General features: G+C 31.5%; 8 protein-coding genes across 8 annotated transcripts; all 8 read left to right on the forward strand.

The window, feature by feature from the left end:
- Nucleotides 1-29,438: 29,438 nt before the first annotated feature.
- LOC118046743 (GDSL esterase/lipase LTL1-like) lies at nucleotides 29,439-33,090 on the forward strand. Its single transcript, XM_035055752.2, has 5 exons — nucleotides 29,439-29,780; nucleotides 29,873-30,000; nucleotides 30,198-30,440; nucleotides 31,578-31,830; nucleotides 32,653-33,090. The coding sequence occupies exons 1-5, from the start codon at nucleotides 29,534-29,536 to the stop codon at nucleotides 32,883-32,885; spliced, it is 1,104 nt and encodes a 367-aa protein (XP_034911643.2). The 5' UTR covers nucleotides 29,439-29,533; the 3' UTR covers nucleotides 32,886-33,090.
- Nucleotides 33,091-49,884: 16,794 nt separating this feature from the next.
- On the forward strand, nucleotides 49,885-53,124 carry LOC118046744 (GDSL esterase/lipase At5g33370-like). Its single transcript, XM_035055753.2, has 5 exons — nucleotides 49,885-50,197; nucleotides 50,314-50,441; nucleotides 50,544-50,786; nucleotides 51,012-51,264; nucleotides 52,657-53,124. The coding sequence occupies exons 1-5, from the start codon at nucleotides 49,951-49,953 to the stop codon at nucleotides 52,887-52,889; spliced, it is 1,104 nt and encodes a 367-aa protein (XP_034911644.1). The 5' UTR covers nucleotides 49,885-49,950; the 3' UTR covers nucleotides 52,890-53,124.
- Nucleotides 53,125-54,950: 1,826 nt separating this feature from the next.
- LOC118046745 (GDSL esterase/lipase At5g18430-like) lies at nucleotides 54,951-56,815 on the forward strand. The gene is made up of 5 exons (XM_035055754.2): nucleotides 54,951-55,253; nucleotides 55,330-55,457; nucleotides 55,723-55,965; nucleotides 56,064-56,316; nucleotides 56,451-56,815. The coding sequence occupies exons 1-5, from the start codon at nucleotides 55,016-55,018 to the stop codon at nucleotides 56,681-56,683; spliced, it is 1,095 nt and encodes a 364-aa protein (XP_034911645.1). The 5' UTR covers nucleotides 54,951-55,015; the 3' UTR covers nucleotides 56,684-56,815.
- A 2,981-nt stretch (nucleotides 56,816-59,796) lies between these two features.
- Nucleotides 59,797-61,685, forward strand: LOC118046746 (GDSL esterase/lipase At5g18430-like). The gene is made up of 5 exons (XM_035055755.2): nucleotides 59,797-60,133; nucleotides 60,269-60,396; nucleotides 60,528-60,770; nucleotides 60,883-61,135; nucleotides 61,238-61,685. Exons 1-5 carry the CDS (start codon nucleotides 59,884-59,886, stop codon nucleotides 61,468-61,470), a joined length of 1,107 nt encoding a protein of 368 aa, XP_034911646.1. The 5' UTR covers nucleotides 59,797-59,883; the 3' UTR covers nucleotides 61,471-61,685.
- A 5,120-nt stretch (nucleotides 61,686-66,805) lies between these two features.
- LOC118046771 (two-component response regulator 24) lies at nucleotides 66,806-67,999 on the forward strand. The gene is made up of 2 exons (XM_035055782.1): nucleotides 66,806-67,033; nucleotides 67,808-67,999. The coding sequence occupies exons 1-2, from the start codon at nucleotides 66,806-66,808 to the stop codon at nucleotides 67,997-67,999; spliced, it is 420 nt and encodes a 139-aa protein (XP_034911673.1).
- Nucleotides 68,000-74,851: 6,852 nt separating this feature from the next.
- Nucleotides 74,852-76,024, forward strand: LOC118046772 (two-component response regulator 24). Its single transcript, XM_035055783.1, has 2 exons — nucleotides 74,852-75,079; nucleotides 75,851-76,024. Exons 1-2 carry the CDS (start codon nucleotides 74,852-74,854, stop codon nucleotides 76,022-76,024), a joined length of 402 nt encoding a protein of 133 aa, XP_034911674.1.
- Nucleotides 76,025-80,273: 4,249 nt separating this feature from the next.
- On the forward strand, nucleotides 80,274-88,052 carry LOC118046747 (uncharacterized). The gene is made up of 13 exons (XM_035055756.2): nucleotides 80,274-80,696; nucleotides 80,814-80,985; nucleotides 81,077-81,294; nucleotides 81,606-81,666; nucleotides 82,165-82,237; nucleotides 82,797-82,874; nucleotides 83,824-83,981; nucleotides 85,008-85,176; nucleotides 85,414-85,876; nucleotides 86,091-86,504; nucleotides 86,831-87,034; nucleotides 87,360-87,493; nucleotides 87,659-88,052. The coding sequence occupies exons 1-13, from the start codon at nucleotides 80,340-80,342 to the stop codon at nucleotides 87,831-87,833; spliced, it is 2,676 nt and encodes an 891-aa protein (XP_034911647.1). The 5' UTR covers nucleotides 80,274-80,339; the 3' UTR covers nucleotides 87,834-88,052.
- A 5,888-nt stretch (nucleotides 88,053-93,940) lies between these two features.
- Nucleotides 93,941-119,862, forward strand: LOC118046748 (protein PIR). The gene is made up of 30 exons (XM_035055757.1): nucleotides 93,941-94,225; nucleotides 94,364-94,436; nucleotides 94,569-94,633; nucleotides 94,903-94,980; nucleotides 95,096-95,215; nucleotides 95,325-95,395; nucleotides 95,621-95,713; nucleotides 98,905-98,974; nucleotides 99,159-99,223; nucleotides 99,425-99,620; nucleotides 99,759-99,910; nucleotides 100,182-100,275; nucleotides 100,387-100,602; nucleotides 100,867-101,078; nucleotides 101,953-102,094; nucleotides 105,195-105,363; nucleotides 106,110-106,186; nucleotides 106,799-106,969; nucleotides 107,112-107,188; nucleotides 107,281-107,383; nucleotides 107,755-107,874; nucleotides 108,103-108,246; nucleotides 109,199-109,348; nucleotides 109,462-109,605; nucleotides 109,754-109,841; nucleotides 110,523-110,650; nucleotides 116,768-116,975; nucleotides 117,175-117,347; nucleotides 118,237-118,443; nucleotides 119,403-119,862. The coding sequence occupies exons 1-30, from the start codon at nucleotides 94,172-94,174 to the stop codon at nucleotides 119,595-119,597; spliced, it is 3,855 nt and encodes a 1,284-aa protein (XP_034911648.1). The 5' UTR covers nucleotides 93,941-94,171; the 3' UTR covers nucleotides 119,598-119,862.
- The last annotated feature ends 2,034 nt before the right edge of the window (nucleotides 119,863-121,896 follow it).

Consider the following 121,896-nt stretch of genomic DNA (forward strand, 5'->3'; position numbering starts at 1 on the left):
TAAACTTCAATATTTATGCAATTAAGCCCCTGATTTGACCTAAAAAATTCCTAAAAATTAGAATTTGGCCCCAGAACTTTAATTTCTTCTAATTAAAGCCCAAATTGACTTAAAAATCAAATTTTCTTGAAATCAAATCCCCTATAAATTCAATTAAAAATCCAATTAAGTCCATAACATCCAAATTTGGACTTTTCTTCTCAAACTTCAAATTTTCTTATCCAACAAGGCTCTCATCATTCAAGAATATATTGTCAAAAATTCTATCTTTGTATTTCTAACCTCCTTAACCATTTTTTCTGACCATTTTCTGAGCGCTTCTGCCTCCTATTATTTTTCTAATCTCTTTTGGCTATTTATTATTATTATTATTATTATTATTATTATTATTATTATTATTATTATTTTTTGTTATTATTATATTATATTTTTTTTATTTTTTTTTGTTAAAATATTATTTTTTTGTGGGGACCCGAAAATGGGTTACAACAAAACTAAATAAAAAAAAGTTAATTAAAAAAAAATAAAGGCATCAACATTTTCACCGTGGACTGTATTGTGCAGTCCACAGTGAAAGGCATAAAAAGAAAAAAAAAGCAAAAAATAATAATTAAAAACATCAGCCTTTTCACCTTGGACTACATACAATATTAAAAGATGAAATCGAAAGAACAAAACTAATGAGGAAAAAGAAAAAACAATCTGAATCAACTGGGTTAACCCATCAAACCTAGGATCTGTGTCATGAAAGTCTAATAATTAAATACAAAAATTTTAATATTAAAAAACTAAATTAAAAGAATAATTACAAAACAAAAAAATGAAGAAAAAAGATAAAAAAAAATAAAGGCATCAGCTTTTTCACTGTGGATTGCACTATGCAGTCCATAGTAAAAGGCTTAAAAAAGAAAAAAGGAAAAATAAAAAAAACAAAACAAAAGCATATGCAACGGGTTATTTTTTTTTCTTGCATAAAAAATATCAAAAAATGCTAAGATCTAATAGTGTTATGTCTTTCTGCAAAAATATACCCAAGAGCCTTTGGTCTAGCTACAACGCTTGACCCAAGAGTAATATTTATAATAATATTAAACTTACATAACTCAAGTTTAAGTGAGTCTGATTGTAACACCAAACCCAGAGCCTTGAATGTGGGTCTGGTTGCAAGGTCGTGTCATAAAAGTGAGATAATTAAATAGGTTAATTAAAAAGAAAAAAAAACCAAAGAAAAAAACTAATGAAGAAAAAGAAAAAGAAAATCTGAATTAACTGGGTTAACCTTTCAAACCAGAATAACCCGTCAAACCTTAGATTCGTGTCAAGAAAGTTTAATAACTAAATAGAAAAAAAAAAAAATTAACGGGTTAACATGTCAAGCTTGGAATACATGTCATGAAAGTCTGATAATTAAATAGAAAGAAATTTAACATTAACAAAACTAAATGAAAAAAATTGATTAAAAAAGAAAAAAAACAAAAAAATAAAATATATATAGTTAACCGTTAAACTAGGTTAACCCGTCAAACTCGGGATCAATTAACAAACTAAATTAAACAAAAAAAAATTAAAAGAAAAAAAAACTAAGAAAGAAGCAAAAAAAAAACCCATAAAGACATAAAAAACAAAAAAAAAAATACAGAAAAAAATGAAAATGAAAAATAATATATATTATTATAATATAATTATAATTATAATTATTATTATTATTATTATATATAAGTATAATTAAAAAAGCGTGGGGAAGCTACAGTACTTTCCTCACGCCTTTTAGAGTTCTTTAATATAATATATAAACCAATTTTTTTTTTATCCTTAATCCCTCAATTTAATTTTCCCAATAAAATTTAGTTGCATTTGAGTTTTCGTGAATTTATAGTTTTTCTTTTTTAAAAAATAAATATCTTTTATTATTTTAGCAAAATTAATAAATCACAAGTTTTGATATTCAACTAGCCATTTAACCCGCGCGATGCCGCGGGTCATTTTTTTGTATAAAAAAATATTACAAAAAATAATAATTTTAAAATTTTGGGTTTGTCTGTAAAGTTATTATTAATCAGTTGAATAGCAAAATAAATAAAATAAATAAAAAATAATTATGAAAAAATAAAGAAAATATAAAGAAGAAAGATAATTTTGGGAAAAAATTAAAAAAAACAAAAACAAAAAAGTTAAATTCTCAATGAATTCAATGTTGAAAAAATAAATTTGATAAAGATAATATTTTAAAAAAAATATGTGGAGGAAACATTGCAGCCAAACAAAAACTATGTGAGGAAAAACGCTGTAGCAATTCACAGTGCTTTTTTTTTATATATATATATATAAAAAGCTAAAAAGTTAAGTTTTCAACCAGCTTAATATAAAAAAAAAACTTAGAAAGACTATTTAAAAAAAATAAAAAGAGAAGTAAATTTTGGGTAAAAGAAATGGGAAAAAAAATGTAAAAAAAAGGAAACAAAAGCGAGAAAATAAACATGCGAGGAAAGCTACAGTGTTTTAAAGAAGAAAAAAAAATAAAATTTCAACCAGTTTAATAGAAAAAAAAGTAAAATCTACAAAAATAATTCTGAAAAAAAAAATGTAAAAAACGATAATTGTGGTAAAAAATATAAAGAAAAAAAAAATAAAAAAAACATATAGGAAAAGCTAATATTGAAAAAAATAAATTAGATAAAGATAATTTTTTAAAAAAATATGTGGGAAAACACTCCAGCAAAACAAAAATTATATAGGGGAAACACTGTAGCAATCTACATTGTTTTTTTTTTTATAAAAAAAAGAATCACAAAGCTAAATTCTCAATCAACTCAATATAAAAAAATTAAAATTTACAAAGACCATTTAAAAATAAATAAATAAATCACACAAAAAAAAACAATGTATGAGTACATTATAGCAATTCACAATATTTTAAAGAAAAAAGAAAAAAAATTAAATTTTCAACCAGCTCAATACTTAAAAAAAAATTAGTAAAGATAATTTTGAAAAAAAATTTAAAAAAAGAAGAAGTGAATTTTGCGTAAAAAAAAAGAAAAACAAACATGTAAAAAGAATGAAAAAGAAACAAAAGCAGGAAACAAAATGCTCCAGAAAAAAAAAAAAAACAAAAGCAAAAAGAAAAAAACAGAAAAAAACATGTCACAGAAAAAAAAACAAAAGTAAAAAAAAATAAACTGCTCCGAAAAAAAAAAAAAAAACTACAGCGGGTACTACAGTGAAAATACCACGTGTTTTAGAGTTTTTTAGTTAATAATTGGTCCACCAGAATCGTGACTTCTTTGTTGGGTCCTTTTACAACTCATGCTGTTGGGTCTGAGGCCATTGGTATTCTTGTGAATTTGGATCTTGATTTGCCATCCAAGGCAAATTTGAGGTAGCCTGCAAAGATTTCTTTAATCGTGGATGTGTTGAATGAGGGTTCGATTGAGACCAAGATTAATTGTACGAAATTGATCGAAATGTTGATAGAAAGGAAGGATTGAGGATCGGAAAATGTGTCAAGTTTGAGTGTTTTGGCAGGTATATTGATGCTGGTGAAAGATAAGAGACACCCGAATGGAATATTGGCTGGACTTGGTTTGTTAAATACGATTTGTTCAGATGAGTCTGTCAGGAGCTCAGTTGTGAGCATCGGGGCAGTTCCTCTATTAGTGGAGTTAACAATTTGTACTTTTTTTTCCTGCGCATGTTATATAGGAATAGACAGCATATTCATAAAGTTAGTTGCAAAAGTTAAGTGGAGATCGTTAAATTCAAGTGTAACAAAAGCATCCAGAGGTAAATACTTTAGGTTCTATACATATAGATAGAGAATTGGACGGCAATGAGCGGGAAGTTGCATTAAGAACGCAGAAGATGAAGATGCCCAATCAGGTTGCGATGTTGGATAAGAAAGCATTGATTAACTGAACGTTAATCGTTTTCCTATTGCAGAAAATAAGTGTAATTGTAAGTTATAAATTATGTAAAGCAATAAATATTAAATGTTTTTAAAGATAAATCAGAAATGAGAAATAAATATGTGATTGTTGCCGAGCATGTGAGTTCATAAAGAAAGCAAAGTAATTAGAAGTAGATGCTTACCTTTTCAGGTGATGAAATGGAGAGGTGCTGCTTTTTTGAAAGTTGTGGTGCAGGATTGTCATCATCTTTGCAGAGATGTTCTTTTGATGAATCTGCAGAATCTTTCAAGTGTCTTGGTTGGGGAAGTTGGGTGCTGAATGATATATTGAAAGGAAGTGCGTAAGGAATGGCAAGTGCAAACAGTATAAATGAAAGGGAAAACAATTTATTTATTAGCAGAAGAAGTGTAAACAATTTATTGAGGTTTCTTTATTGCTGCTGCTGGCAATTTTGCCATAACCTTCTTATCAATTATAAATTGATGAAACGTAAATCTCATATCAAGAGGGAAAAATATTCGTCATCCAATAATTCTAGAACAAAAAAGTGCTTAATAAAATAAAAAGTGTTGGATGTAGCAGTGCCAGCAAGAATCAAGTTGAATGCTGTTAAAGGAAATGAGTTGTGGCAAAAACTGTAAAAGAATATCCAGCACATGTATGGTATGATCATGGATAGTTACACGTGTTGTAAACGAAAAATTAATCATCAAGGAACGAAAAAAAAAAGTTGTTCAATATTCTATTAATTTCTCACTATCTAATAATAAAAGTACAAAATACAATTTAAATACAAATTATTTGATATTTAATTAATACGCAAAATTATATTGCTACTGGGAAAAATAAATCGTGCAGTATAAAGCTGAGAAGTCATAATCCATCAAAGTTAACGAAAAAATCATTGGAAATAAAGCCACTGGACATGAAACTTAAATCTCGTATCAGGAGGGAAAATAAAGCCACTGGAAATGAATGTAGATGAATTATTAGATAGTGGTGTGTGGCAGATCAATATCTTGAAACCAAAAAGGTAAGAATAAAAATAATGATATAGCTTAAAAGGATTCAGCGGGATGAATATTATATTAGGGAATGCATATTAGTTTGGCAGGCACTAAAACATCACTCTGTGACCATTGTGATATCAAAATAATATATTAAGAATGAAAGGGAAGACTATTTATAAAGCTGTAGATCAGTTAAGGAAAAATTGTTAAAGGAATGCATATGATGGAAATGAGATATTGGATTCGGCTGGTGTGTTATCTTTGCACTGGGAAATAAGAAATCAAGATTTATGATGACTGAAGCGCCAGCGTGCAGGATGATAAATTGCTGGTATAATACATGAATTATTTGTTATGTGCAGGGAAGCAAAACAAACCTGTCGTGTGGCTCAGCATCATTGAAGGTTAGTGCTCTTTTTGACTGGCAATGGTAGCTGTGATGGAATGTGTCTATTTGTGGAGAGGTGTGCTGCTGTGAAGCTGGAGTGTGAATTTGGGATTGATCTACATTCAAGGGATCCGCAGGGTTCGGTGTAGGAGGGATGAAAGTCACGGAAGTTCCAGCAGCAGAGGCTATTGAGGCTGTTGTGCCAACATTTTTAATGGGGCTAGCTGGGCTGACAGATGCTTCAGCTGGAATGTCATCGAAGATGTTGCAAATATATATTTCACATCTGCTGAGAAGAGATTTGTATGCTCCAAATCGAAGCTGAAATATTTTTGTTTTGTTTAATTTCTCAATCATTTGAGGTGGAACAATAAATGGGTCAGTGAATTTTTTGTCGAACACCAAATGATGAGCTGAAGCATTGAAAAAATATTCAGCTGTCTTGCCAGAGAGAAGAAAGTTGGTGACATCTTGACCATCGCTGACGATGCAATTAATTCTGAACCTAAAAGATATGAAAAAGAGCTTCGGTTAATAACGCAATAAAAGCATGGGTTAATATATGTTTCAGCTGAAAACGCAAGTATGTTTTGATATGCATATCAGTTGAACCATGGGGTTGGTGCAGAGGTTGGATAGTCATGCTCCATGCATCGCAAATTATTAGGGAGTCCAGAGAGTGGCTTGTTGCAATCTGGACAGCTTTGACACCACCATCCCTTGAAGAGATCATAGTCAACTATGAAAGCTTTGCATGTAAATCTTTCATTCTGCAGGTGTCATTTAAAGTAGAAAGTCATACAATTTTTTTGATAAAAATGAAGGTGATGCAGTCTTGCTGATTGTTAATAGTAGTGTAATTATAACAATAGGATTTAGTTGTAATATTTGGAAATTGAATGAATAGAAACGGGCTGCCAGAACAATAACGATGAAAGCTTGTCCTTGCAGTAGAGTCCTGAGAAGAAGTTTTTCCTGCTTTTTTGTTAAGCAATAAATCAACAATATGCGGCAACCAGCTAATTTGCATATGCAAGATGGCACTAAGTCATTCATAAGCAAATTTTCTTGTAGAAATAATTGAACAGTCCTGTTTTGTTTGCAATAAGTAATATTTCAAAATAACATAATAGATACCTTGTGTTCGAATGGGTCCATACAGAGGATCTCTCTTATTGTCCTTCTATTTTCATTTATTTGAGCTTGTAATGACAGAACAGCTCCTGATGATGGAGGCAACTGGTGCAAGTCAACAGGCATTTGAGCATAGCTACGTAAAGATAAAGAAAAAGGTGTTTAGAATTAATTTAAACATCAATATGTAAATTGGATTTTAACAAATGTAAAAGGTTCGAAGAATATAGAAATTTACTAATGTTTGTATGCTAATAACTCTGGTATGTCCGGGTTAAAATACCAAAGTGAAGCCGCAGTGCCAATTAGATTTGCAGATCCTACAAAAAAAAAATAATAAATACATATTTATTGGTGTATATTTAATGGTAAGAGGTTATGAAATATGAACTAAAAAGTTAATAAAATTGAATGATGGCAGCCTTGATTATAGAAGCAAGAATACCTCTAAATTCAGAGACACGAAAACCAGCAAAAGCAACGATAATTGGAGAATCCTGTTCTGTCAAAGAAGCGTCGTCAAAGCTTCGAGCAATGTCACCCCATAAAGTAATACGAAGCTCCTCGCCTCTAAATAAAATAAAAGTATATTACACTAATGCTAGAAGGAATTCAATATAATAAATAATTTTAATTTATTACTAACCGTATATTTTCAATGATGAACTCTCTTTTTATCTTCAAGTGTTTTGGCCCCGAACTAAAATTTTTTCAATTGGTTGTATTCCTTTCAGCCTACCAAGAACATCTATATAAATAATTGAATAATTGTGTTAGTGTAATAAAAAAACTACATATTATATAGTTGGGTACATAAGGTTAAGAATGAAGAATACCTGTGAGAAGTCTTGATCCTTTTTCTTTGTTAAGGACATGTGCAAAATCTGTGAAATTAAAGTAATATCGTGGAATCGAAAGTGGGAGAGAATTGAGGCGATTGACCTTGGTGTCAGACTTAAGATCAACAACAGCTTCATGACCAACAACAGCATTCATGTATCGATTTTCAAAAGTGTAGAAGTTTTTGACTTCATAATATTCACCTTCAGTAATGATTGAAGAAAAATGTGCAACATCTCTAGATTTGGCTGATCCTTGTATTGCACCACCCTTGTTCATCAAAATAAGGCAAATAATTTGTGTTGATGGATAACGGTAAGGTTAAAATATGCAGAATGATGGATGAGGAGAAAAAGTAAACCTGAGCATGCTAAAATTATAGTGTCTAGTTTTGAGGTCTGATTTATAAAATCATTGTTTCATATAAATATTAGAAAAAACTTAAGATGTTTTTCGTATTGCACTATGTTCTATCTGTAAATCTAGTTGAATGGCTTAGCTGCATAATTGTAGTTCCATAAGAATTTCAAACTATTATTGTTAATCAATGAATTATTCTTAGCATTTGTACATAGGTATGGTTAGTTTATTAAGTTTGGAAAGACTATAGAAATAATAAAAGTATTTGTGCGGCGATAAATAAATGGAGCAAACTTGGTAGTAGATTATATAAGTATTTGAATATAAGGATGGTCAGGGATTGATTATATTTCTATTATACAACAATTTAATACTTTGATTGCTCTTAAAAGTTACGGATGAAAAAGAAAAGAATGCATGTAGAGGCAAGAATTTGAACAAAATAATAATAAAGTCATATTAGTAGATATGTTCCATACCTCACGATCAACAAACAGACAATTGAAGTTTGTTGCTTGTCCATTTTGTTTTGGAATCCAAACACGACATACTCGAGCTCGGATTAAAGGGTAGAAAACATATTTTTTAATGTTGTGCAAATGAATAGCCATTACTCTGCACAAAAACAAAAGCAAGTAAAAATTGAACAAATGAGTCAATAATTAAACATGAGATTAAAATATAAAGACAACAGTAAATCCAAATTGAATTTAAATCTGAAAATATAAATATAATATGGCAGAAAAGTGTCATCATAAAATCTTAAATCCTATTTATTTGCATGAAATGTTAGTCAGATTATTAATACATGTGTATTGCAATTGATTATTTCTATACATGTATGGCAGAGCTGAAATTAGTATATGAAACAAATTAATGGTTAGGAACAACAAAAATCAAGAATTAGTTTAATAGATGTTTTATATTGTGTTCTGAAATGATTTGTATAGCCACGCATTATAAATAGTGATAGCATTTCTCGTACAGAGATGTTAAAATATTGGAGAAAAGCTTGGTTAAAATTTTATATTTGCAGTCGAATTATGAGCTTAATCAATCTGAAATTAAGTTGATTTAAATAACAACTTTATATGCATGATGTATAGAAATATAAATAAATTTGTTGAGATATTTTAGAGTTGTAGATAAAATTATTACTTAAATCTCATCTAACACAATAGAAATTATAGCATAGAAAAAATTAGCTGTCTGGGTATGGGAGAAATCTAAACATGCAACAGGTACTCTTTCGGCACCTCCAAGTGACAACCTTTCCAGGCATTACATTTGTTGACAGAAAAAAAACATCAGACGACTTTCTCCCTCCATTCGCAGACATTAACGGGAACACACAATTCTTCCTTAATCAAACCCATTCTCTTAATTTCCTGCTACCCTCTATAGTTCTAACTTCCTTGGCAAAGCGAAGAAAGAGTTCCAATGCTGGGAAGGAATTTTTGTCCTTAAGGATAGATGATCCATTCAGGATAATCTAGAAGAAGCTTGTAATGTTAGGAATACTCTGGAAAGTTAACTTTCAGGGTGTTCCTCAATTGTCTTTTTGGAGCAATAGGAGGTTTGATTTGTGGTTAGGATTTTGGTATTTCAAGTGTTCAATAATCTAATTAATAAAAAATGAACAATGATTTGCACTGGTTTTTGTTTTGTTTATTGTGAATGAATAATTAATTGGAGGAATTCGAGGTTAGCTGATAAGAGGATCGAAGATTGGAAGCAGGTTTTTTCTTTAGTTTTGTGCTGACTTACGATCCACATTTTGTTGATGACATGTTAATTAAATGTAAGTTACTGTGCTGAGAGTTTTTTTTTTTTGCAGCCATCTAGTTGTGTGTAGTGATAGAGAAAATTGAAGAATTCAATCATTCATAGTTTGATTCCTCTGTTATCCCTGTTTTTACTATTGCTGTGTTTATTATTTACTTGCTTTATATCTGAACATAGTTTCCAAAGGACTATAAGATTCACTCACCTAATCAGATAGTTGTATGAAGTGCAGCTATGATGTTATGTTGTAGCAATATTGCAGCTCTCAAGTTTTTGCTGGGACTGGAATCAACTTACGTATGATGTATTTTTTATCAGTTAGTATTTTTGCAATTTATATTGTGAAGAAAAGCTTGTCCTTTATCTTGTTGCAATTTTTCTTTTTTATTTGTGGTTGTCTCTTGCTGCATTATTGTCATTCTTGCATTTGAACATAGAAGGACGCATATGATAATTTTTTACTGATATTTAAATTTTCTTGAGGTCTATTTTAAACTAATATTCTGATTCAATTAATTGCACAAAATTTTGAATATATGTGGTAATTGCAGGATGTTACTGTGAAAATTCTCATGGAGCAAGATTTCCATGCTGAATGCTTTAAGTAATTATCATTTTTATAAATAAAAAATATCGAACACAAATATGATAATTAGAATGTCAAGATTTTAGGAAAAAAATGCTAAGAGTTATAAGGAAAAGTGGAGTAACAGAGAAGCGAAATTGTATAACATAACAGTGAAAAATAAGTTTACAGCAGCTGTTGAATAAAGAAAAGCAGAGAAGTTACGGTGTGATGAAGGGTAAAAAGTTATTTAATGAATTGTGTTGAGAACACACAGTATTTACGGGGAAGAACTCATGTTATAAAGAAAGGAATATGCAGAAAACCATGGAGTTTTGTTTTGCAAAAATTAGCTGGCAAAAACCACTATGATTATATATATACAATATGACGTTATTGAATTTAAATTTATTTTTAAAAAACAATGTGGGATCTTGCTTTATAAAGAATGAGATTGGAGATGAGTGATAAACAAATTATAACAACAGCAAGATGGAGAGTTGAGGATTTAATGATAACTAATTATGAATATATTTGCACGGGGAAGAACGAACAATACGCTCTTTATGTAAACAAAACAGCAAATAATCAAAACGGAAAGGCAAGCATGTGTGTATAATGATGGGAATGTCGTACTTATTTAATGCAGTATTAAGAAGACTGCGTGGCTTCACTTTATTTAAATGGAACCTGAAGGTATTCAATGCATTATTAAAATGAGTGGCTGGTTTGATCTTTTCTAAATGAAACTTGAAGATCTTTAAGTGTATTGTCTATTTTGATGTGTTTTTAATAATTTTAAAGGTGATGAGATGTGAGATAATTTATTATTCATTCCAAGTTTATAAATTTTATAGAAGGAAAAGAAAAGGTAATTACAGAGAAAGAAAAATGACACTATAATTTTCTCAAAGTATCTAAGACATTCTTATACATTAAATAGAAAGAATTGTGTTGATAGAAATATGGTTTTATATGAAAACAGAAAATAACCCTCATTGATTAAGTGGTCTTTTAGACTAATTTTTTCAACATTTTGTGTGGGCTTTTATTACATGAAAAAAAGAGAAAAAACGTTCACTTATTCAATTTTTTTGGGAACATAAAGACTGTGAATAGGGAAAGAAGAGTTTAAATGGACATTAAAATCATGAAAACTAATTTTTTTATTGACGTATTCTTTGATTTCAAATTTTGCAAGGACATTAGAGAAAAGAGATAAAATGGAATTTCATAATGGAACATCATTAATGAAAGCTAAATGCTAAGGTAAGTAAAAGATGACCATCGATTTTTTCACTTTTTGTTCATATGATTTTATCAAGTGGCTTTTCTTTTACTAAAGGAAGAAGATGCACCGTTCTTTCAAGTGACTTTTAGAGAAAGTTTATGAAGTCTACGGCTACTAATCTATAGGTCCATCATGGCTATCATGTTTTGTTGATGATGTTTTAATTTTTAGTGGAGAATTGAAAGATAGCGCAGCCATCACAAACACCATATGCATAGTTTCTAAATATTTATTTCATAAGTTAAAATTCTTGTCAAATATAGTTAATCAAGGGATCGAGATGTTTCTATGTAGTATGAACAACAAATCTTATAACATGAGAAATAAATAGATTGGATTGTCAAAATAAGATTTGTGATCTGGAAATCTAAAAAAGATTGGATTGTTGTTTGTAGGTAGCGATATTGACAAAATGTATCAAATGTGCATTGCATGGACTAAGGGTTGTGAAGCAAAAAATTACTTACATGAAACAGCAAAGGCAGGGAGGAAAGGCGTCGATTCAAAGCAGAAAAAGAAATAGCAGACGAAGTGAGAGACTACCCTGAAAAAAAGCATGGAAAAACTTTATGAAAAATAGAGGAGCATGAGAAATTATTGTTTGCATGCAGCAAAAAACAAAAGAAGCAAAAACTTAAATATATTATAGTTAAAATGGAACTAAACATGATTTTTTTTAATGTTGCAAGAAGACTCATAGATGTTCAAGTTTGTGATTAGAAAATTTGAACGTACAAAAGATATAACAATGAATACAAATATTACCTTTTGGTAATAATTGAATGACATCTTTGTAAACAATGTTTCTCGCATAACATGATGGCTTTCCTTCATGATCGAAGGAGATGATTCTAAGTCCATTCTTTGATGTAACTCTTGATAAAGCAACATATAATTGGCCATGACTGAAAACTTGTTCTTTCAAGAAGACACCAACAATCTTAAGTGATTGTCCTTGGCTTTTATTAATAGTCATAGCATAGCAAGGCCTAATAGGAAATTGTCTCCGTTTGATTGTGAAGGGGCATTTTTTATCATTAATTGGAAAGACAATTCGTGGAATAAATACTCGATCTCCAATGTTAGAACCGGTAATAATCTGGGCTTCAATAATTCGTTCGGCAAGTTGTGTAACAATAAGCCTTGTTCCATTACACAAACCAGCAGATGGACTAAGGTTTCGAAGCAACATAATTGGTGTGCCAATTTTTAAAGAAATATTGTGTTGGGGCACACCGTTAAAGTCAAGCTGGTTGATAAATTCAATTGGGTACAATAAATCAATGTTGTCAATATCACCAGAAGTTGTTTGGATAGAATCACAACTAAGAAAGTTGTATTTCTGACCAGGTATAATATCAAGGATAAAATTGTTAATCTCAGAAACAGTTAGGTTCTTCGGTGTAACAATTGCTCTGTCTTTAAAATAGAATGGATCAAGATGAGCCTGTTCAATGTCAGGATATATGGCAGAGACAATAGCTGCAATTGGAGAATCAGTGACTTGAACTTGAAGCTCAGATGGGATTTTGATAAATGATGCATCATGATCATCCGAAACAGCCAAATCACATATCTGTCCATCACCAACTAAAAGGATCCACTCTGCAAACTGTCTAAGTTCATCCTTTTGACTTGGGCTTAAACCATCAGCTGATAGTCGCATATTTTCATTCAAAGTGAGGAATGTGAATGCAGACCAAAGCAAATGCAGACCAAAGCAATGAGGTAGTAAAAGAAGCATTAATTATTTCTTCTTTTGTCCCTCCAGGTATAACAAGAAGAATTTGTCGGAAATCTCCACCTAATAAGACGGACTTGCCACCAAATGGATTGTTAAGTTTAAGAACATCTCGTAGTGACTTGTCCAAAGCTTCGAAACAATATCTATTATTCATTGGAGCCTCATCCCAAACAATGAGTGATGTCATCTCGAGTAGTCGTGAAAGGTGAGTGTTGTGTTTAATCTCGCATGTTGAACTCTCATTAACTTCTAATGGAATTTTAAATCTAGAATGGGCTGTTCGCCCTCCAGGTAACAGAAGAGAAGCTATTCCAGATGAGGCAACAACAAGAACAATTAAACCTTCAGATCTAACCTGATTAATAATTGTATGCCATAAAAAAGTCTTTCATGTTCCACCATGACCATGAACAAATATGAGTGCTTGTCTTTTTTGTAGTATAGATGTAATAACATAATCATAAATGTTTCTTTGAGATGGATTAAGAAGTGGCATAGCCAATGAATGGTTATTTCTAAGCTCAGCAAGATCATAGTCAAGCTCTTCCCTTAAAAGTTTGTTCCTGACTTCATCCATCAATCGACCATTTGGCATTGGAAGTTTATGATCTTCTAATGATGTCCCAGAAGCATTGAAAAGTTGTTCAAGTTCATATAGCACATAGTTCTTAAGTTCGTCATTAGATAAACGAACGTTCAACATTGAAAAAGAAGATCTCAAATGATATTCAATATCATCATGCATAGAGTGCCAAAAGTGATCGAGAAGACTATTTGGATCAGCAACCTCGCAAAACATAATAATATTAACAAAAATTTGCCTTAGCTGCGGAGAAGAAGCTGTTGGAATAGCCTCACTAAATGCATCTGACCATTCTTTATCATCTCCTAACAGTCCCAAAGCCTTGCATGCAAGTTGAAAAGTCGGAAACATTGTACCAGAGATTTGCCGCAAGTCTTCAAAGCTCTTAGCTCCTCTAACATGATTAAGTAACATTATGAGAAAATACAATTCCCCAGCTGCAGGATGGACATACACAATGCGACCAAGGGAAAATCCACGTGATCTAATAATCCATTCTTTTTGCTTAGCATCCCAAACATACTTGCTTGGAAACTGTGAGTAAAATAGATCTCGTGCATCGACATCAACTATGTTGCGCTCAAACCACTCTGTGAGCATTGTCTTATGAATGCCAGGTCTTCTAAGAACTGATGATAAGGATTGATTACCTGAAAAAAAACACATGGTGTTGCAATGGCAGATGGACTTGAAGTCTTTCAACAGCTGGGTTCCTTGAATGGATTGGGAACTGGAATAACCGCCATACTGCTTCATATGGACAAATGAATCTACAGTTTAGATAAGCTTGTATTTCATCATCAGTATCTTTTTTCATAACCATTCTGCATCGATCAGCTCCTTTGCTAACATACTTAAAAAGATACTTGATAAGCAGAGATTGAGAACAAATTTCAACATTAATGTGTGCATTGTATCGAAGTAAAAGTTCTTTGTTGTACGAGACAACATGACAATTTGACAGGGAAATGCCATTTTTTACAATGTGACTCATAAGCTGCATGCGTCGTTTATAGTAAACAAAGCCATTCTCACCGAAGATTGTTGCATCTTTGTTTTTTTTTGGAAACTGTTTGGAACATTTATTCTTTTCCATACATTGAGCCTTTGGATTTGCAGCGCCGCATGGACCATGCATCATAAATTTTGAAACTATGTCATAGCAAATAGGATCTTGATGCCTATCAGGTATTTCAGCTGAAATAATAGAGTCAACATCCTCAGGTGAATGAAATTTGAATTCTGGAGCTAGCCAAACTAACAAATGAGTATGCGGCAAACCTCTTTTTTGAAACTCTACAGCGCAAACATCTAAAAAGAGAAAAGGCACGTAAAGAAGTAAAAACAGATGTTTGTAGAAGGATAAAAATAGAAACTTGAAATTTAAGAAATAAAATAGAAATACCAGCAATTGTCCGCCCGAAAGGTTTTCCGGATTTGATGAATGACATCATATCAATTAGCTTAGAATGAAACACCCTTGCTATGATGTCAGGTTTGTCCTCAGGTTGATAGCTTCTTGTTTTTTTAATTTCTCGGCGAATTTCAGGCCAATTAACATTGCAGGTAAATGTGATAAAAAGATCAGGATTTCCATAACATCTACATATGGCCATAGCATCTTGGTAATTATTAACCATATACCGAGGGCTTCCTGTTAAAGATGATGGAAGTATAATTTTCCCTGTAGTTGATCCATCAATATCACCTCTAGTGATAGCATCATGTATTCCTTTGTAATGCTCACTTCTAAGATTTTCTTGGTTTGCACGTATAAAATCCAAACGTTCTTCTTCAACATTAACAAATGCATCCACCAAAAATTGCTGGTACAATCGTCCACCTTTTATGAGAGTGCTTTCTTGTTTTTCTCTTTCATGAATGAAATAAGCATAATAGGCTCTCATTGAAACCTTTTGCCTTTTTTTAGGTGGTTGCTGCTCTTGATGAGCTAATGGAATATCAGTGTGAAAACCATCTTCACCATATGGAAAAAGAAGTGGATAATGAAGGGACATAAATTTTGGATGAAGCTTTGAGATCCTCTGAAGTGTCCCAGATAAACTTTCAATAATTATGTCTCGATCAGATCGACAATGACCAATGTCTCTAACCACTAAACCACCAATGTCATTTAAAGAAGGATCATCGTATTGCCTTGAGTCATCATCTCTTTTACCAATTAACCGAAGCTTGAATTCTGGAACCTCGACATCCCCAAACCTTTGTCTAGCATGACGGAACAAACGAACCAATTGATTAGATGAATCAAGTATATTGATTAGACCAACAACAATTTGACTATCCAACATTGATTGAAAATTTTCATTGCAGAATGGTTGCAGCCGGTTAGAAACCTCATTATCTGTATCGAAAATATAAAGCTGTGCAAACTTGGGGTCTTTATTATCCATGGGAAGAAGAGAACCCATAAGATGGTGGCAATATCCATTGACCTTAAAAAGATAAGATCCAGGCCGAGAATTAACAGAATGATCCACCACAGCGCCCATGGACGTGAAAGCGAACATTGAGTTATAAGCACGAATTTCACGCCGAAACTTTTTGGACGATGAACCATTGTTTGGGTTAAGGAGGTTATCAAGATAATTAGGTGTTTCTTGTGGAGCAGGAAGCACCACCTTCCCATTATTACAACAAAGTGTAAAGCATGGGTTTGTTTTGGCTGAACGGGCTAAGCGTTCTTGCAACCAAAAAAGAGCGTTGCAATGGCTACACTTGTATGTTTTATCCCCAAAATCAATGTATTCAATTAAATAACCTGTAAAAAATAAAGCTAAGAGACTTGAATGAATGGTATAAAAGAGGCAATCATAAATAAAGGAAAATAGCTACAAAAGTTACATGATTGAATTACATACGCCTTTTTTTTTTTTTCTGATATGATGCCTGGCCTATAGTAGATTGATGATTAAGGGTTTCCTCAGAGAATCCTTCAGATTCATGATTTGAAACTATATCATCACAGTGAAGTGAAGCAAGGGCGGCAGATTGTGGAGGATTGGATAGACTTGCTGCATTAATTTCATTACTTTCAGTTTGCACTATGTTCCTTGATAAGGAGAAGGCGGTTTGTATATCTATGTGCTGGCGTGAACAAACCAAAGTGCCAACCCCTTGAGTATGTTGTGGAGCAGATGGTGTATTTGAAGAGCTTGCGTTATCGGATAGCAAGATTCTATCAACAGGGGTTTCATAGTTATTGAAAAGAAATTGCGAGTATAGAGAAGATGGCACATAGTCATCTGGTTGAACATGTCCGTGAGGACTTGCCATGTTGTTGCTCTAAATAAACCATGCAAATAAAACACCAAGGCAAATGAAAGAAAAAAAAAACATGATTAGCACAGGATCATGGCCAAGTGAAGGAAAACAAGGGGATAAAGAGAATCCTAATGACATGCACTTTCTAAAGAAACCATGTAAACATAGGGATAAAAAAAAAACATGATGAAATAAAGTATTGGCTAAAGATGAACTGGTTTGCAAGGTGAAGAAATGATATTAAACTGAAATTTATGATATATCATAAGACATGATGATAGGGTGGGCTTGGCTAAAAACACAACTCGTTGGTTCAGGAAAGGATGAAGATATAACAATTAAAAATCAAGCAATTAAAAAAAGACATTATGTGTTGCTAAATATAGAAATACCATAACCATGATTAAGTATGCAAGGGAATAGAAATGGATAAAGTAAATAAGAGAGAGGCAAAAAAAAACCCTGAGAAAATACTAATGATAAATAAAAGGAGTCCCTTCAAAAGACCTGAAAAACAAAGTTAAATTTTAATTAATATATGCAAGCATAAAAATAAACAGACATGGGGCATAAGATTTGGAGAATTAGGCATGAAAGAACAAAATAAAAATAAAAATAAGAGATGAGGCAACATAATCAGGCAAACGAAATTAGTATCACAACTCCGGTAAGTGCTCCAAGAAACACAAAGGAAAAAAGGTAAGAAAACCAGAACAAAATCGTTTAAACTGCAAAGAATAAAAGGAATAATTTCTACAATCTATCACAATCCTGGCAAGTGCTAAAGAAAAAACACAAAGGAAAGTAATAAAATCAAAACAAAATCGTATGAATTGCAAAGACTAAGGGTTATAATCTCTGTAATTTTTTAAAAACAAAATTTTTTAAAATTAAAACATAGGGCAAGAAATTTTTTATTTTCAAAACTGTACTATAATCCATAGTTTAACATATGTAAATACTGCTAAAAAAACTTAAGGATTTGTGATCTTCTTTCATGACATGATCATTATGTATGCGAAATCTATTGCAAGCTCATGTCCTAAACGAATAATAATAATTAACCTAACCCCATCACAAAAGTATAAATCCCATATCATTTTATGAAATGTCATCCACATCATCAACACATATATGGCAGTTATGCAGAAAAGTGTCTATTTGTACACACCATTGAATACTTTGAATTTCTCTTTTACATCAGATGGAAAAGGATATTTTTTTTTAAAAAAAATTCCCCCTCAAGCCCCATGGAAAAGCCAACGCCTATATCTAAAAATATGTCTTAATTAATATAATATAATCACTTAAGATTTTGATTTTTAGCTTTTGAACGGTCACTCCTCTGCTACACCAGTTTTTAGCCCTTCCATATATATATATATACTGGGCATCCCACTTTCCTTTCAACAAATCAGTCACAACCTCAACAAAAAAAATAATTGTATTTCAATGTTCAAAGCACAAGTTCTTATTACAGCAAATCAAAAGTTTTGTCAAATGGGTCTCATTAACGATCACAAATCTTGTCCAGTGATTGAATCCCACCACTCAACGCATAAATTCTTCACCATATGCAACAACATTCTCTTGTGTACAGCCTCTAGTTACATATTTCTGACTCCTTCTCTCTGTCTATTCCCTTCCTTTTGTGGCTTCTTTGCCATTCTCCTCCAGATGTTGACTATCATTCCAGGTGTATCCAGATGTTCTGTGCTCTTATCTGGATCCAACAAATGGTATGCAGCTCACATGATCAGCACCTCTCTAACAGCAATATTTCAAGGATGAGTTTCACTCCTTATATTTACACAGACTGGTGATTTCTTGGGGTAGTTGAAGGCTTACGTACTTAAAAACAAAAAAGAAATGACTAACATACTGTAATGGTCTAGATCCAATGCCGAACCACCAATATTTTCTGAGCAATATTTGTATACATAACAGCCACCTTACTCACCACACAAACATATATAATTACAAAAATGATATGCCACTCTATATTGCGGTATGTAATGAAAAAACATCTGTGCAAATATTTTAAAAAACCGACAAAAGAAGTCCCCAAAGCTTAGCTAAGGCATAAGATTTTGTATGCAGAAAAACAATTGTCCGCAATGGTGATTTTTTGCAAAACTGATCACCATGCACAGCTGCCAAACAAACAAAAGCACAGAACCCAGAATGTGGTGTGAGACAGATGCATTTGACATGGGCGCACGAAGACGGATAAAGAAAAGAAAATTAAACCATATGCGCTAGGGATTGATGAAAGGAAGACAGTCTGCCAAAACCAAAAAGAAAAGAGAAAACAGAGAAGCTCCTGTTTTGAAGAACATGGCAATGATGAAAAGAGCCACAAAGGATGCATGACCAAACTGCAGAATCAGACACAAATTCAAAGACACCTGATGCCTAATGAAATAAAAAACAGTCCTTTTCCAAGCAGCCAATTCATGCAAACGTAAAAAATGACTGAGCACAGGCCATTCACAATATGCAGACAGCAAGATGAGCAAAGTCAAAAAATATGAACAAACAAAAACTCAACTTCAAGCAGGTTTTTACATCGGCAGAGCTTATGAAAATGCACTTGGAGACTAATTAGTGCAATTAAATGATTTCAGATTCAACGGAATTAAATGATGTCAGATTGAGCGGAACTGAAGTATCAGCTCAAAGCGCTCCAAAAAACAGAAATAAAAGCTATTTCGCAACTCAAAGTCATCAAAACATGGGAAAAGAAGTAGTGGCAGAAATCAACAACCAAGTAAAGTCCCTTGAAGTTTCAAAGCGCTCAAATATATAAATAAAATCTTAAGAGAATTCATTCTAGACCTTGGACTTTAAATAGAATGAAAGAAAAGAACAACAATCAAATTCTGTATAAACACAAACATCGCATGTCAAAGTGAGTCTGTTAAATCATAACAATGAGAAAACACAACCTCTGGAACAACAGATGAGAAAAGAAGAAAATTACTATATAGTGGGTAGACGATGCCACCTAGATCACTTAGTCTGTGAATTGAGCGCTCCACAATCAAAGAAACAACTACAAAGATTGTCAGCACAGTTGCAACTGACCATGTTGAAGTTAAGGCCAAGGATCTCATTTATTTGGTATCTCCTTCCATTCTAAGAAATCCTACTTAGAGACACACGGACCTATGTTTTAAATCTTTAAGCCCCCACAGCCCCTCTCCCTATTAATTTTAAACCAGCAATAGCAAGCAACCAATTTTTTTGCCTGGAAAGCAAAAAGTTTCTTCAATGCCAAAAAAAAAACACAACTTCAACTCCAGATTCCTCCTACAATCAATTAATCATACAAATACAAATTGCACAAATACGAACATTAAAATCCTAAATTTTGATCCCCTTAGTTTTCGAACTCCAGAAGCATTCATGTACCAGGGCCAAGTTCACACCTTAGCTGTATAAAGAAACAGACCACCAAACATATCGTAAATGCGGAAAGGTGATACGTCCCAAAACCTGAAACCTCTCTTACAATTGACTCCAAACTTTGAAATCTCTACAGAATCGTGCAAAAAATAAAAGTTCCTTCCTTTACCAATTTTCCTAGAGAAAAGGCGAAAACTTCACCAGTTGTGAGTGCCGTTTTCTCAGCTCCATACCACAGTTCGATTCAGGTACCCAAAACCTCTCTCCTTAGAAAGTTTGTATTTTTCTCTGTCAAAAAAAATAATTCCTTGTGGAAAAGCTCACTTCTTTACGTGGTACATGTAAATGGGGCTGGTTACTTTATTGTTTGGGCTAGTACATTTTGACCAGAGAGTAGAAAACATAAAATACAGCTCAGAAACAACTATAGAAGGTTTAGTTGGTTTTTCCATACTATAGTCCGTGAAATTATAAAGGGGAAGACGGGTTTGTTTTTGTTAATGTGATGAATATTATTTTTACACCAAATATATGTAACGAAATGTTAATAATTATCAGAAATTAATAATTAACGAAATGACTATTTCCTTTGGCAAAGCAGATTGCAAATAACAGGTAATTAATCACTCATGTATTCTGCAGGGTTTTTTTTTTTTTTTGACAGTATTCATACATGATTTCTGTGGAAAAGCAAGAAGAGAAGAAGCTACCTGGCCTAGGAGAGGTGTTCGCTGCTGTTGCTGCTCTGTCGTGAAGATGGTGGTCCACGGTGGAGCTGCTGGTGATCCATTCCAGCTACTGGAGAAGGCAGAAAAACAACGGTGGATGTTGATTGCTAGTGTGGCTTTCAGCTGGGGAAGAGGAGAGGTGACAATGTGTTCAAATATTAGAAAATGCCTAATGAAATAAAAATCAGCCCCTTTCTAGGTGGCTAATTGATGCAAACGTCGAAAATCACTGAGCACAGTCCATGCACAATACGCAGACAGCAAGATGAGCAGAGTTAAAAAACATGAACAAACAAAAACTCAACCTGAAGCAGGCTTTTTCCATCGGCATAGCTTTTTCCTTCGGCAGAGCTTATGAAATGGAGCACCAAATATATGTAACCAACTGTCAACAATTATCAGAAAAGAATAATTAACGAAATGGCTATCTCCCTTGGCAAAGCAGATTGCAAGCAACAGGTAATTAACTACTCATCCATTCTGCAGTGGGTGAGAACACACCCGCAAAGAACCAACTCCCTCACCAGGTTTTCAGCGTCTCAATTGACACCAATCACGAAGTGGCTCCAAGTGGTTCGATGATGATGGCCGCCCCAAACGAACTGGTAAGTTCACTCTTCTTTATTTAACATTCTGGACAACTCTGAAAGAAGAAGAAAAAATATTAGCCATATGGTCGTGTTTTTTATCCTGAGTCTTTCTTTTGTTGTTTCTCCAAACAGGAACTGTGTGGACTGCAAGTGCTCACATCATAACAGCTGTTATAGGGTCCGGAGTTCTCTCCTTGGCTTCGGCTATTGGTCAGCTTGGATGGATTAGTGGACCAGCTGTGATGCTTTTGTTCTCGCCCGTCACTTAGTATACTTCGACTCTGCTATAGAGGTCCGAGCTGAGAGATGCATGATTCGCCTGGATAAGCAAGAAGAGAAGAAGCTACCTGGCCTGGGGGAGGTGCTTGCTGCTGTTGCTGGTCTGTCGTGAGGATGGTGGTGCACGGTGGAGCTGCTGGCGATTCACTGCAGCCACTAGAGAAGGCAGAAAAACAACGGTGGATGGTGATTGCTGGTGTGGCTTTTGGCTGGGGAAGAGGAGAGCTGACAATGTGTTCAAATATTATAAGAGAGGTGGGAGTAGAGAGGTGAGAGCTGAGATAATCGGCCAGCTAAAAACAGCACCATCCCATGAAATAAAAGAATTAGAATTCTCTGCCAAGCACGTACACTAACCAGAACAGAAATCCCAACCAAAACTGAACAGGAAACAATCAAAACCGAACAGCATGTATACGCCACATTTATCTAAGGCACCACTAAAAAGATTGGCCAGCTTTACTTTATCTAAATAAAACCTGAAAGCATTTAATGCAGCATTAAAAAGACTAGTTGACTTGACACTCTAAATTAAAGAACCTGCAGACGTGTAACATATAAGTTTATTGCCTCTTCCTTTTAATTATTTCAAAAGTGATAAGATGTCTGACAATTCAATAATTCTTTGAATCTTATAAACTCCACATAAGAAACACAAAGATCAAAAAACAGTGGGAAAAAAAAAATGACAGCCTGATTTTTCAAAGCATTTAAGACGCTGTAATCATGATGTCGTTTCTTCCAAACTTATTCAGTGGTAATATATTCTGTGGGAAAGCGAGCAAGAAATTCAACTGCAGAGACAATATATGTTTTGCGGAGAAAACCGTGGGGAAAGCTACAGTACTTTCCCCACGCGTTTTAGAGTTCTTTAATATATATATATATATATATATATATATATATATATATATATAAAAGAACACGGGAACAAGAAATGAAAATTAAAAAAATCATCTCAGTTTGGTTATCTTAAGATTTTTGTGGCAGTTAACCTTGATTTCTTGAGACAAATTATTGAACAGCCTAAGAAGATATTTGAGAGTATAAAAATGATTACTTTTTAAAATATTTTTTGCTTGTAAATACATTAACATATTATTTTTAACATCAATACATTAAAATAATCTGAAAAAAAATTAATTTGAAACAAACAAAAAATAAAAAACTATTTTTGAAACACAAAAACAAACTATTCCTAGAAAAATCAATAATAAATTGGCAACACTCAAGAAAATCTTAATTTCAAGAAATTAATTTCCACAAGTTTAATAAATTTACTTTTAAGATTATAATAATAATTATAAAATATTAAAAAATAATAACTTAAAAAAAAAAGAAGTTAAGGGAAGCTGGTTTACACGGAATTCCCACAACCACGTCTATTAGTTAGCTATCATTCAATGTGGGTACGAACGAACACAGCAAATATAGCCCACCAAGCCCTTTACATGTTGGCCATGACTCGTATGGCTTCATGATCTCCATCCTTCCATGTGTCCTTGTATAATCAATACTCAATTGTTAGCCATGCACAGCACAAGCAGAGCATTAGCAGGATAAAGAGTAGATGGGGCCTTCTGTTCCAGGTTTTTTTTTATTATTATTAATATAGATATCTAGATTAGCTTGTGATCACTTTAACTAATTTCATAGACTCTAAGTTAATGATTATATAAGTTTTCAGTGGCCACATATAAACAATAATAAGACTCAAACCTAAAATCATAGAAAAAATAAATATTTTAGTCCTAAATTTTTATTATTGAACCACCTCTTAGATAATTAATAACTAAGTTTATGGAAGATTATAAAAATTTCTAGTTATCTTGACAGAAATTTGAAATTTTTATTTCCGTCTCAGCAAATCATTTTTTTTTCCACAGGGATTGGAGGTATGTTCATATATATATATATATATATATTATATATATATATATATATATATATAATCTCGACATAATTAGCTGTGTGTTTCTTTTATATCTTTAATTTTATTTTTTGTTATTATCCATCTAGATAAGATTTGCTTGTGTAAATAGAAGTAAAATATACATGCTTGCTATGGTAGTTTCACTTCCCTCAAAATTTCATCGGGATGGATATGCTTATGAAGTTGTTCACAGAGAGAGAATAACTCAAAGATGTTGAAATAGTACATTTTGTTGAAATTATTGCTAATAGAAACATTAATCTTCGTATTAAACAAAGCTTCGGGAAACAAATCCAATTATCTATTTCAAATTTACTCTTGAAAAAGAGTATTATATATCTCTGTGTGTGTATGTTCATGGATAGCTAGCTAGTCTCCAGCTAGCAATAAGTAGGTTTTGACTTAGAAATCTTAAAATTGCTATAGTAGGTTTTTTCAGCTACAAGGCGAGCTCCACCTACTTACATAATAGCATCATCGTTCATGGTTCCTCTCATCCTCTTAAAATTTTTTCTAGGAATAAGTTTATTTTTTTTTGCATTTTTCCTAACCACTTAAAAGTTTTCTAAATATGAATCCCATTTATTATAAGTTTCTCTATGCTTTTTAGAAAAAAATTTATAAATATAGACTCGTTTTTTTTAGGTTCTTCTACCACTTAGAAATTACTTGAATTTTTTTAATACTTCATCAATTTTTATATGTTGACAATCTCACCTAAAAAAGAATCATTGACTCCGCAGATGATCCATAGGCTCAAATATTACCATTTTTTATATTCCTAATCTACATAAACTCTTTTTTTTTTTTTTTACTTTGAATAAACCAAATAAATTCATAAAAGCACTAAAGTCAAAACCAAGGTGAAAAAAGACAGTGATAGGTACAACTAGTGCTGTAGGAAAGAATCAGATTGACTAGTTTCATATAAAAAATCGATGTTTATGAATGTTGCCAAGCTAACCGATGTTTATCAAAATAACATTATTTAGTGGTTCATGCTTAATGAAAATTTCCCTTTTAAAGGTGAGCTATGTAGTGTACAACAATGCCTTCAAATTGTTCCAAACTGCTAGAACATAAATCAACTAGAAAATTACAAAAAATAGAGTCAAAATTGTCAACGTATACTTTTAATGTTCTGATAGTACCCAAGAAAGTCTAAGAATCTTTAGAAATTCATATAGCCATTCTAAAGTCTGTTCTAAGAGATGATTAATGAACTAATCAAAATTGTTAGTTGGATAAGAAAAAAAAAAAAAAGGATATAACTAATCTATCTAGATTACATCTTTTAAAGATGCTTACGTGTGATGGATGTCACAAACATGAGTTGCATAAGTAATGGATGGAAAAAAGAATGACTAATAAAAAATATCTCTTAATGTTTCGTGTAAACTAAAATTAGTTGATTTTTTTTTATATCCTCCATTATTGTCAAGATTTTAAGGAAATACTTAAGGGAAGGAGGTGAGTGGGGGGAGGGTTAATGACTAATCAAAATAAAAAATGTGTACCTTTAGGTTCATCTTCCATTGTTGCAAACACATGCAACTCTAATAGTGTCAAGCCTCTTAAGGAACTCCTAAAGTCTCAATAAAATTGTTACAAAAACTTTTCAGATATATATATGGGCAAATGAAGTTAGCTCTACTCCACCAAACATGAATACATCAAGATTCTTATTGGAAATAAAGTTGATATGGAGAGTTGAATGGTCGATGCTTCAGACATTTGTATACCTGCATATTAAATATTAAAGCCCATCAATTATGTTGCATTTCACGTTGGCGAAGCCATGAGTTCTTCAGTTATTTATAATATTTTAAGCATTTCTTTGCATACCAAATAAAGATTGTCAAACTAAATGAAAAACCTGGAGTTAATGACTGAGTGGAACAATATTTTATGTGCATGGAAAAAATTTAATGGGATATGGCCGATAACGTTGTTGTTATAAGGATTTGAGAGAATTACAATGCTATTAGGTAAGATTGGATTCAAAATGTTAAATTTTTTTATTTAAATGTTAAAATTTTATTCTTTATTATTTCAACCGATAATTCATTTATATTATATAGGTTGCATGATTTTTTGTATGAGGGATAAAAATAAAGCAAAAAAAATATGTTAAAGAAACATGTTTTCCAAGCTAAGAATACATGATAGTTTGGAGGGATTTCAGGCCACCGCATGTCTCGAGGGCTATATAGGCATATTATATCCAGCACGTGATGTCCGAGCATTCCATGCAGCGGTCACAATCTGGTTTAGAGAACCAAAATAAGGAGATTAACAGTTCATTTACAACGCATGTTGACAAATCCATTATATTTGTTTCATATGCGAAGCAGATAGTAAGCTTCTTTTTTTATTACTTCCATTTTTCTAAATGAAAATGTTTAACTAACAATAGTTTTTTTTTTTTTTTGAAGGCACGGCTCTTGAACGCGAACCAATATTGATAGAGCTTTTTGTAGAAACTCACATGTTAAATAATAACCGTCGGAAAGGAATGCAACAACTTATGGATAGTCGAGCTCAAAAGTCCATGATAAGTTGGATTCTAACATTTTTTTTCTTAAGTTATTATTATTTTTAATTAGCTTACTGGTTTTTTAGGAAACATATACCACTCAATTGATAGAGAGATACAAGGATGATCTATCAACCATCTAGAACTCAATTTGAATTTATGGTTTGAGACTGGATCATCCGGTGAACTCAATAGAAATTAGATTTACAGTATTTCAAACACAACAGTCAAGGATTTCCTAACGGCCTATGGTCTCTCAATTATTGGTTGCTCATAATCAATTGTGAGCACTCAATCTTTAGAGTTCCAGGTAATTGTTCAACAACAAGTTGACGCTCGGACTACCCAACTTACTACTAATACAGAATGACTTCGTAAATAGAGTTGAAATAAAACATGGATGGTGCATGTGGTCCACCTCTTTGCCCCCAGTCTTGGTGAAGACCCGCCTCCTCCTTGAACCCCTCTTCTATAGATGAACTGTATTCAAACTGATAAATTTTTAAATCTATAATAATTAGTTGGTTTTTTTATTTTAATTACATTTCTTAAAAAAAAATTGTACTCTGTTTATTAGTTTTTTTTAAAAAAAATAATAATTACTGATCAAATACTGACATACTAACTTCATTGAAAAGTTCTAGAGATTTGACAAAACATTACATGAAATGCCACTCATTATTTCAGATGGAATCACCAACGAACTGAATCTCCCGAAGAGTTCTAGAGAGTTGAAAAAAATTATATAAATTTTCACTAACAATATGTACTCATCGATGGGTTAATTCTATTGGTACTATAAAAATTAATTACCGATGAAAATACAAATGATATTTTTTTCGGTGATATGCCATATACACCGATGAATACTAACGGAGTTATGCCAGTAGATTTGTTTTGGCGCATTTTTTTATATGTAAATCTAACGATGATTATATTACCAACGGAATGATTGACATAATAAAAATCACTGACCATACATTTTTTGACAAACAATAATAGTTCGTGATTCCGTCAGAAAAGTATTTTCAATAGAACCAGTGTCTAAATACTGACAGAATAATTGAATTGTAATATGCAAAACTTTAGTGGTGTTTGTTATTGGAATATAGTCAACCAACAACTTTCAGTCTTCTTCATTAATGTTTTCCAACAATTTTAAAGTTAATAAAATAAATTTATGGACTAAAATAAAAATTCTAAAAGTTTTGAAATTAATTATGCATTTTCTCTATGTTTTATATTAGAGACATATCACTTAAAATTTGTTTTTCTATCACAATTTAAAAACCTTATCTAATGAAATTAGCTTAAAAAAAGATGAAATTAAAAATATATATATATATATGAACAAAATTGTTTTTTTTGAAAAATCGAAAGTAAATAAGAAAAAGGAAGAGCTGCTTCAAATACGAATAGTGAAGCGGGGGAAAACCCAGGTATATTTGATAATTAATTTTACAGGTTAAAATTTATTGCTGGTTTTTGTCTAGATCCCAAGACAAGTTACTCGGAAGAAGCCTCCACCATTGAGCCACGTACCTCCCTATTTAGAAATTCTTACCATATACATATTCCTCTTTTTTCTGTTCATGTTCCTGCACGTGCCGACGACCGCCTACTAGCCAGGTTGGTTGTAATAACGACTGGGGCAGCTGATGCATGGCATTCATCATGCTTAGAGTTTTATTTATTTATTTTTTGTTTTTTTTTAACGGTGCCTTTCCATTTTAATTAACTCCGGTGGGACAGCGACGGAGAGTAGATGAGAGTGATCACCCCCACCTTATTAATGTCTGTCACATGGCTCCTTCAGCTCTGGCTAGCTAGCCCTAGTTATTAATTAGTCTCATGACACCAACATATTGAAATAAAAAAAATGATGGTGGTGGTGATGTTCTTTTACAACCATCCCTCTTGGAAAAATCTCTTTATGAGGTTTTCTCGATGCTAGAAATTAATTAGTCAATGATTTTGATGTGTTTTCTACCTACCAGCTCTAACCAATATTTCAATTTTCTTGTACTTGGATATGATTTTTATTTTTATTTTTATTTTTTTAAAATGTTTTATTTAGAAAAATATTAAATTGATGTATTTTTTTATATTGTTTAATAATTTCAATGTTCAAAATAAATAGAATTTTTAAAAATATCTTAAAATATATATATATTTTTAAAGCATTCCATGCCAAAATTAAATAGTTGATGCTGGTTCATAGTATATATGTTGGATCCTGCTTGAACCAATCGAATCAATTAATATTTTTTTTTTGTGTTTTTAGATCATTTTGATGCGTTAATATCAAAAAAAAAAAAAAAAAAATTTTATTTTGATATATTTTTAAGTGAAAAATACTTTAAAAAACAATTATAATCATACATTTACTACATCACCATCTGTTTTTTTTTTTTAAAATAAAATTCCAACACCATCAAATTGCCTTATATTTAAGCTTGTAATTAACACAGAGAGCATTCAATCCTGACCGAAAAAGAAAAGAAAAGAAAAGAAGAAAACTTTCAGAAATAAGAAAGGGGTCACAAATTAAATAAGCTGGGATACCATGAAGTTAATTAATGTCGACGCTCCATTTTCTTTTTTCTTTTTTTGCTAGATTTCCTTAATTTGGTTTAATGGTTTTCTTGCTTTATTTACATATCCACTCGATTATCATAAAAGAAATCTCTATCTAGTTACTCCTAGCTCACCACTGTTCATATATAGATGTTTTTTATCTAGTTACTCCAAACATTCATATTTTTTTGGGTGTGCATGGAAAAGTTTTCTTACTTCGTTATATATTATATATGGAGCATCCAAACCCTAATTACTACTGCCAGCTCAACTATATCATGAAAATGGACTGTACATTAATGGCAAGTTGTCGAGCTCAGGAGCAAGGCATGGTGGATGATTTTAGATCTCTGCTACATAACGTTCTGAAACGACGCGTACGCTCTTAGCTTCTGTTGTGACAGTAACCCTTGTGGCCTTATCTATCAAACTTCTGGTGGTTGAAGTCATTAATGTCGCGTCGATCGAGGGCTCATAGCAGGGAGTGATGATGAACATTATTTATACCCAGCTTTGTTCACTCATAATTTACTTGGACATCACAGTTGTGTTAGGGCAGCCATTGAAGGTGTGCTACGGTTTGCTTGGAAACATGTGTAAGGATAGCTCATCATGTTTCCTTTCTTTAATTTTAGGGCTTGTAATAACACTAGCAAGTGTTCCTCCGGAAGTGGAGGCTAGGGCTTTCTTTGTTTTTGGTGATTCGTTAGTAGATAATGGCAACAATAATTATCTTGCAACCACTGCTCGAGCTGATGCACCGCCGTATGGGGTCGATTATCCAACTCATCGGGCTACTGGACGTTTCTCTAATGGCTTTAACATCCCTGATCTCATCAGTAGGGTTATGATTTTTTTTATTAGATTGCATATATATCTTTTATTTTTCTTGCACTCTAGATTGATTAATGACAATCATGTATATCACTAGGTCAGGCAATTGGCTCGGAACCCACATTGCCATACTTGAGTCCTGAGCTCAGGGGAGAAAAACTACTCGTCGGAGCCAACTTTGCCTCTGCTGGAATCGGAATTCTCAACGATACTGGAATTCAGTTTGTAAGTTCATTTTCAATTCAATTTCTTGACGTGTAATGTAATTTCCAAGCTTTTTCTTCTCATCAAGACAGGGAAGGAAGACCTTGACTAGCTAGTAAACTTAAGTACACCTGAGATTTTACTTTATATTGTACGTAAAAGCAAAAGAACACCATGTTCATCATATATCAATTTTAACTTAATTATATACACTGCAGCTCAACATCATCCGAATCCGTCGACAGTTGCAATTCTTCCAACAATATCAGCAAAGGGTTAGTGCACTTGTTGGATCTGAGCAAGCTCAACGATTGGTCAATCAAGCTCTAGTCCTGATGACCCTAGGCGGCAATGACTTTGTTAACAACTACTACTTGGTGCCCTTTTCTGCAAGATCTCGCCAATTCGCCCTCCCTGATTATGTTGTCTATCTCATCTCCGAGTACCGCAAGATTCTAGTGGTAATATACATGTTTTTATATGTTTCTCTGGGCATATTATTCTTCAAGTCTCTCTTTTTATTTCTTTTTTTTTTTTACAAGATTTTGTTGCAAAAAGAGACATTACAAAGAGATTCAGTAGACTATAGCAACATGTTCACATGGAAGTACGTAGGAGCAAAATTAAATTAATGTGATGGAGCTTTCAGGCACCATTTAATTTGATAGAAAGTGGTGTCAACTGCGAAGTTACAAGGGTCAAACCAGCCCAAAGCTCAGATTGGGTTGAATAGATTGATATATCCAAATCAATCTAATTTTTTTTTAAAAAAATTGAAACCACATTATTTTGGTTAAAAAACCAAGTGAAACTAAGTTGCTCCAGTCAAAATATATTATCAGGTTAACCCATTGACTAGGCAAAATCTTGTAACACAAGTCAAATATACTGAATGAGGCTCAAGCGCGCTGTAATGAATTAGAGGGTCTCACCTTTGGGTTTTTTGTGTCCTAAGTTCACCGATATTTGCATCACCTTTTCCTTTAATCAAGCAAGATAAGTTTTCTCTTATAAATGAGACTTGAACTCGATTTTATTTTTATTTTAAGAGAAAGAACACTAGCTCATTGGCAAGCAAGACAAGTTTTTCTTGACTCTGTGAAGCCGACAAAGGAGTTTATTGCTTGGCCTGTTCGCTGTTCATGAGGCCACCCAGCATTTGATGTTTTCTGACATGTTATTTAAAACCTTTCAGGTCATTTTCATTGATAGATGAGTTCTCATTGAAACTTTTTGGCCAAATCCATCTACAGAGAATGCATCTCTTCATGCTTTCTCTCCTCTTTGTAATCCATAGTAATTTATCACTTGCCCTTTTAAAATGACTTGACGTCTTGACCTACTTTCTCATTCTTACTGTCCAATTTACTTACGCTAGACACACAGAAACTCTGCAGTCTGCGCTATGTACTGCATTTAATCTCTCACCAAACGCAGAAAAGTATAGTTGATGCTCTTGTAGCCTTAAATGAACTCCTTTTTCCATATATTTATCTTCAAATAATATTGTCTCGCCATGTAATCAAACCAGCAATTCATCTAACATCCTTTTAAATTATAACTTAATTAATAAAGTAAGTTAATGTTTCACTATGCAGAGTGTATATGAATTGGGTGCACGTAGGGTTTTGGTGACGGGGACGGGACCATTAGGTTGCGTTCCAGCGGAGAGGGCGATGAGGAGCAGAAATGGAGAATGTGCGGCTGAGCTGCAGAGAGCAGCTGCCTTGTTCAACCCACAACTTGTGCAAATGTTATTGGAACTCAACAGGGAAATTGGATCGGATGTTTTCATCTCTGCCAATGCATATGAAGCGAACATGGATTTCGTTACTAATCCTCAGGCATATGGTAAGTCATCGAAGTAAGAATCTATAGGTGCAACAAGCTATTAATTAGTACCTTATTTATTAACAAAAAGAGAGAATTTTTTTCTAAATAGAAAAACAGTTCGGACTCGATTCGAGATTTCTGGGGAAAAAAAACGAAGGAGAAGTTTATATGCATAAAGAATTGCATATGCACCGAACATATAGCCCATATACGTTTAGGAGACTAAAATGCATTGATATATTTAATGGAAGGAGATGCATGCATGGACTATTAAGAGTCAATGCCATAGTGATATATATTAGGTATACAAGTGATGTGCCCTGGTTGAGTTTGCTTCCTCGCACACAATTTATTTTTATTTTTAACAAATTAATGATTGATCAATTGACTTTCCATGTAATTTTTTATTATTTTCATGAAATAATTTGTTAAAGAATAACATAAATCATATTTTGAAACATCATCTAACAATTTAAGTAATATTTTGGGTTGATTTGGTTTTTTAATTAATATGATATCAGAGCCTTGATGATCAAGCAGTCATGAATTTGAATTTCATTATCTTTATTTGCTTGATAAAAATTAAACACGAGAAAATATAAGTATGTACAAATTATAAGCCCAAATGACTTTCATTTAAAAGCTCAAATGACTTTTATTTAAAGGGTGTATTAGAGAATAATATAGATCATATCCTAGAACCTTATCTATCGGTTTAAGTATTTTATTGAATTTGTAACACAATTAATATGAAAATTATTTAAATAATTCATAGCTTTGGATTGCAAGAGTACTATACTAATGAACAATGATCTACTATTCCAAATGATTTGTACGCAGGATTTGTGACTTCGCAAGTTGCATGCTGTGGACAGGGACGTTTCAATGGGATAGGACTCTGCACTATAGCTTCCAACTTGTGCCCTAACAGAGAAATCTTTGCATTTTGGGATCCATTCCATCCAACTGAGAAAGCTAACAGAGTCATTGTCAGCACTATCGTGACCGGCAGCACCAAGTACATGAACCCGATGAATCTCAGCACCATCATGGCCTTGGATTCTAGGGTTTAATTATTTAGACAGTCACAACTGGTCTATTTCTTAATTATTAATGATCATTATGAACAATTATATTCTTCTTGATACTGTTTGTACCTTAATTAGGCGAGGTTGGTGAGTTTGTGCAAAGTATTAATTAAGGTTTGATTTATGTAACTGGCTTCTAGGTCCCTGCATTGGTGCTAGAAACGTTTAATGAGACAATAAAACAAGTATTTATGTGTCTTAATTCCCCTGTGTTATTTGCATTAGAGACAGATAACTACTACCATTGATAACTAGTTTAATTGGCATTAATATCTCCTTTATTAAAGATACTCTTTTATTAAAGATTTATGTCATTAATTTATGTCATTTCCTGCTTTTGGAAAGTGATATTAAAGATTTTTTCTACAAGAAAGAAAGAAGAAAAAAAAAGACAAATGTCTGGAAATTTGCAAGCCAAAATTCCAGTCTAGACCCGGTTTGTTCAATCTTCTTGTCATCGCATACTCTTTTATGTATTTTTTTAGGTTTCTAAAAGTGGTGACACAGTTTTTTTTTATGAACACATGAGTTTTTTTCATGCAATGCATGAATTGTTCTTTGAATTAATGATATTATTTATCACCAATATCTTTATCAATAACGCACATGATTATATAACATCTTTGCATTAATGACATTATGCTAATATCTTAATCAATAACACGGATGATATAACAACTATGACATAACATATCAACCGCAAGCAATTATAACTGGCCAATAATATTTTTTATATACAAAAAGCATGCATAACACTAACAAAGCACCATTTTCTCCTCCAATGAATGACAAGATCTACAACCATGGTTGAGCACCAATTTCTCTATCATTGATATAAATGATATGACCTCTTTCTCCATTAAGAAATCCAATGTCATGGGTGTATAAATGCATGCAGTCACCGGCAAGCAGCTAAAATAAGCAAGGCCAACGCACATAGATATCCATTCTCTAATTTTCATTTTTATTTTTTTACTATATATATACTTTTTCCATCTTCATATTTCTACAAACTTAAATATCAAAGGATTATTATTTATTCTTACAAAGAAATGTTTTTTCAAAAACAGCCCAGATCATTACTCCATAAATCCAGGATGTAGCGAGGAAAAATCGATTAATAATTCTAGGTAAAGATTTTTTAAAGATTTCATCAGATAGTTTACATGGATGCTCTCGCACAACAAGCTAGAAGTGTTGTCGATAGATTTCGTCTTTTTGCAGTCGCTTAGCACTGCCATGCCATGAATTATTGCCTCTTGAATGGCTCAATGCAAATTACTACGCATTCAAGTGGAAAATAATTGTATAAATAGACCAAAATCATATAAATTCAGTTTCTGACTTTCTGCTGTGTAGCCTGTAATTAATTAAGGGCTATAATATACAAATCTGATCCTAATTATTATGGAGTTACGGAGTTCCGGCCAAGCCCCATTTATTTCGATCACATGGATAAGGAAGTCCCCACATCAATATTTCATAAATCATATTTTGAAATATCATCTAACAATTTAAGTAAAATGACTTTCATTTAAAGAGTGTATTAGAGAATAATATAGATCATATCCTAAGATAAAACTTTATCTATCGGTTTAAGTATTTTATTGAATTTGTAACACAATTAATATGAAAATTATTTAAATAATTCATAGCTTTGGATTGCAAGAGTACTATACTAATGAACAATGATCTACTATTCCAAATGATTTGTACGCAGGATTTGTGACTTCGCAAGTTGCATGCTGTGGACAGGGACGTTTCAATGGGATAGGACTCTGCACTATAGCTTCCAACTTGTGCCCTAACAGAGAAATCTTCGCATTTTGGGATCCATTCCATCCAACTGAGAAAGCTAACAGAGTCATTGTCAGCACTATCGTGACCGGCAGCACCAAGTACATGAACCCGATGAATCTCAGCACCATCATGGCCTTGGATTCTAGGGTTTAATTATTTAGACAGTCACAACTGGTCTATTTCTTAATTATTAATGATCATTATGAACAATTATATTCTTCTTGATACTGTTTGTACCTTAATTAGGCGAGGTTGGTGAGTTTGTGCAAAGTATTAATTAAGGTTTGATTTATGTAATTGGCTTCTAGGTCCCTGCATTGGTGCTAGAAACGTTTAATGAGACAATAAAACAAGTATTTATGTGTCTTAATTCCCCTGTGTTAATTGCATTAGAGACAGATAACTACTACCATTGATAACTAGTTTAATTGGCATTAATATCTCCTTTATCACATAACAGATTTCGAGTTCAAACCTCTTCGGAAAACAAAAAAAAGTTGGCAAGGATACTCTTTTATTAAAGATATTAAAGATTTATGTCATTAATTTATGTCATTTCCTGCTTTTGGACAGTGATATTAAAGATTTTTTCTACAAGAAAGAAAGAAAAAAAACGCAAGTGTCTGGAAATTTGCAAGCCAAAATTCCAGTCTAGACCTAGTTGCATACTCTTTTATGTTTTTTTTAGGTTTCTAAGAGTGGTGACACAGTTTTTTTTTATGCACACATGAGTTTTTTTTTATGTAATATATGAATTGTTCTCTGAATTAATGATATTATTTATCACCAATATCTTTATCAATAACGCACATGATTATATAACATCTTTGCATTAATGACATTATACTAATATCTTAATCAATAACACGGATGATATAACAACTATGACATAACATATCAACCGCAAGCAACTATAGCTGGCCAATAATATTTTTTATATACAAAAAGCATGCATAATACTAACAAAGCACCATTTTCTCCTCCAATGAATGACAAGATCTACAAGCATGGTTGAGCACCAATTTCTCTATCATTGATATAAATGATACGACCTCTTTCTCCATTAAGAAATCCAATGTCATGGGTGTATAAATGCATGCAGTCACCGGCAAGCAGCCAAAATAAGCTAGGCCAACGCACATAGATATCCATTCTCTAATTTTTTTTATTTTTTTTTACTATATATATACTTTTTCCATATTCATATTTCTACAAACTTAAATATCAAAGGATTATTATTTATTCTTACAAAGAAATGTTTTTTCAAAAACAGCCCAGATCATTACTCCATAAATCCAGGATGTAGCGAGGAAAAATCGATTAATAATTCTATGTGAAGATTTTTTAAAGATTTCATCAGATAATTCTTTTTTATGTCGCTTTAGCACTGCCATGCCATGAATTATTGCCTCTTGAATGGCTCAATGCAAATTACTACGCATTCAAGTGGAAAATAATTGTATAAATAGACCAAAATCATATAAATTCAGTTTCTGACTTTCTGCTGTGTAGCCTGTAATTAAGGGCTATAATATACAAATCTGATCCTAATTATTATGGAGTTACGTAGTTCCGGCCAAGCCCCATTTATTTCGATCACATGGATATTCAGGAAGTCCCCACATCAATATTTCAGAAAATGAGAGCTGCTGCTTTATGGTGCTCACTCTACTGTCTTCCATATAAAAAGATATATTTTTAAAAGATTATTAATTCAGGTTTTATAAAATTAAAGAGCTATTAAATACTTATATAATTATTAGTTTTAGAATTCAAAGAATTAGTTAAGGTCTAGACTAATTAGTCTATATATATATATATATAGTCGCTATCCTTATTGACTATTGACTGTGACAAGTGGGAGAGTCAAAAACAATAAATTGTTAGGTCATAATTTGGAGTCTCTGATTGTTAAGAGGATTGTTTTCCGTCTTTGTGTTTGCTATTAATAATAATAATAATAATAAAAGATTTATCCAAAGAATTAATATTATATTATACGACAAATATTAAATTAAAGGGTTCAAGATTTTACAATACATATAGGATTGTAACAATATAATAACAATTTTGTTATTTTCAATAAAAATATATATTGGCCCAACTATTAAGAAGTAATACAATCTTTTCATAAGGTCTATAATTATTATTAAATTAATCAGGGATAATTTGTGCTTTTTGTTTTTTAAAACATAATAAAATGATTAAATTATTTTTCAAAGGTAAAAAATTTTAATTTGCATCCATGAGCTTTTTTGTCTTCTTATCTTGGTATTTTAGTTATGATCAAGTTAAATGAGAGACAACTTGGTATTTTGATAAATATAAAATATTATTTTAAAAAACAATTGGCATGTAGGTTGTTTCTTCGCTATCCAGACAACACGTGACGGGGTTTTTAGGGACAAAACAATGACTTTCAAGATGATATTCAAATCATCTCGACAACCCCTCCATCCTAGGCAACACATGTGCTTACTGATCCCTGGTTTAGTGTTAGTGGTATTTCATTTGTTTTTCCTTATCTTTTTTTCTCTATTCTCCTCGATTTATGCTATTAACCCTCTAAGTTTTCAAAACAACTCTTTAACTTTAATCCTTATATTTTTTTAACCTCTTCATTTCCTCCTTTTTTGTTTTGCTTTTCAATCCTAAACTTTATTTTTTTTACATTTCAATCTCTAAAATTTAAAAAAAATAAGAGTCACAAAAAAATATAAGATGAGAGAGAATGTTCTTGGTTGGACCAAAATGGTTGGTTTTTTTCTTACGAAATTCTCTTGAAAAAAATGAGTGTCATTAAGATGTTTTTAAGTTTAATGTCATTGGAAAACTAGACTGGGGTTGAGGATTTTTTACTTAATTTTTTAATTTAAAATCAATTTGTGGGTATTTTAGAATTAGAAATTAGTTTATAATGTTTATTAGGTGTTTATAAATAATAATAGATTGAAAATGATTTTTATAGTTTATGAAATCCTAACTTGACTTTCCAACCACCTCTTTTATGACTGGTGGAGATTAAAGTGAAGATATTGTGTTATTTGTTTTAATTTTTTTAACGTGTTTTTATAAATAATAATAGGTGAATAATGTGTTTTTAACCTTTAAAACTTATATATATATATATATAAAAAAAAATTAACGGAGATTAGACTTGCAAACCCAGCTTTGGAGACCCACACGTGTAAGGCCTCCCTCTATCAATCAATGCGCCAGGATCCAATCTTTTAGGCCTCGGCCTTTTCTATGATTTTTCTCTCTTTTTTATTCTTTTATTTTTTTTTATATAATAAAATGCACTTGAATTATTCTTTAATAAAGTTATGCCTTTGTATGTGAATGTTTATATTTTCCTTTTCCTTCTCCCTCTCTCTTCCCCTCTTGGTTTTCGTGCCACTCATTTATTTTCTTCTTCCTGCCTGCAACTCCTGTCTCCGTTTGATGTTCTTCATTTTTCCGGCTTCTTTCTCCGTTTTTGGGCAGCCTTATTTTTTCAGCCCATTCGAGCTCGGAGGGCAGGCCGTTCGAACCCTATTTTTTTTTTTTGAACCGCCATCAGAATTGTTTGAGAATTATTAATATGTGTTAAAGGGACATTTGACATTAAAAGTGGGCCTTATCCTGTGAAGCACCTCATGAGAGTTACTTAGGAAATTGGTACATGCTAAAAAATTTAATTCTGGTATTATAAAAATATTTTAAAAAATTTAATTTTTTTTATTTTTTATTTTATATATATAGATTATTTTAATATGCTCATGTCAAGAATAATTTTTTTATAAAAAAAAAATAATATTTCAATATATTTTCAAGTAAAGATCATTTTAAAAAATAACCTATATTATAATACCAAACGAGCGAGAATTTTAAGATCATTTATATTTTCTATCATAACACAATCCTTGTTAGATTTTGTTTTCTCGTTTATACCCCATTCTTTTACAGGAATTCTCTCCTTTGTTTATATTTTTAAACATCAACTTAGACAAAAAAAGAAAGAAAGAAATTTTAAAAGTACACTAATCCATCAAATATTACTCAACATGGAAGATCACACACGCAGATCCATGTATAGAACCAGACTACTTAATATTGTACATGTCCAACAAATTCTTCTGATTCTTTTTATTTTTCTCTTACAAGGAATGATGGGCAGCGGCTTAGAACTATGACCAAAGAAAAGAGATAATGAAGGTGCAAGTAAAGAATGTGGTTGCGATTATTTTTTAAAAAATATTTTTAATATTAGCGTATTAAAATATATCTAAAAAATAAAAAAAAATATTTTTAATTTAAAATAAAAAAATAAAAAAAAATTAATTTTTTTTTAAAACGTAATAACCCAACAATGCAGATTTCACATTTGAAATGGAAGATAAAGTGAAAGAGGCCCAGGAATTTCTTTGTGGGCTAAAATGTCCCAAATCATAAAGATAATCCAACCACTCACCAAAAGGCCCAGCCCACGAAAATTAAAATAAACCTAAAAAGTTGCGAATGCTGGAAGAAAAGGGTAATTGAATTTAAATAATAAAGATTATGTAAAAAAAAAAAAAAAAAAAAGGGGGCGCCGCCGTATTAAGGCAACTTCTGTTTTTTTTTTTTTTTGTTTTGTTTTGTTTTGTTTTTGGTTTGATAGAGATTTATTGAGACACTACTAAGGAGCCATTAATAAAAAGAGCTTCGTTTAATCATTTTCCATGCAATGCGCGCACGGTGGTGGATCTTTGTCTTTGTCTCCTCGAGTTTATAACAAATGAAAGCAAGATGTCTGTTATCAATCATAATCACAATCATTAAGAAAAGTTAGACACTTTGGCGGTATCAAAAATGAAAGATGAGAGATTTGTTTTCAAGAATTTCGACCTTTCAATTCGAGATATTTGGCGTCATTAACTTTTGGGTTATTATTTTAAATAATTGGATGTGTGTGTATCTATGTATATATTAATAGTATGTTGTCACGCTTCTTGGTGAATTAATAATTTTTTTAAATATAAAAAAATATATATAGAATATAAAAAATATTTTAATTATTTTGAGTCTAGGGGTCATGCCTTAACCCTAACCGCTACAATAAATATTTTCTAATTTTTATTTTTTTAAAAAATATTTAAACTACTCTTGAGGTATCATAAACCGAAATGTTAATTAATTTTTTTATTATATTTTTTATAAAAAAACATTAAAACTACCATTGAAGTATCCTAAATAATTTTTTATAAAAATATTTTTCTATTTTTTTTTATTAAAAAAACATTTAACCTGCTCTTGAAGTATCCTAAATAAAAATGTTAATTAATTATTTTTATAGTTTTTTTTTATAAAAATATATTTAAACTACACTTGAAGTATTCTGAATAATGTTTTATATATTTTTTATATTTTTTATATAAAAAAAATTAAATTACTTTTGAAGTATTCTAAATAGAAATTCTAATTAATATTTTTTTATAAATTATTTTTATTTTTTTATTAAAAAAAAGGTTTGATGGCCATCCCAAATCCAAAAGCCTTAAGTTTGGCTTGTTTTTCCAGACCCAAAAGCCATGGGCCTGATGGTCAACCTAGATCAAATAACGTTTGGTCCAGTGACCATGCCTGACTCAATATGCTTTGTTCGGGTGGCCATGTTGTGGCCCGACTCGTTGCGATAGCTTTTGGAATAAAAAAAAATAGAAAAGACAGAAATGTTAAATGAGTTTTTTATATATATACAATTTTGCTATTTTTCATATAAAAAAACCTATCCTTGAAGTATGCTAAACTGAAATTTTAATTTTTAAAAATTTTATTAATTTTTATAAAAAAACATTTAAACTATCACTTGAAGTATCATAAACAGAAATGCAATTATTTTTTTTATAATTATTTTATTTTTTGACAAAAAATATTAAAATTACACTTGAAGTATCCTAAATAATTGTTTTTATAAATGTCTATTTGTTATAAAAAAATAATATTTTAAATTACCCTTCAAGTATCCTAAATAGAAAAACTAATTATTATTTTTATTTAAGTTACATGTACTTAGTAATCAAACTAATAATTTCATTACCTAACATTTCATCAATTATTAGTTAATGTTATAAAATAAAATTAAAAAATTAGTTAACTATATTTATTTATTTGTTGTATTTCATTTAGTTTATGCATTTTTTTTATGATGTTCATAATATTTATCAAGATTTTAAATTAAAAAAAAAATGAAAACAATTATTCTTTTAATTATATCCTGATAAATCATTTCATTAATTAGAACTCAATTTTTAAAAATTAGTTTTTAAAACAATTGTATCTTTGAAAACATAAACAAACAACAAAAAATCATTAATGTTTTGAAAAATATATGTTGAAATCTTCTGGTTGATAACAAAAATTAAATGAAAGGAGAAAGAGTCTAATCATGGATGAGATTTACATGTATTGATATCTCATATATGTGTGGATCTATGTCCTTGACTGCTACAGATTCAAAAACTATGGTGTCTTATAAATCTACTACAACAGATAAGAAAATCATACAAGAAATCATAATAATACAACTAAAACATGTCCCACAAATTCTCCCTTACAAAAATACAATTAAGTTTTGAAAATTAAAAAGAAAACAAAATGAGAAGAAGAAGAAGGAGATTGCCCTTGAAATCTTCTCCTTGCTGGTGTGGAGGACCTTACTGAAATGTCTCTAGAATAGATTGAGAATAATAATAAAAAAAATCTAATTAACATAACAAAACATGGCAAAACAAAAGAGAGGAAGAAGAACGAGATTTACTTAGTGTGGAGGAAGATTGGCGTGAGAATGGAGTGTGGGAGGAAGAGAATGAGAGAGAATAAAAAGAAGAAGAGATAGATGCATAGAGAAAAAAAGATTTGTAGAGAGAAGAAGATGCCCATTTGTTATGAAATTAAGGGTTCTGGTATTTTAATTTGAGGTTTTTTTATAGATAGATTTACCGATGGATAATTAAAAATTAATATTTTCAACACGATCATCAATGATTTTATGTGTAATATTTAATTAAATTTTTTTATTTAATAAAATATTTTTAGAAAGCCCCTTTAAATATCTTCAATGACTTTTCTGTTTGTTGATGATTTCATCATTAATGAACAGTTCCAAAGAGAAATGAACAATTCTCAACCTCTCATGAATATATCAATAGACTTAGTTTGTTGGTTATTCCATCTGTAATAAACAATGCTAATGAGAAATGAACAATTTCTAACCTTTCAGGAATATACTGACGAACTTAATTTGTTGATATATCTATTGGTATTTTATATTTTGTCGGCAATGCCATCGGTATGAAATAGTTTTTGTGTCCAAATTATACATGTATTTTTTATTTATCCACTTTCATGTTGTACTATTTAATCAAAATCTTCTTCTTCTCTAATTTAATCATCGTTATCTCCATTGCAATCTTCCACATTGATTTCATCATTATCATCTCTTCATCGACTTCTTTATGTCTGCTAGTTCTCAAAACATCATTTAACTCTTCAACATCAACAAAAGTATCCTCAACGATATAGAAGTTTGAATTTTCTTCTAAATCGGCAGACGAAGTAACTCGATATGGATCAACTAACTCATCAAGTTAAAAGACATCATCTCTAGTAGTTACTTCATCACTACCATCATGAATAACTTGGACATGACCTCTAAGTTTGGTTTTCGCTATGGATAATCAATTAACTCTCAAACAATCCTTTTTTAAAGAAAGAGTATATGTGTAATAAACTTGCTAGTATTGCTTGACAAAAATAAAGACATTGTCGATATTGCATGGTCTAGCCTTTGTATTAATTTTGATTAAACCATTATGGAGATCTACTTTGATTCCTCTTTTTGATTCCTCTGTTGATGGTATCAAACAAATATCATTTGAATAAAAAGATTTATTCTGCTTACTATGAATTGCAATTCAATTATGTCTTCTAACTTTTTATAATAGTCAACTTTGAACTCATTAGAAGTCGATTTCTTAACACAAACCACACTTTTATATGTTTTTCTACCCTAAACATACTCTTCAACATGAAAAAAAATGTCGATAAAAGAAATACCCGTTATAGCACTTCATTTTATTTCAGGAATTAAACATGGTGAATTCAAAGTAACATCCACTCCTAATTGATAAACCTGGTACAAGAATTACAACCACTAACAATTATCATTTCAATAATCAAACATCATTGAGTGATTCATTATATCACACACACACACACATACACATTATAATACTACAAAAGAAAGGATACATGTCCATCATGTTCATAACATGAAATGTTCATACACACCATAATATACAGCCACAACTTTGAATGTCAACATCATAAAGTTTTTATACAATACAAGTCGTCTATTCATACTATTACATAGTTCATTACAAAAATACTTATTAAAAAAATTGCTAAATGCCATGGTCATAAGATGTCCCTGTTACAAACCAAACTCAATGTAAGTGTATAAGCATTTCTTATAATATATTTGGACAATATAAATATAATTGTAATTGTGTTAACATTTAAATATATAAATTCTCATTAATAACTTCTTACTAAGTCTATCCTTAATATTTTACTTCACATCTTCGTACGACCTTATGCCATATTATTTTATTTAAACTATAATGAACATCAATTGATAACATGTATTATGGTTTAGGAATCCTTGCATGTCTAACGTCCTTCCAAGTAAAACTATTCTCTCCTAACTATAATCAATTTATATATGGTTTTTTAAACATTAATTCCAATTGTAATTGACGCATTAGTATTCTTTACTTCAACGTATCAATAAGTACTTGGAAATGTGAATACTATTAGCCAATGCCAACTTATCATTCATTCCCGGTTATCCAACGTGGATAATATTACTCAAAGCTAATCTCATCATTCATTGCAATTCATGAATAATTTAAACTATTGAATTCGGATATCAACATTATGCAAGAATACTTCAAAATTTTAATAAAATTAGATGAAGGTGGAAATCACCTACTTGCTCCTCCTTTAGTATGTACTTGCTCGGTCGAAGATTCAGTGTTGGTTGCACTGCCTGACACACAATGACCATTACTCAATATATTATCTAGGCGTCATCAAAGATCATTTTCACAAACATATAAATGTAAACACATACATTCATACAAACATCTCTTGTGTTTGTACATATACATATCAATAATGTTATAATAAGACATTCGTTTCCATATTTAATAAAGGTCATCTATGAAAATTAAGTCATTATGATACTGAAAATCATCAACGAAAACTGAGTCACTTTGACACTAAAAATCGTTAGTGAAAACTAAGTTGTTGTAACACTGAAAATCATCAATGAAAATTGAGTGACATTAAGAATCATCAACAAAAATTAAGTCATTCTGACACTGAAAATCACTAACGAGAACTTATTCCCCTTGACACTGAAAATCATCAACGAAAACTTAGTCATTACGATATTTCTTTTCCCAACTTCATATATAAAGTCAATACCAAGTTTTCTTCCTAAAGATTATACCTCAACCTAGGACATAGGCCACAACACGATTCAACTCTAATAGTTTATGAAGCAAGGATAACATGTAATGTCTCCATTCCATTATAATAACACTCAGTCATCAAATATTATAAGGAGATCTATTAATCACTATTATCTTCATGGAGGTTTTTCTTTTTTATTTTCTTCTAAAATAGCCGAATCCTATATCATTTCTCCACCAAGCATACTTTGTGCTCTTCATATGATATCATCACATTCTCATTTATTATAAGAAAATAAGAAAACATTTTCTCTTTCCCTACAGAGCATACAAAATGTTTTGGTGGTTTTTTTTCTTTTATCTTTCCTCTTGGTTTTCTTCCCTTCCTCTTTCCTCTCTTTTTTCTTTCCCTACAGAGCATACAAATTTGTATGTATTTTATCATTCTCAATCATATCATTCCAAATAATAAAACACAAGCTAATAACTATTTTCACATTATACATAGTTCAATTTCTACCATTTAGTTTGTTTCTCTAAGGATGTTCATCATACAAAGATTTCCTCTTGATTGAAACACAATATTTTCCTTCCTTCTAGTTTACTCATGTGAAATATTACTTCCATTGTAAAAATGTTTATGTTATCACGCACTAATCATATATCAATCCTCTAAGTTCATAATCAAACAAGTTCTATACAACTCATGATGCAAAATAAGGGTACTAGCATTTGTTAAAATTCCATTTCAGCTTAAGCATTTTATCCTAAGTGCTTGTCAAGGTCATAATTAACACATTGCATCATCCCATTCTATCCTCCTTTCATCTATTCAATTACTTGGTCTTAGCTAGGGTTTCTTCTTTAATATGCTTCAATTTTTTTTGTTATATAATCTGAAATTATACTTTTTTCATCCTAATTTTTCAATCTCTTCATTTAATTTTTTGCAATCAAGGATGCAAAAACCCTACGTTACCTCATTTGGGGTTTCCTTCTCATTTTGCCTCATAATCTCAAAACAACAAATATAAAAGTAGAGTTACCTTTCCCATATGATTTTAGACAAAATTTGTGCCATGTTTTAGTGGTTATTTTTTTTCTTTCCTCTCGGTTTTCTTCCCTTCCTCTCTTCAATGTTTTCGGTGTCTCTTCAAAGCCAGGAGTGGACTTACATGTCATAGAAGGGACAGTGCCCTCTTAATTGTTTTTCAAAAATTAATATTAGTTTATGAGTTTAATTAATTTCTACCTTTTTTAAGACATATTTTATGCTTCATATTTTTTGGAACTTGTCCACCAATATCTGACATATTCGCTATAATATAACATCTTCTTCGTGTTTTATTTTTCTAGTATATTGCATGCAAAATTATTATTTAAATGCACCATTTTCTGAGTTGATTTTCAGTAGGAAAATTTCAAAGGTAGTAGTATTTCCTATAATTAATTAATTTGTACCTACCACCTCTTTACCTATGGATCCGGTATGCAGCCTAGCCTAAAGCAACAAATCATTTGAGATATTAGTACCTGTCCAAGGGAATCAATGGATGGCAAGTTCATATATTTTTTGAATCGATGTTTTTTTTATAAATAATTTTAGATAATCTTAATATGTTAATATAAAAATATAAAATTTTGAAAAAAATTATTTTAAAATATTTTTAATTGCAAAATATTTTTTAAAACCCATTTTAAAAAAACAAATAAAGATTAAAAATCTAGAAAGTAGAAAGATATATATACATATATGGAGACAGATTTTTGAACGTGGATGTAGGGACATGAACTTTATGTATCTTTGGCCATGCAGAGGAATTAAAGCGCCTAAAAAAACAGTTCGAAAAACAACTGAATTAAATTTGAAACCATAATGTGCAGTAGTTGTTGAACTACCAAACATATTTAACGTAAGCAATAAGCACAATGGCAAAGCACATTTAACCCTAAAAGCACATTTAACCTTGATTGAAGCTCATATGAACATTGGAAAATGGAATTTTCAAACCCTAAAAGCACATTTAACCTTGATTGAAGCTCATATGAACATTGGACAATAGAATTTTTCAAACCCTAAAAGCACATTTAACCTTAAACTTCTAAACTATGTGTGTTTTTTTTCCTGGCCCTTCCTTCTTTAAAAGGATGGGGAACTAAAAAAATAAAAATAAAAATAAAAATAAAAAATTAATGTCCGTAGGGTTTTGGGTCCACTGTTTCCATGATCATGCCTCCATTTATGCAATCAATTCCACCGCCACTTGTTGTTATTAACTTCTGTATCATAGCTGGAGTTTACTCAATCTTTTTCCTTTTTTGAAAACAAATTGAGAAAAAAAAAATGTTTATTCACTCTATTTCACTAAAGAAAAATGTCATCTCTCAAAAAGCTCATACTAATTCAATAACATCATTTTTATTTTAGCATTTTAAAAGCCTTTTTTTAATTAAATTATTTTTTATTTTTTAAAATTATTTTAATATATTTTTTTAAAAATAAAAAATTATTTCAGTACATTTTTTTAACAATAATACTTCAAAAATCAGCTGAAACAACTTTAATTACAGACAGCAATTTAGTAGCCGTTAAGGTAGTTAGTGAGGGTAGAATCATAGCCCTTAATGAACAGAGTATAAAATAAAAGAACAAGAGGAGAAGGATATTCGAGGACCGTACAATATTAATCAACACCAGAAAGATGGAGGCTGCAATTATTGCCGCAAAACCTGGTCGTAGCCGTCCATATTCAAGGAATGAAAACACTCGTCATTTCTAACCCAAAAATAATAAGAAAATATTATCCATAATGTTGAGACTTGAGACATCTGCCGACTGCAAGCTAATTTATACTAGAGATGAGTAAAAAAATTAATAAATTGATTATGTTAAAAACATAAAAATAAAATAATTAAAAAAAAATTAAAAATTGATTAAAATTTTTAAAAAAATCAACTGGTTCGATTTGATTTTGATTTTTATAAATCTGAAATAAAAAAAATCAAACCGAACACAAACCGAAAAAACTAACCCAAACCTGAAAAAACCAAGACAAACTGGTTTGAACTAATTTTTTGTTTTAAAAAACTAAAATGAACCGAACAAATAGGTTAGTTTGAATCTATTATAGTTTTTTTTTTTAAAAAAAATTAATTTGATTATTTTTTTTGATAAAAATCAAACAAAACTGAACATCATCCCTTCTAAATTAGATGGTAAAGTCATTATTGATAAATAAGTAATGATTTACACATAAATTGAATGAAGAAAAAAACGTAGAGAAAGGCTTAATTCTATATTAGGCATATGTCGGAATTTTTAATAACTTCTATTTTGTCGACAATTCTGTAAAAATTAACTAATGAAATATATTCTATTAAATATTATCAATAAAATATTTTTTATTAATAATTTCATTGTTATTTATGAATTTTCTAGCAGTAAATTACTGTTTTGGATGTCATTGATTAAATTTTGATATTTATAAAATATAGTTAATTATGATATAAGTCGTTCTTTGCTAATAAATTATAGTTTACTTGATAGTAATGTTTATCTTTTTTTTTTTAAAAAAAATATTTAATTTGAATATATTTTGTAAAAACAATTTCACATTAAATATGTAGTAATACTTTATCGTTTGTAAACCCATCAATAAAAATTGTATTTGTAAATATATTGGTTACCTACCCATAAAATATTCTATTGATAAATTAAAAAATTATGGTAGTGTTAACTTCTGTTTATCTTTCTTATGATTTGTCGATTTTATATTCTCTGGATGACCAGTTTAATAAACTTCATAAACTTTCATTAAAAAGAAAATCCATATAAGAGCAAATCATTTAGAATATTGTTTCAATAAAAAAATATTTCTTGCAATTTTGGAAATTTGTATTTTTGAATATATACACCTTATGCTTATGAGAAATCAAATCAATGTGACTGGCTAACATATATCCTTTTATGATCACCGTCATAATTAGCCGACAAGAAATTTACAAGTGTTCACAATATATATTAGCGTGGCCAGTTACCCTCGAGTTCTATTTTCATCGATATTATGAGCCTAATTTTAAGAGAATGGTTTAGTGGTTTTAAAGATTTGTCCTCTTAATTTCTTGATTTTGTGACTTCAATCTTCAAAATAATCATTTATACAAATTACTTTTTTTGAACGTATCTTGTAGATATAAAAGATGCAATTTTAAGATCTTATAAAGAAAGAATTTAATTTTGATTTATGTACATCAAAACCCTGAATTTAATTATTTTTTTCATCAAAAAAAAAAAAAAGTAAATGGCATAGATTGAACAAAAAAACTACAGAGTTTCTTGAACCATCTAATTTAAATTTTTTTTCATTGATCGTAGTGATAGAGTGATTATCTTCGTTATCATATTTTTTTATTAATATAAATATTTAGGTTAATTTGTACGTAACTTAATTAATTTTATTTTTAAAGTTAACAATTCTGTAAATTTTAATGACTTTAAAATTTGTAAAATTTGAAATCGACGTGATAGCCTTCATTTCTAAAGGCTTCAAGCAAATTAAGATTGGTCTAATATTAGATATTCTAAGTCATTTCATTGAGATATATTGAGAAAATGTGAGAAAGCAGCCGAAAGTTATCGGCATTAAGGGGCTTTTCAACCTAACAAAAAAAATCAAATCGGTAGAAATTAGAATGGAAGTTTTATTCTAATTATTTGTAGGTGTTTAATTGAAGGAAATGAAATAGAAATGGAAATGAAAAGAGAGAATGTAAATAATATTTTAACATATTTAATAACCTCATTTAAATAATATTTTTGTTTAAATTTGAAGTTTACAATAATATCTTGATTAAATAATATTTTACTTCATTAATAAATTTTCATGTTCTAAAACTATTAATTTATAAAATTTAATTGTTGTTTCATTTTCATCGGGGCAAGTGAAAAACAGAAACAGAAATATAAAATATTGTTTTTAAAATTAATATATTATATTTTTTTTCATTTATTATACTCGTCACAATAATAATTACTTTTATTATTTTTGCACTTTAACCACTATTTATTAATCTCCATGCATTTTCATCTTAAAATTAATGAAATACTAAAATTATTAAATTTTCAGAATTCCGACTAGCGAATTCCTCCCGGCTAGCTAGTACTTATTGGTGGCCACCTAATTTGGTTCGCAAATTCCTTGGAGTGCAGAATCAACTATTTAATTTATTACAAGGAAGAGTTTACATAATTGGAAAGTTTGTATTTAATTTTCAGTTATACAAGTTCTGATCACCGCTGCCTTTAGTGCCTCGGTACGAGCTATTGTAATTTTGCACGGTCTCGTCAAGGAGATCACAGGTAAAATTTTAGATATAATTTATATTATTTTTTAATATATTTTTTAAAGTGAAAGTTTTTTAAATTTAAAATTATATAAATTTATATTATTTTATATTTAATTTTTATTAAATAAATAAAAAAATAATAAAATTCAAACTTATAATCACTTAACCATAAAACTGTATATAGTTTTAAAGAAGTGTTTTAACTCCATCAATATAGTAAAGTATGAACGCACAACTACCAGTACTGGATTGCTTTACTTACAGGGGGCCTATATTTAATCCACCGACAGTAACCCTTAGCTATATAAGTCCTTCAATATTCTTCGATCCATGCATCAAGAAATTGTTCTCCCACATTAGCTATCAACCTAGCTACTTCTAAGATTTTCTTCCAAACCATCGCCATGGCTGGCTCAGCAACCATGACCATCTCCACACTGATTGGTCTAGTGGTGGCAATGGCGACTACGTTTGTTCCACAAGCAGAAGCCAGGGCGTTCTTTGTGTTTGGAGACTCACTGGTTGATAATGGCAATAACAACTACCTCGTCACCTCGGCACGAGCAGACGCGCCGCCTTACGGCATCGATTATCCAACTCGGCTACCGACCGGCCGATTCTCTAATGGCTTAAGCATTCCTGATTTCATCAGTTAGGTTTACCTGTTCTATTTTTGCAGACAATTAAGTGCCTTAATTTCAATGTTGTGCACATGGTTTATGTGACATGTTTTTGGTTAGGACTAACACGTTACATGTGCTACATAGGTCAACAACTTGGCTCGGAACCCTCTCTGCCTTACCTAAGCCCCGAGCTAACCGGAGAGAGGCTACTTGTTGGTGCCAATTTTGCTTCAGCTGGAATTGGGATCCTCAATGACACTGGAATTCAGTTTGTAAGTCCTCCATTTTATATATATATTGAATCAATAAAAAAAGAAACTACAAATTCCAATATAAGTTGAAAATGGTTTGACTTGAAGTGATGCGTTTTGCAGCTGAACATAATTAGAATGTACAAGCAATTGGAGTACTTCGAGCAATACCAGAGTCGTGTTACGGCTCTCGTCGGAGCTGAGCAAACTCAGCAACTCGTAAATGGAGCACTGATCCTCATTACAGTCGGCGGGAATGATTTCGTTAACAACTACTACTTGGTGCCTTTCTCAGCAAGGTCACGCCAGTTCCGGCTACCTGATTACGTGAGATATCTCATCTCCGAGTACAGGAAGCTTCTAATGGTAACTTTCTTCTACATTACTTCACATGTTTCCGTGTACAGCATGCAAATTTGTCCATCACCTCCGAGTACAGGAGACCTGGCCGCCACAACACTGTCATACAGGGCCGTTGACATTAATTTAAGTATTAAAATATTAGAACACTTTTACAAGATTTCACATCAATTAATTTTATTTTATTGCATTTTTTAACTTGATGTTATTTTATCTCAAAATGTTGTTTAGCGGCTGTATGACCTCGGAGCACGTCGAGTTCTCGTAACCGGGACAGGTCCAATGGGTTGCGTGCCGGCAGAAATTGCGATGAGGAGCCCGGATGGGCAGTGCTCGGCCGAGTTACAGCGAGCAGCTTCCTTGTACAACCCTCAACTCACTGAAATGCTTGGACAACTCAACGATCAATATGGAACGGATATCTTTATTGCTGCTAATACAAGGCAAATGACAGCTAACTTTGTTTACAACCCTCAAGCATATGGTAAGCTAGTTCAAGTTAATTATTTTTATTTTTAAAAAACCCCGCAAATACAATAAAAATAAAAAAAATAAAAAGATTATGATGGATTTTGATTTGAGGTTGACGCTACTTGTCTAATCATGTCTTAGTTACATCACACATGAAAAATGACGATAATTTCATGACGAAATTTAGGGGACAGCCTACACATAGAGAGATGATCAAATTGCATTTATTAAGAAAGCTACCCTCTGTGACATTATATATATATACACTTTATTTGTCAATTTCACTACAGTTGTGCTGTATGTGCTGGCCTGTTGCCAGAATGCTTTGCTAATAATAATAATAAAAAAAAATTAGTTTAATGTGTTGGTAAGTTAAAAATATAAAAATATCAAAAAAATATTAATTTAAAATAAATATAAATATAAAATTTTTAAATTTTTTTTAAAATATTTTTAAAACACAAAAATAAAAAAAACCTTAACGCCAATCAAGTAAATATCTATCCTATCTTGATCTGAATTGATAGAAAAATTTTTTAGATTTGATATACAATAAATAAATAAAGTATGAATATTATCAATCCTATTCCAATCTAATCTAATTATATATTTATATTATATAAATATATTGATAAAATATTTTTTTTTAATACAATAATTGATATATATATATATATATATATATATATTTGAAGTATATATATGTATATTAAATGATAAAATGATGATAAATATTATTCATATATGTATGTATGTGTTTTATATATATAAACTATTTTATTTTTTTATTAATTAATAAATAATAGTGGATAATAAATACTCATTAAATACTCGAAACTTAATAAATAATTTATAAATATTTAAATTTCTTTTCATGATAAATAATAAATAAGATATAAATATATATATAAAATCCAACCCATAATTAAATAGCAATAATCATCTCTAATGTGGGGGTACGTACGTTCTTAAGGCTTAATTAGATTGTGCAAAAAAATCTAATCTGCGTTGACGTGCAAGCTTGACCCAAAGAAGAGAAAGATATGTAAAAGAATGGTACAAAAATTGTTAATATTGAAAAGAACACCTCATTAATGTCACTGGGCATCATGTCGAAGCCTCTGCGTTTATGAATTAACTTTAAGTGTATTTCACAGTGATTATGATTATTTTTTAAATAATATTTTGTATTAAAATATATGTTATTGATATTTTTTTTAAAAAAATTATTTTTAACATCTATACATCAAAATAATCTAAAATATATTAATCATATTAAATTTTAATAAAAAAAATTAAATTTTATAGAAACACAGTTTCAACAAAGTTCCACGAGAAACACGCAAAAAGCCCAAAATAAAAGCAGAAAGTTTTTTCTAACGCAAATATTGTTGCTGCTACGCAGGATTCGTGACATCAAAGATAGCATGTTGTGGTCAAGGACCGTACAATGGTATAGGGCTATGCACACCAGCTTCAAACTTGTGCCCTGACCGTGACGTCTACGCATTTTGGGACCCTTTCCACCCATCGGAAAGGGCAAACGGTATTATTGTTCAGCAGATTCTCACCGGAGACGCCACCTATATGCACCCCATGAATCTGAGCACCATCCTGGCCTTGGACTCGAGGACCTAGAGAAGAGAATCAAGAAGCACCTCCTTTTCAAAACTTCGTTTCCATCCTTCCATATTATGTCATAATTTATGTTGTTTGCAGTGGTTTCCGAGGGAAATGTATGGTGTTATGTTGTTTTTAAGTGTCTTGAAATTGGGATTTTATCAGAATGATTAAATTAATGTTGCCATGTATTTTTTAGACTTTTTTTTTTTTCTTATGATAATGTATTTTTCATATTAAGTAAGCATTTCGGCCGGTGATTTCCTTCATCTCTCCGTGTCCTTTTAATTTCTCATTTATCTTGTAACTCAGGTTTTGCTTTTAGCATATGATGATGTTATTTGTTTTTGTATTTTAAAAGTGCTTTTAGAAAAATAAAAAAAAAATTTGTTGTATAATTTAAATAAATACTAAAATAAAAATAAATTAATTGATGTGCTGCGCTAAACTACGTGTAGATTTAAATAAATACTAAGATAAAAAAAATTCAGCATTATGGATATGTTTTATGATATTATAAAATGCATAATACAAATACAACTAATCTATCTAAAATTCAAAAGAAAAAAAAATTAATGAAAAACTACAAGAATGTTTTTAAGCTATTATGAAATTATAAAAACCCACAAAAATACTATTACTATGTAAATAATAGTTAAACTAAACAATTTACAAATAAAAATAAGAGAGAATTTATTAATTAAATATTAAATTAAACAAATAATAATAATAAATAAATAAATAAATCAAAGCCACCCAATTTCTTTTGTTGTATTTAATAGATTGGATGGCATGTCATTCATCTAGGTATGTGAGGTATGTGACGTGTCATCCATATTATAGTTGTCATTCATCTTTATTAACAAGAAAAGTGGGGTCTAAGTTAATTTATGGATTTCAAAATCCAAAATTTCACTTGTTTTCATTTTAAAACACCTCCAAAAACATCCTGCCAATTTCAATTTCATTTCAAAATCCAAAACACCTTTTACTCACTCTAAAAGGCAAAAATCAAATTAATAAAAAATACTTTAAAGATCTTGATCTATTTTTTTCGAAGTTGTTAAAAATACCACTACTATATTAAACTCTCCACACAAAGAATAATCTATTAACACCAATATTGGTCATTTTGTGGCTAAACAAATTATTTCTCTCTCCTCCCTCAACGTTAGACTGAAATATAACAAAAAAAAAAAAAATTAGGGTTGAAATATAAAAATTCAATAAAACAGGAATCAAATAATATAAAATTAATAAATTGGGGGTCAAATTGAAGTCTTTTACATCAACAAACAATATCAACCTGGAATTATAATAACTTTTTATTACAATTTTACCTCTCATGCAAAAATTAGTGTCAATTTTTTTCAATTTTTTCTTAAGTATCTATATAAAAATTTCGTTTAAGTTTATAATCAAGCAAATGTAACATTGTATGAGGTATTTTAGATGTTGACGGGCAGTTTAATATCATCATAACAAAACTTGAATCATGTATCCAAAATCATATCCTCAAATGGAATAATTAGTATTCGATAAAAAAGGATAAAGATAAAAAAAAAAAAACGTTTTTGATTAAAGAAATAGAAAGATATCAATAGAAAATAAATATATTTTTGAGACAGTTTCTTAAATGAATTTTTATATTTTTAAAGTAATTATATATTTTTTTTTATCCCACGACATACCTAAAATAACCACACTAGTGTAGCATTATTAAAAAAATGAAAATAATAATAATTAGGTGGTTATTTATATTTATAATCCTGCAAATCCTGACTCCTTCAGAATATTGAAAGTCCAAAAATATCACTTAACGGGGACTAATTTCCAGTTTCTGATGATGAAATGATGTCTGAACTCTGAAGACCTTGTTCCTCAGAAAAAAATACATGGCATAATGAAAGACCAGAAAAGATGAAACTAAATATGCCAGCAATAACTCTCAACATGGGATTCAATTTGAAAGTGTTACAGAGTAGTTGCAACACACAACTACCTATCCAAGCTTCCATGAATCTTTTAATTGCAAGGAAGTAAAGGCACAAGCTATAAAACCCTATGTTCACCATTGTTTCAAACACATAGCAGAGCTCTTTGCCACGAGGAAAGACCTAAAACTCTAGCTTCGTTGTCCTAGAATGGCATCTCCCTCCATTGTTGGGGTGATTTTCAGTCTTGTGTTGGCACTGAAATATGGTGCTCTGCAAGCTGAGGCTCGAGCCTTCTTCGTGTTCGGTGACTCACTCGTCGATAGTGGCAACAACAACTATCTTGTAACAACTGCCCGAGCAGACTCACCTCCTTATGGCATAGATTATCCAACTCATCGTCCCACTGGCCGTTTCTCGAATGGCCTCAACATCCCAGACCTTATCAGTTAGGTTATTGTAGTGTGACTTAACCTGAAATGCAATTTTCTTTCCAAACTCACAGTGCTTTGCATTGTCCTCAGGTAAGCGAATTGGATCTGAGTCTGTGTTGCCATACCTGAGTCCTCAACTAAGAGGACAGAGGTTACTTAATGGTGCCAATTTTGCCTCTGCGGGAATTGGAATCCTCAACGATACCGGAGTTCAATTTGTGAGTTAATCTGATGATCATAATGCCTAGTTATTGATACTTGCTCTGATAGAATGTGGAACTTGCTTTCCCAGAATACATGCATACATACATCATATATATACATACAATTTGTAAGCACAAGCTAGCCACTAATTAAGAAATAACCTGAAATGCTAACATGGGAGCTAAAGATGATACTGGGAAGCAATGATTGTTTTGCCAGAAGTAGATGCTTCTGACTTTATACTTGCTGTCAACTTGTTAAAACACTGAGATTTTGCAGATAAACATAATCAGAATGTATAGACAACTTGAATACTTCCAAGAATACCAGCGACGAGCTCGAGCACTTGTAGGAGTTGATCAGACCGAGAGACTTGTAAAAGGAGCCCTCGTCCTGATTACTGTTGGTGGCAATGATTTCGTGAACAACTACTTCTTGATACCCTATTCTGCAAGGTCTCGCCAATTTTCTGTACCGAATTATGTCAAATATCTCATGTCAGAGTACGAAAAATTACTAATGGTACGTCCCTACACTAGAAATTTTGAAAAAAGCTTCAAGCAATCCTAAAATGGAAAACGAAACATGCTATATCAATCGTGTCTCCATCGTCACTGCAGAAGCTATATAAACTGGGAGCACGAAGAGTTCTCGTGACAGGGACCGGGCCAATGGGTTGTGTTCCAGCAGAGTTAGCTATGAGGAGCACAAATGGGGGTTGTTCAGCCGCACTTCAACGAGCTGCGTCCTTGTACAATCCACAACTTGTTCGGATGCTAAAAGGACTAAACAAAAAGATTGGAAAAACTGTTTTTGTTGCTGCAAACACACATCAATCACACTTGGATTTCATTAGTAATCCTCAAGCATTTGGTATGCAACCTTCTACTGTCAAAAAAAGATGGTTTCTTCGCTTTGCGATCTAATCCGAAGCAATATAAGCATATAGATGGTACCTGACAGGGACCAGAGATTTTCTTTTTAACATTTGAGATTTTGACTTGCAGGATTTACCACAACAAAGACAGCATGTTGTGGACAAGGACCATACAATGGTCTAGGACTATGCACAGCAGCATCCAACTTGTGTCCGAATCGAGAGCTCTATGCATTCTGGGATGCATTCCATCCATCTGAAAAGGCAAACCGATTGATCGTGGAACAGATATACTCTGGCACTACCAAGTACATGGACCCCATGAATCTCAGCACAATCATGACCTTGGATGCTAGGGCATGATCTCATCCTCTGCAAGGCTTTCTTTTTAAAATAATGTAACTATTTATGTGTTTCATTTCTTGCTCTTTTGCAAATGATGTCAAAAGGAATTTCATTACCCTGCGAAACAGTAAATGTGATCTCTTAATAATATCTCTATTCTCATTTATAAAAAGGTAAAGCAGCAGTTGCAGAAGAGAGTCCTATGAGACTAAATGTAAACTGTGTCATAAACAAGGACTGGCTTGATTTGTTGGGAAGCTTACTTTTAAGGTCCATGAAAAACATAGCGACTCAAACATCATCAAGTCCTCCAAAGCCATGGACAAATAGAGCAAGAATGAGTATGCTGTCTAGCTAGTTGAAATTTTGAAATCAATTTCTGAAACATTTAGGTGTTCTTGTCGCTGACCAGCAATGAATCTAGTCTTGTCTATACCTCTATATCTAACTTTGTTGGATCTGTCATCTGCATCACAGAGGAGTCTTGTGATCATAAACAGGTTGACAGCTTTTCCGGAAAAAAGCTACATCAACTAAACAAGACCACAAGTAAGCAAATTGGCAAGTTGTTCTGTAGAACAACACCAACTAAAGCAGCTGGTATTATTGCAAGTCATGGCCTTGTCCCAACAGGGAGCTTTTCTACAGGAACAGGTGGTTGCATGGCTCTGGTGCTAAATTTTCTACATGAATCGCAATTTCATTAGTTTGCAAAGAACCATTATTCGTAATTTGGATCTTAATAACATTAAAAATAGTAATCTCTGTCCAGGAATGATATTGCCTCACCCCATCTCTCGATTACTCAACCATCACCTATCGCAACCCTTTTCTGATCTCAGTTCATGCAACACACGATACTGGGCAAAGAGGATTTTCATCACATGATAATTTGATTGAGAGTACTTGAGTTGTCAGCCTGTCCAATCTCATATATTTCTTGTGAGTATTAAACTTGACAACTAGAAAGAAAAAAGGCAATTTTTTATCTGTGAAGTGGAGGTTGAAGACAGGGTGTAGCTTCCATTCAAAAGCACTGTTGAGAAATTAAGAGCCTGAAAAAATTAGCTCGCCAGCTATTGAATTTAGGCTCTAATTATGTGGGCTCAGTGGTTTTCTGAACTGTTTTTTACTGCTAAGCCACTCAGGTGCTGCCAAAGGTGCCAGAGACCAACGTAAACATTAACAAATCATTATTATATTGGTGATTTGCAGTTAGATCTTTGGAGATGGATATAGAAGAGTGCATCACGAGCCAGATCTTAAGTTTTTGAGGGCCACGACTCACACTCTAGGCCACAGAAAGGGTGGAATTCCTCGCATATACTCAATGTTCATAAGCAATTTTAAAGAATTGTTGAAAGTATAAAGTTAAGTAGAGGTATATTTTCCTGGAGGGCTGATAAAATAAATCTGGATTACTTAGGTCACCGAGTAAATTCAACCACCCATCCATCCATGTTTAACAACTATGATTCAGACGACTTCTATTTGGGGAAATTCTACTGGTTTCAAAGAAGTATAAGAAAAAGGAGTTCATTTTACAGGAATATCCATCGATCTTGATGTTCATTTGGATTGACAGTATTTTGAAGTTTCAGCAGGCCATGTCACAGAAATATGTTCAACTTCCCAGTTACTGAAGCATTTAACTACTGAAAAGTGTCTGAAATCTTGGGTAACACAACTCTAAGAGATAGATCCTGTAACTTCTAGGTTGCTGTACTTTTTTTTTTTTTTTTTTTTGCACGATGAGGCCTGGATTGGGCGGTGGAAGTTAAGAGTAGATCATGTGCTACTTACTTTAACTACTACCAATTTATCCATGTCATATGGTATGATATTTTTAATGATATTGTGTTAAAATAGAATAAATATGTTTTATTTTTTCTTAATGATTTTTTTTTTTTTTATTCATATGATTATATTTAATTGGTTATTTTTTTATTGGTCTCACTTTGTTGGTTTTGGTTTTTTTAAGAAATATATAGAAATAATATTTATGGGAGAAAAAGACATTTTGATATTTTATTTAGTTGTATTTAAAGTATGAAAAACAAACAAAAAAAACAAAAATATCACTTTATTTATTTATTTTTAACTCTCCATTTATCACCAGCATTGAAAAGATGCCCTTGTGGGTTGGTTCCAGCTTTGAGTTCTGCAGCTTTATTTGTATTGGTCCCCAAGCCTTTACAAGCCGAGACCTCAAAATTCAAAGCCATAGTTATTGTCTCACCAAAACAAGAAAACTAGGTTTTGAAGACAAAGAAAACCTGAAATTTGTAGCCTCACTTTGTTTTGGATTAATGGATGATGTTTAAAGAGAATATTTGTTGTAAGATCAATAACCATGGCAATGCATGCCATGAAAAGAATCATGATCTTAGAACTTAATAAATTTTAAGATATTAAACTTAAAATTAATTTTATTGAAATATATTAAATTCATAAGGTTCGCCGCAAAAAACATTTAAGCTTAAAACTTAATAAATTCATGTTATTTTGTATTATTAATTAATTTTAACTAGAAAAAAATAAAATATTGAGATTTAAACTCTTATTATTTGATCATTATTTAAAAATTTATATTGTTAAATGATTGAGATATGAAGATTTATATTAAAATATTGAAATTTAAATTCTTATTATTTGATCATTATTTAAAAATTTATATTGCTAAATGATTGAGATATGAAGATTTATATTAAAATATTGAGATTTAAACTCTTATTATTTGATTATTATTTAAAATTTATATTGTTAAATGATTGAGATATGAAGATTTATATTAAAATATTGAGATTTAAAGATTAAGTTTTATCCGGAAGAAATTCCAAAATTCCAAAGCATGCAATCATTTCCATGACAATGTGGTTGGTTGAGTGAAAACAACTTGTATCAGAAAGCTAACTACACTATACAGCACATGCATTATTAAATATTAAGGCATTAACCAGTGGATTTGAATCCAGCTACACATATAAAGGCCTAACAGTTTTTGTGGCAAGGTTTTAATTCATATATAGCTCGTACAACCTGTTAACATCCACAACTACCACTACTAATTTGAGTTTAGATTTGCTGGATGTTTACATCCATGGCGGTAGAGCCAGAAGTTGTATATATAGATACACGTCCATCCTCTATCTTTCATCCACAGGTCTTAATTTTTTCAGTATAAGTGTATTCTCTTCTAGGATTCTTTGACCATTTCAATGGCCACGAGCTCATCTGCTTGCAGTTCTTATTGGGTGGTCTTAGGAGTGGCGGTGGTGCTGGCAGCCATTGTTCACCGAGCTGACGCAAGGGCTTTCTTCGTGTTCGGTGACTCACTAGTCGACAGTGGCAACAACAACTACCTGGCAACCACTGCTAGAGCCGATTCACCCCCTTATGGAATCGATTATCCAACGCGTCGACCAACAGGCCGATTCTCGAATGGCCTCAACATTCCTGATATTATCAGTTAAGTTTCCTGTTCATGTTGTATATATGTTTCTTTGTTACCTAGCTAGCTCATCATGCATCTATACAAATGTCCAAGATCACAGCTGCTCGCTCGCACTCTAACATGTTCTCAGGATATAATATCTTTGTCAGGTGAGCAAATGGGCTCAGAATCCCCATTGCCTTTCCTGAGCCCGGAGCTAAGAGGACAAAGACTGCTTGTCGGTGCCAACTTTGCTTCCGCCGGAATCGGAATCCTTAATGACACTGGAGTTCAGTTTGTAAGTAACCTGTCTGTCTAGTTTCTCAGTGACCAACTCATTCTAAGCAATTTCTTGCTTTCAGTAACAAGGAGCTGTATATTGGTATCCGAACAGCTGATCTTATGTGGCCTAATATGCAAAAATTTCAGATAAACATAATAAGAATGTATAGACAATTGGAGTATTTCCAGCAATACCAGCAACGAGTCGGTGCACTCATCGGAGCAGAGCAGGCCAAGCGGCTAGTCAACCAAGCACTTGTCCTGATTACCGTTGGTGGGAATGATTTTGTCAACAACTATTACCTGGTTCCATCTTCTGCAAGGTCTCGCCAGTACAATTTACCAAATTATGTGAAGTATCTCATTTCAGAGTACCGAGAACTATTGATGGTAAGCCCTCTTGTATGCTCAACTCAAGCTCAAACCTGCTTAAGATTTTATATATAACAGGTTGCTATAACATGAGTTATCCCCGATACCTCCCCATTTTTCATCACTGCAGAAGTTGTATAATCTCGGGGCACGCCGAGTTCTGGTGACCGGAACTGGACCTCTGGGCTGTGTTCCAGCGGAGTTAGCCACGAGGGGCACAAATGGTGGTTGCTCAGCAGAGCTACAGCGAGCGGCTGCCCTGTATAATCCACAACTCGAGAGCATGATAAACGATCTCAACACAAAAATCGGAAGCAATGTCTTCATCGCTGCAAACACTCACCAAATGCACACTGATTTTGTCAGCAATCCTCAAGCATACGGTACGCCATAGCTTCAGATTAGACTCTCCACTTCATTATCAAGGATCATAAATGCTTGTTGTGATTTATAATGGAAAGCCCTTGTTTTGGTTAATTTGGCAGGGTTTACTACATCAAAGATAGCATGCTGTGGACAAGGACCAAACAATGGCATCGGACTGTGTACGGTATTGTCAAACTTGTGCCCTAACCGCAACGTCTATGCATTTTGGGATCCATTCCATCCATCGGAGAAGGCAAACAGAATTATAGTAGAACAGATCATGACAGGCTCCACCCAATACATGAAACCTATGAACCTCAGCACCATCATGGCCTTGGATTCTAGGTCCTGACGATAATTCTGTCAAGAATCTACCTTCTTAATCGCCATAACTTATTCCAGCCCAGTTCCACTTATGTTCTTTCAGTGTTTTTTGTTGCCTTTGTGTTCGCTATCATGGGATTTTATACCTATGAGGCTTTAATTAAATTATGTCTCTAATTTAAGTTGCAATATTTACAAGCTAAAAAGCTTCATGAATAAATGAAAATTTCTATACATTTTCGCTCATCCATTGTGCTTGTGTTCATCTCTCCGTGCATATTCTTTTTTAAAGTTTCCTCACGCATCAAGACTAAATTTCCTTCCGAGCAATCTTAGGCTGGCTGTACATAGGGCAACACACTGGCACTCATCGTTGAAAAAAGTCAATGTTTATATATAAAAAGTAAAATGAGAAATAAATACATTAATTAATGCTGGGGGCAAGTTATTAATGCGGGGCTCAAGTTAATTTTTAATATAATAAAAAAATAAGATAATATTGTGAGTGTATTTATTTTTATATCAGTATTTTTAAAATAATCTAAAAATAAAAAAAATATAATTTAAAATAAAAAAAATTATTTAAAAAAAAAATACAAACACGCCGCCAAAACAAACATGCTCAATATTCTCATGTCCAATCCTCTATCAGCTGATCTTATTCCACTTACTCGATCATCAAACACAGGAATATAAAAGTTTGTAATTGCTAATTAAGTTTGAAGCATTTTCATTTAGAAATATATTAATATATATATTTTTTTAAAAAAAAAATTATTTTTGATATCAGCGCATCAAAATGATTAGAAAATTAAAAAAAATATTAAATTTAAAATAAAAAATTTTAAAATTTTTTAAAAAACGGTTCTAAAATATAAAAATAAACAGTACTGCATATACAGGAAATTCAAAGATGTATTGGAAGGGCAATTCAATTCAAGATTAAAGTATTTTTCTCACTATGTTTAGCTCGATAGAGACAAATTCCAGTTTTTTTGTCTAAAGAAACAAAGCATATCAAGACTGAATTGAACATGTTCAAAGACCAATGTTGTAATTCAAGTACCAATGTACCATGATAAATGTGTCTTATGGTTTCAACTTTTTATTCATCATAATCTTTGCCAGAAACACAAAGTTTAACTTGAAGTTGTAGAATCAGAAAGAATAACCCTTTAGGCCAGTTTGCGAGCTCATGTGCTTAGTCTTAAATCAAGTAATATTCTAAGTTTTCAGTAGGAAGAAATCCCAAGACCCAGAGCCAGAATCTTTCTTTTTTTTTTCTTTTTTTTATCATGGATAATCAATTCTTTTTAGTAGTTTGGTAACAGCATTGTTTCTGAAAAAGGCTCAGGCAGTAAAGGGCAACATTTTCTTCTAAGAACTACTACAAGTAACACCTAAATTGTTAAGGCATAAACCAGTAGTTTTGAACCAAACTTTGAATCGAGTCATGCAATCTAATTTCAGGTAGATTGTGGATTCTTGAGTCATGATCAAACTTGGGAGAAGACGTAAACGATCATGATATCTGTCTATTTTCATTGTTGCAGAGGCTGTATGACCTCGGAGCAAGCCGGGTTCTTGTGACAGGTACCGGCAGAATTAGCCACGAGGAACACAAATGGTGGTTGCTCATCTGAATTGGAACGAGCTGCATCCCTGTAGAGTCCAAAACTTGAGAGAATCGTGAACAGTATCAGCAGAGAAATAGTCAGAGACGTGTTTATGGCTGCAAATTATACATTATACAATAACACTGAAAAAAGAACGGCTTTTCAATGTTGATTGAGGTGGAAATGCGTAAGTTCACGGTGGAAGTTACTGTTCAAAAAACAGTGCCTTTTTTTTTTTTTTTTTTGTCATTGAACTTTGTGCTTTCTCAATTTCATTCTTGTGATGGTGATATTTTCTGTGTTGAGATTTTATTTTTATTTTTGCTTGCATATTCTTGCAAGTTTACTGTACTTGATCAATTTTAAAAACTGAATTAGAAGCAAATTTCATGAGAGTAGATTCAAATTAATAGTATAAAAAACTATTAAAACAATAAATTTATATTTAAATAGGATTTCATTAAATACCATTCAATTTTAGAAAGGTTAGATTAGCTATGAGTTTTTCTAAATTCATTTCATGTATGTTATTAGATATCTTATTTGTTTATAAACTTATTTATAAGTTATTTATTATTGATGGATAATCATTAATTTAGTATCATGTCATGGATCAAGAGTCTCACAACTCAACAAATTCTTATAAATAAGATGAAACTAGGATTGAATTAAATCCATGTTGGTCCCTAGTTTAAGGATGATTGGTCATCTCATTATTGAATTTGTCTTAGGTTTGAAAATATCATGCTAGAAATACTTCTATCCATAAAAACTAGAAAACATGTTTACTTAACTAGTAAAATTCAAATTTTATCAAAACATGATACTAACTCGATAAAAACTCATTGTTACACTTGTTTGAAGGTTAAAAACATTTGCACTAGGCCTATGTCAATCTATAAAAACTAGAAGACATGTTGATCTAACTGTTAAAATCCATGCTTAATCAAAATATGGTGCTAACTTGACAAAAACTCGTTAATATTATTTTTATATTTTTTTAAAAAAATAAGTACTTACATGTATAATTATGCATAAAATATGAAAACACAATTGTACAAAATGAAATTAACGTGAATACAAAGCTAATAAAAATAAAATAAAAATGTATGAATTAATAGTGGTCATGTATGAATAGTGAAATGTATATTATTTTGCATTTTGAGTAATAACCTTCTTTTGAAAATGAATTATGCATACGTGAAAAGGCAAAAGCATTGTTTTACAAAACAAAGCTCACGCAAATGTGAAGTTGATAAAAAATAAAATAAAATGCATGAATAAGTAGTGATAATGTATTAATAGTAACATGTGCATTGTTTTCATTTTTTGAACACTAAACTTGTGCAACCTATGGGAAGAAGAAGAAAAGAAAAAGAAATGGTGACAAACTCTAATTTTGTGCCTAAAAAACCAATCAATTATAATATAAATTCTCTTATTCAATTACCCAATAATATTTAAAACAATAAATGCTCGAACTTAAAGGTAAATTTTATATCATAACTCTTTGTCATATTTTTTTTAATAATTGTTTATTGTTTTTTGGTTTCTTATATTTTAAACAAATAGTAGAAAAATAAAATAATTAATTTGTTGACTATAAATATATACATACACGCACACATATATACATGCATACATATATATTAAAACAATCAATACCTAAAATAGAATACTTCTCTTTTTGGTTCCAAAAAAGTTAAACATTTTCATCAACATGTGAGCACCTCAATTGCAAAACCTAATTTTGTATATAAGAGCTAATTTGATAAAGAACAAAGACAACTTTAGTATTATATATCTCATCATATCTAATACAATTGTAAAAGGTATGTTAGAATCCACAAACTAGATTATGCATATTCATAAATATCTAGAATATTTCATTAATATGCATCTTTTGAGATAATGACATTAATAACACCTTTTGTAGTTGTAGAAAAAGCTAGATTTTTTTAGATTTTTGAATCTCAAAATATTTATAACAGACGAAAAAATTAAAGTTTATGAATTCCACTTTACACGTTGCAGAAACCTTTTCATTTTTTTTTACATTATATTGTCAATTGGTAACTGAGTGACAAATTATGAATCTGACTACTAATTAGTCCTCATTCAATCACAAAATCTCTTTTCTGAATTTCAAAATGAAAGGGCTATTACCTTTTTAAACCTATATAATCCTACTTATGAAAGCAAGAAGTGGCACAAAAGAAATCAATCCTCCTTTGACTCTTTTTTTCTGAGGTAATTTTGTATTTGAGTATCATCAAATGTTTAGTCTTTGATTTTGTTTTTTAATCTTTTTTGAAATACTAGATATTTACTTATAATTTGTGTTATTAGTAAACATTCAGTAGAATGTGTTAAAATTGTTGTATTTAATATTGTATGTTTTAGAAATATTTTTACTTGTATATTTAATTAGCTATCATCGGATGTGAATGCAAGTGATATTAGTTAGAAGGTTGGATAGATTTTATGTAGGAGACTTGAATGTTCTTCATGTTAAAAAATTAAATATTGCATTTGAGTGATCTTATTGTTGTTGTATTCTTTGTTAATGTTTATATATATATATATATATATATATATATATATATATATATATATATATAATGTAGAAAAACCAATAAAAGAAAAGGTATGATGTGTGATCTTTATTGTCTAGATTTATGGTCTTATTTTGAATATTTGTCATATGGTGAATAATATATATGTTTTCATTAAGGACCAACTTTGGCTTTATTAAAATATTGAAAAAAAATTTTGTTTAATTTGTAGAGAAAATTTTATTTTATAGGTTAAGATTAATTTGTAAATTCATCATTATTATATGTTTTAGAATATTAAATCTTATAAATAATTTCTCTATGAATATTTTTTCCTTATGTCATAAACTTAGATATTATGACCAAAATCCTAATATATAACCTTTAAGAATACATAAAGAAATATATGTTTTATTCATTATGGCATATCATCAAAATTGATTTTAATATATATATATATATATATATATATATATATATATATAATTGGTATTGCTTAAAAAGGAATAAAATATAATCTTATACTTTTCTATGTTTTGTTTTTTGGGTTTTTCAATAATAGCTCCATTATAAGTAGATTTTTATTTTTTCACAAATGAAGAGTCTAAGATATAAAAGGTATGGTAGAAGACATTGGATATTTCAATGATGAAATTGAGATTGCAAGTAAAAAAAATTGGGTTACTTATTTGAAGCAAAAACACCATTTTTTTTCCTTTTATTTTTGTTTTTGAAGCATGGTTATAAAACCTTGCTCAGATCACGGGTTGAGCGGGTTAAATAGTGGGTCAATCTAAGTTGATCTCAATCAATCCAAAACGATGTCATTTTAAAACATCTTGAAACGATGTTGTTTTGAAAGTGTTATAAAAGTCAATCTAGGTTACATGTTGATCTTATTTGACTAAGCCAACTCCAATCCAGTTCAATATAAAATCCAATCTAGAACGAGTCATGGATCAGCAGATCATTAGTTTGATTAGTCAAGTTGGATAGGTTTTGTAATACTAATTTAAAGTTTATTGCTATGTATTGCTTGTGGCTATCTTTGATATTTATTTTGCTTATGGTTACTATGAATATCTGATACATCAATAAATTTTTCATATATCTATAAAAGAAGAAAAACATGAAAATGGTTTTTCAAACAGGTCTGTGTAGCTTGCAAAGTTTAAAAATAAGGAACAAAGTAATGGCTGGTGGAGAAGAGAACAATAATGAAGGCAAAAACAATTTCACTGTGCTTGTTGTCGATGATGATACTGTCGTTCGAATGGTCCATAAGATGCTTATGACAAGTCTTGGGCTAAAAGTTCAAGAAGCCAAAAATGGAAAAGAAGCTGTTGATCTTCATATCAATGGTGCTTCCTTTGATCTTATTTTAATGGATATGGAAATGCCCATTTTGAATGGTCCCACGGTATGTTCTTGTGAAATTGAGCTTAACTTGCTTTATGAATGAAAAATTGTTTATAAACTATAAAAATATATGTTTCCTTCAAAAGAATAATAATTATAGAAATTGTATAATAATGTAATTTATTAAGTCTCAATCCATTATTTGCATTATGTTTTCATCAATCAAACCCTATTGATATTATTTTGGTCAATTTATTATAGAAAATACTACCATGAACATTCTATAGTTTAGTTGTTTTTACACTTGTCTTCTGTGTTTTATAAAATTACAGTTTACATTCTTGGTGAGTGTAGAATAAACTAAACTATAAAATAGTCTAGGATATATATAAATTGTTATGTGCGTAACATAATTTAAGATGTAAACTATATTTTTTAAAAACTCGATGGTAAGTATAAAAACAATTAAATTATAGGATGATAAGGGTAATTTCTCATTTATTATATTTATAAATACATATTCAATTTCATCAAATTAAATACAATTCAATTATTAAAATAAAAAAATATTTTTCAATGAGAAAAGTGGGGTTGGTGATAATAATTATAGTAATGAAGATATAAGTTTTAAATTTTAATAGTTGGTGATCACATGATCAAATTGAAAATAAAAAGCTATTTTTTATGAATTAAGAAAGGTGAAAATGAGGAGTTTTTAAATCAATTTATTTTGATTTTTCATATAAGTAAACTCAATTACAATTATATTATATATGCTTTTTGTTTATTTATTTAGTATTTAGTGTAATGATTTACAAACCACCATGTATAATAGGCGACAAGGGAGCTTCGAGCAATGGGTGTGAAGAGCATAATTGTTGGTGTCACATCTCATACTTCTGAGTCTATCCATAAAGATTTCATGGAAGCAGGCTTGAATCACTGTGTTGCGAAGCCAATGACTATAGCCAAGATTGTCTCATTCCTTCCGAAATCCAAAAACAACCAATCTACCTACCTTGTCTAGATAAGACCCAGTTGAGCAATGAGAGGTTACCTAGGTAGCATGATCAGTTGTGAGGTCTTGGTCTAGTGAGACTTTGTTTCAAACTTTCCTGTCATTAGGTAAATAGAGAAGTATAAACTCTATATAAAAATAGATTTCTGTAATAGCCATCTATCTATGAAAGAAAATAGTAATACATGAAAGTGTCCCTATTTCCAAACCATATAAATTAAAAGTATGAGAAATATGTTAGAGAATAATATAAAATTATTATCAGAGCTTAGCTAACAGTTTAAACTTTTGGGCTAAGATGGTTTTGTAACATGATATTAGAATCTTAATAATTAAACGGTCTCGGGTTTGAATCGCAATAATGATAATGATAAGCTTGTACAAGTTTCAAACCAAAAAAACTTTCACTTCCCTCACCTAACATACCTTAATTATTCAACAAGCAAGCATTTTTATTTGCAAAGTCATGTGTGCAATGCAATATACTAATGAGAAGGCTTGTAAATGATAAAAAAAAAAAAAAAAAAAAGGTTAAGTAATTTAAGATTCAATTTTGTTTCCTTAATTGTATCTCTTTTTCATTTTGATAAGTTAAAATTACACATAATCAATGATTTATTTAAATCTTTGGAAGCTTGGCTAAAAAGACATGTATTATATGATTAATAGGCACATACAAATTGTTTAAACTTGATAAACCTTATCGAGATAGTTAAAAAAAATAAATAGAGAAGACATTTTGTATAATATCTTTATTTCCTAATTATAGAATGAATGGTTTGATAGGAAATCTCATATAACATTTTTTTTATTTGACATGCTATAATAAATAATATTTAAGTAACATTAATAAAATTAGTTGAAGGTGTCCAAAATGAGAGATTTGAATGAATGATATGTTTTAGAGATGAGAATTTAATCTAGATCTAATATATACTAAATCTGAATGAATGGATTTAAAAAAAAAATAGATAGAATATAGATATTATCAATCTTGATTTGAAACCTAACTCAAATCTAACTCGATATATATATATATATAGAAAAAAGTGATTGGATCTTTTAGTTATTTTTTTACCATGTTTTGTTTTTTGGGATTTAATTTACCTCTTTTCTTCTGGAATTATTGTTTATATTCGGGTAAATTTCTTTTAAAATTGTAATAATTTTTTTTTAATATTTACAAGTTTCAACTCATCTAATACCTTATCTCTTGATTGCTAAATTGAGTAAAAATCACTACAACCTGTAAAAAACAATCTTAAAGTTTGATTGTTTTTGCGTTTCAAAAGTTTTTTTTTTTAATAATTTGTTTTTTATTTTTTTCTTCAAATTAATTTTTTTTGGTATTTTCATATTTTTTGGATGTGTTGATGTCAAAAATAAATTTTAAAAATAAAAAATATATATTATTTTAATACATTTTCAAGTAAAAAAGCACTTTAAAAAGCAAATACTACCACAATACCAAACGAGCTTAATATTCAAAAGATGAAACCTTTCTTCAATTCACATTGTGCTAAGCCATAATTCCTTTGAAAGCAAAACCTTTCCTATTCATTTCATATATGCTTCTTTTAAATTGAAAGAAAATAGAGCCAGAAAGAGAGATGAGTTAAAAAAATTACCAAGAATATTTTATAACAAAATGAATTTATTATTGATTCAGTCTTATTGATTGTACAAGAAACCTTGTAATAGACTTGTCAAATACAAAGTTAAGGATAAGATATGACTGAATACATGCTAACAGGCTCAAGTTCCATAAGAGCAGCACTTGACATATATCTTTCACCATTTGATTCATTGTAATACACATGGATCCTCTCTAATTGAAGATTTGAATCCTCATTGCATTTCCTTGCAATATTAATCTCATGTTTATTATAGATCACCTCTTAGAACGTGACCCCAGTTTGTTCACATGTTGACCCCTTTGAATATGAAGGATTTATCTTATTTTGGCACCAAAGTCTGCACTTTTTAGGGTTTTATAAGATGAATTTTTAATGGGATCCAAAGGAGAGAGTTAATTGAGGAGGAAGGAATAAATGAATTGATATATTAATTTTTGTGGATTTTCGAACAAACAAGAAAGCAGAGTGATCATTTGGCTAGTGGTCCCTGACTGAACACACCTTAACATTTAACCTTAAAAAAAATTTTCACCTACTCAAACAAGGTTAAAGAAATTAAATATTAACCCTTAATATTTAACCTCTTTTAATCCAAAGTCAGACACACCTTTAACCTTTAAATCTTGTATCTTTGATAATTGTTTTTATTTTATTTTTTTATCTTATACCAAAACAAACTCTAACCTCAAGGTTGTGTTTAATTTTAGGTTAAAGAGGATAAAATGTTAACAACATTTAACCCCCTTTTAACTATACAGTTTTTTTTCTTATAGGTTTTTTCTAGGAGGAGGGAGAAAATTAAAGGATTAAAGAGTTAAGTATTAACATAGTGGAGGTTTGGGTAAGAAATTGTCAAGAAAAAAGGAGTTTGGGGATATGTGATTTTGTTTTGGCTCGAGGAGTTTTTGTTTTGAGATTTAAGATCTTTTGTCAAGTAAAAATAAGGATCAAGGTAAATTTTCTTAAATGATATATTAATTTTATTAATTTTTTTAACATTAAGGGATTAAGAAGTTATGATATGGAGAATGGGGCAAGAAATTGAGCGGGAGGGAGGAGTTTGAGGATTTGTGATTTTGTTTTTTGCTCTAAGGACTTTTTATTTTGAGAATTGGGATTTCTGATCTTTTGTCAAGTAAAAATAAGGAATGAGGTTACTTTTTTTAAATGATATATTATTTTTATTATTTTTCATAACATTAGGGGTTTAAGAAGTTAAGTATTAACATAGTGGAGGATGGGCTAAGAAATTTTCAAGGAGGGAGGAGTTTGGGGATTTTTTTAATTTTGGCTCAGGGAGTTTTTATTTTTAAATTTGGGATTTGTGATCTTTTTGTCAAGTAAAAATAATGATCAAGGATGAATTTTTTAAAATGACATATTATTTTTATGCATTATATATTAATTATTTTTACCATTATTACCACCTTAATCAATACTACCACCATCACCACCGCATTATTGCAAAAATGTAAAAGAGTTCATGAATTTACTATTGATGAAATCATTGTGAATTCACATTGTGATATTCTTTTTTTTTTTGTCCTCTTTTTTCATTAATTCTTTTTATTTTGTTCTTTAACATTGTATTTATTAGGAGTTCGTCTTTATCATTTATTCCTTCTTGCTTTTTGTAGGGCTATCATAATCCTAAAAAAAGTTCTATAGATGATTTTTTTTTAATTTTATGAAAATCTATTTGATTTATTATTTACATGATATTAAAATGTAGGGGACCAAAATTCAAGAAGAAAAAAAAAAATGGCTGCCTATTATATAAAAAAATAAAAATAAAATTGGTCCACTTTTTTTGTTAAGTTTAGCCTTGGAAATTTTTTAAGTTCCTTTTTAGTCCCTTTAGTTTAGAGATCAAATGTTTTAGCCAAGACTTTATCATGTTCACATCTTTGCCCTAGTTTGAGAGAGAAAAGAGAGTCCCTAGAAAATAGTGAAGAAGAGAGAAAGTTGTTAGCTAGCCTTTTTTAGCCATGAAAAAAATCATTTGTAGTATCAATGAGTTCATTTCAAGGAGAAGTTAGCTCAAGAAGTTTTTGAATTCAGGTTGATTTTGCGTTTTGGGATCAATGTTTTTCAAAATCAAGACCGCAAATGGGTTTTTAAAAGGCCTCTTGAGTTTTCATTAGGTGTTTTCTAAGAAAAAAAGTTGTTGGAAAATAGGTTTTTTTATCCAATAAGTTGATAGCTTGACTTTATGGCCACCTATAGTGGCTAGAAATGAACCAGAAACAATGTATCATTTATCGTAATAGATCATGCAACATTTTATTCTTAAAAAAAAAAAATAGGTAGATGATTTGTCATCCGTCTAATATGGAAAAGAAAAAGGAAAACCCAGACTCATGGTCCTGAGCTACTATGGTCATACACTTTGGCTTATTTTTAAATGTCAGATTATTGGGCTACCCAAGTTAGTGTGCCTAGCTTGGATTTTTTCTCCTTTTCTAAAAAATTCATATGTTATTGTTTAAAAAATTATTAATTGAAAATATATTCGATATATTATTTTTATTATATTTCTAAACTAATTATTATATATATATATACATTATTTCATTTAATACCGTTCAATTTGTACTTTTGTTTCGAATGAGATCGTAAAAAAAAAATTTTTTTTTTAGATTATAGAGCATTCTTTTTGTGCAACTCATCATTATTAGTATTTTTTTATTCAGTTTTTTATTTTAAAATTCAATTTTTTTTGTCAAAATAAAAAATAAATTTCAAGAAAAAGGTTATTAAAGTTAGTTAAGTCCATTATTCAGGTTGTGAGTTTGACAAGTTAACTTAAATTGGCCTCCTTGCCCAAAAGCAAAATTTAAAAACTATGAAAAATAATTTAAATTTGAGAAAAATATTGAAATCAGAGTAAAAGCGTGATTTTATTAATTTATCTTTTTTACGATTGATTTCAAGTAAAAAAGATTGTTATTAGGGGGCATTGGATTATGAAACTCAAACACAATAAAAGAAAAATCGAACCAAAATCATGACAAAAACACCATTTTTTTTATGAGTCTTATGATCATAACACAAATCTAAATAGATATACAAGCTTTTAAAAAGCACATTAATGTAAACCAAAAAACAAATGGTGAGAAACTATACTTGTTTACCTAAAAAAAGAAAAGAAAAGAAATACTCTAATTAATTGTAATAAAAATTTTCTTCTTCAATTACCCGATAATATCTATAACAATCAATGCACAATACCTAAAATAAAATTATTCTCGTTTTGGTTTCAATGGAGTTAAACATTTTCATCAACATGTGAGCATCTCAACTCCAAAATCAATTTGGTAAAGAACAAATACAATTTTAGTATTATGTATCCGATCGTATCTAATACAAGTGCAAAAGGTATGCTAGAATCCACAAACTAGATTATGTATATACATAAATATCTATAATACTTCATTATTATGCATCTTTTGAGACATTGACATTAATAACACTTTTTGTACTCGTAGAAAAAGCTAGATTTTTTTAGATTTTTGAATCTTAAAATATTTATAACAAAAGAAAAAATTGAAGTTAGTCCTTTTCATCTCTTTTTACCTTGTATTGCCAGTTGGAAGCTAAATAACAAACTACAAATATAACTACTAGTTACTCCTTATTCAATCACAAAAACTCCTTGTTGAATTTCAAAATGAGGGGGCTTTCATCTTTTTAAGCCTATATAATTCTAGTTATGAAAGCAAGAAGTGCAATAGAAGAAATTAATCCTCCTTGGATTCTTTTTTTCTAAGGTAATTTTGTTATCTGTGTATTACCATATGTTTATTCTTTGATTTTTTTTAATCCTTTTAGAAATACTAGATGTTTACTTATAATTTGTACTATTAGTGATCATTCATGTTAAATGTGTTAAAATTGTTATATTTAATATTGCTTGTTTTAGAAGTGCTTTTACTTGTATATGAATTAGTTATCATCGAGTGTGATGCAAGTGAGATCAGTTAGGAGGTTGAATAGATTTTATGTAGGTAACTTGAATGTCCTTAATGTAAAAAAAAGGAATTAATGTTGCATTTGAGGGATCTTATTATTGTGTTAATGCTTTTATTATTGTTGTTGATTTTTTTTGTTAATTTTTTATATAATATACAAAAAATAAAAGAAAATGTATGAGGTGTGAGTTTTATTTTCTAGGTTTATGATCTCATTTTGAATATTAGCATATGGTGAATAATATATTTGTTCTCATTAAAACCAGCTTAGGCTTTATTAAAATATTGAATATTGTATATATTTTTATTTAATTTGTAGAGAAAATTATATTCTATAGGTTAAAATTAACTTGTAAATTCGTCATTATTATATGTTTTAGAATATTAAATCTTATAAATAATTTTTCTCTATGAATCGTTTTTCCTTATGTCACAAACTTAGATATTATGACCAAAATCGTTATAAATAAATTTTTAAAATACATAGAAAACTATATTCTTTATTCATTATGGCATATCATAGAAATAATATATATATATATATATATATATATATATATATATATATATTGTTTTGCTTGAAAAGGAATAAAATATAATCTTATACTTTTCTATGTTTTTTTTTTTTTGGATTTTTCAACAATAGCTCCAATATATGTAGATTTTTATTTTTTTCAACAAATAAATAGTCTAAGATAGAAATGGTACAGTAGAAGACGTTGGATATTTCAATGATGAAATTGAAGATTACGAGTAAAAAACATTAGGTTACTTATGTGTAGCAAAGATACCATTTTTTTTATAGTTTTGTATTTGAAGCATGGTTATAAAACATTGCTCGAATCATGAATTGAGCAAGTCAATTAACGATTCAACCCAAGTTGATCTCAATCAATTCAAAATGATGTCATTTAGAAAACAATTGAAACAACGTCATTTTAAAAGTATTATAAAAGTCAATATAGGTTGCAAGTTGACCTTGTTTGACAAGGTTAACTCCCATCCAGTTCGATAAGAAATCCAGTCTAGCCTAGGTCACAAATCAAGGAATCACTATGTTGATTAGCTAAATTTATTTACTCTTATGTATTGCTTTTAGCTAGCTTTCATTTTTGTTTTGCTTATTATTGTTTACTATGAATTTCTGATACATCAATAATTTTTTTCATTTATCCATAAAGAAGAAAAACATGAAAATGGTTTTTGAATCAGGAACGTGTAGCTTGCAAAGTTCAATAATAAGGAACAAAGTAATGGCTGGTGGAGAAAAGAACAATAATGAAGGCAAAAACAATTTCACTGTGCTTGTTGTCGATGATGATATTATCGTTCGAATGGTCCATAAGATGCTTGTGACAAGTCTTGGGCTAAAAGTTCAAGAAGCCAAAAATGGAAAAGAAGCTGTTGATCTTCATATCAATGGTGCTTCCTTTGATCTTATTTTAATGGACATGGAAATGCCCATCTTGAATGGTCCCACGGTATGTTCTTGTGAAATTGAACTTAATTCAATTTAAGAATGAAAAATTGTTTATAAACTATAAAATATATGTTTCCATCAAAAGAATAACAATTATAGCAATTGTATAATAATGTTATTTATTAAGTCTCAATTCATTATTTGCATTGTGTTTTCATCAATCAAACCCTATTGTTATTATTTTGGTTAATTTACTATAGAAAATATTACCATGAACATTCTATAGTTTAATCATTTTGACACTTCTCATTTGTGCTTTATAAAATTACAGTTTATATCCTTGGTGTGTGTATAAAAAACTAAACTATACAATAGTCTAGGATATAAATTGTTATGTACGTAACAAGATTTAGGATGTAAACTATAATTTTAAAAAACATGGATGGTAAGTATAAAAACGACTAAACTATAGAATGATAAGGGTAATTTCTCATTTATTATATTTATAAATACATATTCAATTTTAGAAAATTAAATACAATTTAATTATTAAAATCAAAATGGATTTTTCAATGAGAAAAGTGGGGTTGGTGACAATAATTCAAGTAGTGAAAATATATGTTTTTAATTTTAATAGTTGGTGATTACTTGACCAAATTGAAAATGAACAGTCATTTTTTATGAATTAAAAAAATGTAGATGGGGAGTTTTTAATTCAATTTATTTTGATTATTCATATAAGTAAACTCAATTACAATTATATTATATTATGTATTCTTTTGTTTATTTATTTAGTGCTTGTGTAATGATACACAAACCATATGTATAATAGGCGACAAGGGAGCTTCGAGCAATGGGTGTGAAGAGCACCATTGTTGGTGTCACATCTTGTACTTTTGAGTCTGTGCACAAAGATTTCATAGAAGCAGGCCTGAACCACTGTGTTGCAAAACCATTGACTATAGCCAAGATTGCCTCTTTCCTTCCGAGATCCAATAACAACTAATCCATCAATCTTGTGTAGACAAGACCTAGTTAAGCAATGAGAGGTTACCTAGGCAGCATGATTAGTTGTGAGGTCTTGGTGTAGTGAAACTTTGTTTGAAACTTTTCTATCATTAGGCATATAGAGAAGTATGAACTCTACATAAAAATAAAGTTTTGTAATAGCCATCTATTTATGAAAGAAAATAGTGATATATGAAAGTTTTCCTATTTGCAAATCACATAAATTTAAAATAGAAAAACATGTTAGAGAATAATATAAAATTATTATCGGAGCCCGTCTAATATCTTAAACTTTGGGTTAAGATAATTCTTTAATATGATATTAGAATTTTAATGACTAAACAGTCCTGGGTTTGAATCTTACCCCTTTCATTCTAATTAATAAAAAAAATTAAGCATAATATGATGATAGACTTGTACAAGTTTAAAATCCAAAAGATTTTTACTTCTCACACCCAACATACTTTAATTATTCAACAAACAAACATTTTCTATTTGCAAAGTCATGTATGCAATGCAATATACTTGTGAGAAGGCTTGTAAATAACAATAAAAAAAAGTTAAGTAATTGAAGATTCAATTTTTTTTCCTTAATTTATATATCTTTTTAATTGTTATAAGTTAAAATTACACATCATTAATGATTTATTTAAATCTTTGGAAGTTTGGTCGAAAACAAAACATGTATTATGTTATTAATAGGCACATATAAATTAGTTTTAGAAAAATATGAAGAAATTTTGTATAATATCTTTTGTTACAAGTTAATATTTTTTTATTTGACATGATACGATAAATAATATTTTTGTAGCATAAATAAATTAGATGAAGGTGATGAAAATGAGAGATTCAAATGAATGATCATATAATTTGAATTTAATGGATACTAAATCTAAATGAGTGGTTTTTTTTTTTTTTTAAAAAAATAATAATTAGTTGATGCATAATAGATAAAATATAGATGTTATTAAAACCCAACTCCAATTTAACCCAATACATACACACACACTAGAAAAAACTTAGTTATTTTTTTGCTATGTCTCTTTTCTTTTGGGAATTACCTCTTTTTTTTCTAGGAATTACCGTTTATATTTTGGATCAAAATAAGTTTTAAAATTATAATCAACAAAGTTTGGATTATTTATAGAATTTATCCCATCTAATATCTTATCTCTTCTTGTTTTATACCTGTTTTTCATTAAAATTATTAAAAAAATTGCTTCAAATTAATTTTTTAGTATTTTTGAATCATTTTGATGTACTGGGGTAAAAAATAAAGGTATATTATTTTGATATTTTTCCAAACGAAAAGTACTTTTAAAGGTCAGTATTACCACGCTCTAAAACACCTTTTAAATTGAGTAAAAATCTCTACAACTTGTAAAAGTAGTAATCTTAATGCTCAAAAGATGAAACCTTTCTTCAATTCTCATCATACTAAGCCATAATTCCTTTGAAAGCAAAATCTCTCCTGTTCATTTCACATTTGCTTCTTTCAAGCTAAAAAAAAATAGAGAGAGAGGAGTTACAAAAACAACCTAGAACATTTTAAAACAAATTAAATTTATTATTGATTTAGTCTTGTTGAGTGTTTAAGAAACCTTGCAGTAGACTTGCAAAAAACAAAGTTAAGGACCAAATATGACTGAATCTATGGTACCATGCTCAAGTTCTATAAGAGCAGCACTTGTCATATATATTTCACCACTTGATTCATTGTAATACACATGAATCCTCTCCAATTAAAGATTTGAATCTCAATTGTATTTCCATGTAATATTAATCTCATGTTTATCATAAATCACTGTCATAATCTGTACTTTTTAGGGTTTATAAGATGAGTTTTTAGTGGGATCCAAAGGAGAGAGGCAATTGAGGAGGAAGGAATAGATTAGAGGATATATTATTTTTTGTGGATTTCCAAACAAACAAGAGAGAAGAGTGCCTAGTAAGCTTTAACGAGCTCGTTTAATTGAGCAAGAGAGCGAAGATCCCTTTGGTCTTTATGATCGCCAGTCCATGTTTCTGAAATGCAGCAAGTTTTCTCAATTTCTATCATCAATTATGTAAAGTTACTAATCTATCACTAATTTTGATTGTGCTTAAAAACAAACAAGAAAAATTAAAGAGAAATGTTTTATTTAACTTGAAGTTATTTGTGATATATTAACCAAATGTTTTCACTTAGTTTATCGTGGATTGCTTTAGTAAAATTAGGTCTTGTTTATTTATTTTTTGCATGGTAATAATATTCTTTTACCTTCAAAGTCAACAAAATTTAGAGCTATTGACCAAAGTGTTTTTACTTTTTATAAATTTTTAAATAGTAAAAATACTTCTTTACCTCGACGTCAAAAACATTTTAGGCTATTAGATAATGGTTTTTTTTTCCCATTATTTATGTATAGTAAAAGTGCATTTTTTTGGCCTAAGATAAAACAAAAAATCATGTTTGCATTAGGGGGTATTTTTGTACTTTTACACAAGTTTTTTTTTTTTTTATAATCACTAGGGTTATAGGGGCTGTTATGGTACTTTTCATGTTGAATTTTTAATTTTTTAATTAGAAATGTTATTGGCGGATGCTCAGTATGCTCTAGCGAGTGTGGCATCCGCACCATTCCGACAACATGTGCAATGCCACTCAATGTCCAAACTTGGCTTTCCGCCGTCTATTTGAATACACCATTGTGTCTTCTTTAACATGGTTTGGCATGTGATGATGTGTGGTGGTCGAACTGTCACTAACGATCGTTTCTTTTTCCCCCTTCTTTTCTCTCTTTTGCAAAGTAAAGTGCACCATTGTTTTTTTTTTTTTTTCAATTTTAGTCCTTATTTTTTTTAATTTCTTATTTCTTCTAGAGATGTTTTTTTTTTCTCAATTTAGTCATTCAATTATAATTTATCATATGTTTTGTTTTTCATTTTGGTCTTTATTCTTTTAATTATTAATTTTTTCCTTGGTCTTTTTGTTAAAAGTTTTCTTGGCTTTCAATCAAAGTTTTTGTTACTTTATTTTTTTAATTTGACCATCATTATTTTGATTTGTTTTTTTTTTTTGTTAAAATGATTTTTCAATTTAATTTAACCCTCCAATTGAAGTTTTTTATTTTCCATCAAATTATTTTTTATTTTATTTTATTTCCACCCTCATTTTTTAGGTCCTTTTGTGTAATTAGTTTTGTTTTTTCTTGGTTTCATCCTTTGACATTTCATCTGTTAAGGATTCTAATTTGTATGATCTTATTGTTATGCATTAGTTTTCTTCTTTAAAATATTAGTTTTGTGATTTTCTTCAATTTTTTATATGTTTTTATTTCGATCTCATGACTTAGATCATAGGTTTGCATGGTTTTTTTAGAATATAAGCTTTTTTAAAATTATTTTGTTTGTGTTTGATTTTTCAAGATATTATTTCAAATCATCTATATTTTTTTGTTTTATATAAATAAACTTTATTTTTTAAATAATATTTTTAAAGTTTTCGGCCTTGCATAATACTTTTTAGGTTTTGGATTCATTCAACCAGTTTCATTTGTATTTATCTTTGAGGTCACAAGTTTCTTCAGATTTATTTTTTATTAATTTAAATAAACAATTTTAGTTAATGTATCTAAGTGAATGTCTCATTTTTTTGTGATTGAATATCTTAATCGATTTCATCTCTCAATTCTTTTTTATTTTTCTTTTGGTTATTGTTAACGACTATTTAAATAAATAGATGATTATTAATTTATTTAATTAGATTACTGCATAGATTTTTTTATTTACACTCTGAATTTTTTTATGTAAAAAAAAAATACATTGAAATAGCCTACATACCTGATATTTCTTGAAAAAAAAATTATAACCCGCAGTGGAGCGCGGCTTAGATAGCGAGCTATATGTAAAGGTATTTGTTTGTTTTTTTAATTTAAAAAATAAATTAATCCATGATATAAATTATAGTTTTCAAAAAAATAAAAACAAATTAAAAAAATATTAATATCTAAATTTTTATCCAATGAATATAAAGAAACTATGTCCGTGTATACTATTTGACATCCCTAGTGTTCAACTAATTGAACTATAAGCCCTTGAGGATCTCTATAGAATGATTTCTGAGGGAGTATATTGAATAAATTGTACAAAAGGAGCTAAATTAAGAAAAACAATGAAAATGTAGATGACTCCTTCGAGTTAAAGTATTGGAAATGCGCCTATAATTTATGTTACCGTTAACACGTGACATATCACGTGACCATCTTCTCCCTCCTTATCACCTTTGGCTACCAGCAAACTCTCTCTTAAACCCCTCTTATCCAAAAAAAAATATGTTTCTCCTCTCTCTCCAAACTCCACTTCCTTTCAAACCCCGCCACTCCCTCCCCTCCAAAAACGGCTTCGTTTACGCCTCCACCTCAGTAACTGCGCCGAAAAAATCCAGGCGAAAGAAACCACCAAAACAAAAAAACGACAATGGCTCACCGCACTCCGTCGTCGTTTCCGCAGAGGAGAAAAACCTCCGGTTCGCATTCATGGAAGAGCTCATGCACCGCGCGAGAAATCGCGACTCGAACGGCGTGTCGGATGTCATTTATGATATGATCGCTGCTGGTCTCTCCCCTGGACCCCGCTCCTTTCACGGGCTCATTGTTGCTCATACTCTCAATGGTGATCATGAAGGCGCGGTACACGCTACCACCTCCCTCTCAAAAGTCAATTTTGCCTTCTTTTAACTTGAATCTTGAATATTTAGGTTTTGATTTTGAAGTGAAAAAATTTTATTAATTAATTTTGTAAATTAGATGCAATCGTTACGAAGAGAATTGAGCGCAGGACATCGGCCGCTGCACGAAACATGTATAGCGTTAATCCGGTTGTTTGGATCAAAAGGATTTGGTACTAGAGGGTTAGAATTACTAGCGGCAATGGAGAAATTAAATTATGATATTCGGCGCGCTTGGATACTTCTTGTTGGTAAAATTTGATGATGTAATTTATAGAATTGGGATGAGTTGTGCTTATAATTTTGTTTGTTTGTTTAGTTATTGTTTTTGTGTGTGGTTAGAGGAGCTTGTGAAGGGAAGATTTATGGAGGACGCCAATAGAGTGTTTTTGAAGGGAGCAAATGGCGGATTGAGAGCTACGGATGAGCTTTATGATTTGATGATTGAGGAGGATTGTAAAGTTGGGGATCATTCTAATGCTTTGGATATTGCTTATGCGATGGAGGAAGCGGGGAGGATGGCAACAACTTTTCATTTTAATTGTCTTCTTAGTGTGCAGGTGAGTCGTGTTAATTTTGGTATGTGATGGTTCCACGTTTTTTAATTGGTTTTTGGTTGTTGAATGGAATTGGCTTTTGAAAGTTTAGCTGGTTTGTAACATTTCTGTAGTTGTTTGAAACGATACTTTGGTTATAGTATGTGTTTATGAGATTTAAACAATGTTGTATCAACAGTTGCATGTTGGATGGATGCTTTAAAGTGTTTTCTTCTCTCTTTTTTTAGGTTATTGCAGAATACGTGCTATCATGCAGAGTCGGTTTTCTAGAAATTTCTGTCCCATACTGATATTTGTTATTTCTTTTTATATAGGCTACTTGTGGAATACCTGAAATATCTTTTGCAACATTTGAGAACATGGAGTACGGAGAAGGTTTGCTTTCTTTACTTTGTGGATTGACATTTTGGATTTTAATTGTTTCTTGTTTAATTTATTGAAGCTGCTCATGTTATATAAAGCATTATGTTTCAGTCAGAGATTGATCGCATGTTGCATTGATCTTGTAGCAGTGTAATTTTGTTACATCTGTAGAGAAGAGTGATCTTTTTTGAAGAAATCCCCAGGCATATGATTACTGCAATTGCTTTGCTAACTGGCCACCATTTTGGACCTAGACTATGTTGAGGTTTCAGAATATGAATAATTTGGTTTCAGTTATTTTCATTTTTTATCAAGTTTACCTTTTTTCGATCAATAATCAAAATTGTTTGTTTGTTATATTTACTTGAAATCAGTATTCAATTGAGGTACTATTGTTTGTAGTTTACCAAGCCTTGAGACAAATTTTAGTTTTATTTTTGTTCTAGCTGTACTGACTTCTTTAGGTTTGGATTTGATTTTTCAACAATGCTCATAAGTGTCTTTGATCAGACTATATGAAACCCGATACCGAGTCGTATAATTGGGTGATTCAAGCATATACCAGGGCTGAATCCTATGACAGGTAAATTCTATTTCAAATCAAATGCACTAGCCATGCTCCTTTATTAGAAACTGTCCTTTTTCCTAAACTTGCACTCCTGTTCAATAAAAGTGTTTGGTTAGCTTTTGTAAAAATTCTAGGTTGGTGTTCTGTAAGGGCCACATCACTCTTTGCTTTTCGGAATATGCTCTCCTTGTCGATGGGCAATCTCCAACTGAATATTTCTTGCCTAATAGAGTTCTAGTCAGCTAGCATACTAAAGTTCTCCATGCATTATGCTTAGTTTCTTCCGAGAATCGTTTGCTTAGTTTGTGCTTGGAAATTTTGAAGATGTAGTCTGAAATTGAAAACTTATACTATTCCAAACTTGTATGTAATTTGTTATGATTTGTATTAATATACCCGCTGATTCTTAACAAGGAAGCATACTAAAGACCCCATGCATTATGTGTAATTTCTTCAAAGAATTTTTTGCTTAGTTTATGCTAGAAAAGCTAGATTATTTCTAACTTGTTTGTAATTAATTATGTTTTATTTAGTATCCCTATTTTTCATGTTGGGATTTTGACATGAAACACAGGGTGCAAGATGTTGCTGAATTGCTTGGCATGATGGTTGAAGACCACAAGCGTATACAACCTAATGTGAAAACTTATGCGTAAGTTGCAATTTTTCATGACAGAGTGAATACTTAAAGAAAACTTGTCCTAGTTCATCACGTTTCTTTTGATTGTTTTATGCTTATCACTGAATTATTTGGTACAACTGATGATCAATTCAGTGTAATTTACTGTTCATGATAAGTTTTCATATTACACATAAGTATTGTTGTCTAAGACATCCAATTGTAAGTGTTCATATTACACATAAGTATTGTTGGTTCTTATTGTTAGCTGCATGGTAATATTTGGGTGTTTTGAGTGGTGTCTTGCTGAAATGCAGCAGTTACAAATAGTTTTTGACTTAATGTTAAGGTGTTTACAATTTTCCTTTTCTGGGTTTCTAATGGTGAGATAAGGTGTTTGATTTTGTCAGGTGGCCATTTATTTTTTCCCACTGAAGAAACTTAAAAGGAAAATTAAAAAAATTCCTTATTTGATGGCAAAGCAATTGATTGTACTTTCTCTATGGTTAAATATCTTGGTTAGAGTTAAACTTAATCAGAGATGATCCAAGTATCGAACACTTCAGTTTGTTTGTTAACTTTTTGATCGGGCTCAAGCTTCTACATCAGTTCATGAACATAAAAAATTAAGCACATGGAAATTATTTTGTCTTTTTCTAGCCAATAACATAATTTTTTCATGTAAAGAATGTATACTAATATCAAGTTATATGTTAATAACAAATTTACTACATTCCTGTCTGTTTATAATTTTTTATAGAAAATAAAACAACTTTTTAAGATTTAATTGCCATTATCTCTTCTTGATAGACCATAGAACTTGCACATCATCATTTTTATGTTGACCTTGGAATGCAGACCTAGATTAGTTTTTCAAACAGCAGTTGTGCGTACTTGATAGTAAAAAATTCACATGGTAACTTCCATACATTGTTCCTTAATTTCTTTATCTGTGATAGATAACATCTTGTTTGATGTTCAGGCTGTTAGTGGAGTGCTTTTCCAAGTACTGTGTAGTGCGTGAAGCTATTCGGCATTTTCGTGCACTTAGAAAGTTTGAAGGAGGAATAAAAGTTTTGCATAATGAAGGGAAGTTTGGGGACCCGCTTTCTTTGTATCTTCGAGCTTTATGTCGAGAAGGTATGCACACATATTTTGTATGTTTCCAGTCATTGTTATGCAATAACATTATTGACATACAAATACACGTGTGCACAAACATGTACACGCACATTTCTCAATGTAAAAGTGACATTTTTCTTATCTTTTTATTTCACTAGCCCCCTTATTTCTCAGATTTTTTTCAATAGAAAGCTTGAAAATTTACCTAGTGTTCAGCTTTTGTTATCATTCTTCACTTGAGTTCCGCCCCTTGTTTGTGCTTTATGGAATTTGACAGTAATAAAGGGCAGAGAGTAAGAGAAAGAGCTTGTGCAATATGATAGAACTTAATGAGCAACTAGTATGCATACGTTATATAAAATATGCTTAAGGAATTGCATTGTTATGCCGACTTGGGATCTTGACATTGATACCATATCTGAGGTACCATGTGTCAGTTCCTAAGTGATATGTTTACGAAGAAATGCTAGCTCTCAGTTACAATTTTAAAAAAGATCAACCAGCTAAACCAATCAATCAAAGTCAGAGGATGATAATTTTTATGATCTGGCACAAGGCCTAGGTTCAATCTTCTCCAACAGACATGTAATTCCTTTTTTCTCAGTTCTACATCACTCGTATACAAATTGTACAATTAACTGTAAAGAGAACATTTATGGGTGGATGATTATAAGAGAAACAAATAAATGCCCATAAATATGAAGCAGTCAGGATATGTGAAGTCCAAGTTCCCAGCCTTTTCTTAGATTTCCATTTATTGTAATCTTTTGATGTTTTGATCAAAAGCATTGAAACCTTGGACAACTGGGTTGCCGGTTGCTTTAGGTAGAATGATGTTTTAGTAGATCGTATTATGAGATATACAGCAACATGCTTCATCTGTAATTCTACACGTTATAGGTCCTTGCTTACATGTATTGAATTTCCATTTATTGGTTTCTCTGGTAGATGCATATTATTATTATTTTTCATTTGGATCCTTGAACTATGTTTGGATTGCGTAACCCAAAAATAATTTGTAGATTGTGTTCTTTTTTGAATCAGGTAGGATTGTTGACTTGCTGGAAGCTTTAGAAGCCATGGCCGAAGATAACCAACCTATTCCACCAAGGGCCATGATACTGAGCAGAAAATATCGGACATTAGTTAGCTCATGGATTGAACCTTTGCAAGAAGAAGCTGAACTTGGATACGAGATTGATTACGTTGCTAGGTGTGCTTATTAATAAACCCAAGGCAGTTGCTGCAAGTCTGTTATGTTTGTTTTACTGTTATGGACACACACAAAGTCCCAAGTCTCCTAACAAATTTTTTTACGTGCTTTCTTATATTCATAACAACATTTTCCTATCAATTTCCTTATACATATTAATGAATTAGAGATTATAATGCGCATGTCCCAGCTGTCAATCCATTAGGGATGCATTGACCATTGTTGAAAATAATTCAGATACGTTGCTGAGGGCGGGCTTACTGGTGAGCGCAAGCGTTGGGTGCCTCGAAGAGGTAAAACTCCTCTAGATCCCGACTGTGATGGATTTATATACTCAAACCCTATGGAAACCTCCTTTAAGCAAAGGTGTCTTGAGGATTGGAAGGCTCACCATCGAAAGCTTTTGAAGATGTTACGAAATGAAGGACTTGCAGCTCTGGGAGATGCATCTGAATCTGATTACTTTAGGGTAGAGGAGAGATTGAGGAAAATAATCAGAGGTCCAGACCGTAATGTTCTTAAGCCTAAGGCTGCTAGCAAGATGATAGTGTCTGAGTTAAAGGATGAACTAGAAGCGCAAGGTCTACCAATTGATGGAACTAGAAATGTTCTTTATCAGCGTGTGCAAAAGGCAAGGAGAATAAACCGTTCTCGTGGTCGGCCTCTCTGGGTCCCACCTGTGGAGGAGGAGGAGGAAGAGGTTGGTCATTCATTAAAATTATTCTCTCTTTTCCTTTTATTCTCGATAGTATTATCCTGGGCTAGAAAAAACAAAAAGAAAGACTGCTACTCTCTTATTCACACTTCTCCAATGCTCATCCAATTTTTTTTTCCTGTTGTGTACCTGATATTATTGGCAGTGTTTTCACCGTCTTGGTTTCATTTGATCAAATCTGCATGTAATTTGTCTGCAGGTTGATGAAGAGGTAGATGAACTAATTTCACGAATCCAGTTGCATGAAGGAGATACAGAATTCTGGAAGCGCAGGTTTCTTGGAGAGGGCTTCAATGGCAATCATGTTAAGCCAGTGGACATGGAGACATCTGAACTTCCAGAAGAGTTGGACGAGGATGAAGATGATGATGATGATGATGATGTAGAAGATGTTGCTAAAGAGGTTGAAGACGAGGAGGCTGATGAAGAGGGGGAAGTTGAAGTAGAAGTAGAACAAACTGAGAGCCAAGATGCAGAAAGGATTGTGAAGGCCAAGGAAGCTGAGGCTAAGAAGCCCCTTCAAATGATTGGAGTGCAACTGTTGAAAGACTCTGATCAAACAACTAGAATGTCAAAAAAATCAAGAAGAAGAGCTGCTCGACTAGCTGTAGCGGTACGAGAATCCTTTAGATTTGCTGCCTTTTTTATTTCCTTTCCTTTACTGACCTTTTTCTCTTTTTTCTTTCATTTTATGCAGTTTATCAAGTTGATTGTCTTATAGCTTTTGTAGTTTCGCTTCTTATAAAAAGTAACTTAGGTTAGCCCTTTCTATGGGGATTGAAATGAAGCACTCCTTTTGCGTCGTATTAATGTTTCTTGTCAACAGAAATCTATGAACTTGATCAAAACGTTTTGCTTGATATATTCAATGTACCGTGTTGTTAAATGTCAAATTAATGTATGCATAAAAAAATAAATATTTATTATTTCCCATGTTAGGATGACGATGACGACGACTGGTTTCCTGAAGATATACTTGAGGCTTTCAAGGAGATGAGAAACAGGAAAGTTTTTGATGTGGAAGACATGTATACAATAGCTGATGCTTGGGGTTGGACATGGGAGAGAGAAATAAAGAAGAGGCCTCTCCAGAGGTGGTCACAAGAATTGGAGGTCGAGTTGGCAATTCAATTAATGCTGAAGGCAAGTTCCTAGTAACCTTTTTTTCCTTTTTTTCTAGTTATCTTTCAGCTAGCCTTATTAAGTTTTGTTAGCGTTCTTCATCTCCTCCAGTAAATTGTTCCTTGGTATACTCATGTCTGTGTATTTAGAACGATGATGGGCATAAACAAAAAAACAAGGTCTTAAGTAGCACATTAGGGAAATCTATCCACATTTCTATTAAATCATTCAAATTTCTTTGTTTTTCAGATCAGTATTAGTAAGGTTACTAGGTCGTCTTTTGTTGACTTTTATTAGTTTTTTACCATCATCCCATGTGGAATGAAAGCACTGAATAATGTTTCAGGTCATAGAATTGGGTGGAACACCCACTATTGGAGATTGTGCCATGATATTGCGGGCGGCTATTAGGGCTCCAATGCCTTCAGCTTTTTTGAAGATCTTGCAGACAACGCACAGCCTAGGCTATCAATTCGGGAGGTAAGATCCGTGCATCGGCACAAGAAAATGAAGATGAATTGGTCTGTTTGCGAGCTAAAAACTTATATATCAATGAAGTGTTCTGATATTCATTTTAACTACAAACATGAATGTCCTTCCAGCAATTCTTGTTTGAAATCTAATCATATTCTCATCAATTTGCAGTCCTCTATACGACGAAATAATCTCCTTGTGTGTTGACCTCGGGGAACTGGATGCCGCAATCGCAATAGTTGCAGATTTGGAGACTGCTGGAATTTCAGTCCCAGACCAGACCCTTGACCGAGTCATTTCTGCTAAACAAGTGCCTGAGAGTGCTGCGGAGGAGACATTATCATAGATCCAACCGTTTACTCCCATCTTTTTAGCTGTATAGTCTGCTTGCCAAATTAAATGCAGCACTCACGATGTGCCTTTGCCATCATCATTTTTTGGTGCTGCGAGATTTATTGCGTTGATTTTGACAGCGGAGCACAAAAGTGTAAAATTAACACATAAACTAGGAGTATAGATTATTATTGCATTGAAGGCAAATAACACTGGAAAATCTTTTTGTTCATTGTAATGTCTTGCGTACGTATGAATGTACATATGAGCATGAACATCTTTGAAAATAGAGGTGGCTTTTGTGACTCGTTTTGGCCTTGCAACCTTGGCTTGCAATCAAGTGGGGGGCCAATAACATTTCCTAATAAGAACACTATTAGACGACGTGCACTCAACTAGTGTTGGTGTGCATCAGATTTGCTTAATGGAGACGCTATGAAATCCATGCTTGGCACAGAAGCAAGTGAAATCCAAAAGAGGAGTTGTTTTGTCTTAAAGCAAGCTAGCGATGAGAAAAAATTCAACAAACCAAGAAAATAAAAAAAAAAAATAACCAAAAAAATAGAACAATAAAAAAAATGAAAAAAAAAAAAACAAACCAATTAGAGTATTTAAAAAAATATATCTGGTTTGGTTTAGTTTTGGTTTTATAAATCTGAAATCAAAAAATCTTAACTAAACCGAATCAATTTAGTTAAAACTAAACCAAACTGAACCGAACCGAACCAAAACTAAACCCGTCAGAAAATTCAAAAAAATCTCAAAAAACAATATAGTTTTTTGTTTTTAATATAAAATAATTGAACCCAACCGAATATAACCAAAACTAGTCGGTTGGGTTTCGGTTTTTAATATAAAATAACCAAACTAAAACCAGTCGATTGAAACCGGTTTTTGTTTAATTTTTTGTATTTTACAACATTTCAGTTTGGTTATTTTTATAAGTAAAAACTGAACCAAACTGAAAATAATCATCTCTATTTAAAGCATGCAAAAATCAAAACCAAAAAATTAATCATGGTGCTCTCTTTGGCTAAGCACCAATTTGAATGAGTTTTACCAGATCAATAATTTTGCTAGTTCAATTAGCAACTCGCCCTATGTCAAGCTTTGAGTTTTAGATGTTTCGAGTCAAGTTGTTAGCATAGTTATTAAATCTAATTCAGGGATCGATTCGAAAAAAGATCTAAGTTATAGGTTGGACGAGTTAACTTAATAAAAAAAAGGTTCAAAACAATGTCATTTTAAAAAGAAAAAAATCAAAAGTCAATGGGGTTTTAATTAGGTTTTGATTGGGTTTTACTTGGATCAACCGAGTTACGAGACATCTCCAATCTAGTTTTTTGGTATATCTAGATCAATTCAAACTCTAAGTTCATGCGTAAAATACGGTTCGGGTTCAATAACATTCCTTGCCGAACTAGGTGAAGTTTTACAATATGATATTTACCAACCTTTGAATTCAATCCATGTTAACTTTGGATCATAATAATGATGGAAGGTAATTATAAATTAGTTGTGGTGGTGTACAAGGACTAATTAATTAGTCCATGTAGTATCAAAAATAATTAAATATTTTTTTAGTAATGTCTTGTAAATTTTTATTCCGAAAATATCTTCTTTCATAGTAAAAATTTCCCATTTTACCTAATTATCTTTCATTTATTCTATTTTTCAAAAAAGAAATAACATAATAAATTGAAAATATTCAAAATTGACCAAAAACATACTAAACTACTAAAAATAAGGAGTAATATATGTAGTTCATATGACATGAGGATTAATTAATTATCTTTGTTAAACTACAAGTACTAAATTATAATTTACTCTAATAGGTAAATTTATCTTTGACACCTAAGTTTGAAGTTAAACATATTAGAGCTGGATTCGCTTCTTTTTTTACTTTTGAAAAAAATTATTTATGTTTTTTTATGTTTTATCTAAAACACTTTTCAAAGTATATTTATATAATTTTTTTTAAAAAAATATTTCATGGTTTGGAGCTCCAAATAATATTTTGAGGTACATTTAAAATTTATACAAATCTTAATTGTTTTAGCTACATGAGAGGGGGATATTGATAGTGCTTTGAATAAGTCTAAGAATATCCCTCTTGAGACTTGAGCAAGTGATTTGTTTGAGTCTTAAATGAACATAAAAAATGTATAAAATAATTTGGCTTAGTCATTCAAAAATTGGATTGGCAAATATAAAAATATATTTATACTATTGAAGAAGATTATGTTGAAGCGTATCTCTAAATTTTATGATAAATTTGCTAAATTTTTGTTAGGAAGTTGTTGGATAAAATTATAAAAAAAGTCTCAAAATATTAGAATGATTCCAACAAAGTCCGATGAATATCTAAAAGTTATATGGCCACAACTCTAAGAACTATCAAAGGGATAATATTGAACAAGTTAGAGGTGTGAGGATCTAGGAGTAGTAGAGATTGTAGAAGTAGTACCAGTACATCCTTTTAACCTTTTTTCTAAACACATTTGAATTATATGCTTGATAGTTTTATTTGTGTAATGATGAATTGATAATTATTAATCAATATTTATAAACTTTATAGACTAGTGTTAGTACATCCTCTTAATATTATACCCAAATAAGTTGCTTCGACTAGGAATTAGAGGGTGTTTGGGAGTATGATAACAATTGTTTTTTAAAGTGTTTTTTTTAAGTGCTTTCGAATCACAATATGCCAATCTTAGGTTAAAGCTATGGATGCTTTGAATTTTATTATTCGCTATTGCTATTAATGATTTGTTAATATGGATGCTTTTCTTAGATGATGTTATGGCATCATAAATTATTGATGATTTTAAAATTAGATACTTTAGATGTTTTGTTATATTACGTTGTCTTAATGTGAATGCTTTTCTTAATATAGGTTGAATGATATTTTTTTTAATGTGCATGCTTTTGTTTGATTAGGATATTGTTCAAATATTGTTCACATAAATATATTTTGTAGATGTGTTTCATATATTTTCTTTACTAGAGAATATATTGATATGATATCATTTGCTTAACATGAACAACATATTAGTTAGCTATAATATTATTGCACATATTAAATTAATTATCAACAACAATTTTAAATTTTCAAAGCTAATTTCTATGATTCTTGATCCAAACTTTATGTTATTTATTTTTCATTTTCTTAATTTCATGTAGCATTAACTCAATATCATTAGCATCTAAAACTTATTCCATCTCAACTACTCCAGCTTTGTATACCATTAGCATTTGATGCATTCAAGGGCATGTTGATAAAGTGGTCGTGGAATTCATAAAAAAATATATTGTCAGTATATGTTCTTTTTATGATAGCAATGTTGTGTAGAATATGCTATTTTTGTTTCTCGGCAAGGTGTGTTTTTGTTGTGTTGGTAACTTGTGCTATTTAGGAGTATGGTAAAAATTGTTTTTTAAAATATTATTTGTTTAAAATATATCAACATAATATATTTTTTTTGATATTAGCACATTAAAATTATTTGAAAACATAAAAAAAATAATTTAAAGTAAGAAAAAACTAAAAAAAATAATTATGTTTTTAAAAACACTTTAAAAACACAAAATCAAATAGGTTTATTGGTATTATTCGGTCGCTTTTGACACTGTACAAGTATAAATTATGGCAACAACATAGAAGGAAGGAAATTGTGGTGGTAGTGTGGAATCCAATGCAGTGTATGGTAAATTATGGTTGATGTGCATGTGTGCTTGTTGCCGTCGATAGTGTGTTCATCTGCTAAAAATATGGCAATGGGTAAAAGGAGAGTATGATGGGGAGTTATTGTGTTGAAGTTTCAGTGTGTTTGTGCATGTCTTAATGATGGTTGCTGACAGAGTTTTAACAATGGCTGGAAATGATGGTTGGGTTGAAAGGAGTGTATAAAAAGGAGAGGATGTAGATGCTATGATGATGGCTGGAAATGATATTTATAAATGGAAAATTTTGTTAAAAAAACTAGTGTGATGTTCAACGACTATTTTTTTTAAAAAATAGGTAATAGTAACTCTTTAGTCATTATTTAGAATATAATTATAATTTTATAATTTTTTTCAAATTATTTTGTTGATTTTTTTCATGGGCATGGATAAAAATATAAAATGTTATGAACAAATGTAAACTATGACATGCAAATTGTAATCTATGAAGGGAAAACATTATAGAGTGCAAACACTTAAAATATTTTTTTTTTCAATTTTTTGGTAACTAAAGAGAAAAGGAAAGAAAAAAATTAATTGTGTATATATATTCAACTAAAAACATTCAGAAATACAAACTTCCAACTTAAAAAAAAAAAACTAAAAAGGGTTCAATGTTTTAATGTGCACACAACCTTAGAACTCTGTGAATTACTAGCGTATAATAATACTTTTACTCTTAAAATAAAAAATTATTGAGACTATTAGGAGTAATATGGTTTAAGACTCTTAAGATCCATCAGTTATTATCAAACTGATTAGGGATAGATTAGTCTTTTACTATTTTAAAAACATAATGAAATGACTAAATCATTATTGAAAGCATATTTTTTAAAAGTGGTGTCTATGGGCTTTTTTTTTTTTTTTATTCTCATCATGGTTTTTTTAGTTTTAATAAAATTGATTAAGGGATAATATGATATTTTAATAAATATAAAATATAATTAAAAATTAGAAGTGGCTGATACAAGCGACACATGTGCTAGCATGTGGAGAGTTTCATCTTCTTTGAACAGTGGGTGAGGAATTGCTCGCACGGCCAAATGCTAGCCTCCGTGACGGTGTTAGGAGCGACACACTTAGTTCTTCTAGGTAGCGGGGCATGTGTAAATGAAAGACTGTCTATGCAACCCTAATGAATTTTTTTTTCTCTCTCCTCGCTTTAAGTTTCGTGCATGCTATTCTAAAAATTAAATGTGTCTTATCAATTTGTATTTGTATCAATTTTGATTTTTATTTTTTTATGGCTATTTTTTTTTTCTTTTTGAGATTGATTTTATTTTTCAATTTCATCCTTTAACATTTGATTTCATTTAATTTATTATCCAATTTGATCCTTGTTTTTTTTATTGTATTTTTTTTGTTTTTATCATTTTTTTAATACCAGATTTAATCACCATTCTTTTTATTTTTTATTTTTTTCACTTATTATTTTATTTTATTTAATTTTTATACCAGATTTAATCGTTATTCTTTTGATTTATATTGTTATTTTTTTTAATCATTTTCTTGATTGATTTTTTCCTTTCAATTTCACCACTCGATATTTGGATGATTGAAAATTTTGCTTCATGATTTTTTTGTTTGTTTGTTTTCTATGAGGTAATCTTGGTCTCAAGACTTGAGTCATAAGTTTTAATGATTAGCTTGATAAAACTCTGGTATTTTATGTCATTTTTTTAAAATTGATTATTTTTCAACTTTATCATTTAATATTAGATTATTGGGTATTGAGCTCCAAGATTTTTTTTTGTTTTCATTTCTATAAAGTTATCCTGATTTCATATCCTGGGTCGTGAGTTAGTAGAGCTAACTTGAATTGATTTGATTTTTTTATGATTTTTTTTTTAGTTTTGCCTTTTATCGTTTTCTTTGCTTGAGAGCTGACTTTTATTATTTTATTCAATTTTTTTTTTGTAAGAGATTATTCCAGTTTCATGATTGATTTATGAATTTAGTATACTAACTCAAGTTAGGTTATTATGTTTATTTTTAAAATTATTTTTTCTTTTGTAATTCATCATTCAACATTTAATTTGCTATTAGTTAAGCTTGATTTTTTTTTATAAGATTATTATATTTTCATTTAGTTATTGTTTTGTTATCAAATAAGATTGTCGAGATATTTTAAGAATATTTAAAAGATATTTTTTTATAATATTGACAAACTTTTTTTTATTAGTAATTATGTTTATTTTTGTTATAATTATATTATTAAATTAATTAAATGTATTTAACCATTCGAAACAATGACTTAAATTCCAAAATTTTCTTGCTCCTTCAAAACAAAAAAAAATCTTCGCCTGATCACCTATCTAGTAATTCACTGTTAATCAAACGAAACGGCAATAACGTAAATAAACCTAACATCGATGTCCAATTCCGAAAAACAGTCTGCAGTGAAGATTAAAGATGCAGGCTCAAGCAAGTGCGCGAGTCATGACAGACTCAGTTCGAGACAGCAACTAATTTAAAATCCGATCCATCCAACTCACCTTCTGAAAACATCTCTATTTCTCTCTCATTTTCTTCTCAACAAAACACCCGTAAAATGGCAATGGCAATGCGATCTTAGGATTGATTTTCTGAATAATCCAAACAATTCATTACTAGTAAAAAAAAGTAATGGCAGTTCCAGTCGAAGAAGCCATAGCAGCTCTCTCTACCTTCTCTCTTGAAGTATCCCCTATCTACCTATTCTACATTTTCTCCTTTTTTTTTTAATTTCATGCAAAATGCTACAATGTATTTCTTTTTTTTTAATAATTAATCATATTTTTATGATTTAGTGATTTTTTTTTTTAATTTGTGTGAAAGGATGATCAAGCAGAGGTCCAAGGAGCTGGGGTTTTGGTTTCATCCGAAAGAGGAGCAACCAACAGTCCTATTGGTAATTTTTCTTTTGATCTTTTAATAATTTCTTACTCGTAAAATTCTTGATGGCAATTATTATTATTATTATTAGGTGGTAAAAAATGTGTTAATTGATGGTAATGACTGGTGAAACTCTTCATTTCTATAGAGTATGGTGATGTTTCTGCGTATCGGTTATCTCTATCAGAAGACACAAAAGCTCTGAATCAGCTGGTATGTGGCTGTGGCCGTTTTTTTTTTTTTTTTTTTTTTTATGAAAGTAATTTCATTGGTCTGGTGGGTTTTTTTTTTATGGTAATTACTGTTCGGTGTAAATTGCATTTTATTTAATTGAGGAACGTAATTTCATTGGTTTGGTGGGTTTTTGATGGTAATTACTGTTCGGTGTAAATTGGGTTTTGTTTTGCTTTATTTTATTGATGAATGTAATTTCATTGGTTTGGTGGGTTTTTTATGGCAATTACTGCGGAATGTGAGGACAGAATGCACTTATCCAAGAGGGGAAGGAGATGGCATCGGTGCTTTATACGTATAGAAGTTGCGTCAAAGCACTTCCTCAGGTCTATTTTGGTTTCAATTCTAATAAATATGAATATGATTGTTGTCATTGAAATACATCACTGAATAATTCGAGTTTTTTTTCCGGTTCTTTGAAAAATTTATATGATGTGGCAGCTTCCAGAATCCATGAAGCACAGTCAGGCTGACTTGTATCTGGAGACGTATCAAGTTTTGGACTTGGAGATGAGTCGTTTGCGTGAAATCCAGAGATGGCAAGCATCGGCTGCGTCGAAAGTATATGATCTCTTACCTTCTTTTATTTATTGTTTACAGTAATGTACTATGTGTGGTTTCTTGCTCTTGCTGAGTTTTTAAGACCTTTGTGTGTTGTTTGATGATGCAGCTAGCAGCTGATATGCAGCGGTTTTCTAGGCCTGAGCGGCACATTAATGGCCCCACGATAACCCATCTCTGGTACATTGTTGCCCTTTCGTTGTCTATTTTCCTCTTCCCTTGCCTCAATTGCTTTGTTTTCTTGTAGTGCATGCCTCATTTTGAAGTTATTAATGTGCTTTAAAGTTAGCTCCTTGACATCCTCTGAACTTTCTCCTCAGTTTGAGAGATCTTAAAAAAAAATTTCTTGAAAAATTTAATCAGTGATTCTTTTATTAACCTTTTTTTTTTTTTTTTAAATTCCAGGTCCATGTTGAAGTTGCTTGATGTTTTAGTTCAACTTGATCATCTTAAAAATGCCAAGGCAAGCATACCTAATGACTTCTCATGGTACAAGAGGTATGAAAATTAAATACTTTAACTAGGTTACATGCCCTTTTTGATGTTTGATATGGATTCTCCAACTTCCTTTTCATCATTCCCCCCCTTTCCTTTCCACCTGTTAAAGCCACTTGGATGGGAATCGGCAGTCATTTGTTATAGTTTCTCTATAATTGTTGATAGTCTTGTTTGAACTTATCAAGAATATCTTCAGTACTATATGTTTTGCAATTTTAGGATTTGCTGTTGGCTTATTACTTGGATGACCAAAGCCTAATCTATAACCCCTGCAGATGACTTACAGAAATAGGTCACTAATATTTCTCATCTTCAGAAACTTTGATTAATTCCCAAAACACATACATGATAGTATGACAAGTTCCAAGTGAGTTCTCCGTGGTATAGATTAGAAACTGAAAACAAGCATTTGAGACTATGAAAAAGTGGGCCTCCTTTAACTTCAATTTAAAGCATATATTTATACTACTCCTGTCCTTAAATTTTCTAGCTTGAGCATCTTGCAGTCCACCCCATACTCTCTGCAAATATGTCTAGTAAAACTTCTTGGAATGTGAACTTTATTAATTTTGCAATTTTATTCTATGGATTGGTAAAGCTTGGTGGTGGTGAAATTGTTTTCTATTCAAGTTTTAGCTTGTGTAATATTAACTTTTTATGTTAAAAAATTATGCCTTTTAGTTATATATATATATTAAAGAACTCTAAAACGCGTGGGGAAAGCACTGTAGCTTTCCCCACGCCTCCTATGCTTCAGTGAATGAAAGGCTTTTTTTTTTTTTTTTACGCCTCACTTTACTCATTATTAATATATTATATTATATTATTTAATTGTCTTATTTTTTTTCGTTTTTAATTTTTTTTGTTTTTTTTAATGAATTTTTTTTGTTTGATTTAGTTTGTTGATGTTAAATTTCTTTCTATTTAATTATCAGACTTTCATAACATGTATCCTGGCTTGACGAGTTAACTTGGTTTGATGGGTTAACCCAGTTAACTTTAGGTAAACCCGTTAATTTTTTTTATTTATTTAGTTATCAAACTTTCATGATGCAAATTCCAGATTTGACGGGTTAATCCAGTTCATTCATATTTTTTTTTTCTTTTTCTTCATTAGTTTTTTTTTCTGTTGGTTTTTTTCTTTTTAATTAATCTATTTAATTATCACACTTATATGACACGACCTTGCAGCTATACCTACATCTAAGACTATTGGATCTGATATTGCAGCCACCCCCATTTAAACTTGGGTCATGCAAGTTTAATGTTATTATTAATATTATAAATATTACTCTTAGGTCAGGTGTTGCAGCCAAACCCAAGATTCTTGGGTATAGCTTTGCAGAAAGACCTAACACTTTTAAATATTACTACAGTGTTTCGTATAGTTTTGCAGCTTTGTTTTTTTTTTTTTTTTTCCTGTAGCAGTTTTTTTTTCACTGTAGCATTTTTTTTTTTGCTTTTGTTTCTTTTTTTATCCAAAATTGACTTCTTTGTCTTTGTTTTTTTTTTTTTTAAATTTTTTTTCAAAATTATCTTTACTAATTTTTTTAAATATTGAGCTGGTTGAAAATTTAACTATGTAGTTTTTTTCTTTAAAACATTGTGGATTGCTATAATATTCTCATATATTGTTTTTTTTATGATTTATTTATTCTTTTTTTTTTCAAAATGGTCTTTGTAGACTTTATTTTTTTTTTTATATTAAGTTGGTTGAGAATTTAGCTTTATAGTTTTTTTTTTTTTAAATAATATGGATTGCTACAGTGTTTCCCTTACATAGTTTTTGTTTTTTATCGAATTTATTTTTTTAATATTGAGCTAAATGATAATCTAACTTTAGCTTTCCCCACATGTTTTTTTTATTTTTTTATTTTTTTTTCTTTTTTCCAAAATTGTCAATTTTTACATATTTTTTTTTCAGAATTATTTTTGTTGATTTTATTTTTTTACTATTGAGCTGGTTGAAAATTTAGTTTTTTTGTTTATTTCTTTAAAACACTGTAGCTTTTCTCACATGTTTTTTTTTCTGCTTTTGTTTCCTTTTTATTACATGTTTTTTTTTTTTTCATTTATTTTACCCAAAATTGACTTTTTTTTTTAAAAATAATAATCTTTGTCGTTTTTTTTTTTTATATTGATCTGGTTGAAAACTTAGCTTTGTAGCTTTTTTCAAAAAAAATAAAAATATATGGATTACTACAATATTAGCTGTTTTTTTTTTTTAATTTTTTTTAATGAATTTTTTTTTTTTGATTTAGTTTGTTAATATTAAAATTTTTTTATTTAGTTATCAGATTTTCATGATACGGATCTCGGGTTTGATGGGTTGACATGATTTGACGAGTTATTTTTTTCATTTAGTTTAGTTTGTTAAAGTTAATTTTCTTTCTATTTAATTATCAGACTTTCATACCTTAATGACACGTATCCTAGGCTTGATGGGTTAACTTGGTTTGATGGGTTAACCTAGATAATTCTGGGTAAACTCGTCATTTTTTTTCTATTTAGTTATCAAACTTTCATGATGCAAATCCCAGGTTTTATGGGATAACCTGGTTTGAAGGGTTAACCCAATTAATTCATTTTTTCCTTTTTCTTCATTAGTTTTTTCCTTCCTATTGATTTTTTTTTTTTTAATTAGTCTATTTAATTATCACACTTTTATGACACAACCTTATAGTCAGACCCACATCTAATATTCTTGAGTTCGGTGTTGCAGTCAGGCTCACTTAAACTTAACTCATGCAAGTTTAATTTTATTATAAATATTACTTTTAGGTCAGGTGTTGCAGCCAAACCCAAGATTCTTGGGTATGGCCTTGCAAAAAAACCCAAGATTTTTAAATTTTTGTTTTTTTTAATATTTTTATATAAAAAAAAATTGACCCGCGGCATCGCGCGGGTCATGTGTCTAGTATATATATATTATCAAAACAGTGAATAGAGAATAGTTATTTCCTGTGATTAATTCATCGAACTGTTCTCTCCTCTTATACATATCAATTAAATAAGTGTAGTTGGCTAAGCTACTAAATCCAACTTTTAAAACACAGTGTTTCGTACAGTTTCTTTATGGACATTTCCAAGTTTTTTAGTTTCTTTTCACTCAATATTAGAATTATTGACTTGCTGTTTTGCCATGCAGTCTAACATTGTTTCTTTCTGTTACTTGTATCTGATTTTGACAGGACATTCACCCAAGTTAGTGTTCAGTGGCAAGACATTGACTCTATGAGGGAGGAGTTAGATGATTTACAGGTGTGAGAACTTTTCTTGTGTGATCTTATCTGTCTTAAATGATATTTTACCTCAATTGTTTTTGAAATGCCTTTTTTTTTTTTGTCCCTTTGGCTGGCCAAGTGCTGATGTGATATCTTCTATTATTCACTGTTAGTCTGATGATATGGTCAATACTAACTGCATTGTTACTCAACTGCTGCAGATATTCTTAAGCACAAGGTGGGCAATCTTATTGAACTTGCATGTCGAGATGTTTCGGGTGAACAAGTATCCTTAATAATTATTGAATGCCTTCCAGTGTGACAGGACAGGAAGAAATACTTGATTTCTTTTTTTGACACAAAAATTTACCCTGTCCGACATTCTATAATACCATCATTCTATGTAGATTATCGCCTGTCTGGCTCTTCTTTCTTTAAACTGAAATAGTATAGTTGGTATTACAATGTGGTCCTTGACTCGAAAAAGTGTAGAAGATATTCTTCAAGTTCTGATAGTCTTTGCTGTTGAGTCATTGGAATTGGATTTTGCGCTTTTATTTCCTGAGAGACACATTCTTCTACGTGTTTTACCTGTCCTTGTCGTCTTAGCAACATCATCAGAAAAAGACAGCGAGTCACTGTACAAGAGGGTAAAAATAAACAGGCTGATAAATATTTTCAAGGTATTCTGTTCACATTTCTTGGTGCTCTGGTAATCTCAAATGTCACATTCGGCTGAGCTTGCACAAAAGTTTAGTTTTACATGTCTGAAATCTAGTCAATTCATTGATATTTTCTAATTTGTTTGTGATTTGTGGCAGAACGATCCAGTCATTCCTGCATTCCCTGATCTTCATCTTTCTCCTGCTGCAATCTTGAAAGAGTTGTCCATTTACTTTCAAAGATTTTCTGCACAAACTCGTCTTCTCACCCTTCCAGCACCTCATGAGCTCCCACCTCGGGACGCACAAGAATATCCTCAACATTTATTTTTTATCATGACTTGCTGCCCCCCGCTCTCTCTCTATCATTTGCTTTGACCATTATCTTGGCAAAATAGGCATGCACTTCTCATCTTTGTGATTGTTTGGACAACGAGGACTTGATTAGTTACTGCCCCCATGTCCACACAATAGACCATTAATGCTTTTGCTATATCCATTTTGTAGTTAGAATAATAAGTGATCTTTGTTTCGCTCTGTAGAACTTGTGTGTGTAATCTGTAAAGCCTTAACATATCGTACTTATCAGAGGCATTATCTCATCATTAATCACATTGGAACTATTCGTGCCGAGCATGATGATTTCACAATTCGTTTTGCTTCATCTTTGAATCAGGTGCTTACCCCCACTTCACCCTGTCTTTTCCCCTCCCTATATATGGTTTGAGGAAGCTTTATCATTAGCTTTTTAATGCGTGTTTCCTATCTTTTCAAATTGTGTTCGCAGCTATTATTATTGAAGTCAATAGATGGTGCAGATGTTGATTGGTGCAAAGAAGTCAAGGGAAACATGTATGATATGGTTGTTGAAGGGTTCCAGCTCTTAAGCAGATGGACTGCACGGATTTGGGAACAATGTGCTTGGAAATTTTCTCGCCCATGCAAAGAGGCAATTCCTTCAGAATCAAATGGATCTTCAGAATCGTTTTTCGACTATGAAAAGGTATTATATTCTATATTTTATGATTTTGTTATTGGGATGGTTGAACCTCTTTAATCTTGGTTGGTATGTATTTGAATGCTGAAGCTCAGTCAGCAATGCTCACCTGAGAAATCCAACAACTTAGAACTAACTTAGAAGGATTTATGTGGGGCCATACTTGTGATAACCAAATCTGATATAAAAATTCAAGGACCACTGCCTTGCCTCATTATCATTTTATTGTTTGCTTGACTTAATATATAGTAATGCCGAATTAGCTTGCAGGTGGTACGATATAATTACAGTGCTGAGGAGAGGAAAGCACTTGTTGAGCTTGTTAGTTACATAAAAAGTGTTGGATCGCTGATGCATCGGCGTGACACATTGGTAGTTGATGCCTTGTGGGAAACAATACATGCTGAAGTCCAAGATTTTGTCCAAAACACATTAGCCACCATGTTGAGGACTACCTTTAGAAAGAAGAAGGACCTGTCGAGGTGGGCTTTTTAGTCAGTATTTGTCATTTGAATTTATGGCTAGAGTTTCACAATTCCAAGCTCTCTTCCATACAAATTAGGGGACTAGGGGTTGAAATTGGGTTTGAGTCCTGCACTTGCTTCTGTAAGAACAACACTATTATTTTTCTCATCAATCAAAAATTAGATGCCCATTATTGTCATATGTACTATGTACTGTTAGCATAGTATTTTGTTTTTCAAATGATAAATGAAGATTTTGTTAATAGACAAAGGAATGGGAAATTACTAGTGGTAAAGAGTAACTTGTTTGAGAAAAATAAGATAAGAATTTCCCAGTTCTGCTGAACAGCTAAAGACACTTCTCAAAAAGCTTCTAACCAATACACTATGAAATGTCCATGAAACCCAATCTGTCCTATTGTAGTTTCTGGAAAATAGACTGATTCTTGAACCTTTCGCTCTCCACACGCATGCATCGTGTCAATCATGGCACAACATGTCTTTACCTTCGCAATCCTTAACCCTCCTAAAGCACATAAAGTTAACTGGTAATGATTCCGTGACACATCACTGAGATACCATCGCTCACTTAGACATGGGAAAATGTCAATGGCAATGCTATTACATGTGAGACATTACAATCATAAGAAAATCAGGAGCTACATCCAACAACATTCTCTACTTGTTCTTCCTAATTTTATGCCCAGACTGTTGATATGTTTTAACTTGCTAGTAAAGATAAAATCTGCTTGTGAATGGTTTTCACTTAAATGTTTCAACCGCTGACTATTGATATGTTTTAACTTGTCAATACAGATAAAATCTGTTTCTAAATGTTTTTCACTTAAATGTTTCAACTGCTTATTTATTTTATGTAATTGGTAACTTTCAGGATTCTCTCTGACATGCGGACGCTTTCAGCAGACTGGATGGCAAATACAAGCAAGCCTGAATCTGATTTACAGTCACATGGAGGTGATGAAAGCAAAGGGAGCTTCTTTTATCCAAGGCCAGTGGCACCCACAGCCACACAGGTTTTACTCATCTACTCCACTTATTCATGCTTTTATGTTCCCTGTCAAGATATAGGAATCATAGTTCCTAGGATATAATATTGTCAGATAAGTGGAGCTCCAGAAGACAAACCTTTATGGTTGAGTTCTCAGTCACACCCGTGAAGCTTTGTAATACAGAGTGATTGAGAAAAGATTTAAGGTATACCATCACTTATGAAAAATTTAGTTAGATTCCAACTACCAAGGAAATTAATTATAAAGTTTGTCTTACTCAGATGTTTGATGAAGATTTTGTTTTAAAACATAAAAGTGAACAATAGAAATACAACTGCCCAGGGTTGCTAACCATTGATAGAGTGAATGGCGACATAAAAGACAGATGTCAACTGTGCAGCTTATGGGCCACATGCGTGACTTCAAGAAATTATGTTGCATGCCAATGTAATATTTTTTTTAATAAAAGAGTCTTTCAAATAGGTATAAAAAACCCCTTCTTACCAATGCTTTTTGTTTATTTCATCCACGGGATCCAAAGTATAGCAGAAGCGACGTATAATATCATTCAACAATCACACTCTGAACATCTAACTTATCATCAACTAAACTTGTTGTGGCCAATGTTGTTCAACAAGCACACTAACTCCAATTTCTAGCTCATTGGATTTTGGAAGTAAATAATTAATAGGCTCAACAATTGCTTCATAAAAAATACCAAATCACTAGGACCTCTCCTCTGTTTTGAAGATTGCCAGTAGGCCAAAAACAAAAAACTTGAAGGGAGTTTTAGACTTCTGCATTCCTCTCTAGGGAAGTGGGAAAACCCTGTCCTCTCTTTGTTGCACTAATTCCTTGAGTTTGAGCTCCCTAAATTGATCCAAAATTAAGCTTACCAAAGTATGTCATCATATGTCATTCTCATCTTCTCCTGCTTTAACCTTAAAACACTGAACACCAATGAGCTAGTTGTTGATAGGAGTAGTATGTTCAGTGATAGCTAGTTGTTGATTGGAGTAGTATCTTCGACTTCAGTTTCTTCTGCTTGTTTGATTGCTAGAGCCCTCTTTCTATAATCGGATGACTTGTGGCCCGGTTCTCCACATTTGAAGCAATTGTTATTACCTTCTTGGAATTGCTTTTCATCCTTGGATTGAGTGTGTTAGGGCTGTTTAGTTGCTTTAAAAGTCACCCGGGTCTGTTGCTCACCTCTCAGATTTAGTCATTTTCCAAAGTTGGAGGCATTCCCCACCTTGGACTGACCAAAACCTTGCTGTCCAAATCTGGAAGAACAGGTTTGCTGTTGTAGAGATCTTGAATAACCCTTACTTTGTTGTTGTTCTATGAGCAAAACTTTATTGTACGCCTTTGAAACAGTCAACAATCTTTGCAAGACAAGAACATCTTGAATTGAGAGTTTTAATCCACTCAAATAATGAACAACCTTTTGCTGTTCATTTTCATTCAAATTAAATCTAGAGATGAGTTGATAGAACAAATTGGTATATTCTTCTATGCTTTCCACTTGCTTGAGGTTGTGCAAGCTTTTGTAAAGGATTCGAGTGTAGCTGGCAGAGAGAAATTGCTCACACAAATTTTTCTTCATCTTCCTCTAATTATTAATCTCACCCTTACCACTCCTTTGGTGAGAGACTTGCAAATGTTCCCACCAAGATGAAGTACTTCCCTTGAAGTGGATAGCCACAAATCTAACTTTCCTTTCATCTACTACATCATATTAGTCAAAAACTCTTTTCATGGTGTTTAACCAATCTACAAAATTATCCGAGTTCAAACTTCCTTGGAATTCTAGCATTTCAACCATGATGCTTTGTTTAAGTGCTACTTATTAACATTAGGTCTGCCAAGCTGTATTGCATCAAAAGGATTCTTAAACTGAGAATGGAATCCTCAAGTTTGTGATCAACCTCATTAGGAGGGATCATTCGTTGTACAAGTCTTGTAAGAAGCTCAACTTGCCTTTGTAAATTAGCAATCTTGTCAACTCCACCATCATTCTGCTGGTGTCCATCATTCCTCCTAATTGGAGGGTTGGCTTCAACTCCTGCAAACACCCATTTGATCTCCCCTTGCTCCACCCTTCTATCCTCTATCTCTTCGTGCCATTTCAAGCTCAAAATCTTGAACAAAAATGTGACACAAGTGATTAAATTTGCTGTAGTCACAGCATTACAACACCACCGCAAACTGATAAAATCTCGTGACTGAAGCTATCTAGAACAGGTCTTAATTGCACGGGGGAGCTTGATGTGCAGCTGGAAATGTAGACTAAATTGATGATTTCCTTGCTGATTTCTGGCAGGTTTTGTGTGCTAAATGTGGCTGAATTTATAACTGGATTCTGAGCCATAACTCTTGACTTCAATCTCTTTAGTTTGTTGGTTGTTTATAGCTGTAAGAACATTACAAATTAGGCCTAAGATTGTATTCTTGGTCAGTCTTGAACATCATTTTGTAATCTCAATTGTTAGAGAAGAGTTTCTCTCTGAAGTTTTTGTATTTATTCTCACTTCCTAACAATTCCAGCATTTCTACTTCCTACTTTCCTTTGATCCAAACTAGGATCACATCATCTAAGTGGCACCTATTCAATAGGAGCTGTGGATGTTGTCAAATGAGGACTAGATAGAGAGTTGGATTAAGATAAAATGAGAAGTAAGACTGTAAATTTCAAAGGTTGGGTTGAGGTGGTAGAAGAGGATATATTCAGAAGATTTCAGTGTTTAAGGGAGTGAAATCTCCTTCTAAATTTTTTGTTTTGGTCATGTCACCCAATTCTGTCTATTTATGGGGCATCATCTTCATGTTGACAAAATTTTTTCTTGCCTTCAAGACTGCTAGACTGATGAAGTTCGCAGTGCAAATTCTTTCCATATCTCTATGACAATATTGCATGTATCATCAAACAAGCCATTTTTCATTTTTAACATCAAATTTATCATAATATATGCATCTTATGCGACCACACTATGCATGCCTCATGGTTTCCTTCCTTTCCAATCATGTATTTATGTTTTAAATGAATGAGTTTGGATTAAAATATCATCGCTACATGCAAAGTTATGTTCATACTAAATTAAGATCATCAATTTTCTTGGTTCAGGTCCATTGCTTGCAGTTCTTGATATATGAAGTGGTGTCTGGTGGTAATCATCGGAAGCCTGGTGGGTTCTTTGGCAACAATGGGTCTGAGATTCCTGTGAACGATTTAAAGCAATTGGAGAGCTTCTTTTACAAGCTTAGCTTCTTCCTACATATATTGGACTATTCAGGTATTCTTATTTAATTGTTTGTCTTTTCCAAAAGAAGAGATTAACCTATTTTTAGGAGTGAAGGCAAATTAGTCATGCAGGTCCAAGTTTTCAGTTATTTTTATAATTAGCATTCCCATGTATGGGGTCTATAAAGACTTTCATCCCTGATATACTTACACTATGTTTAGTTGTGATCTTCTGATGAATTCTAGTATGCAAATCCTTTTCTTGAAAAACTCTAAATGACTACAGAATTTTCTGGAAAAATGAGCTTATAGTAGCATAGGAATAAGAAGATTCTTCACATGATATGATGTATCCTGAAATTATCCTAAAAGATAAAGGATTTCCTTTACATGGTCCTCAAGATCAAGATGCCAACCCAATTCTTAAATATCATCCATTTGATATCTTGATTCATTGTCAGTAGATCATGCTAATAGGAGCATTGGCACATAATTGTTCCCTTACAGAACCCTTGTCTAATTAGCCTTGTGGACCCCATAAAAATGAAGAAGGGAGATGGCACTTCTTCAATGGATATTCTTTGTTTTGCACAGTACAGAAAATGCTAATTTGGCATATTAGCAGCACATCCATGTTCACGGTGCTTCTGCTTCTTTGAGGATAATATAACTAATTTTGCTCCCGTTAGTGTTTTTCATTGGTCCAAGCTAGGTGGAAAATGAAGTACATTGTCCTTTTGCCGCACCAAATTTCAAGTGGTATATACTGAAGTTTAACAATTCTGAAAATGTCTGCAGCGACTGTGGCTACTTTGACAGATCTTGGTTTCTTATGGTTTAGAGAATTTTATTTGGAGTCATCTCGAGTTATTCAGGTAAGAAAACAGAATTTCTTGTGGACCTGCTATAGCTAATGAAACTCTTCTAAACATGGAGAGAACTGGTCTGCCTTACTAAATTGATGTTAGCTCAGAAATTGTTTTCTTGCTTATTTTTAAACTAAATTGATCTGAGGAAGTGATTAACTTGGTATGAGGGGCTTGCATGTATTTATGAACTCTTAATTAGAAACTTCAGTCATTGTTCTCTGTTGTTTAACTCCTTTTGTTCTATTTCCTTGTTTAAATCATATTGGTTGGGAAAGTTATCAAGTTTTGTTCCAATCCTGATTAGATGAAATTTTATTGCTTTGGTCATTTACGTCTGGTCATGAACCGGTCCTGATTTTCTCTTTTATGGAATTAGCTGAAATGACTTCTGGTGGCTATACATAGATTTAGACATTTATTAGGAAGACAGTATGATAAGGGTGTATCAGAACAGAAGAAGGTTTCCAAATGAAAGAAAGCAGCATGTTCAACTGATAGGTCATTAAAATTTCATAATAGTAAAGTGGTAATTCTTTGTTTTATTTTCCTTTCATCCACTTTCTTATTCATTATATTACTTTCCTGATTTGTAGAAAATATTTTGCTATCCATATGCAGTTTCCTATTGAATGCTCTCTTCCTTGGATGCTGGTGGATCATGTGCTTGAGTCCCAGAATGCAGGTCTTCTTGAAAGTGTTCTGATGCCATTTGATATCTACAATGATTCAGCTCAGCAAGCTCTGGCTGCATTAAGGCAGCGATTCCTCTATGATGAAATTGAGGCCGAGGTATATTATATTTTAGCATTTTCTAGAACTAATTTTTTTGCATCCCTTGTTGGAAATGTATGCATTTTCTATTTGTCATTTGATAAGCTGGCTATGGCCTGTTGAATTTTTGCTCTAACTCAGTGTTTGCAAGTTTTGATAGGTGGACCATTGTTTTGATTTATTTGTTTCAAAACTCTGTGAAATTATTTTCACTTGTTACAAGAGTTGGGCAGCAAGGTACACGGCTTTCCTTCTCTCTTTAATAACACATGCTACTGGAAATACAATGTATTAAATCATCTGTCTTGTTGGTTTGCTAAATCCTGTAGTGAAATGCTTGATCCTTCATTCCTCTTTGCTTTGGACAATGGAGAAAAGTATTCTGTACAGCCTATGAGATTCACTGCACTATTTAAGATGACAAGAGTAAAGGTAAAAGTATAATTTTCCTACGTTGTCACTGATTTACTGCACCTGTGGTCGCTGATGTGTTTGGGCCACATTTGTCATGCGAAGTATTCATTACCTTCTCCCTCTTTGGCAATTGTTAATGACAGTCTGAAATTTTGAAAACATAATATTTTATTTTTTTCAATGTACTCTTTAACTGGGACCAGGTACCTCAACTGTGGGATTATTTCACACAGTTATTTCTCAGCTTATGATTGGACCATATATCTCTGCTGTTGTTTTACATGTTTTAATCATCTTTTTCTTTCTTTCTGTCAATCTGAAGAGGAATAGTAATTTAGACCATGCTCCTCTGATGCTCTCTCCCTTCATTTGGATTTAATTGTGTACAGTTACTTGGGAGGACCATTGATTTAAGAAGCTTGGTTTCTGAAAGGATGAACAAGGTTTTCAGAGACAATATTGAGTTTCTTTTTGATCGTTTTGAGTCTCAAGATCTATGTGCAGTGGTGGTAAGTAGATTGTTCTTGTGTTTCTTATATTAGTAATACAACTATCATGTTGCTATGTGGTGCTAACTGCTTGGTTCTCACATATTCATAAGTATAACGAGATATGGATGTATGTAATGCATGGCATTTTGACGTACCAGATTGAGCTTTTTGGTTGAATTCTCTAATGATGAAAACTAAATCAATAATTTTTCTGATGGAAAAACAAATACCTTGATTTTGTTGCAGGAATTAGAAAAACTTCTGGAAATATTAAAGCATGCTCATGGACTGCTTTCAAAAGATATTTCAATAGACTCGTTCAGTCTCATGTTGAATGAAATGCAAGAAAACTTATCTCTTGTATCATTTTCTAGTCGACTTGCAACTCAGGTTTGGCAAACTATTTCTGGCTTTCATTTTATGGGTACATCTCTCTGTAATAGTTATGCATGCTATAATTGTTAAATCATGATGTACAATCATGGTATTCTGGGCTGTGTTTCACTCTAATCTCTATTATGTATCTGTCTTATAAATTTCAAACTCTAGGAATGCAGATAAACTGCTCGGAGTCTCAATTCTTAAGCCTATACATCCATTAGACATAGAGAGAAGAATTGATACTTTGTTTATATGGATGAGGTGGCATTGTGCATCATTAATCTTATTGTATAATATGCATACTCTCTTGTCTCTCTGATTCTGGGAAGAATTATTTTAAAAATGAGCTTATCTGATGTACTTGTTGAAAATCATTTGGGCTTTCTTATCCTTGTTTTGGCAATGAAAAGATATCTCACATTGGGGACAGCTATACTAAAGCTGGAAGAGCACGTCTCCAGCTAGTTAGTTATCATTTTTGCCTAAGGACCTTTATATCTTGTCATTGTGTATGCATTGTCTAAAGGAGACTTCTCATGCATGTTGTATTATTGGTATGATTGAGCTTGTCAATCCCTATTCTTGTACCTAAAACAAAGCATGATGCATCCTTTCCTATCTTTGAAAAGAAAAATGTAGCGAGAGGATGATATTAATTAAAGAAAAATCACATCTAGGCCAATTCATTAGCATTTTGGGTTAGAACTTTTATGTTTTGTCATTGTGTATGCATTGTCTAAAGGAGACTTCTCATGTGAGTCATGTTAAGTGACCTTGAGGATTCCATGGTCTTGTACGTACATACTAAGAGTGATGCATATTTTTCTTATCATTAACTTAAAGAAAAGTGTAAGATAAGGTATGATATTATTAAAGAAAATTCCTAAGTGTGCTGTTTATTTTTATCTTTTGCTTTTCCAAGGAGCTAGTCTCACTCAATCAATTCATTGGTGTATGGTAGATTTGGTCAGAGATGCAAAGTGATTTCCTGCCAAACTTTGTCTTATGCAACACTACTCAGCGTTTTGTCCGATCATCAAGAGTTCCTCTTGTTCCTGTGCAAAAGCCATCAGTTCCCCATGCAAAGGACAACTTCTATTGTGGTACTCAGGTAACAAACTAGAGCTTAGACACCATCATTTGATTGCGTTTTACAAATATGATGCTATTTTGTTTCTCATAATACCTTTTGACTTTCATTCTCATTTAATATTATCTTGGCAGGAGTTGAATTCTGCACATCAAAGCTTTGCTCGTTTGCACAGTGGGTTCTTTGGAATTCCTCACATGTTTTCTGTTGTTAGACTTCTAGGATCCAGATCATTGCCTTGGCTTATCCGAGCCCTGTTAGATCATATAACAAATAAGGTACGTGATGCTTTTGAGAATTTAGTCTGTTCATTTATTAACACTCAATGTCATGAAAAGATGGATCTTGATATGATTTGAATGATTTTATTTGAAGCTGTGTGGATGAACATTAAGATTGAGTTTAATATTTCATGATGTGTTTCAGGTAACTACACTTGAACCAATGATTACTGGATTGCAAGCAGCGTTGCCAAAATCTATTGGACTGCTCCCTTTTGATGGAGGAGTCACAGGTACATGGTGGTGTCATGATTCTGATAGCGTCTTCCTTTTCTTCTTTTTACATGCACTGCGGGATGTGTTAAAAAAAGGCTGAAAGAACTTATATATGATATATTAACATATGCATGTGTGCATGCATCACAGTTACATTATGTCGACATATGTTTTATTATGGATCAGTGAATTAAAGCTTATGGGTGTACAGTGTACTTTAGGAATTAATGTCTGTTTGGAGAGCTGAAGGAAGAATCTGGTGCAAAGTTTACCACATTCAATTCTAACAACCACCAACCTCTAGGATCTTATACACTCAATTAGTGTCAGTGAGAGAAAAGTTAAGTGAGTGCCCAGGTGTGATACATGTGGTTAGAGCTTCCTTGAATGTGAGGTGAAAAAAATCTGTTTTGAGTGATTTCTAAGTGCTGTAGCTGTGAGGTCTTGTCTCAACTGTGTTTGATTGTCTTTTTATTCATCAGTGGATTTAATATTTCCATTGCATATGGTATTCACTTACCAAGTGCCTGCTCACATCAATTTTTTTTTGGTCAAAAGAAAATTTGGAATCTAGTGATATTATGAATGCTTTTTTATTCGGAATTTTATGCATGCATCTCTTGCTATTCATGCGTGCTTTTGTGTGTGTGTACATTTGTGCTCATTTCCCTATTTTGCATCTTTAACTTCTGATACAGGTTGTATGAGGGTTGTCAAAGAAAATCTTAACTGGGGAACTAAATCAGAGCTCAAAGCAAAGGTTCTTCGAGGGATTAAAGAGATTGGTAGTGTGTTATATTGGATGGGGCTTCTTGACATTGTATTGGTCAGTATCCTAGTTTCTTCATTTCATGATATTAGTTTGAGAACATGTCTAGACTTACTTATGCATGCTCTAAACTGTAGCTTTGTGTCTGGTAGATTCATATTTCTACAAGTTTGCCATTCAATCCCTTCGAACAAGAATGCCCAATTATACAAGTACTTTGAAGAGCTTTGGGGCACTTTTAGATCAATAGGGATAGCAGGAGTATCATACTATCTCTCATTATAGAGAAATAGTTGTGTAGACGTACTCAACCAACTCATCATAGACAAGGCTAATAAAGACAAGTTATATAGACAAAATAACATAACATCATGTGGGACCATTGGACTTTCTAGCTATTTGTCTTGTTTTTATTGGCCAAGTCTATAGCGGAGCTGGTCGACTTTGTCTTCGCTACTTTAAATGTTCAAATCCTAATGGGATAAATGCTGGGTAGACAAAAACAACAAGCAAATATTGAAGAATTTTGCGTTCTACCAATTAGCTGTGAGACTGCCCTGTTTAGTTAGTGGTGGATCATTGTCATGTGTTAAGAAGGCTGAAATTGGTTTTGGTTTTGATTCCTCTTGATAGAGGTCTGCCTCTCTTTATATAGCTAGAATTCTCCCTATTTACAGCCTAATGATTATAATTGCATGCATGATTTCCTTTATCAAATCATTCAAAATCAGTAACATTACTGATTTGGTAATATCCAAATCAGTAAACTATTGCTATATACATAATATGGCCTAATTTGGTAATATCTCCCCTCAAACTTATGTTGGTCGATCAAGAAGCATTAATTTGTCAATCATGAATTTATGGTGGTGACGGGAGAGAGTCTTGGTAAAGATGTCAACAGTTTGATGTTCGGTGGAAATGCGAGGAAGAGTAATCTCTTGGCGTGCAAGTGCTTCATGAATGGAATGAAAATCCACTTAAAAATGCTTGGTGTGCTTATGAAAAACTAGATTGGCAACAATTTGAATAGCACCACTGTTATCTGCATAAAAAGGAGTAAGTTGCGGAACACCAAGTTCACTAGCCCTCAAAGTCATGTGATTTCAAAATAGGTAGATGAGCTGACTCTATATTTAGACTCGGTAGATGAGTTTGAGACACATGCTTGATTTTTACTCATCCAAGAACTAAGAGTGCCGCCAAGAAACACACACCAACCCGAAACAAAATGACGAGTATTTGGACAATCGACCCAATCAGCATCACTGTAGGCCGCCAATTGTAAAGAAGTCCTTGAAGAAAAGAACAAACCACAACCAGGCATCCCTTTGAGATATCAAAGGAGGTGACAGACAACGGCTAAATGAGTTTGGCAAAAAACCTGCATAAATTAAATGACCTATTGTACAACAAACAAGATATTAAGTTGGGTAATAGTCAAATAATTCAGACTTCTGACCAGCTATCGATACATGGAGGGATCAAGCAAGAGATCCCCATTCATGATGTAGTTTCAAGTTGACCTCCATAGGTGTAAGAACTGATTTAGTGTCTAAAGACCAGCTAAGGAAAGAAGCTTATGGGTATACTTATGTTGATGCTAAAGTATGCCAGTTATTGCTGGACCTCAAGACTAAGAAAATACTGAAGTGGACCAAGATCTTTCATATGAAATGAAGATTGGAGTCATTGCTGAAGTTGTTCAATCAATTGGGAATCATATCCTATAATCACAATATCATCAACATACACAAAAAGTAGAACGATCCCAATATTAGTCTTGCGAAAGGAGAGTAGTCATATTGACTCTGCGTGAAGGTGGAATCCAAAAGAGTAGTAAGAAATTTCTCAAACCATACAGAGACCATTTCAAGTGACAAACCTCAGTAAAAGAGGAAGAAAACATGCTAGGAGGAGTCATATAATTCTTTTCCTTTAGATCACCATGTAGAAAAACATTCTTCACATCCATCTGACGAAGCGATCATCCTTTCAAGACGAAAAACAATATGGATAGTGGTCATCTTAGCCATAAGAGCAAATGATTTCTTATAATCCAGGCCATATTTTTGTTGATTTTTGAGTGCCACCAAACGAGCTTTATATCGGTCAAGAGATCCATTGGTACCTAGCTTGATGGTGTATACCCATTTGAATCCAATAGGTTTTACCCCAGAGGGACAAGGAACGATGTCCCAAGTATTATTATCATAAAGAGCTTGAAGTTCGTCTTGTATAGTCAGTCGTCAACACTCTTGAGTAGAGGCCTGAGAATAAGACTTAGGCATAGAAATAATATCAATAGTGGCCTGAACAACTGAATGTGAGAACCCATACCTATTCGGAGGTTGTAGAACCAGAGTTGACCATCAAGGCTCTTGTAAAACATGTTCAGATGTTGGTTCAGGAGTAGAAAGAGATAGTGGGTGACGTTGTTGATAAACAATTCTTGGTTTAAAACGATTAACAATAGTAGACACATCATCAAAAGAAGGAAGCAATGCAGAAAAAGAAACAAAATTTGCACGAGACGGAAGGAAATATTTATTTTCACATAAAACCACATTTCGTGAAATGCGAATCTTGTTCTTATCCACATCATAACATACAAATCCTTTATGGGAATTGCTATAGACAAGAAAAGCACGCTAAACAGCCTGGGCAACAAGCTTGTGATGTTCGATGTGTTAGAGAATAATATAAATCATATTATGGGACCTTATACAACAGCTTAAGCTATTTGGTTGAGATGGTTCTTTGATGTGGTATCAGAGCCTTGATGACCAAGCAGTCACGAGTTCGAATGTCACCATCCCCATTTTATTTGATAAAAAATTAAGCACAAGGTAATGTGGGCTTATGCAAGTTTCAAGCCAAAAGGGTTTTCACTTGAGAGAGTGTGTTAGAGAATAATATAAATCATATGCTAGGACCTCACCTAACAGCTTAAGCTATTGGGTTGAGATGATTTTTTGACATGATAGTAGGTAAGTGAACAAAGCAAATACAACCAAAAACATGAAGAGAATTATAGTTAGGAGGGACTCCAAACAAAAAAAAAATATGAAGGGTCAACATTCAAGGTTTGAGAAGGTAGATGATTAATCAAATAGACGACTATAGGTAAAGATTCCACCCAAAATCGAGGAGAAACTAAAGATTCAAGCAATAATATATGGACAACATCTAAAAGATGTTGATTCTTATGCTCAACGACTCTATTTTATTAAGGAGTATAAGGACACGGATGTTGAGAGATAATACCTTTTAGTTGGAGGAAGGATTGAAAGTCACAAGACATGCATTCCCCCTCAGAATCAAAGCATAAGATCTTAATATTGGCAAAAAATTGTGTCTCTGCAAGAACAACAAAGGTTTGAAAAATAAACACATCAGCTTTAGAATGAAGGAAATAGATCCAAGTGAATCTACTATAGTCATCAATAAATATTAAAAAATATCTATATCATGCATGAGAAAGAACAAGATTCACATCCAAACATCAGTATGAATAATTTCAAAACAAGCAGAAGCCTGACTTCCTTGCATAGGAAATGATAAGGATTTGCTTTTATCAAGTTTACAAGAACAATCAAAAGACAAATGAGAGGAAGAAAACTAATGTATATTATTCAAATAGCCACTTCTAATGAGATGCTTCAAAATAACAGAATTAGGATGTCCTAATTTCTTATGCTAAAGATGACTTGTATTGGCAATACCAGGACAACCCAAGTATACTAAACAAGGCATAGAAAAAGACTGAAGAGGAAAAAATCGTCCCATTTTAGGCCTCGTCACTACCACTTTGCCCGATGGTTGATCTTGCATACAACAACCACAATGGTCAAAATGAAAGGAATAATCATTTTCTACCAATTGGCCAACAAAGATTAAATTGGCAAGTCAGGATACCCAAAAACATCAATGAAGGTAGACCCTAGATTGTCAATGGCAGTAATAGGAATAGTACGACCATTAGCTATTTTAATATTATGCTCACCATCATACTTACGAACATCCTATAGTGCTTTGAAATTGCCAGTCATGTGACTGAAAGTCACAGGGTCAATTAACAAATAAGAGGGGAGTAGCTTTGTCTTACCTTGAAGTCCAAGAGCAGAAACTATCATCTGTTGGACATGCTTCGGTGTAAGAGTAGAAGAAGACCCCATGATAGCTGGTTGATTTAAAGGCATAGTCTCAAGGTTGGATAGGACAACAATATGCAAGGCATGGGCAAATCGATTTTGAGGTCGTATGCGATAGTTCTTAATAATGTGACCTTCCTTTTTGCAGTAATTGCATAACTTCTTATTGCAATTCTTTGTTATGTGCCCAAACTCGCAATTGTAGCATTGTGGTAGGGATTTGGATCTAGCTTTGCCTTGAGTTGCATCGGCCATGTTGAATATGTTAGTAATGACAGTGTCTTGGGCAATGCCATGTTATGAGGCAAGATGTTGTTCCTCACGTAGAAGCTCTCCTAGGATCCAAGATTGGAATAGGTTTGTGGTCAATCAACCCAACACGTACACTCTTAAATTTTAGGTGAAGCTTCATTAAGATTTGGTCTCGTTGGCTCTTGGAATGGACCACTTGTACCACCCCCAACGCTTTCTTTGGAACCTTAGATTGCACCAGTCCAGATTGAGCACTCCACTAGTTTGGGAAACCCGGATAAATATTGCTCAGTTGACTAATTCCCTATGCAATAATTTCCAATTTCCAACTCTAATTTGGAACTTTCGAGCAGAGTTATCTTAATGATACATCCGCCAAAGTGAAACTCACATTTCCTTAGCGGTATTAAAGGAATAAGATTGTTGACCATAAAAGGTTCAATAGAACTCAACAACCATGAAACAACCTTGCTTTCCCAAGAACCAAGTTCTTTGGGATCAGTTGGAACTGAAGAGGACCTATCCAAATGATTCCATAATTCTCTTCCTTTGACAAACATCTGATACTGAAATTTTCAAGAAGTGTAATTCTTGTCATTTATGTGAACAATGGAAATTTTCTCTTCTAGCATGACTAAAAAAACACAACAACCCCGAAAAAATAGACAAGCCTAATGAAGACACTAATGCCACAAAATAAGATGCTGATACAAATCAGCCCAAGCCAAACAATATCCCAAGCTAAAAAAAAAAAGAATTGAATCAGCCCACAAACCAAACCAAGATGAGAATTTCTCACACTCCATGAATTTAAGCTAAGAACTTTGATACCATGTTAAGAAGGCTGAAATTGGTTTTGGTTTTGGTTTTGGTTTTGGTTTTGATTCCTCTCAATGGAAGTTTGCCTCTCTTTAAATAGTTAGAATTCTCCCTATTTACAGCTTAATAATTATAATTACATGCATGATTTCCTTAATCATTCAAAATTCATAAAATGGCTCCTCCAACCACATAAATCCCTAACATTGCTCCACCAACTACAAAGATCCTGTAAATATAAACTATTGCCATATACAGAATATGGCCAAATCTGGTAACATCATGTTCATCTTAGATCAGAGCTATGAATGTGTGCTTGATCTACTCTACTTAAAAGTCATTGAACCAATCACTCAATGCCAGGTGCCCAAATCTATTTTCACCATCTATCTTCATTATTGGTCATATTTGTTTCTCTTGTTATATTGTTGGGAATGATGTCCTAGTGGGTGTTAATAATTATGTCCTGTTTTGTTGTTGTAAATGATGTGCAAGTGGATCCAATTGTTATTTGTTGAACCAATGTAGCAATCAACGTTGTTGTATGTTTAGATCTTAGAACCTTATTAATGGAGTAAAACAATTATTGTTCATGCATTTAGTCACATGAAACATTTTCTTATAATAATACATCACAGCCTGTAATCTATGTCTATTTTATCTGTAAAATCACATATGGAATGTAACATTTGGTTGAGTAAATGACTGTTAATGAAAATAAAGATGAGCATTAGAAAATAATGAAAAAAATATTCTGAACTAGGTTTTTCATTTACATTAATTTGGCAAGGCAAAAGGCTTGCCTGGCAGGCTAGGTAACCTGATTCTGTATGCCACAATATATTGTTTAGTCTACAAAACATTACCATGGCTCATCTAGTTGACTTCTGTTATGATTGGGAACCAATGTTTCATACTGCCTCTTATAGTTGTTTTACATGATTGACAGAGGGAAGTTGATACCATGCATTTCATGCAAACTGCCCCTTGGTTGGGCTTGTTTCCTGGCGCAGATGGCCAAATATTGCATTCACAGGATGGAGGGGATAGTCCTGTTGTCAATCTTTTCAAATCAGCCACTTCTGCAATAGTGTCTAACCCTGGTTGTCCAAATCCAACATCTTTTTATACCATGTCAAAACAGGCAGAAGCTGCAGGTGCATAATTCATTTCTCTTCAGATGGCTTTTTGCTGTTTGGTTGACCACCTTTATAGAAGCAAAAACATATGCCAGTTCTTTTGTAATAACAGTAGTTAGTCACTCTATTTTATGCCTGTTATTATATTCATCAAGTTTTGTTCCCTTGGTTTCCTTAATTTTTAATTTTATGGTCTGGTGTCTTCATTTTGTTGCAGATCTTCTTTACAAAGCTAACATGACTACTGGAAGTGTGCTGGAATATGCCCTTGCTTTTACCAGTGCTGCATTGGATAAGTATTGCAGTAAATGGAGTGCTGCTCCCAAGACAGGGTTCATTGACATAACAACCTCAAAGGACTTTTACCGTATATATAGTGGCCTCCAAATTGTAAGGAATGACCTTCTACAGTTTATTTTTATAATAACTTCACACTTGGGTAATATATCTGAACAATAATCATCTTCAGTTTTATCAGTTGAGGTATTAGTTCATATTCTAGACTAAGAGTAAATCTATCTGTTAGTTGATACATAACTTTTCTCAACAGCCATCTCCATAGTGCTGCGGGTTGTACTTCTCATTAATTTGTATTTTTGGGCCAAAAATTTCACACATGAACTATTTTATTTTATTACTAAAATCTTAGACAACTATTATCATTCTCAGATTCTGCAAAATGACAATCATATGATAAGCCTTTTAAAAGGTTTATTCATGCTGTTTTTCATTATTGTACTGTATAAATAACTCATGTTTCATAGCCTGATTTAATCAGAAAATAATCTTTCTGATTTATCATTTAAATCTTGATTTGACAACCATGCTGATGAGGTACTAATTCCCGGACATGTGATACCTCCTGATGAGCAGCCACAATGGTGCTGTGGTATGGGGTGGTGCTGTGGTGTGGGGGTGGGTGTTACAATCCAGGTCAAGGCTAAGAACTGCACACATCATATTACTCATTCAATCCCGTGGGATTAAGAGAACCATTTTGAGTGGAACATTCTCCTTGCCAGTAATAGCCATATATTTGCAGCCTTGATATCTGGAGGTTACTACAGTTGTGATAAAAAACTATTAGTTGGGCATGTGGACCAATGGTTCAATTAAGAAATCATTTAATAGTAAATTGAGATCAATATGTATAAATTCTTGCTTTAAAATAATTGACTACTCCTTTAGAAGGATGATGAACCTTTAGGTTTACCTCTTGTTTAGCCACAGAAGTGATATCTTTTCTTTCTGCTAATTTGTTTTAATACTTGAATTGTAGGGACACCTGGAGGATTCTGTTCAAGTATCATCGAATAATTTTGAAGTCTTGGGTGACTCAGTTGCATGGGGTGGTTGTACCATAATCTATTTGCTTGGACAGCAGATGCATTTTGAACTCTTTGATTTTTCATATCAAGTCCTCAATATTGCAGAAGTGGAGGCTGGATTGCTTAGCCAAGCACATAAGAATCCTCATGTTGCCCAGGTATTGAAATTTACGTCTATGCTTGAAATTTTCTGCGTTCATGAGTAATATGCCTGTCTATAGAAAATCATTGCTATATATTTAAAATATTTTCTTCTGCTGGACTTGAACACAAATTCCTCAATTGATGGATTACCATCTGCCAGTTGTTCTATAACTGATTCTGCGTATAAACATTGTTCATTTAGTTCTTTTCTTTCTGCTCATACTCATTATCATGTAAGGTTTTACTCGTTATGTAGGATTAAAATAAATGATTGGAGTTCATAATGTTTTACCATTTATTTTGCTGTGCTCTAGGTCATTATGGTGCTTTCTTCAAAGAACTGGACATTTTCTAAATGGCGTCAATTTCTTCTCTCTGCTTTTCATTAAATGTAATTTGGGACGTGCAGTCCTGTTGAGCCTTGAGTCCACATACCAACTTTGCTTGCTAGCATTTACACGGCTCAGAATTTAGGTTGCAATTCATGTTTTACGGTTTTGCCCAGCTAATCTGACCATCAGTCGACCCATGCCCTTTTGCGGTTTGAATTTGTTAGCCATCCAATTGTTCTGGTGTGCATGATTTGCCTGATCACTAGCTTGATGTTCTCACCTGACAATCTTAGTCATAATGATATTCACATTCAACGAGTCATAATTCTTGATCGCATTGAGTGGACTTATACCCTGAATCAAAACTAAGCTCTATATCAATAAATCTACTACAAAGTACCGGAAATATGATGCTTCATAATCTGTAACCATAGAACTAGAATATGCAATTACTCTTATGTTTTCTTCACTCCAAAGAAAGAACTGTAACTTGTAAAATCAATTTCAAGCTTTGACTGCACATACAACCAAGTACAACGGAAACAGTGGGTTGATTCACATGCTTTTAGGCTGTTAACGTTTTTCATGTTTTGATTGATTAGTCCTTGCTTTTAGCCTGTTGACATTCTTCTTTTGCATAGGGATGGGAAACCCTATTAGAAGCCATGAAGAAAGCAAGAAGGTTGAACAATCATGTTTTCTCGATGCTGAAAGCCCGGTGCCCCCTTGAAGACAAGATAGCGTGTGCTATCAAGCAAAGTGGTGCCCCTCTGCATCGGATTAAGTTCGAGAACACTGTTTCAGCATTTGAAACATTGCCTCAAAAAGGTGCCTGAATGAGTCCTGCAATCCCCCTTCCACTTCTATTGTTTTTTGTCTCATCTTGTAATAACTATGCATTTAGTGTCGTCAAGTTGTAGTTTTATTACCATTATCATTATTGATTATCAAATTGTAGTTGGTAATGTGTTCCCTGACATGAACTCTGAGAGACTGAATTCAATCTGTATATTATCTACAAACATACAGGGGATTTATCTCCCTTGTTGTTTTTTAATGGACATCAGTCTTGAATGCAAATGAGAAAGCATTGACCTTTCATTCTTGAGGTTTATTGGTTATTTTAAAAATAAAAATAATAATAAATAAAAAAAAAAAAAAAACAACCCAACAAGATAGGGACTTGGAGACCTTTTGATATTGTTGATAGTTTTTGTTTTTAGTCTAATAAAAAAAATCATTTAGTTAGTTAAATAGTATTTGTATTTTGCACTAGATTTTATATATAATTATTTTTTAAGAGCTTGTGTTTTTTAAATTATAATTATAAAAACTATTATATATCATTATCTAAATTGATTTTAATATGATTATGGTTTTTCATATTATTATGTTATCTCTAAATGTTATTTAAATTCATGGTTATTACAGTTGCTAACGCAATCAAGTTCTATAGATAGAATGACACATGAAAGGTGAGAGTGATCCAAATGTTTAAGTACGATACTCATAAAGGCCTAATTGGCAAGATTATTATAGGCTTAAATCTTGAATGCAATAAGGTTAAGGACTACATGAAGGCTATTGAAGAGTAATTTATTAGTTTTTATAAAGCATTGGCTAAAACATCCTTATGAATAAGTTGTCTATGATAAAACATCACAAATCAAGAAGTGTGTGTGGACGCATAGTTGAAATGAGAGATGTTGTTTCTCAACTTAAGTCTCTAAAAATTGACATTTATAAATCCTTTCTTATTCATTCGATACTCAACACCTTTTTTTATGGAGTATAGACTATTCAAGATTTCTTATAACATGCATTAAGAGAGAAATGATTCTTAATGATCTTTTAACCATGTGTGTACAAGAGGAGAAGATGATGAAACATGAAAATTATGAGGGTGCAACTGTCACTCATAAAATGAAGAAAAGATAAAATAAAGAAAAACAAGTTAACAATGCACAATGAAAGAAGAAGGGTAAAGTGCTTTTCAAATGACCTAAACATATTGGATCAAGCAATTTAGTAGCTTGCTTCTTCTGTAAGAAAAAAGGGACACATGATGAAAGATTACCTAAAATACAAACAATGGCTTGAAAAAATGATGATTATACTACCCTTATCTGTTATAAATATAATTTCATAGACTTCTAAAAAGAAATACTTGGTGGATTGATTAAGGTACTACAATTCATGTTATCAATATTATGCAGGGCTTTCTAAATCTAAGGAGGCCGACATGAAGTGAAGAAGGCTTTAGGAAATGGGATGTGTTCACACATTGAGGTCATGGAGACTTGTAGACTTGTTTTAGAAAATATCTATGTTTTGAATTTAATTTTTTTTTTTATTATTTCTCATAATAAAGTTAGCATAGGTTTTGAGTATTTTCTTAATGGATTATATAAACTTAAATTAAACCCAACCCATGAAAAAAGTCTCATAACCTTATATAAAGACATTGGCACTAAGCATACCATTATTGATGAGTCCTCCTTTATTTATGACATAAGAAATTATGACATATTTCTATTGAGAGAATTAAAAGATTAGTTAATGAAGGATTCCTCGAAACTCTTGACTTTTCTAACTTTGTTACTTGTGTGGATTACATAAAAGAAAGGCAAACCAATTAGACGAGTAAAGGTGCTAAAAAAAGTAATGAAGTTCTTAAAATCATACACATTGATAGTTGTGGTCCATTTAGTGTCAATTATCTAAATTGTCATAGATATTTTATCTCATTCATTGATAATCATATTAAATACACGTATCTCTACCATCTATTTAGTAAAAGTGAGACATTAGATGCATTTAAGACTTATAAGAAATAAGTAAAGAGACTACTTGAAAAGAAGATAAATATATTAAGATCTTATAAAGGTAGTGAATATTATGGAAGATACACAGAATTTGAAAAGAAAAAAAGGAGGGGGGTTCATTTGCTAACTATTTATAATAAAAATGTATCATTTCATAATATACTATGCTAGGAATACCTTACCAGAATGGTGTTGCTAAAAGGAAAAACCATACATTATGGATATGGTTAGGGGTATGTTAGAAAGCAATGAACTACTTTTATTTTTATGGAGTAAAACCTTAAAGACAACAATGTATATCTTAAATAGA

The sequence above is a fragment of the Populus alba genome, chromosome 19 (genome assembly GCF_005239225.2).
Source record: "Populus alba chromosome 19, ASM523922v2, whole genome shotgun sequence".
Taxonomy (NCBI): Eukaryota; Viridiplantae; Streptophyta; class Magnoliopsida; order Malpighiales; family Salicaceae; genus Populus; species Populus alba.

Bases quoted from the DNA above. Each gene is read 5' to 3' on its own strand.
- LOC118046743 (XM_035055752.2), top strand. From the start codon at position 29,534: ATGTGTAAGGATAGCTCATCATGTTTCCTTTCTTTAATTTTAGGGCTT. The intron at 30,441-31,577 runs GTAATATACATG...TTCACTATGCAG, and splicing joins AGTACCGCAAGATTCTAGTG to AGTGTATATGAATTGGGTGC. The intron at 31,831-32,652 runs GTAAGTCATCGA...ATTTGTACGCAG, and splicing joins TACTAATCCTCAGGCATATG to GATTTGTGACTTCGCAAGTT.
- LOC118046744 (XM_035055753.2), top strand. From the start codon at position 49,951: ATGGCTGGCTCAGCAACCATGACCATCTCCACACTGATTGGTCTAGTG. The intron at 50,442-50,543 runs GTAAGTCCTCCA...TGCGTTTTGCAG, and splicing joins ATGACACTGGAATTCAGTTT to CTGAACATAATTAGAATGTA. The intron at 50,787-51,011 runs GTAACTTTCTTC...AATGTTGTTTAG, and splicing joins AGTACAGGAAGCTTCTAATG to CGGCTGTATGACCTCGGAGC.
- LOC118046745 (XM_035055754.2), top strand. From the start codon at position 55,016: ATGGCATCTCCCTCCATTGTTGGGGTGATTTTCAGTCTTGTGTTGGCA. The intron at 55,966-56,063 runs GTACGTCCCTAC...TCGTCACTGCAG, and splicing joins AGTACGAAAAATTACTAATG to AAGCTATATAAACTGGGAGC. The intron at 56,317-56,450 runs GTATGCAACCTT...TTTGACTTGCAG, and splicing joins TAGTAATCCTCAAGCATTTG to GATTTACCACAACAAAGACA.
- LOC118046746 (XM_035055755.2), top strand. From the start codon at position 59,884: ATGGCCACGAGCTCATCTGCTTGCAGTTCTTATTGGGTGGTCTTAGGA. The intron at 60,134-60,268 runs GTTAAGTTTCCT...TATCTTTGTCAG, and splicing joins CAACATTCCTGATATTATCA to GTGAGCAAATGGGCTCAGAA. The intron at 60,771-60,882 runs GTAAGCCCTCTT...TCATCACTGCAG, and splicing joins AGTACCGAGAACTATTGATG to AAGTTGTATAATCTCGGGGC.
- LOC118046771 (XM_035055782.1), top strand. From the start codon at position 66,806: ATGGCTGGTGGAGAAGAGAACAATAATGAAGGCAAAAACAATTTCACT. The intron at 67,034-67,807 runs GTATGTTCTTGT...CATGTATAATAG, and splicing joins CCATTTTGAATGGTCCCACG to GCGACAAGGGAGCTTCGAGC.
- LOC118046772 (XM_035055783.1), top strand. From the start codon at position 74,852: ATGGCTGGTGGAGAAAAGAACAATAATGAAGGCAAAAACAATTTCACT. The intron at 75,080-75,850 runs GTATGTTCTTGT...TATGTATAATAG, and splicing joins CCATCTTGAATGGTCCCACG to GCGACAAGGGAGCTTCGAGC.
- LOC118046747 (XM_035055756.2), top strand. From the start codon at position 80,340: ATGTTTCTCCTCTCTCTCCAAACTCCACTTCCTTTCAAACCCCGCCAC. The intron at 83,982-85,007 runs GTATGCACACAT...TTTTTGAATCAG, and splicing joins TCGAGCTTTATGTCGAGAAG to GTAGGATTGTTGACTTGCTG. The intron at 87,035-87,359 runs GCAAGTTCCTAG...ATAATGTTTCAG, and splicing joins CAATTCAATTAATGCTGAAG to GTCATAGAATTGGGTGGAAC.
- LOC118046748 (XM_035055757.1), top strand. From the start codon at position 94,172: ATGGCAGTTCCAGTCGAAGAAGCCATAGCAGCTCTCTCTACCTTCTCT. The intron at 94,437-94,568 runs GTAATTTTTCTT...TCATTTCTATAG, and splicing joins AGCAACCAACAGTCCTATTG to AGTATGGTGATGTTTCTGCG. The intron at 100,603-100,866 runs GTATTATATTCT...ATTAGCTTGCAG, and splicing joins CGTTTTTCGACTATGAAAAG to GTGGTACGATATAATTACAG.